The sequence below is a fragment of the Coregonus lavaretus genome, assembly GCF_964263955.1.
Source record: "Coregonus lavaretus genome assembly, chromosome: 9".
NCBI lineage: Eukaryota > Metazoa > Chordata > Actinopteri > Salmoniformes > Salmonidae > Coregonus > Coregonus lavaretus.
The window spans coordinates 23126809-23270987 of NC_139996.1; the positions used below are offsets into that span (position 1 = coordinate 23126809).

General features: G+C 44.2%; 1 protein-coding gene and 1 pseudogene across 2 annotated transcripts in view; both read left to right on the top strand.

Annotated features, from left to right (window-relative positions):
• The first annotated feature begins 13523 nt into the window (after nucleotides 1-13523).
• LOC311135294 (pyruvate dehydrogenase protein X component, mitochondrial-like) lies at nucleotides 13524-107852 on the top strand (annotated as a pseudogene). The gene is made up of 11 exons (XR_014615405.1): nucleotides 13524-13675; nucleotides 16114-16197; nucleotides 31995-32095; nucleotides 63255-63440; nucleotides 66544-66656; nucleotides 84805-85016; nucleotides 87952-88099; nucleotides 94971-95029; nucleotides 100877-101035; nucleotides 106194-106258; nucleotides 107491-107852. The product of XR_014615405.1 is annotated as a pyruvate dehydrogenase protein X component, mitochondrial-like (transcript).
• A 34017-nt stretch (nucleotides 107853-141869) lies between these two features.
• LOC311135488 (uncharacterized protein) overlaps nucleotides 141870-144179 on the top strand; it is a 38087-nt gene continuing 35777 nt past the window's right edge. The window contains exon 1 of the mRNA XM_084169483.1: nucleotides 141870-142151. Within this exon, the coding sequence (XP_084025609.1) occupies nucleotides 142085-142151 (67 nt within the window). The 5' untranslated portion in view covers nucleotides 141870-142084. The remainder of the gene's footprint in view (nucleotides 142152-144179) is intronic.

Consider the following 144179-nt stretch of genomic DNA (forward strand, 5'->3'; position numbering starts at 1 on the left):
AAGAAAAGCGACACTCAATGTCCCCTTTCTCATGCCATGTGTTCGTAGTCAAATCCCTGCCCATGCCTCCACACCTGCTCTGTGCAATTCATGTTTTTTTAATCCTCCTCCTTTACATTACAGTGATTGCTGTTTCATTCTTTTGGTATCTTTGTTGAAGGCCACAAAATGTACCCATCATTGAAAATGTTATCAATGTTCACTCTCTCTGCTTTCACACCCACTGTTGTACTACTTAATATAACTGGAGTTTGTGTTTGACATTGGAGCGAGGACGAGGTCATGGCAGTCTGTATTTTTTAAATGTTATGAAAAGGAAATTAAGTAAAGAGGGAAGCAAATGTCTTAATTTCAACATCAAGGGCCGGAATCAAGGCTAGGATATCAAACTGGCCAAAACTTCAACATTTCTTCTGATATGATCTGGTCCCAGTTGACAGCTGCCCATAATTATTTAAGTTCAAGATATTTTTCATAAAACTTGTTGATAAGTTGAGGACAGACACAAAGTCAGTCGACACAGAACATACATTGCATATTCTACTGAGATATTATGCAGACGGCTGTTAGTGTCAATGTTTGATTGCACTGCCATGAATCAGGACAATGTAAATTAAGTTTAACAATGCAAACCCTTTTATACTAAACCATAACTTGCATCATATAGGTGGAATGTAAACTGAGCTGTTATATGAACATCAAGTAGAGAAAGCACACCTTATTCACCTTGCTCATCCATGAATTCCAGTGTTGCACAATGCATCACTGCATGCATATACTATCATATCCTGATAAGCCATCCTGTATGCATACAGTATCACAACTCCAGTAGATAAAGAGGTGATATTGATGATTTTATCAGTTTAATCAGCAACATTACTGGTCTGTGTGAAAGGCTGAAATCCGGTCTGATTTTAGTGTTGTGTTTGTTGATGTTGCTGCGAGTCTGATACATAGGGAAATGTGTGAATATGGGTCTCAGAGAGATTACTGAGCAGTTAGGCAAATGGTCTAGACTGACATAACCTCTGTTGTGCAAAGAGACAGGAGGCTGATTTCCCTAACCGACTACTGGCCAGTGAATGCAAAGGAGGGGAATAGAGACAAAGTACCCTGTATAGTTACAGAGTATAGGGTTCTGGTAAAAAATAATCTCCTGGTATGCAGATATTTTACTGAGTACTACATGTGCATATGTGCAAGTAGTATATGTATGCATGCTTCTGTTCAAGCTACGGTCAATTGAAAACCGTGTATGAGGATCCTGAGTAAGACAGTCTAGGACATAATGATAGTTAATCAAATGGATAAAGTTGTGCAGTCAGAGACACATCTAGGTTTTGAGGTGGCAAAGTGAAAGAGGTTTGAGGAAAGTGTTGGTGAACCAGCCAAACAAGGTCTCCCACGCAAGGTTAAACTCTTGGCACATGGGCACCAACCAACGGCGCCTGGCAGACAAACCTGAAAAACCCGAACTGGTTGTAATGCATCCTCAAAAGATGCTTAGACTCACATCAAAAAAGGTGAGCGAGCACATACACACATGCTCATGCCTTTGCATTGTACTGCAGTCACTGGCACTATAGTTATATTTTGTCCTCATGTCTCACTCTGAAAGTGTCTGGTTTCAAACCACCAAAAAAGCACAAAATGACCTAGAAGAAGAACAGACTCAGTTGTCTTAGTCCATGTCACACAGACATGGTGCAGTTGATGGACTAAGCCTAGGTGGAAATAGCTTGTAACAGGTGGTTTTGGCCCAGACTTACTGTCTGAATCCATGTCTGTTTGAGAATCTTGCAATTGTATCCTAATGGGAAAACTGGATTTAACAGATTAAGGATAACGGAGAGAACAATGTACAATGGCTGTATGGCTGGTTTAGTCAGTCTGAGATGTTGTATTTGTGCACTTCAAGAGATCAGTTTCACTGTGGAATGGTATGTTGAAACACCTTTGTGTTCAGGATCTGGAACAACAGAGTTTAAAATGGGATGTCAACAAACACATTTTCATTGATGAAATTGTCACAGGAATACTTTGTTTTAAATCAATGTGAATACCTTATAGGAGCCTATGTCTGGTTAGATTGACTGGATACCTTATCCACATTGTTTCATTAGAAGCTGGGAATCTCCCACAATGGTACAGTATGTATAGGCTATAACCCTTGCAATCACTGTTCTCTGGCTCCTCATATCTCTTGTGGCAGTGGAAAGATTATATCCCAATTTGAATGAGCCGAGACATTTTATTATTTAAAAGAGAAGACATTAATGCTATCAGATAGATGGTGGATGAAGAACAAGGAAGTGATGAGTGATAACCACAGGCATAAAGACAAACCCAGCAGGCTCTGTCTCTGTCCCAAACTCTGCTCACTGGAGGTATTGTATTCTCACAGCAGATACCCAATCACAGCTTATCAGAGCCTCTTATCACTCTCAGCCCACACTCACAGGGCCCTTGAAGGCATACGGTCCAAGGCACAAGTCAGACATATTCAGCTGGAGTTATAATGTAGGCAGAACAGCAAGCAGAAACATTTGATCCTAAGTGGACTGTAGATATATCTCACTATCCAAAACACACACTTAGAACAGGTATCATATGACTCCATCTGGAAAGCAGCAATGTGTGTTTGGAAACACTGTTTGTCCTCTACCAGAAGATACACTGTCACTTTTTGTTTTTACCACAGAATCAAGTGAGAGGGTCCTTTGCGTAGCCAGAGGGATAAAATATGTAAACAACTTTTAAACATGCAAGACTATCCACAACACACCATCCAGACAGGAAAAACTAAACAAATAAGTATTTGTATTTTATTATGGATCCCCTGTCACGACTTCCTCCGAAGCTGCCACCTCTCCTTGTTCAGGCAGGCTTCGGCGTTCGTCGTCACCGGCCTTCTAGCCACTGCTGCTCCGCTCCGCATCTCATCATTCCATTTGTTTTGTCTTGTTTATTACACACACCTGGTTCATCTCCCCTCATCAGTACCTGTATAAGTGTTCCCTCTGCACCCTTGTCTTTGTGTGTGATTGTTTATTGTGGAGGATAGTGAAGCTCGGTGGAGCTCTGTGTATTTTGTATCGCCGGGATATTTCCCTGTGTGCCATGTATTTTCCAGTGCGCCTGTTTTGCGCACTAGAGTGTTTTGACACATTTCTGCGTAACTCTGTAATTGCGGAATAAAGCCTGTTATTCTGTGATTTACCCTCCTGCTCCTGACTCCTTCGACATCACCTCATCACATCCCCATTAGCTGCCACCAAGGTAGCAGCTACTCTTCCTGGGGTCCCAGCAATATAAAGGCAATTTACATACAGTTAAAACATTACACTTCACAACACATTATTACACGCTACTACAACATATCTACAATACAAAATCCATATGTACGTGTGTGTAGAGTGCGTGTGTTAGCATGTGTGTGTATGCGTGTGTCTGTGCCTGTGAGTGTGTGTATCTCTTCACAGTCCACGCTGTTCCATAAGGCATAGTTATATTATTATTATTTTTAAATCTGATTTTACTGCTTGCATGAGTTACTTGATGTGGAATAGAGTTCTATGTAGTCACGGCTCTATGTAGTACTGTGCGTTTCCCATAGTCTGTTCTGCCCTTGGGGACTGTGAAGAGACCTCTGTTGACATGTCTTGTGGGGTATGCATGGGTGTCTGAGCTGTGTGCCAGTAGTTCAAACAGACAGCTCGGTGCATACAACATGTCAATACTCCTCACAAATACAAGTAGTGATAAAGTCAATCTCCCCTCTACTTTGAGCCAGGAGAGATTGACATGCATATTATTAATGTTAGCCCTCCATGTATATTTAAGGGCCAGCTGGGCTGCTCTGTTCTTGGCCAATTTTAATTGGCCAATGTCCCTCTTTGTGGCACTTGACCATATGACTGGTGTTTGCTTTTCAAAAGTTTGACAGCAACCAACAAAATAATACAGACAACTTGTGCCTCCCTGTCCTCAATAGTATCCTGAACTGTCTGGCAGGGTCCTAAAGACTGACGGCACCCTTTTTCTACAGGTTTTAAAGATCCGCAAATAAGAATTATAATTGATGCTCATAACACCTAGTCTTACCAGCTCTTGCTATGGCAAGTAAAATGGTCAGATTTAGGTATTCTCTCATTTGTGTCTGGAAGTACAGTGGGGGAAAAAAGTATTTAGTCAGCCACCAATTTCGCAAGTTCTCCCACTTAAAAAGATGAGAGAGGCCTGTAATTTTCATCATAGGGACACGTCAACTATGACAGACAAATTGAGAAAAAAAAATCCAGAAAATCACGTTGTAGGATTTTTAATGAATTTATTTGCAAATTATGGTGGAAAATAAGTATTTGGTCACCTACAAACAAGCAAGATTTCTGGCTCTCACAGACCTGTAACTTCTTCTTTAAGAGGCTCCTCTGTCCTCCACTCGTTACCTGTATTAATGGCACCTGTTTGAACTTGTTATCAGTATAAAAGACACCTGTCCACAACCTCAAACAGTCACACTCCAAACTCCACTATGGCCAAGACCAAAGAGCTGTCAAAGGACACCAGAAACAAAATTGTAGACCTGCACCAGGCTGGGAAGAGTGAATCTGCAATAGGTAAGCAGCTTGGTTTGAAGAAATCAACTGTGGGAGCGATTATTAGGAAATGGAAGACATACAAGACCACTGATAATCTCCCTCGATCTGGGGCTCCACGAAAGATCTCACCCCGTGGGGCCGCCAGGGACTCAAATCCTGCAGTGCCAGACGTGTCCCCCTGCTTAAGCCAGTACATGTCCAGGCCCGTCTGAAGTTTGCTAGAGTGCATTTGGATGATCCAGAAGAGGATTGGGAGAATGTCAAATGGTCAGATGAAACCAAAATATAACTTTTTGGTAAAAACTCAACTTGTCGTGTTTGGAAGACAAAGAATGCTGAGTTGCATCCAAAGAACACCATACCTACTGTGAAGCATGGGGGTGGAAACATCATGCTTTGGGGCTATTTTTCTGCAAAGGGACCAGGACGACTGATCCGTGTAAAGGAAAGAATGAATGGGGCCATGTATCGTGAGATTTTTAGTGAAAACCTCCTTCCATCAGCAAGGGCATTGAAGATGAAACGTGGCTGGGTCTTTCAGCATGACAATGATCCCAAACACACCGCCCGGGCAACGAAGGACTGGCTTCGTAAGAAGCATTTCAAGGTCCTGGAGTGGCCTAGCCAGTCTCCAGATCTCAACCCCATAGAAAATCTTTGGAGGGAGTTGAAAGTCTGTGTTGCCCAGCGACAGCCCCAAAACATCACTGCTCTAGAGGAGATCTGCATGGAGGAATGGGCCAAAATACCAGCAACAGTGTGTGAAAACCTTGTGAAGACTTACAGAAAACGTTTGACCTGTGTCATTGCCAACAAAGGGTATATAACAAAGTATTGAGAAACTTTTGTTTTTGACCAAATACTTATTTTCCACCATAATTTGCAAATAAATTCATAAAAAATCCTACAATGTGATTTTCTGGATATTTTTTTCTAATTTTGTCTGTCATAGTTGACGTGTACCTATGATGAAAATTACAGGCCTCTCTCATCTTTTTAAGTGGGAGAACTTGCACAATTGGTGGCTGACTAAATACATTTTTTCTCCACTGTAGCTAGCAAGCTAGCTAGCGCTCGAAAACACTTCTTCTTCGTATGTAGGGTTTTCAGCGGTTACATTCGCCCACTGTTTGCTCCATGTAAACTACAATTCCGACGCTGTGTTTTAACATTTAGAAACGTCAATAATCATCGCTTTCAAACTGGTTTTTGAAACATACGCTGATATGCCCCTTATCTTTCAAATCAGCAAGAATTCATCTTTCAAATAAAAAAGATACACTTACTGTAGCAGTTTTGCACAGATCTGTGCGTCCAGTTGACAAACTATACTTCCTCCCCAGTTACGCTTACACACAGGTGTTCAGAGCACACTAGATAGCTAATTAGCACTATGTCTTCTGTAAACAAGAGATGTAACATGGAGATATGGCAATGTGGGAACACTAACCCTAACCCTATAAAGGTGTGTAATAATTTAACCTTTTCTTTAAAATTATTATTTCTCGCTGATATGAAAGATATGTTCCTTATGTTTCCAAGACGTACCGCAAGCGATGCGTGTTAATGTTTAGACTAGTGTCGGGGTTCTTAACAAAATTCCCCCGGTCAGAAGATACTATCGTCAATAGGCGCTAAAGCAGTAAGCGTCTATGAATGGCAAGCTAGCCAACTTTAGCCAGTTAGCTTCGGTGCTTGCCTGCCGTTGTGAGATCAGAACGTTTAGCCAGCGTGTCTAGTGTGCGCTATGAGCTCTCCGGGAGAGAATTTATGAGGTAGCCCTAATCTCAGACGTTTGCCATTTTAGACTTAATATAAAAATACTACCTTTATATTCAAAGTTAGCATTTTTTCACTTTTTGTGAACTTTGTGACTAGAATTTATGTATGACTACCACCGATGCCACCTAGACCATAAAAGTGGCATATTTGTTATTTACCCCAGATATTATACCTGTCTTTCTAGAGATGGTTGGTCAGAGTTTAAGTGAGTTCTGTGATCTGTTTCTGACAATATATTCAGAAACCAGATATCAAGATTTGCCATTCAGCGTCCACAGACATAGCAAGAAATAGGAATATCTAGCTACTGTATCTACCTCCTCATTCTACCAACAATGCTAGCTAGCTTTAGGTTAGCTTAGTCATCTAGCTAGCTACAGTTGAAGTCGGAAGTTTACATACACTTAGGTTGGAGTCATTAAAACATGTTTTTCAACCAGTCCACACATTTCTTGTTAACAAACTATAGTTTTGGCAAGTCAGTTAGGACATCTACTTTGTGCATGACACAAGTAATTTTTCCAACAATTGTTTAAAGACAGATTATTTCACTTATAATTCACTGTATCACAATTCCAGTGGGTCAGAAGTTGACATACAGTAAGTTGACAGTGCCTTTAAACAGCTTGGGAAATTCCAGAAAATGATGTAATGGCTTTAGAAGCTTCTGATAGGCTAATTGACATCATTTGAGCCAATTGGAGGTGTACCTGTGGATGTATTTCAAGGCCTACCCTCAAACTCAGTGCCTTTTTGCTTGACATCATGGGAAAATCTAAAGAAATCAGCCAAGACCTCAGAAAACAAATTGTAGACCTCCACAAGTCTGGTTCAACCTTGGGAGCAATTTCCAAACGCCTGAAGGTACCACGTTCATCTGTACAAACAATAGTACGCAAGTATAAACACCATGGGTCCACGCAGCAGTCATACCGCTCAGGAAGGAGACGCGTTCTGTCTCCTAGAGATGAACGTACTTTGGTGCGAAAAGTGCAAATCAATCCCAAAACAACAGCAAAGAACCTTGTGAAGATGCTGGAGGAAACAGGTACAAAAGTATCTATATCCACAGTAAAACTAGTCCTATATCGACATAACCTGAAAGGCCGCTCAGCAAGGAAGAAGCCACTGCTCCAAAACCGTAACCGTAAACCGAAGAACACCATCCCAACAGTGAACCACGGGGGTGGCAGCATCATGCTGTGGGGGTGCTTTGCTGCAGGAGGGACTGGTGCACTTCACAAAATAGATGGCATCATGAGGAAGGAAGATTATGTGGATATATTGAAGCAACATCTCAAGACATCAGTCAGGAAGTTAAAGCTTGGTCGCAAATGGGTCTTCCAAATGAACAATGACCCCAAGCATACTTCCAAAGTTGTGGCAAAATGGCTTAAGGACAACAAAGTCAAGGTATTGGAGTGGCCATCACAAAGCCCTGACCTCAATCCTATAGAAAATGTGTGGGCAGAACTGAAAAGGTGTATGTGAGCAAGGAGGCCTACAAACCTGACTCAGTTACACCAGCTCTGTCAGGAAGAACGGTCCAAAATTCACCCAACTTATTGTGGGAAGTTTGTGGAAGGCTACCCGAAATGTTTGACCCAAGTTAAACAATTTAAAGGCAATGCTACCAAATACTAATTGAGTGTATGTAAACTTCTGACCCACTGGGAATGTGATGAAAGAAATAAAAGCTGAAATAAATCATTCTCTCTACTATTATTCTGACATTTCACATAAAGTGGTGATCCTAACTGACCTAAGACAGGGAATTTGTACTAGGATTAAATGTCAGGAATTGTGAAAAACTGAGTTTAAATGTATTTGGCTAAGGTGTATGTAAACTTCTGACTTCAACTGTATGTAAAACAACGTTTGGCGTGATCACCAAGTAACCACCAAGACAGGTAAAAATGTCTCAGATAATGTATTTAGGCCTACTCACCTTCACCAGCAAAACAACACATTCTCAAACAGCGTTCTACTCCTTGGTTTCTAAGTTGACACAGTTCCTGATTCCTCCATTGCACAACCTCTGGAGCCAAAACCAAACTGACCGTTGGAACTTGGAAGCCCCACCAGTTCAGTTAGAAGTCATTGCTACTTTGCTAGCTAGTGATATATTAGTGATTTCGCTAAATTGCGGTAATTATATTATTTTGAGAAATGTTGTAGGGTGTGGTTAACAAAAAATAAGAATTCACAATTGTGAGTTTCAAAAACGTGTGTTAGTTCATCAAAACCACTCTGGCTAGGTGACATTTTGAATGGCCGTCTACACTTCCTGTAAAGCTGATGTACATGAAGTATGCCAATTAATTTTTAGAGTTTAACATTTTAAAATGTTAAGGTAAATCTGTTTTTATAATGATACGCTCTGATATTGTAAAAGCAAGTAAATATTACATAGAATATTCTGTAAAACTACACATTTTACAGTGTACACTGTAGATCCAAGGTGAATAGTAGTTTTTTGGCTATGGAAAGAAACTGAGGCCTTTATCTGTATTACACTGGTTCAGTAGCACCTATAGGCTTTGGCACACGGGACTGCATCATTTTATCACCAGTTGGGAAATCCTTAGTGCTCACTCAGTAGTATAACCCAGATTCCAATGACAACAACAATCAGAACGTCAGCAAGACTTTTTTTCAGTCACATCCTTGTTCACACTGACTTGAGGAAATGAAAATATTGTTAATTATCTAAATCAACAGAGGCTCTTGCCCTCACTTGTGAAACGTCACTACATAGGCCCTTGCCACCAACTGTATAAATTAGTCCACCATATGCATAGTTCCACACCTTTCATTAAATTATAGGTAGACATGCTCCAAATAGTCTTACACCTGAGTATGTGTTTTTCCTTGAAGATGATTAGGCTATGTAAGCCTGGGTTTAGACTACTGTCTTTTGGTGTTAGGCCAAATATGTAAACAGGGTTGCATTTTTTTCTACCAAGTCATGCTGTTTTTTCCATTGTACTGGTAGGCTGGTCCTCTTGTTTGGCACAGATGTTCACTTGTTGGGACAACCCGGTCTCATAGCATTTCATATTATTCTGTATGTAAATCTGAGACACTCCATTTAGCATGATATGTTACGTTTTGTACCGTTACATAAGACAGATGCTTACTTAAGGCAAAAACAAAATTAGGGTGGCTGGTCGGAGTGGATGGGTTGGCATATAACGTAAACGTCTAGCAACCCAAAGACAGCGAGTTCTAATTTCATCACGGCAAATTTTCGCATTTTAGCTAATTAGCAACTTTTCAACTACTTATTATTTTTGAGCTACTTTGCAACTACTTAGCATGTTAGCTAACCCTTCCCTTAACCCTAACCTTAAGCCTTTTAGCTAACCCTTCACCTAACCCTAACCTTAAGCCTTTTAGCTAACCCTTCTTCTTCTTCTGTGGGATTTATGGCGGACTACAACCCAAAAAGGTGTATTGCCGCCACCAACTGGACGAGTTGAAACCAAAACAAGGTAAAAAGAAAATCCATACGTGATAGGGAAACTAACTTAATCCACCCAAATAAAAATAGTACATTGACAAACAAAACAAAATATTCTTTCAATTCTCTATATCCCCCTTCTCAGGCTCTAGGGCCTGAAAGGGTGGTACGGCTTGTGACAATATTCCATGTAACCGTGAAATCTTTCAGCCCCAGGAACCGCTCTGCCGCTGATTTCTATCTTCCTGGACCTTCTCTCCACCTTGGCATCGCCATTTATCACCATAGCTATAAAGGCCACAAAGTCCACCTTCTTAACCTTTAAAATGTGAGGATTCTGCTGGTGAAAGACAACTCCTGCAGCCTGCAGTGAAGGCCTATACACCACATGGACTCTTCAAGTGCACCATTCAAACCCTCACTTTTTCTTAATTCACCACACGATTCATCCGACGTGTATCAATCACTCCAGGAATATTTTTTATCTCTTCAACATCTACTTCCCTCGAGACTCCAGATAAAAACCCCTTGAGGGGTACCCTGTTCCTAAGAGACACACAAGACAATTCAAACTTATCAAATCGGGTGAGACACAATACACGTTTCTTCTGATTTTATTTGATTCTGATCCTCAGAAACACAAAAAATCAAAACCAGCTCGGCTCTCGTGATCCTCACAGCCTTCACTCTACCCAGCACTCTCTCCACCAGTTTGGATATCTCAAATGGATTCCTCAAGATTGGTAATTCGATCAGCTGCTCCTCATTTACAAACCGTACTCCTACAAAATATGAAGTGACATTATCATCACTGTACTATACTTTGCTCTGTTTTCCATTCTTTTAGACAACATTCCAATTCTCGATTCTACCGCCATTAGATTCAGAGTCCACTTCATCATCCACTTCCACCATCTTTTTTCCGTCCGACTTTCTCAGACACCTCTCGAAAAACCCTGGCTTGTCTCTCTCCTAGCTACCTATGATCCGATCGGGCAGTCTAGCTAACCCTTCCCCTAACCTTAACCCTTTAACCTAACTCCTAAATTTAACCCACAGAAGGTTTGAGGCACCTTAATTGGGAGGACGGGCTTGTGGTAATGGCTGGAGTGGACTAACCCTAACCCCTAGCCTAGCTAATGTTAGCAAGCTAGCTAACATTAGCCACCTAGCTAGAATTCGTAACATAGTACATCATACTTTTTGAAATTAGTAACATCGTTAATTTGTAACATATTGTACGTTTTGCAAATTCGTACCATATAATTTGATTTGTAATTCATAACATATCATACGAAATGGGTTATGGACATCAACAAATTAATTAATACCATTCAAAATGTAACACATCATACCAAATGGTGTGTCTCAGATTTACTTACAGAATAATGCAAAATGCTCTGAGACCAGGTTGAATGCGAAGGGAACTGTCCAGTGGAGAAATAATTACATCATGATATAACCACCATATGAAAATATATTGATCCTAACAATAATATATTATAGGATATTTTTTATAAATGTAAAACACGCTTAGAAAAGTAAACCAAATAATCAAAAAATTCTGCTGTGGTGGACCTTTTTTCTGTGAAATATAATTAATTGACATACCATCCTCAGCAGGTTACAGCCAATGATGTACACTACCAGTGAAATGTTTGGACACACCTACTCATTAAAGGGTTTTTCTTTATTTAGATTTTTTTTTTACATTGTAGAATAATAGTGAAGACATCAACACTATGAAATAACACATATGGAATCACATAGTAACCCAAAAAGTGTTAAACAAATCAAAATATATATTTTATATTTGAGTTTCTTGAAATAGACACCTTTTGCCTTGATGACAGCTTCACACTTGGCATTCTCTCAACCAGCTTCATGAAGTAGTCACCTGGAATGCATTTCAATTAACAGGTGTGCCTTCTTAAAAGTTAATTTGTGGAATTTCTTTCCTTCTTAATGCGTTTGAGCCAATCAGTTGTGTTGTGACAAGGTAACGGGGGTATACAGAAGATAGCCCTATTTGGTAAAATACCAAGTCCATATTATGGCAAGAACAGCTCAAATAAGCAAAGAGAAATGACAGCCCATCATTACTTTAAGACATGAAGGTCAGTCAATACGGAACATTTCAATAACTTTGAACGTTTCTTTAAGTGCAGTCGCAAAAACCATCAAGCGCTATGATGAAACTAGCTCTCATGAGGACCACCACAGGAATGGAAGACCCAGAGTTACCTCTGCTGCAGAGGATAAGTTCATTAGAGTTACCAGCCTCAGAAAGTGCAGCCCAAATAAATGTTTCACAGAGTTCAAGTCACAGACACATCTCAACATCAACTGTTCAGAGGGGACTGTGTGAATCAGGCCTTTATGGTCAAATTGCTGCAAAGAAATCACCACTAAAGGACACCAATAATAAGAAGAGTCCTGCTTGGGCCAAGAAACACTAACAATGGACATTAGACCGGTGGAAATTTGTCCTTTGGTCTGGAGTCCAAATTTGAGATTTTTGGTTCAAACCGCCGTGTCTTTGTTAGACGTGGTGTGGGTGAACGGATAATCTACGCATGTGTAGTTCCACCATAAAGCATGGAGTAGGAGGTGTTATCGTGTGGGGGTGCTTTGCTGGTGACACTGTCTGTGATTTATTTAGAATTCAAGGCACACTTAACCAGCATGGCTACCACAGCATTCTGCAGCGATACGCCATCTCATCTGGTTTGGGCTCAGTGGGACTATCATTTATTTTTCAACAGGACAATGATCCAACACACCTCCAGGCTGTGTAAGGGCTATTTTACCAAGAAGGAGAGTGATGGAGTGCTGCATCAGATTACCTGGCCTCCACAATCCCCCAACCTCAACCCAATTGAGATGGCTTGGGATGAATCGGAAAGCAGAGTGAAGGAAAAGCAGCCAAGAAGTGGTCAGCATATGTGGGAACTCCTTCAAGATTTTTGGAAAATCATTCCAGGTGACGTTAGTTGAGAGAATGCCAAGAGTGTGCAAAGCTGTCATCAAAGAATCTCAAATATAAAATATATTTAGATTTGTTTAACACTTTTTTGGTTACTACATGATTCCATATTGTTATTTCATAGTTTTGATGTCTTCACTATTATTCTACAATGTAGAAAATAGCAAAAATAAAGAAAAACCCTTGAATGAGCAGGTGTGTCCAAACTTTTGACTGGTACTGTATATAAACCCAATTTGTATATATAAATTGGGTCGTGGTCCTCTGTAGCTCAGCTGGTAGAGCACGGCGCTTGTAACGCCAAGGTAGTGGGTTCGATCCCCGGGACCACCCATACACACAAAAAAAATGTATGCACGCATGACTGTAAGTCGCTTTGGATAAAAGCGTCTGCTAAATGGCATATTATTATTATTATAAATCATTGGTTACAGCTGAACTACAAATTCACCACAGAAGAAGACTACAAAGGAGGACCTCTCAAAGACCCAACAAGGACGACTTTGGCCTTTTTGTTTTTAAGAGGTGCGTAATAAATAAATATAGCATTTTTGATAAATGTATCTGGCTAGGTACCTGGATTAATTAATACTGTGTAAACAAGTCCATTTAATGGCTTTGTGCTATACATTGAAACAATTTCCAATCATATATATTTTCATTTAGCAATATCAGGCATGAACTTCTCACCGACGGAGGACGAAAACATGGCAGCCTCCTTGCGGCTGGGTCGTCAAGGAATTCTATTTGGCCTGATATTTGCAAAGCTTAACAAATGTTGCTGGACTTCACATTCTTTTCAGGACAATGTCAGGAACTTCTTTCAATCTCCATATTTCTTTGGTAAGCGTTGACACTTCATTTATTGTGCTAGTTGCGGATGACATCTCAGCACTGCTAGCCAACGTTAGCTGCAGTAACTTAACCTCTATTTCTTTTTTTTACTATTTCACCTCTCAGTTCTTAAAAATACGTTTGTCGGAGGTCACTGCATCTATGAGATAACTTATTGAAGTAGCTAATATGGGTTTTATGTTTCATTGGCTTTCCTGAACATGATCAGACACATGCTGTTTGCTCCCTATCATAGACATACATTACAGCTGGGATGTTATGGTTGCGTTTACGTTAGTCATAACAAACACGCCGTTTTTTTATTAGCTTTGCTAGCTACAAGTAGCCAGCTATATTTAGTTTTAGGAGGTAATACTAGATCGCAAAGCTTGAAGTTAGACTAAATGGTTTCTCTTACCTAGCTAGGTGTTGGGGGTGGACCTGATTTGACCAACCTGAAAATCATGCTTTTTTTTCTGTATGCCACTCAGGTCAATCCAGGCAACATAGCCCACTCTGTTTCTTGAAAATGGCATGTCAGTGATACATTGACATAAGGTTGATCATGGTGTCTCTATTCAAACCACTCATCCCACCTGGATCTTGTTAGATCAGAGGAGTCATGAGGCCAGTTTTTCAGAATGTTTAGCCCTGCCCCCCCTAATCCAGATTATTATTTTTTGATCCTGTGTTGTGTTAATTTGTGCTTCAGATTTGGTCCCTTCTTGCTTTTGGGTGAAAAAGAAACAGAGCTGAACAAAATATAATATAATAATATATAATATAATAATATATAATAATATATAATAATATATGCCATTTAGCAGACGCTTTTATCCAAAGCGATTTACAGTCATGTGTGCATACATTTTTATGTTTGGATGGTCCCAGGGATCGAACCCACTACCCTGGCGTTACAAGCGAGTGGTCCTCTGTAGCTCAGCTGGTAGAGCACGGCGCTTGTAACGCCAAGGTAGTGGGTTCGATCCCCGGGACCACCCATACACAAAAAAAATGTATGCACGCATGACTGTAAGTCGCTTTGGATAAAAGCGTCTGCTAAATGGCTTATTATTATTATTATTATTATTATAAGCGCCATGCTCTACCAATTGAGCTACAGAGGACCACCAATATCTCGGCCTATGACGTCATGTGGCACTACAACACATGTTTATATGATCCCATGACAATAGGGGGATATATTGTTTTTCACTTCATGTTAAGTGCACAGGAACAGCATTTAATGGGGGAACATCATTTTAAAACTGAAATCTGGACCTTGGTGATGCAGTACAGGAACGTCTGGATCACTGTCATCATTGCTCACACAGAATGCGCCCCTGCCCCAATGATTTGGCTATTCACAGAAGTATCCAGCAGAGGGCAGCATCATACCATACCGGAGACTGAGTCAAGGAAATCAAGTCTGTTTTGAATCACATTGGAAAGATCTCAATTGCATACTCCTTGCGTCCTCGTCTCCTTCTCAAAACCCATTGGAGGAGAAGTCAGAGGGGCGGGACCCACAACATTGAACATTGAACACACACATGCACAGCACACACTCAATTGCACATTGGGTTCCCCTGTCTGTTTGGATTAAGAGAGCCAGGCTTATGAATGGGGGGTTTCAGCGGGCATGCTTTCAGGGCATTGTTGTGCAGTGATGTGCTCATCCAGACCTGAGTTTCTTACACATGACATGCAGAGCAGAAGGAGACGCTCGTACATGGACAACCACATAAGTAACAGTACATATGACACAAGGTTCCCTCTTTTCTCCCACAGTTTAAGCCCATCTCCTTGTATCATTCGGTCCTTGCAGGACATTTCAAATAGACTAGTGCTGTCTTCAGGTCTGTATTCTACCATTGTCATCCTCAGTGATCATAACATTGCAATACTGATAACTCTGTAAGCTCCTAGGCTTACATGTGCATGGAGGTGACTTAGTTGGGCATTCTTTTTCTTTGTGCATTTCTCCTCTAACATTTTGTTCCTATTCTTTCTCCATAGCCCAACTGAATACACTGAGTGTACATTAGGAACACCTGCTCTTTCCATGACATAGACTGACCAGGTGAATCCACTTGAAAACTATGATCCTTTATTGATGTCACTTATAATAATAATAATAATATGCCATTTAGCAGACGCTTTTATCCAAAGCACTTGTTAAATACACTTCCATCAGTGTAGATGAAGGGGAGGAGACCGGTTAAATAATGATTTTTAAGCCTTGGGACATGGATTGTGTATGTGTGCCCTTCAGAGGGTGAATGGGCAAAACAAAATATTTAAGTGCTTTTGAACAAGGGTATGGTAGTTTTGTAGCTTGACTAGAGGGAATCATTTCCCTTTTGGCTATAGTGAAGATGTGTATGTGTATTATTGCTGCCTGTTGTCTGACCAGTGTTTGTTGTTGTTTTTTGTCTGTCCTCTAGGGGCCGTCCCAGTCAAAGTGGAGATGCCTGCTCTCTCTCCCACCATGGAGGAGGGAAACATCGTCAAATGGCTGAAGAATGAAGGTAAGAGAGAGAAAGACAGCTTGCCTCAATTTGACAACATTCACAACATACGCAGCTTCTGTATTGCATGTAGACTACAGCGCTACATAATATAATCTAGCCTACTACACAAACCCAAAATGGTTGATTTTAATATAATTTTACATGTCCATCCATATACCTTCATCAAGACAGTCATCACCCTGAACGCTTTCTACATTTGAGATGTGAATGTCTGAATATTCCATAGACCAGAGTCCTTCTATGTCATTTCAGCAAGCCATGACTCAGAATGTTCTGAAATAATATCTGTAGTTAAACAGATAATATTAGCATTGACATTTTATTTGATCTCTGAGAATCAGTCACCTAACTAGTTGATGAATGCTGGGTTCCACATAAAAAGGGCAACAAATATGTCATTATGGCTGCTGGATCATTTAGCTCTGATAATGAAGAGGATGGAGGAAAGGATGGAGTGTTTTCCAGGCATAGCAGTACCACACTGAGTTACCATCAACATCCTCTCTCTCGTTAGGATGTAAAGTGAGGCTTTTCCCATCGATCTGACAGCGGAGGAAAAACTGCTTTCATCCAACAGCGCTCTTAACCACTAGGCTACAACCTGTTTGTCACATTCGTTGAGTAAAGGATTGGACCAAGGTGCAGCGTGGTATGCGTACATGTTAGTTTATTGAATAAACACCGGAAAAAAAAAAAAAGCAACATAACGTGAAGTTCTAAAGGCTAACATTCAACAAGCCAAACACACAGAAACAAGATCCCACAACATAGGTAGGCAACATGGCTGCCTAAGTATGATCCCCAATCAGAGACAACGATCGACAGCTGCCTCTGATTGGGAACCACACCCGGCCAACATAGATCTACAATATCCCCCCCCCCCCCCCAAGGTGCGTACTCCGGCCGCACCAACTTGACTCATTAGGGGAGGGTCCGGGTGTGTATTCAGCCTTGGTCACGGCTCCGGCTCTAAGCGTGACGTCCTCTCCCTTTCTGCCTCCCCGTTGCACCCCTGGTCCGGTCTGGACCTTGGCGCGATGCTTCTCCTCTCAGTTCTCCCACGATGCACCAAGCCCTGTCTGGACCCTGGTGTGGGAGGCCCCGACCCTGGAGAGGAGCTGACGTCTGGGCCTGGACCGGCAATCCTCCCGTGATGCACCAAGCCCTGTCTGGACCCTGGTGTGGGAGGCCCCGACCCTGGAGAGGGGCTGACGTCTGGTTCTGGAGTGGAGCCGCTGACCGGAGCTGAACTTGACCCCGGTGGAGCGGACTGCTCTGGCTCTGGACTGGAGCAGATGACCAGAGCTGGGCACCGGTGGAGCGGACTGCTCTGGCACAGGAGTGGAGCCGCTGACCGGAGCTGAACTGGACCTCGGTGGAGCGGACTGCTGTGGCTCTGGACTGGAGCAGCTGACTGGAGCTGGACTAGGCACCGGTAGAGCGGACTGCTCTTGTACTGGAGTGGAGCAGCTGACCGGAGCTGGACAGGGCACCGTTGGAGCGGACTGCTCTGGCACTGGAGTGGAGCAGCTGACCAGAGCTGGACTGGGCACCGGTGGAGCGGACTACTCTGGCACTGGAGTGGAGCAGCTGACCGGAGCTGGACTGGGCACCGGTGGAGCGGACAGCTCTGGCACCAGCCGTACCGGGCTGGGGACACGCACCACTGGTCTGGTGCGAGGAGCAGGCACGGGCCGTGCCGGACTGGAGACACGCACCACTGGTTTGGTGCGAGGAGCAGGCACGGGCCGTGCCGGACTGGAGACACGCACCACTGGTTTGGTGCGAGGAGCAGGTACGGGGCGTACCGGGCTGGCGACACGCACCACTGATTTGGTGCGGGGAGCAGGTACGGGCCGTACCGGACTGGATACACGCACTACTGGTTTGGTACGGGGAGCAGGTACGGGGCGTACCGGGCTGGCGACACGCACCACTGGTTTGGTGCGGGGAGCAGGTACGGGGCGTACCGGGCTGGCGACACGCACCACTGGTTTGGTGTGGGGAGCAGGCACGGGGCGTACCGGACTGGCGACACGCACCACTGGTTTGGTGCTGGGAGCAGGTACGGGCTGTACTGGACTGGATACACGCACTACTGGTTTGGTGGGGGGAGCAGGTACGGGGCGCACCGGGCTGGAGACACGCACCACTGGTTTGGTGCGAGGAGCAGGTACGGGGCGTACCGGGCTGGCGACACGCACCACTAGTTTGGTGTGGAGAGCATGTACGGGCCGTACAGGACTGGATACATGCACCACTGGTTTGGTGCGAGGAGCAGGTACGGGCCTAACGGGCTGCGGAGGCGCACTGGTGACAGTGCGTAGAACCGGCGCAGGATATACTGCACCGTGGAAGCACACTGGAGGTCTGGAGCGTAAAGCTGGCACAACCCGTCCTGGCTGGATGCCCACTTTCGCATGGCACGTGCGGGGTGCTGGCACAGGACGCACTGGGCTGTGAAGGCGCACTGGCGACACAGTGCGTATCTCCGCATAACCTGGTTCCACAATGAACACACGCTCCTTACAGCGAGTGCGGCTAGCTGGCTCTGCTAACCTCTGCTCTAATGACTGAGCTCTCTGCTGCTGGAGGGTTAATTCCTCTCTCAGCTTCTCTTGTTGACTGGCCAGCTCCTCTCTCCGTGCAACCATTGACTCCTTCTCCCTAAGGACCTCCTGCAGCGCCTCCTCTTGAAGGGAGCTCTCCTGCTCTATCATCACGATCAGCCCCCGTAAGGTGGTTGCCTCTTCTATCAGAGTGCTAATCTGCAGGCCTCTCCGAGCCTCCTGCTGCTTAGCCAACCACCCCGTGTGCCCCCCAAAATGTTTTTCTTGGGGTTGCCTCTCGGGCTTCCTTAGCGGTCGGCACCGTTGGCGTCGCCGTTGATCCTCTCCTACCTGGGCTTCTACCTTCGCCCAGGGTCCTTTACCAGCAAGTATCTCCTCCCAAGACCACGTCTTCCCCACCTCTGTCCAGGGTGTTTGCTCCTCCTGGGCACGCTGCTTGGTCCGTTGGTGGTGGGATCTTCTGTTACGTTCGTTGAGTACAGGATTGGACCAAGGTGCAGCGTGGTATGCGTACATGTTCGTTTATTGAATAAACACAGAACAAAACAACAAAAGCAACGTAATGTGATGTTCTAAAGGCTAACATTCAACAAGCCAAACACACAGAAACAAGATCCCACAACACAGGTAGGCAACATGGCTGCCTAAGTATGATCCCCAATCAGACAACAATCGACAGCTGCCTCTGATTGGGAACCACACCCGGCCAACATAGATCTACAATATCTAGATCATACACATAGAAATTCACACCCTGACCAAACCAACTAAAGAAAACCGGGCTCTCAAGGACAGGGCGTGACACTGTTATACATTTTACTGGTCTTTTGTGTTTTACAATTGAAGACCATTAGGGACATAACATTTGAAACCATTAGAACTGCTGTAGCCTAATGGTTTGCTTGTTCACCAGGAATGGTCTAACTAATCCAGACCTTTTTTGAAGGGAATAAACCACATACAGAGGGTCAGTTTCCTAGACACAGATTAAGCCTAAGAGAATGACGAACCAAATTGCTTTCATGGAGGACTGGCTTGAATTGTGAGGATGACCACACAATTCATTTTCATCATGAGTAAAAGCTATTGGTTTCCTGTTGTGATCTATTTAAAAAGCTCAAGAGCCCAGAAAAATTGATAAAAGGTTGTGGCGGTTGCAGGAACAGCAGCATCTAGTGGGTGATGGCAAACTTCAATGGCAAATTTATCTGAAAAGGGCAAAACAAAACATTGCCAAATACATTATATAGGATGAAGAAGCAATACTCCAAGCTGCAGCTCCATGCTGAACTGATACTGTATAGGCCTACTGGTTGTTTGGGTGGGGTTGGTGTAGGGGGGTCAGTGGGTGGCTTTTGATCATTTTATTTGATTCCTCATGTCTTACCTATTGTTAAGAATAATTAAGGTCCAAATCAGATGTTAGGTACTATATTTATTGAATATATATTAATCCTAATCTCCCATGGACAGATTCTCGTGGACTGATGATAAGGCGAGTATCTGTTAAGGCAGCAGTAGTTCCTGATTTGGGGTTTTTGCCATTGATTATTTGAACGAGTCAGGATTAGGCGAAGGCGGTACTTAAACTGGTGCAGTGATTTTCAAGGCTATGTGTGGATGATAAACTGTTTTCATTAGATTCCACAGCCACAAAGTCAAAATATGAAAACAAGAAATAGCTTTTTGGCCAACATGGGGGAAATTAGCGTAAGGGAGGGGTTTGGCCGAGAGTTTCCGTTTGCGAGAGAAGGGGTTTCGCTTCCTTCCTTTGCACAAAGGTAATCACAATTGTTAACAGCATTCTCCTCAGAATTAAAACAGGAAATGACAAACTTTTGCGAGAGAATTTCATTTTTGGGTAACTGAGATTACAGTGCATTCGGAAAGTATTCAGACCCCTCGACGTTTTCCACATTTGTGACTCGCTTCAGGAAACTAGGTGTATGTCGCGCGTCGATACTTCACAGGAGAGCCATTTGAACGTAAAGTTTTTTGGCAGAAATGCCTTCTTGAACATGTGAACTTAAATGTGACTTAATAACAAACTTGTATGCCATCTGTAAATAAGAAAACAGAGCCTAGTAGGTTTAGCCACGGAAAAAGACAGCAACCTTCCCGCTAGCCATGATTGCCTGAGATAATGAGTGGGCTGGACATGCTGAGAGATGAGTTCAGATTGGTCTGCCATGTAGCACGCTTCATGGCTGGTCAGTATGTGTAGGTAATCCTTTCTAACGCTGCTTTTTAAAAAATATATAACGTAGTAGAACTGCATAAGTGTTGGTCTCCACTTTCTGGAGGACCGATTTTTGAAATCAGTGTAATTAAAATATGATAGCTAAGGAAATTGAGCAAATTCTGGCGTTTTATTGCAAATATGCAGACGGAGTCGATAAAAGAACACACAGAAGGCTGTTGTAAAACACATCTTCAAACTAAGGGCAACCATGGCATCCATGACAGAGCGGGAGAAGTGTCCATCCATGTAAAGCTAGCTACATTTTCAGATATTACACGTTTCTAATTTTATCAGAAAGTTGTTTTCATTTCAAGTTAAAGTGTACTGTTAGCTAGCTAGCTATCTAATGTTACGTGTATGATCTGTGTAGTAATATTATTCGTATCTCAGAGCCATTTGCATTGCTAGTTATAGCCTAATGTTAGTTAGCTAACATTGAACCTGGTTGGTTAGCTACCTGCAGATTCATGCAGGGTAGTAATGTTATGAGTTGGGATTATGGTTCATTGTTTAGCTAGCTAGCTACATGTCTAAACAAAAGACTTCGCTATGCAAGTAACTATTTCAATAGAATGTTTATGATGTCACTGTGACAACTGTCGATGGACGTAGCTGGTAAATTCGCTCTGGCTATCTACTCCGATTTCAGAGCACTCTCGTCTGAGTGTGCCAGAGTGCAGAATAACTGACGAATTTACGAACGCTCAACACCTGTTGAATATGGCCGGTGTCAGTAAACATTGGCAGAAAAGCGTAATTAAATTGTTTCCAGCAGCACAGTTGCAGTCACCAACGCTCTGGATAACATAAAAACAGCCTAACCAGCTCTGCTAGGGTGAGTAAAATAGTCAGTGAGCTGTTCTCTCATTTGTGTCTGGAAATAGCTAGCCAACGTTAGCCAGTTAGCTTGGGTGCTTGACTGCTGTTGTTAGGTCAGAACACTCAGATCAACCCTACTTTTCGGCCAGAGTGTCCAGTGTACGCTCTGAACGCTCCGAGAGCGAAACCCTCTGAATTTACGAACGGCCAATCTGACAACGCTCTGAGTTTACGAACACCCAGAGCACACTCTGACACTTCAGATTACATTTACGAACACACCCGTACTATAAGCCAGCCTTTAGTCTTGAAATCTGTGGTTGTTTAATACATAGCCTCACATGTGAATCCTTAAAGAGATGGGTGGGGCTAAAGCTTAAAAGGGTGTGAACGATGCTGAATGGGTGTAGACAAAGAGCTCTCCAGTAGGTACCAAAACATTCAAAGGCATTTTCTCAAAAGTGAGGTTACAAGTTTATCAAATTTTAAAAGCAGAATTACTTTCCCATTGTTCCTCAACTGTAGTGTATGATATACCATTTTCTAGCTCTGAGTCTGTACTTTTATCCAATGTAAAAAACACAAATTCAAATTTTGCTACATAAGACCGAATCGAGCCAGTCGGTCACATTTTTTTACATTACAGCCTTATTCTATAATTGATTAAATTGTTTTTTCCCCCCACATCAACCTACACACAATACCCCATAATAATAAAACAAACACAGGTTGTCATTTTTTTTTGCACATTTATAAAAAATTTATTTATTTTCAGGTCTCTCCAGAGATGTTCGATCGGGTTCAGTCCGTGCTCTGCCTTGGCCACTCATGGACATTCAAAGACTTGTCCCGAAGCCACTCCTACATTGTCTTGGCTGTGTGCTTAGGGTTGTTGTACTGTTGGAAGGTGAACCTTTGCACCAGTCTGAGGTCCTGAGCGCTCTGGAGCAGGTTTTTATCAAGGTTTTCTCTGTACTTTGCTCCGTTCATCTTTCCCTTGATCCTGACTAGTCTACCATTCCCTGCCGCTGAAAGACATTCTCACAGCATGATGCTGCCACCACCATGCTTCACCGTAGGGACGGTGCCAGGTTTCTTCCAGACGTGACGCTTGACATTCAGGCCAAAGACTTCAATCTTGGTTTCATTAGAGAGTCCTTTAGGTGCCTTTTGGCAAACTCCAAGCGGGCTGTTATGTGCCTTTTACTGAGGAGTGACTTCTGTCTGGCCACTCTACCATAAAGGCCCTTCTCCCCCGATTGCCCAGTTTGGCTGAGCGGCCAGCTCTAGGAAGAGTCTTGGTGGTTCCAAACTTCTTCCAGTTTAAGAATGATGGAGGCCACTGTGTTCTTGGGGACCTTCAGTGCTGCAGAAATTTTTTGGTACCCTTCCCCAGATCTGTGCCTCGACACAATTCTGTCTCGGATCTCTACGGACAATTCCTTTGACCTCATGGCTTGGTTTTTGCTCTGACATGCACTGTCAACTGTGGGACCTTTTATATAGACAGGTGTGTGCCTTTCCAAATCATGTCCAATCAATAGAATGTACCACAGGTGGACTACAATCAAGTTGTAGAAACATCTCAAGGATGATCACCGGTAGAGCGGACTGCTCTTGTACTGGAGTGGAGCAGCTGACCGGAGCTGGACAGGGCACCGTTGGAGCGGACTGCTCTGGCACTGGAGTGGAGCAGCTGACCAGAGCTGGACTGGGCACCGGTGGAGCGGACTACTCTGGCACTGGAGTGGAGCAGCTGACCGGAGCTGGACTGGGCACCGGTGGAGCGGACAGCTCTGGCACCAGCCGTACCGGGCTGGGGACACGCACCACTGGTCTGGTGCGAGGAGCAGGCACGGGCCGTGCCGGACTGGAGACACGCACCACTGGTTTGGTGCGAGGAGCAGGCACGGGCCGTGCCGGACTGGAGACACGCACCACTGGTTTGGTGCGAGGAGCAGGTACGGGGCGTACCGGGCTGGCGACACGCACCACTGATTTGGTGCGGGGAGCAGGTACGGGCCGTACCGGACTGGATACACGCACTACTGGTTTGGTACGGGGAGCAGGTACGGGGCGTACCGGGCTGGCGACACGCACCACTGGTTTGGTGCGGGGAGCAGGTACGGGGCGTACCGGGCTGGCGACACGCACCACTGGTTTGGTGTGGGGAGCAGGCACGGGGCGTACCGGACTGGCGACACGCACCACTGGTTTGGTGCTGGGAGCAGGTACGGGCTGTACTGGACTGGATACACGCACTACTGGTTTGGTGGGGGGAGCAGGTACGGGGCGCACCGGGCTGGAGACACGCACCACTGGTTTGGTGCGAGGAGCAGGTACGGGGCGTACCGGGCTGGCGACACGCACCACTAGTTTGGTGTGGAGAGCATGTACGGGCCGTACAGGACTGGATACATGCACCACTGGTTTGGTGCGAGGAGCAGGTACGGGCCTAACGGGCTGCGGAGGCGCACTGGTGACAGTGCGTAGAACCGGCGCAGGATATACTGCACCGTGGAAGCACACTGGAGGTCTGGAGCGTAAAGCTGGCACAACCCGTCCTGGCTGGATGCCCACTTTCGCATGGCACGTGCGGGGTGCTGGCACAGGACGCACTGGGCTGTGAAGGCGCACTGGCGACACAGTGCGTATCTCCGCATAACCTGGTTCCACAATGAACACACGCTCCTTACAGCGAGTGCGGCTAGCTGGCTCTGCTAACCTCTGCTCTAATGACTGAGCTCTCTGCTGCTGGAGGGTTAATTCCTCTCTCAGCTTCTCTTGTTGACTGGCCAGCTCCTCTCTCCGTGCAACCATTGACTCCTTCTCCCTAAGGACCTCCTGCAGCGCCTCCTCTTGAAGGGAGCTCTCCTGCTCTATCATCACGATCAGCCCCCGTAAGGTGGTTGCCTCTTCTATCAGAGTGCTAATCTGCAGGCCTCTCCGAGCCTCCTGCTGCTTAGCCAACCACCCCGTGTGCCCCCCAAAATGTTTTTCTTGGGGTTGCCTCTCGGGCTTCCTTAGCGGTCGGCACCGTTGGCGTCGCCGTTGATCCTCTCCTACCTGGGCTTCTACCTTCGCCCAGGGTCCTTTACCAGCAAGTATCTCCTCCCAAGACCACGTCTTCCCCACCTCTGTCCAGGGTGTTTGCTCCTCCTGGGCACGCTGCTTGGTCCGTTGGTGGTGGGATCTTCTGTTACGTTCGTTGAGTACAGGATTGGACCAAGGTGCAGCGTGGTATGCGTACATGTTCGTTTATTGAATAAACACAGAACAAAACAACAAAAGCAACGTAATGTGATGTTCTAAAGGCTAACATTCAACAAGCCAAACACACAGAAACAAGATCCCACAACACAGGTAGGCAACATGGCTGCCTAAGTATGATCCCCAATCAGACAACAATCGACAGCTGCCTCTGATTGGGAACCACACCCGGCCAACATAGATCTACAATATCTAGATCATACACATAGAAATTCACACCCTGACCAAACCAACTAAAGAAAACCGGGCTCTCAAGGACAGGGCGTGACACTGTTATACATTTTACTGGTCTTTTGTGTTTTACAATTGAAGACCATTAGGGACATAACATTTGAAACCATTAGAACTGCTGTAGCCTAATGGTTTGCTTGTTCACCAGGAATGGTCTAACTAATCCAGACCTTTTTTGAAGGGAATAAACCACATACAGAGGGTCAGTTTCCTAGACACAGATTAAGCCTAAGAGAATGACGAACCAAATTGCTTTCATGGAGGACTGGCTTGAATTGTGAGGATGACCACACAATTCATTTTCATCATGAGTAAAAGCTATTGGTTTCCTGTTGTGATCTATTTAAAAAGCTCAAGAGCCCAGAAAAATTGATAAAAGGTTGTGGCGGTTGCAGGAACAGCAGCATCTAGTGGGTGATGGCAAACTTCAATGGCAAATTTATCTGAAAAGGGCAAAACAAAACATTGCCAAATACATTATATAGGATGAAGAAGCAATACTCCAAGCTGCAGCTCCATGCTGAACTGATACTGTATAGGCCTACTGGTTGTTTGGGTGGGGTTGGTGTAGGGGGGTCAGTGGGTGGCTTTTGATCATTTTATTTGATTCCTCATGTCTTACCTATTGTTAAGAATAATTAAGGTCCAAATCAGATGTTAGGTACTATATTTATTGAATATATATTAATCCTAATCTCCCATGGACAGATTCTCGTGGACTGATGATAAGGCGAGTATCTGTTAAGGCAGCAGTAGTTCCTGATTTGGGGTTTTTGCCATTGATTATTTGAACGAGTCAGGATTAGGCGAAGGCGGTACTTAAACTGGTGCAGTGATTTTCAAGGCTATGTGTGGATGATAAACTGTTTTCATTAGATTCCACAGCCACAAAGTCAAAATATGAAAACAAGAAATAGCTTTTTGGCCAACATGGGGGAAATTAGCGTAAGGGAGGGGTTTGGCCGAGAGTTTCCGTTTGCGAGAGAAGGGGTTTCGCTTCCTTCCTTTGCACAAAGGTAATCACAATTGTTAACAGCATTCTCCTCAGAATTAAAACAGGAAATGACAAACTTTTGCGAGAGAATTTCATTTTTGGGTAACTGAGATTACAGTGCATTCGGAAAGTATTCAGACCCCTCGACGTTTTCCACATTTGTGACTCGCTTCAGGAAACTAGGTGTATGTCGCGCGTCGATACTTCACAGGAGAGCCATTTGAACGTAAAGTTTTTTGGCAGAAATGCCTTCTTGAACATGTGAACTTAAATGTGACTTAATAACAAACTTGTATGCCATCTGTAAATAAGAAAACAGAGCCTAGTAGGTTTAGCCACGGAAAAAGACAGCAACCTTCCCGCTAGCCATGATTGCCTGAGATAATGAGTGGGCTGGACATGCTGAGAGATGAGTTCAGATTGGTCTGCCATGTAGCACGCTTCATGGCTGGTCAGTATGTGTAGGTAATCCTTTCTAACGCTGCTTTTTAAAAAATATATAACGTAGTAGAACTGCATAAGTGTTGGTCTCCACTTTCTGGAGGACCGATTTTTGAAATCAGTGTAATTAAAATATGATAGCTAAGGAAATTGAGCAAATTCTGGCGTTTTATTGCAAATATGCAGACGGAGTCGATAAAAGAACACACAGAAGGCTGTTGTAAAACACATCTTCAAACTAAGGGCAACCATGGCATCCATGACAGAGCGGGAGAAGTGTCCATCCATGTAAAGCTAGCTACATTTTCAGATATTACACGTTTCTAATTTTATCAGAAAGTTGTTTTCATTTCAAGTTAAAGTGTACTGTTAGCTAGCTAGCTATCTAATGTTACGTGTATGATCTGTGTAGTAATATTATTCGTATCTCAGAGCCATTTGCATTGCTAGTTATAGCCTAATGTTAGTTAGCTAACATTGAACCTGGTTGGTTAGCTACCTGCAGATTCATGCAGGGTAGTAATGTTATGAGTTGGGATTATGGTTCATTGTTTAGCTAGCTAGCTACATGTCTAAACAAAAGACTTCGCTATGCAAGTAACTATTTCAATAGAATGTTTATGATGTCACTGTGACAACTGTCGATGGACGTAGCTGGTAAATTCGCTCTGGCTATCTACTCCGATTTCAGAGCACTCTCGTCTGAGTGTGCCAGAGTGCAGAATAACTGACGAATTTACGAACGCTCAACACCTGTTGAATATGGCCGGTGTCAGTAAACATTGGCAGAAAAGCGTAATTAAATTGTTTCCAGCAGCACAGTTGCAGTCACCAACGCTCTGGATAACATAAAAACAGCCTAACCAGCTCTGCTAGGGTGAGTAAAATAGTCAGTGAGCTGTTCTCTCATTTGTGTCTGGAAATAGCTAGCCAACGTTAGCCAGTTAGCTTGGGTGCTTGACTGCTGTTGTTAGGTCAGAACACTCAGATCAACCCTACTTTTCGGCCAGAGTGTCCAGTGTACGCTCTGAACGCTCCGAGAGCGAAACCCTCTGAATTTACGAACGGCCAATCTGACAACGCTCTGAGTTTACGAACACCCAGAGCACACTCTGACACTTCAGATTACATTTACGAACACACCCGTACTATAAGCCAGCCTTTAGTCTTGAAATCTGTGGTTGTTTAATACATAGCCTCACATGTGAATCCTTAAAGAGATGGGTGGGGCTAAAGCTTAAAAGGGTGTGAACGATGCTGAATGGGTGTAGACAAAGAGCTCTCCAGTAGGTACCAAAACATTCAAAGGCATTTTCTCAAAAGTGAGGTTACAAGTTTATCAAATTTTAAAAGCAGAATTACTTTCCCATTGTTCCTCAACTGTAGTGTATGATATACCATTTTCTAGCTCTGAGTCTGTACTTTTATCCAATGTAAAAAACACAAATTCAAATTTTGCTACATAAGACCGAATCGAGCCAGTCGGTCACATTTTTTTACATTACAGCCTTATTCTATAATTGATTAAATTGTTTTTTCCCCCCACATCAACCTACACACAATACCCCATAATAATAAAACAAACACAGGTTGTCATTTTTTTTTGCACATTTATAAAAAATTTATTTATTTTCAGGTCTCTCCAGAGATGTTCGATCGGGTTCAGTCCGTGCTCTGCCTTGGCCACTCATGGACATTCAAAGACTTGTCCCGAAGCCACTCCTACATTGTCTTGGCTGTGTGCTTAGGGTTGTTGTACTGTTGGAAGGTGAACCTTTGCACCAGTCTGAGGTCCTGAGCGCTCTGGAGCAGGTTTTTATCAAGGTTTTCTCTGTACTTTGCTCCGTTCATCTTTCCCTTGATCCTGACTAGTCTACCATTCCCTGCCGCTGAAAGACATTCTCACAGCATGATGCTGCCACCACCATGCTTCACCGTAGGGACGGTGCCAGGTTTCTTCCAGACGTGACGCTTGACATTCAGGCCAAAGACTTCAATCTTGGTTTCATTAGAGAGTCCTTTAGGTGCCTTTTGGCAAACTCCAAGCGGGCTGTTATGTGCCTTTTACTGAGGAGTGACTTCTGTCTGGCCACTCTACCATAAAGGCCCTTCTCCCCCGATTGCCCAGTTTGGCTGAGCGGCCAGCTCTAGGAAGAGTCTTGGTGGTTCCAAACTTCTTCCAGTTTAAGAATGATGGAGGCCACTGTGTTCTTGGGGACCTTCAGTGCTGCAGAAATTTTTTGGTACCCTTCCCCAGATCTGTGCCTCGACACAATTCTGTCTCGGATCTCTACGGACAATTCCTTTGACCTCATGGCTTGGTTTTTGCTCTGACATGCACTGTCAACTGTGGGACCTTTTATATAGACAGGTGTGTGCCTTTCCAAATCATGTCCAATCAATAGAATGTACCACAGGTGGACTACAATCAAGTTGTAGAAACATCTCAAGGATGATCAATGGAAACAGGATGCACCTTAGCTCAATTTCAAGGCTCATAGCAATACTTATGTAAATAAGGTATTTCTGTTTTTTATTTTGAATGAATTTGCAAAGATTGGTAATCCTGTTTTTGCTTTGTCATTATGGGGTATTGTCTGTACATTGATGAGGAAAAACAATCATTTAATCCATTTTAGAATAAGGCTGTAACGTAACAAAATGTGGAAAAAGTCAAGGGGTCTGAATACTTTCCGAATGGCCGATTTGGGCGCAATCAATTATCTAATTTCTCAGATAAAATGATATTTCAACAAGATAATGTTTCAGGAATGCTAATCATAACTACAGAAACGGTTTCAGCACAATCTGGGTGTCAATTCTCTTTCTTGTCGTTTTTGAGGTGGTACGAGCCACCATTTAATTAAGCCTTGGCGGTGGTGCTCCCCTGTTGGATCTTGTTCCCTGTGCACTTTCAGTCAGATCAGCCAGCTCTCCTCTCCTGTCACTCTTCCTCCTCCCTCGCTTCATTGAGAAAAGCAGCGCCACGTTCCTCCCTTTTCTCCACCATGGAGTGATGTCGAGAGTGATGGTCCCAGAGTGTTAATCATTGACCCTGTGACATCATATCCTTCTACACAGCAGTCAGACTCCAGGCAGGCAGAGGAAGGAAGGCACCTGCTGCCAGCTAATTGGCACAGGGATTAATGGCCGTTGTCTATTCATCACCAGGTAGCACCGCTGTTAACCCTCGCCACCATAGCCACACAGACATTCATCAGAGACAGGCAGACAGGCAGCCCATACCCCACTGCTATTGGTCACTTTACATCTGTGTAGCCTCCGTGTTGCCATGTGGCTGCTCTAACACTGGAAGGGAATGTATGTCATGGTATAGAGAGAATATTTAATCGCTTTTTATAAAGACTTATGGCCATATGTTTCTAGAGAATGTAGGTTACACCATTGCTCTCTATATATAATGGGGTAATATTAATGCCATCATTTGGGTTTTGCCGTTTGTCAGAGGTGGTATAAAAAGAATCAGATGTAGGCTTGTGGAAATAAAACGTGCCCAGATGGAATGACCTTGTAGAGCACAGCAATTTGTTTTTCATTGCTGTGTGACGTGAGTATGGGAGCATGTGTTATTTCAAGTGGAGTAGGAACCCATCTATTCTGCAGCCCTGTGATTTTATGGCTGCAACTCTAACCAAGGCCACCTGTCAGTAGCAGTGAGGAAATTATAGAAACCTCAACAGAACCTGTATCCCATCCCCTTTGTATTGTAAGTGTCCAGTTTGTGTCACCATGAAGCCTAAGCCTATTGCCATTCCAGTCGGGGAGAGGTTCAAGGTGTAGGGTGTTGACTGTTTAAACTTTAATATTGCACATCACCGGCTAACCGCTTGGGTCATCTGGTGTTCAAACCACACACACAAATCCAATCTCGTCCTCCAATCGTTCTCTCGGCTCTCTTGGGCTTCTGATGTCAACACTCACTGCCACCCACTGCTACTCTCCTTTCCTCTTCCTTTCACTCCCATCCTCCCTCTCTCCTTGCCTCACACCCTCTCTCCCATCCTCCCACTAACCTCTCACCCTCACTCCCACCATTTTCCCTTTCTCTCTTCCTAACTTTTACTAGGCAGGCTGTTTGAGCTGAAGATGGTGTTTCCCAGTATGAATGTGTACCTTCTCTCTCCCTGTGTTACTGCCCTGCACTGAGGTGACCGTTATACCCTAGGATCACCTGCTGAAAATAAAGATTGACTCATCTGCCACATAGGCCCCAACCTCATCTGCCTTCTCTGACCTTTCTTCATCAATAACAAAATGCAATATTTTTTATAAAAGGGCAATTCCACGGTAACAGAATGAAGCTGAGACTCAGATTTTTCACTTTAGAATGTATGCCAAACAAAAGCCAATGATTGCTAAGTTAAACAAACCATACAACTCTATGCACAAGAGTGACTTTTTAACAATTATTACAGATAATTCTACAAAAACACATTGCAAAGTTTGGTAACAGAATTACTGTTTGTGCTGTTATTCTGTTACCTCTGCAAATTTTCTGTGGAAATTGTTATATCGATGTTTGACATACATTTTAAAGTGGAAAATCTGAGTCTCTGCGTCATTCTGTTAGCGTGGAATTGCCCAAAACATATTGAATCATCCCTCCCCTCTCAGGTCGTGGATTTGATTGTGGAGACGAGGCGATATTAGGGAAAACATACAAATCCACCAGAACCCCTTTACCTTTACCACCAGTGCTGCTGCTATCCCCCTCTCTTTCTCCTGTTTCTCCTGTGTGTCTGTAGGTGTAATGTACAGATATGGATGTGGTGGAGGGAAGCAGAGCTTCCTAATTGCAGTCTTCTTTCATTGCTATGCAGATGTTAATGTATTCCTATCTCCTAGCCTCCCATACGACGACATTCCAGAGATGTAGCCTGCTATCAAACATTCCAGGGATCGGCGCTCCTGTTCTTTCCCATTAAATATTGACCGGGCTGTTCTTTTTATATTTTCTCGAAACATCTGGGTTTTTTAACACCACAGAGTCCGACTAGTTGATGAAGCAGAGGCAGTCCATCCTTTCTATCAATAGATGATGTGTTATGTATGTATGTAGCCAGATATAGCCTAATGATCAGGCTGTTACAGAAATGGACTTTCTATACTACGGTCTCTCGCTTATCTTACGTGTATCTTTTATTTAGTTAAGCAGTTATTAGCTTAAGTCTTTGATTACATCCTAAATGGTCTGACTGTTGCTTGTGTCCTGCGGTGGAGGCTGGCGATGCTCGCTGTGAGATCGAGACGGATAAGGCCGTGGTTACCCTGGAGTCCATCGATGATGGTGTCCTGGCCAAAATACTGGTGAGTGAACAGTGTGTGTGCATGTGGCAGCTCTTTGGGCTTCCCGCCTCTATAATTCGCAGAACATCACTGATGAGGTGTGCTTCGTGACAACTCTCTCTCTTTCTCTATCTCTCCCTCTCTGTTTGATGTGGGAAAATTAATGGTTTTGCCAAAGACGGACAGATCACTTGTCTCTCATCAGCACTGCGCCACGTGTGTCCCTCAGAACAGTGGCATGAAAGCTGTCAGATCGATCTGGCGGAGATGGAAAACGCCTCCTATTACATCCTAACGAGAGAGAGGATGTTGATGGTAACTCAGTGTGGTACTGCTACACCTGGAAAACACTCCATCCTTTCCTCCATCCTCTTCATTATCAGAGCTAAATGATCCAGCAGCCATAATGACTTATTTGTTGGCCTTTTTATGTGGAACCCAGCATTCAACAACTAGTTAGGTGACCCTGATTATGCACACGCACACCCTTGCCTGTCTCAAAGCTGATGTCATTGTCCCCTCCAGTCAGTCATCCGACCAGTGAGTGTCACATCATTTAGAACAGTGTCCTACTGGCAATTAGCAGTGCAAACCAGGCTGTGTAGCACAGCACAGCTCAGCATGCCCATATTGTTTTAGTGCTGTGGTTCAGGTGGTGTCTGTGAGTGTACCCTAAATAAAGAGCGGATATGGAGCTGGTCTACTCTACCACATGCATATTGGAAGTACTTAGATAATTACTTCGATATTCCAATAGGATGGACTGGACCAAGTTATCACTAACAGCAGGGGAAGTGATCTATGTACTTTCAATTATTATAATTTATCTCTCCCTCGGTCATGGCTAGAAGGGTTCCAGCTTTTGTCAAATTAACGTCAGATTTGACTTTTCGTAGCAGGTTAGGAGAACTTACGCAGAAGGTTAGAAGAATTAACGTAGCAGGTTCAAATAATTAGGTTAAGGTTAGGAAAAGGGTTAGCTAAAATTATCTCGCTCTCGCTGTATGTCTCTGTCTTTTTTAGCCCTTGCTCTATTCCTGTGGTGCTCATTCTCTCTCACTCTCATTTTGTCTTTTTTATTGCCTTCTCTCTCTTTCTCTTCATCATCCCCCTCTCTCCCTCCTTCTGATCCATGTCTCAGCTGCCATGGGGATGAGGTAGTTTCCATGGCAACGGTCCACGAGTTGGGGGTAGCGGCTTAGGAGGGCTGGGAGCTGGCAGAAAGAGAGAGAGAGAGGGATGCAGTGAATTAGATAAGCCCCCCCCCAGGCTCAGACAGCATCCAGATCAACACCCCACTCCACCCCTGAACACTCCACCCTTCAACAACTCACCCCAGGCCCAGCCTCTAGTGGGGGTGTTGGAGAGGAAGCATACCAGTCTCTTGGTGTGTGTGAGGGATGTGTTTCTTGGCTGTGTGTGGCAGGGGCAGTATGGTCTCTGCTCTCTGTAGGTCACAGCACAGATTAGCCCACAGTGAGTGTATTATGGTTCTCTCTAAATACTTACACTAGGATTCTAATTTAGCAGCCACTTTAATGTGCAGCCTGTGGGGATAGGGCAGGGTATGGGCTAGTCAGGCTGCCTGCAGAGCTCCACTGGGGTTATTTATGAGGGTCAGGCCTTGCTGCAGCCTCCTAACAGCATTCAACCTAGCTCCTGGGGCTCCACAGGCTAAAGATCTGGTGCCTCATTTATCAATATTTCATGGAAATGATTCTAAAATACTACTTACGAATGGAATTTAGAATGTTCGTACGTATAGAAAAAGTGTGATTTATCAAACAATCCTACGAGCGTCATACGCACACTGGTAGGAGATAACCATTGATAAATATACACTACCGTTCAAAAGATTTTGGTCACTTAGAAATGTCCTTATTTTCGAAAGAAAAGCTATTTTTTTGTCCATTAAAATAACATCAAAGTGATCAGAAATACAGTGTAGACATTGTTAATGTTGTAAATGGCTATTGTAGCTGGAAACTGCAGATTTTTTATGGAATATCTACATAGGTGTACAGAGGCCCATTATCAGCAACCGTCAGTCCTGTGTTCCAATGGTACGTTGTGTTTGCTAATCCAAGTTTATCATTTTAATAGGCTAATTGATCATTAGAAAACCCTTTTGCAATTATGTTAGCACAGCTGAAAACTGTTGTGCTGATTAAAGAAGCAATAAAACTGGCCTTCTTGAGACTAGTTGAGTATCTTGAGCAACTACCCATCTTAATCTTTTATTTTTATTGGCCAGTCTGAGATATGGCTTTTTCTTTGCAACTCTGCCTAGAAGGTCAGCATCCCGGAGTCGCCTCTTCACTGTTGACGTTGAGACTGGTGTTTTGCGGGTACTATTTAATGAAGCTGCCAGTTGAGGACCTGTGAGGCATCTGTTTCTCAAACTAGAAACTCTAATGTATTTGTCCTCTTGCTCAGTTGTGCACCGGGGCCTCCCATTCCTCTTTCTATTCTGGTTAGAGCCAGTTTGCGCTGTTCTGTGAAGGGAGTAGTACACAGCGTTGTACGAGATCTTCCGTTTCTTGGCAATTTCTCGCATGGAATAGACTAGATTCTCGGAACAAGAATAGACTGACAAGTTACAGAAGAAAGTTATTTGTTTCTGGCCATTTTGAGCCTGTAATCGAACCCACAATTGCTGACGCTCCAGATACTCAACTAGTCTCAAGAAGGCAAGTTTTATTGCTTCTTTAATCAGCACAACAGTTTTCAGCTGTGCTAACATAATTGCAAAAGGGTTTTCTAATGATCAATTAGCCTTTTAAAATGATAAACTTGGATTAGCAAACACAACATGCCATTGGAACACAGGACTTATGGTTGCTGATAATGGGCCTCTGTACGCCTATGTAGATATTCCATAAAAAATCAGCCATTTCCAGCTACAATAGCCATTTCCAACATTAACAATGTCTACACTGTATTTCTGATCAATTTGATGTTATTTTAATGGACAAAAAAATTGCTTTTCTTTTCGAAAACAAGGACATTTCTAAGTGACCCCAAACTTTTGAAGGGTGGTGTAAATTGTTCTCAGCCTCAGTGCTTGTGCACGTCCTTGGCTATTTGCATTTTGTAAACACTCCTAATTAAACATACATGGTCAACCCTTTAAAGCCCATGGGGAATATACATCACCGTACCATGAAATGCAATTGCACAACCGAGAAAATATATAGTTTTCCGATACTGAAATAGAGGTGCTAGTGTCAGAGATTGAGTACAACCAAAATGTTTTATTTGGCTCGCTCGGTTGTGGCTTGACCTGTAAAAATAAAAACATATCTACGAGGAGAGTACCATTAGGACAATTAAAGTTTATTTAGCGATGGCAAATATTATATACTTCAAATGAGTAGGCAACACTCACCAATAAGCAATCCATCCTCAACAGCTCCCTCCCATAGGCGTATAGGCCAACATTGCAGTTCGGCAGAATGAACGAGTCGTGCGTGCCACTTTGCCACCAAATTAAGCAGTGTCTTTTGTGCATTACATAACCTATCACCTGCACATTAATTAAGAGTGGAAGCCTTTTCTGTTCACATATTTGAACTCGCTTTGGGATGGTACTTTTATGGTGATGTGGGTGCTGTCTATTGCTCTGTTCGTATTTGTGAACCCATTGATGGCAAAGAAACCCCTGTTGACTTCAACCTGTTGTGCAATGGTTGTATGTTACAGTTTGTTTCGCTGATAATTGCATCCAAAACATTGGCTCATCGAGGGCTGTGAGATGCCGATCGGCTGAGGGTGGATAGCACTTGCATGTGCACCAGAATGACATGTTTGCCTTTTAAAAGTAGGTCCTAAATCCTCACAAAAATCCTGTAAGGGAAAACAATCTGTACTTTCTGCAAAAAAAGTCCCACCTGCCTCTAAAAATGCACACTCTGCGAATTGCAGCTTTTGGCAAATCGTCCAACAGAGCAAGATCAGCGATCTCTCATTCGATTTCCCATTATCTCAGTATTTTACAGTATTTCAACAATGGTTTCCCTTTCACATGTATCTCTAATTTAACAAATTACTGTACTTTAAATGGATAATTATTATTGTAACAAATGCACTGATGTGATCAAATTATATGATATAGCCTGTCAAGATATGTTGCATGAATTCACAATGGAAATAAAATACAATTGAACAATTATTTAATTATTACTCTCTCAATTTCACACATTTTCAACATATATTTTCCCCATTCTACGCTTGATAAACAGTTCCCGTATTCCACCACTTGGCGTACACATGGTCATGGCTGTGCATAAATGTACGCACACTCTTAAGCAAACATTTACGTTAATAAATCTAGCACTTTGCTTAGAAATTATCCCATGCATGGTTTACACACAGATTTGTGCCTACGTATGATTGATAAATGAGGCTGCAGGAGAGGGGGATGTTACTCATAGAGGGGGTGGGGTACGCATCAACACCGATTACAGAACCGCTACCCCAACCTCTACCCTGACCTTATGGCTTCAATATGAAAATCTGATCATGATGCAATCAATCACACCAATACACACACACTGGCCAAAACACAGCTATTATTACTGTGAACCTACAATATGCGTGAACACACACAAAAGGCTGATATGGCACATGTAGTTATGAAGGGCGGGGGGGGGGACGGGGGGTGGATTGATACTGTGGACAGAATGTATGTCAATGTTTAGCGGTTGAGACTTTGAGACTCAAAAAGCAGGTCTTAACGGTACCGCAGTTGATAATGCCATGGATTTTGAGAGCAGAAGTTCAACCTATCCAGCCATGATGCACAGTACCCAGGGAAGGAGAGGTGTGCCTTTTGTGCCGGTGAATCTCGTATTTCATAAAAATAATAATTATAAATTCATTAAAAATCAAAAGCTGACAAAAATACATTGAGGGGGCGCTGTGGATGGGCCATTTGTTACTGGATGCAGAGCTGTTGGAGTCTACGAGAACGGGATGCTGTAGATTTTACGAGTATTAAACAACTGAAATATAATCACGTGTATTCCTGTTTTGGTGAGAGGGTAGGGGAGGGAAATGGGGAGGTTTATGAGTTGAGATCTGGGAGGGCTCTTGGGAAATGTAATTTTATTTTTACATATGCTATGCTGATATATTGATTACTCATCTATTTACTTTTTTATTTACATTAAAATGAGAATGTACTCAATATTGCATTTGCAACAAAATATTTAACAAAATGTTTATGGTTAAGCTATCTGTACTTTCTTGGAATTTACAGGGCATAAATGAAATTAGAAAAAAAAAAAACATACTAGTTGTCTTGTTATTATGAATAGGAAAGGAGTAGATACAGTGGGGAAAAAAAGTATTTAGTCAGCCACCAATTGTGCAAGTTCTCCCACTTAAAAAGATGAGAGAGGCCTGTAATTTTCATCATAGGTACACGTCAACTATGACAGACAAAATGAGGGAAAAAAATCCAGAAAATCACATTGTAGGATTTGTAATGAATTTATTTGCAAATTATGGTGGAAAATAAGTATTTGGTCAATAACAAAAGTTTCTCAATACTTTGTTATATAACATTTGTTGGCAATGACACAGGTCAAACGTTTTCTGTAAGTCTTCACAAGGTTTTCACACACTGTTGCTGGTATTTTGGCCCATTCTTCCATGCAGATCTCATCTAGAGCAGTGATGTTTTGGGGCTGTTGCTGGGCAACACAGACTTTCAACTCCCTCCAAAGATTTTCTATGGGGTTGAGATCTGGAGACTGGCTAGGCCAGTTGCTGATGGAAGGAGGTTTTCACTCAAAATCTCACGATACATGGCCCCATTCATTCTTTCCTTTACATGGATCAGTCGTTCTGGTCCCTTTGCAGAAAAACAGCCCCAAAGCATGATGTTTCCACCCCCATGCTTCACAGTAGGTATGGTGTTCTTTGGATGCAACTCAGCATTCTTTGTCCTCCAAACACGACGAGTTGAGTTTTTACCAAAAAGTTCTATTTTGGTTTCATCTGACCATATGACATTCTCCCAATCCTCTTCTGGATCATCCAAATGCACTCTAGCAAACTTCAGACGGGCCTGGACATGTACTGGCTTAAGCAGGGGGACACGTCTGGCACTGCAGGATTTGAGTCCCTGGCGGCGTAGTGTGTTACTGATGGTATGCTTTGTTACTTTGGTCCCAGCTCTCTGCAGGTCATTCACTAGGTCCCCCCGTGTGGTTCTGGGATTTTTGCTCACCGTTCTTGTGATAATTTTGACCCCACGGGGTGAGATCTTGCGTGGAGCCCCAGATCGAGGGAGATTATCAGTGGTCTTGTATGTCTTCCATTTCCTAATAATTGCTCCCACAGTTGATTTCTTCAAACCAAGCTGCTTACCTATTGCAGATTCAGTCTTCCCAGCCTGGTGCAGGTCTACAATTTTGTTTCTGGTGTCATTTGACAGCTCTTTGGTTTTGGCCATAGTGGAGTTTGGAGTGTGACTGTTTGAGGTTGTGGACAGGTGTCTTTTATACTGATAACAAGTTCAAACAGGTGCCATTAATACAGGTAACGAGTGGAGGACAGAGGAGCCTCTTAAAGAAGAAGTTACAGGTCTGTGAGAGCCAGAAATCTTGCTTGTTTGTAGGTGACCAAATACTTATTTTCCACCATAATTTGCAAATAAATTCATAAAAAATCCTACAATGTGATTTTCTGGATTTTTTTTCTTCTCAATTTGTCTGTCATAGTTGACGTGTACCTATGATGAAAATTACAGGCCTCTCTCATCTTTTTAAGTGGGAGAACTTGCACAATTGGTGGCTGACTAAATATTTTTTCCCCCACTGTATTGCCATGCTCCAGGAAACTCATATAATGAAGGATGATATACGCAAAATAGAAAACAACAACTTCAAGGTGGCAGCCTTTTCTTCTGCTAATAATAAAACAAAAAGGGGTAATTATTATGTATGTTATTATTATGTTTTGCCGTAATCTCAAGTTTCATATATTAGACCAAGGGAATGATCAAGAAGGAATGATTGCCTATGTGAAAGGCATTTTCTCTGGCAAAATAGTTGTTTTAATTTCTGCATATGCCCCCAATACTTATGATTATTTGTTTCTTTATCCAAAATACTTGCTGCAATATCTGATTTCCATGTGGTCTTTGGTGGTGACATGAATACAACACTCAACCCGACAACGGATAAATCTAACAAATTGGGTAGTGCACCATCAGCCAACATAGCGTTGCGAAATATGGTCTCTGATTTTGCACTAGCAGATATATGGAGAGTGCATAATCCACAGCTGAAAGAATATACCTTTTACTGTGCTAGGCACTGATCATTTTCAAGGATAGATTATATATTACAATGCAAATAGTCCAGGTAGCCATGATTAGCTGTTCAGGAGCCTTATTGCTTGTGAGTAGAAGCTGTTAAGAAGCCTTTTGGACGTAGCGCTCCGGTACCACTTGCTGTGTGGTAGCAGAGAGAACAGTCTATGACTATGGTTGCTGGAGTCTTTGACAATTTTTAGGGCCTTCCTCTGACACCGCCTGTTATAGAGGTCCTGGATGGCAGGAAGCTTGGCCCCAGTGATGTACTGGGCCATACGCACTACCCTCTGTAGTGCCTTGCGGTCGGAGGCAGAGCAGTTGCCATACCAGGCAGTGATGCAACCAGTAAGGATGCTCTCGATGGTGCAGCTGTATAACTTTTTGAGAATCTGGGGACCCATGCCAAATCCTTTCAGTCTCCTGAGGGGGAATAGGCATTGTCGTGCCCTCTTCACGACTGTCTTGGTGTGTTTGGACCATAATAGTTTGTTGGTGATGTGGACACCAAGGAATTTGAAGCTCTCAACCTGTTTCACTACAGCCCCGTCGATGAGAATGGGGGCGTGCTCAGTCCTCTTTTTTTTTCTTCCTGTAGTCCACAATCATCTCCTTTGTCTTGATCACTTTGAGGGAGAGGTTGTTATCCTGGCACCACACGGCCAGGTCTCTGACCTCCTCCCTATAGGCTGTCTCATCGTTGTCGGTGATCAGGCCTACCACTGTTGTGTCGTCTGCAAACTTAATGATGGTGTTGGAGTCGTGCCTGGCCATGCAGTCATGGGTGCACAGGGAGTACAGGAGGGGACTGAGCACGCACCCCTGAGGGGCCCCTGTGTTGAGGATCAGCATGGCAGATGTGTTGTTACCTACCCTTACCACCTGGGGGCGGTCCAGGATCCAGTTGCAGAGGGAGGTGTTTAGTCCCAGGGTCCTTAGCTTAGTGATGAGCTTTGAGGGCACTATGGTGTTGAACGCTGAGCTGTAGGCAATGAATGGCTTTCTCACGTAGGTGTTCCTCTTGTCCAGGTGGGAAAGGACAGTGTGGAGTGCAATAGAGATTGCATCATCTGTGGATCTGTTTGGCGATATGCAAATTGGAGTGGGTCTAGGGTTTCTGGGATAATGGTGTTGATGTGGGCCATGACCAGCCTTTCAAAGCACTTCATGGCTACAGACGTGAGTGTTACGGGTCGGTAGTCATTTAGGCATGTTATCTTAGTGTTCTTGGGCACAGGGACTATGGTGGTCTGCTTGAAACATGTTGGTATTACAGACTCCGTCAGGGACATGTTGATAATGTCAGTGAAGACACTTGCCAGTTGGTCAGCGCATGCTCGGAGTACGCGTCCTGGTAATCCGTCTGGCCCTGTGGCCTTGTGAATGTTGACCTGCTTAAAAGTCTTACTCACATCGTCTACGGAGAGCTTGATCACATAGTCATCCAGAACAGCTGATGCTCTCATGCCTGCTTCAGTGTTGCTTGCCTCATAGCGAGCATAGAAGTGATTTAGCTTGTCTGGTAGGCTCGTGTTACTGGGCAGACGTCTCCTACATATAATACACATTACACCTAATATACCACCCCCCTGTGCAGTCCTGTCAATTGATGCGGAGAAGGCCTTTGACTGTCACTAATTGTCCTACCTCTCGTATACTATGGAACGTATGGGATTTGGCTAAATGTTTATGACTATGTAGAAAACACTGTATAGTACCCCTCTGCAATGGTCTTGACGGGTAACCGATGCACCTCACAGTTTGCCATTAAACGGGGAACTCGTCAAGGCTGTCCAGCGTCCAGCCTCCTATTTACCCACCTTATGGAACAGCGGGGACGTGAAGCAACACAAACATAGACACATGCATAGAAACACACAATGACATACGCACTATAGGAGATCACAAATATTATGATCACAAATATTATGGACACATTAGAAATGGTGGATATTTGAAAACTAAAAAACCCTGACCTAGTGAGATATACAGTGAGGGGAAAAAAGTATTTGATCCCCTGCTGATTTTGTACATTTGCCCACTGACAAAGACATGATCAGTCTATAATTTTAATGGTAGGTTTATTTGAACAGTGAGAGACAGAATAACAACAAAAAAATCCAGAAAAACACATGCCAAAAATGTTATAAATTGATTTGCATTTTAATGAGGGAAATAAGTATTTGACTGCTCTGCAAAACATGACTTAGTACTTGGTGGTAAAACCCTTGTTGGCAATCACAGAGGTCAGACGTTTCTTGTAGTTGGCCACCAGGTTTGCACACATCTCAGGAGGGATTTTGTCCCACTCCTCTTTGCAGATCTTCTCCAAGTCATTAAGGTTTCGAGGCTGACGTTTGGGAACTCGAACCTTCAGCTCCCTCCACAGATTTTCTATGGGATTAAGGTCTGGAGACTGGCTAGGCCACTCCAGGACCTTAATGTGCTTCTTCTTGAGCCACTCCTTTGTTGCCTTGGCCGTGTGTTTTGGGTCATTGTCATGCTGGACTACCCATCCAGGGAAGGAGGTTCTCACCCACGATTTGACGGTACATGGCCCCGTCCATTGTCCATTTGATGCGGTGAAGATGTCCTGTCCCCTTAGCAGGAAAAACACCCCCAAAGCATAATGTTTCCACCTCCATGTTTGATGGTGGGGATGGTGTTCTTGGGGTCATAGGCAGCATTCTTCCTCCTCCAAACACGGCGAGTTGAGTTGATGCCAAAGAGCTCCATTTTGGTCTCATCTGACCACAACACTTTCACCCAGTTCTCCTCTGAATCATTCAGATGTTCATTGGCAAACTTCAGACGGGCATGTATATGTGCTTTCTTGAGCAGGGGGACCTTGCGGACGCTGCAGGATTTCAGTCCTTCACGACGTAGTGTGTTACCAATTGTTTTCTTGGTGACTATGGTCCCAGCTGCCTTGAGATCATTGACAAGATCCTCCCGTGTAGTTCTGGGCTGATTCCTCACCGTTCTCATGATCATTGCAACTCCACGAGGTGAGATCTTGCATGGAGCCCCAGGCTGAGGGAGATTGACAGTTATTTTTGTGTTTGTTCCATTTGCGAATAATCACACCAACTGTTGTCACCTTCTCACCAAGCTGCTTGCCGATGGTCTTGTAGCCCATTCCAGCCTTGTGTAGGTCTACAATCTTGTCCCTGACATCCTTGGAGAGCAATTTGGTCTTGGCCATGGTGGAGAGTTTGGAATCTGATTGATTGATTGCTTCTGTGGACAGGTGTCTTTTATACAGGTAACAAGCTGAGATTAGGAGCACTCCCTTTAAGAGTGTGCTCCTAATCTCAGCTCGTTACCTGTATAAAAGATACATGGGAGCCAGAAATCTTTCTGATTGAGAGGGGGTCAAATACTTATTTCCCTCATTAAAATGCAAATCAATTTATAAAATGTTTGACATGTGTCTTTCTGGATTTTGTTGTTGTTATTCTTTCTCTCACTGTTCAAATAAACCTACCATTAAAATGATAGACTGATAATTTCTTTGTCAGTGGGCAAACGTACAAAATCAGCAGGGGATCAAATACTTTGTTCCCTCACTGTAAATGAGATATTTCTGTATGTCATTTTCAATACATTTGCAGAAAAATCACTTTGTCATTATGGGGTATTATGTGTAGATGGGTGAATCTATTTAATCCAAAATTGAGTAATTCAAAGTGTATGAATACTTTCTGAAGGCACTGTAGCCAATTTTAAACACGTTGTTTTGATTAGAAGTATAAACTGTCTTTTAGGCCATTTTCATCTTAATCAATTTAATCTTGTTTATTGACTACGTTTGGCATGTCCATGTCCAGATTGCAATTTACATTGGGCCTAGCACCTATATCAGTGTGAATGCTACAGCCTATGTTTAACAGTGTATCTCCATTTTGAAGCAATGCAATTAGAACAATGTGGACTGCAAACATGTTCAACATATTTAGCAAATATGGGGCAGGCTATTTATCGAACTAGGCTATAACGGACAAACATTTGAATTGGAGTTGATGACATCACAATACATAATAGACCATAAATACACAAGTTGAAGCAACCGCACATTTAGCTATGGAGCACATTCTGATTGGCCAGGAAGGGGGCAAGCTTCGACACACCCACAACTTGTTTATTCATCAACACCCAGCCCTTTCTCACCACTGCCAGCTACTGCTCCCATAATTCCGGATGTGAAAATATCAAAAATATTTCTGACACACCCATGAACCCATAACGCTACGCCAGTGCTAAGATTTACTATTGCGTTAGCTTTGTTCAAATAGAGCCCTGGATGTTTACTCAAAACGGTTACACTGTACATATTACATTTCCATCAGTGTATCACACATGCACGTACTCTCACTCACTCACTCACTCACTCACTCATTTGTGTGTTTGTATATCCATCCTCAATACGGCCAATATGCCTGGCTGTACCATCTGGTGCTCCATGTCAGTGGGACTGTGATCAGGTCTATTTATCGTGCCAGTGCTGTGGCCAGGCATTTTCAGTAGAGGTAAAGCCAGTGGTGTAATGGGCTGTGAGCTGATGCCCTCCTGGCACCTGGGATAGTTAGCCTACACTGTAGCTGGCTGGCTGGCTGATGGGGCTGGAATTCCCCATCAAGACAGCAGCAGGGACCAGCAGCACACCTAGACCTATTCTTGGGTCTAAGACACACAGCAATTAGGCTACCTTTTCACTTCTAGGGTTGTGAGTAAGGCTAGTCTGAGCCATGTAGAGACAGAGGGGATTTCATGGTGTGTGGTTGTGTGTGCGTGTCTGTAGGTTACAGTATAATACAAAATGCATTGGTTAACCCTAATAAATTGGGTGTTTTGTCATATAATTTACAGACTACTTGATATATTAGAGAGAGAGACCTCCCTCCCTCCTCTGGACTCTTGTCCCGTGTGGCTCAGTTGGTAGAGCATGGCGCTTGCAACGCCAGGGTTGTGGGTTCGATTCCCACGGGGGACCAGTACAAATTTTTTTAATGAAAATCGCTCTGGATAAGAGCGTCTGCTAAATGACAAAAATGTAGTCTGCCGGGTAACAAGTCACATGATGTAGTATTCAAACATATCGCCTCAAATCCCTCTCTCGCACTCCTGGCAGATCAGTTCACACGCACACACCCCACATAAATACAGTATTTTTTTTATCTCTAAATAAGACTGCCTCCTTCCCACCTCTCATTCTCTTCGATCTGGAGGCGAGGGAGTAATTGTGAACTATTTAGTCCCGAGTGTGAAGCCTATCCTTGTCTAGGAGGGTGAGAGCTGGGGTTTGAAGAGTCTTGAAATGTATCAGAGATCACAAGAGCATAGTGTGTGTATTAAGTTTCAAGTTGTAATGTCACGTGCGCAAGTACAGTGAAATTCCTTTTTGCAAGCTCTAAACCAGCAATGCATTAAATCGATAACAATGTAATACTAAAAATAACATAAGGTAGAACAAAAACACAGAAGAAATAAGAAATAAGATGAACATGAGAAAGTAAGTAAGCAGACAATATACAGGGTCAGTCATTTCCACTACAATATTTACAATGTACAGGGATACTGGAGTGATAAGAGGTAGATATGTATAAGGGTAAGGTGACTAGGGATCAGGATATATGATAAACAGAGTAGCAGCAGCGTATACAGTGGGGAGAACAAGTATTTGATACACTGCCGATTTTGCAGGTTTTCCTACTTACAAAGCATGTAGAGGTCTGTAATTTTTATCATAGGTACACTTCACATTTGTATGATTTTTAAGTAATTAATTTGCATTTTATTGCATGACATAAGTATTTGATCACCTACCAACCAGTAAGAATTCCGGCTCTCACAGACCTGTTAGTTTTTCTTTAAGAAGCCCTCCTGTTCTCCACTCATTACCTGTATTAACTGCACCTGTTTGAACTCGTTACCTGTATAAAAGACACCTGTCCACACACTCAATCAAACAGACTCCAACCTCTCCACAATGGCCAAGACCAGAGAGCTGTGTAAGGACATCAGGGATACAATTGTAGACCGGCACAAGGCTGGGATGGGCTACAGGACAATAGGCAAGCAGCTTGGTGAGAAGGCAACAACTGTTGGTGCAATTATTAGAAAATTGAAGAAGTTCAAGATGACGGTCAATCACCCTCGGTCTGGGGCTCCATGCAAGATCTCACCTCGTGGGGCATCAATGATCATGAGGAAGGTGAGGGATCAGCCCAAAACTACACGGCAGGACCTGGTCAATGACCTGAAGAGAGCTGGGACCACAGTCTCAAAGAAAACCATTAGTAACACACTACGCCATCATGGATTAAAATCCTGCAGCGCACGCAAGCTCCCCCTGCTCAAGCCGGCGCATGTCCAGGCCCGTCTGAAGTTTGCCAATGACCATCTGGATGACCCAGAGGAGGAATGGGAGAAGGTCATGTGGTCTGATGAGACAAAAATTGAGCTTTTTGGTCTAACTCCACTCGCCGTGTTTGGAGGAAGAAGAAGGATGAGTATAACCCCAAGAACACCATCCCAACCATGAAGCATGGAGGTGGAAACATCATTCTTTGGGGATGCTTTTCTGCAAAGGGGACAGGGCGACTGCACCGTATTGAGGGGAGGATGGATGGGGCCATGTATCGCAAGATCTTGGCCAACAACCTCCTTCCCTCAGTAAGAGCATTGAAGATGGGTCGTGGCTGGGTCTTCCAGCATGACAACGACCCAAAACACACATCCAGGGAAACTAAGGAGTGGCTCCGTAAGAAGCATCTCAAGATCCTGGAGTGGCCTAGCCAGTCTCCAGACCTGAACCCAATAGAAAATCTTTGGAGGGAGCTGAAAGTCCGTATTGCCCAGCGACAGCCCCGAAACCTGAAGGATCTGGAGACGGTCTGTATGGAGGAGTGGGCCAAAATCCCTGCTGCAGTGTGTGCAAACCTGGTCAAGAACTACAGGAAACTTATGATCTCTGTAATTGCAAACAAAGGTTTCTGTACCAAATATTAAGTTCTGCTTTTCTAATGTATCAAATACTTACAGTGGGGGAAAAAATGTATTTAGTCAGCCACCAATTGTGTAAGTTCTCCCACTTAAAAAGATGAGAGAGGCCTGTAATTTTCATCATAGGTACATGTCAACTATGACAGACAAGTTGAGAAAATCCAGAAAATCACATTGTAGGATTTTTAATGATTTTATTTGCAAATTATGGTGGAAAATAAGTATTTGGTCACCTACAAACAAGCAAGATTTCTGGCTCTCACAGACCTGTAACTTCTTCTTTAAGAGGCTCCTCTGTCCTCCACTCGTTACCTGTATTAATGGCACCTGTTTGAACTTGTTATCAGTATAAAAGACACCTGTCCACAACCTCAAACAGTCACACTCCAAACTCCACCATGGCCAAGACCAAAGAGCTGTCAAAGGACACCAGAAACAAAATTGTAGACCTGCACCAGGCTGGGAAGACTGATTCTGCAATAGGTAAGCAGCTTGGTTTGAAGAAATCAACTGTGGGAGCAATTATTAGGAAATGGAAGACATACAAGACCACTGATAATCTCCCTCGATCTAGGGCTCCACGCAAGATCTCACCCCGTGGGGTCAAAATGATCACAAGAACGGTGAGTAAAAATCCCAGAACCACGTGGGGGGACCTAGTGAATGACCTGCAGAGAGCTGGGACCAAAGTAACAAAGCCTACCATCAGTAACACACTACGCCGCCAGGGACTGAAATCCTGCAGTGCCAGACGTGTCCCCCTGCTTAAGCCAGTACATGTCCAGGCCCGTCTGAAGTTTGCTAGAGTGCATTTGGATGATCCAGAAGAGGATTGGGAGAATGTCATATGGTCAGATGAAACCAAAATTGAACTTTTTGGTAAAAACTCAACTCGTCGTGTTTGGAGGACAAAGAATGCTGAGTTGCATCCAAAGAACACCATACCTACTGTGAAGCATGGGGGTGGAAACATCATGCTTTGGGGCTGTTTTTCTGCAAAGGGACCAGGATGACTGATCCGTGTAAAGGAAAGAATGAATGGGGCCATGTATCGTGAGATTTTGAGTGAAAACCTCCTTCCATCAGCAAGGGCATTGAAGATGAAACGTGGCTGGGTCTTTCAGCATGACAATGATCCCAAACACACCGCCCGGGCAACGAAGGAGTGGCTTCGTAAGAAGCATTTCAAGGTCCTGGAGTGGCCTAGCCAGTCTCCAGATCTCAACCCCATAGAACATCTTTGGAGGGAGTTGAAAGTCCGTGTTGCCCAGCGACAGCCCCAAAACATCACTGCTCTAGAGGAGATCTGCATGGAGGAATGGGCCAAAATACCAGCAACAGTGTGTGAAAACCTTGTGAAGACTTACATACACTTACAATGTGATTTTCTGGAGAAAAAAAATCTCATTTTGTCTGTGATAGTTGACGTGTACCTATGATGAAAATTACAGGCCTCTCTCATCTTTTTAAGTGGGAGAACTTGCACAATTGGTGGCTGACTAAATATTTTTTTCCCCCACTGTATGTCATGCAATAAAATGCAAATGAATTACTTAAAAATCATACAATGTGTTTTTCTGCATTTTTGTTTTAGATTCCGTCTCTCACAGTTGAAGTGTACCTATGATAAAAATTACAGACCTCTACATGCTTTGTAAGTAGGAAAACCTGCAAAATCGGCAGTGTATAAAATACTTGTTCTCCCCACTGTATGATGAATGTATGTGCATATTGTGTGTGAGCAAATTATGAAGTGAGTGTGTCTGTTGGAGTTTCAGTGTGCGTGAGTGTGTAGGACCCTGTGAGTGTGTGTATAGAGACAGTACAAAAATACATACAGTGAGGGAAAAAAGTATTTGATCCCCTGATGATTTTGTACGTTTGCCCACTGACAAAGAAATGATAATAATAATAATAATAATATGCCATTTAGCAGACGCTTTTATCCAAAGCGACTTACTGTCTTGTGCGCATACATTTTTACGTATGGGTGGTCCCGGGGATCGAACCCACTACCCTGGCGTTACAAGCACCATGCTCTACCAATTGAGCTACAGAGGACCACAGTTATGATCAGTCTATAATTTTAATGGTAGGTTTATTTGAACAGTGAGAGACAGAATAACAACAACAAAATCCAGAAAAACACATGTCAAAAATGTTATAAATTGATTTGCATTTTAATGAGGGAAATAAGTATTTGACCCCTCTGCAAAACATGACTTAGTACTTCACAGAGGTCAGACGTTTCTTGTAGCTGGCCACCAGGTTTGCACACATCTCAAGGGGGATTTTGTTCCACTCCTCTTTGCAGATCTTCTCCAAGTCATTAAGGTTTCGAGGCTGACGTTTGGCAATTCGAACCTTCAGCTCCCTCCACAGATTTTCTATGGGATTAAGGTCTGGAGACTGGCTAGGCCACTCCAGGACCTTAATGTGCTTCTTCTTGAGCCACTCCTTTGTTGCCTTGGCCGTGTGTTATGAGGCATTGTCATGCTGGAACACCCATCCACGACCCATTTTCAATGCCCTGGCTGAGGGAAGGAGGAACTCACCCAAGATTTGACGGTACATGGCCCCGTCCATCGTCCCTTTGATGCGGTGAAGATGTCCTTTCCCCTTAGCAGAAAAACACCCCCAAAGCATAATGTTTCCACCTCCATGTTTGACGGTGGGGATGGTGTTCTTGCGGTCATAGGCAGCATTCCTCTTCCTCCAAACACGGCGAGTTTAGTTGATGCCAAAGAGCTCGATTTTGGTATCATCTGACCACAACACTTTCACCCAGTTCTCCTCTGAATCATGCATTTTAATGAGGGAAATAAGTATTTGACCCCCTCTCAATCAGAAAGATGTCTGGCTCCCATGTATCTTTTATACAGGTAACGAGCTGAGATTAGGAGCACACTCTTAAAGGGAGTGCTCATAATCTCAGCTTGTTACCTGTATAAAAGACACCTGTCCACAGAAGCAATCAATCAATCAGATTCCAAACTCTCCAAAATGGCCAAGACCAAAGAGTTCTCCAAGGATGTCAGGGACAAGATTGTAGACCTACACAAGGCTGGAATGGGCTACAAGACCATCGCCAAGCAGCTTGGTGAGAAGGTGACAACAGTTGGTGCGATTATTTGCAAATGGAAGAAACACAAAATAACTGTCAATCTCCCTCGGCCTGGGGCTCCATGCAAGATCTCACCTTGTGGAGTTGCAATGATCATGAGAACGGTGAGAAATCAGCCCAGAACTACACGGGACGATCTTGTCAATGATCTCAAGGCAGCTGGGACCATAGTCACCAAGAAAACAATTGGTAACACAGTACGCCGTGAAGGACTGAAATCCTGCAGCGCCCGCAAGGTCCCCCTGCTCAAGAAAGCACATATACAGGCCCGTCTGAAGATTGCCAATGAACATCTGAATGATTCAGAGGAGAACTGGGTGAAAGTGTTGTGGTCAGATGATACCAAAATCGAGCTCTTTGGCATCAACTAAACTCGCCGTGTTTGGAGGAAGAGGAATGCTGCCTATGACCGCAAGAACACCATCCCCACCGTCAAACATGGAGGTGGAAACATTATGCTTTGGGGGTGTTTTTCTGCTAAGGGGAAAGGACATCTTCACCGCATCAAAGGGACGATGGACGGGGCCATGTACCGTCAAATCTTGGGTGAGTTCCTCCTTCCCTCAGCCAGGGCATTGAAAATGGGTCGTGGATGGGTATTCCAGCATGACAATGCCTCATAACACACGGCCAAGGCAACAAAGGAGTGGCTCAAGAAGAAGCACATTAAGGTCCTGGAGTGGCCTAGCCAGTCTCCAGACCTTAATCCCATAGAAAATCTGTGGAGGGAGCTGAAGGTTCGAATTGCCAAACATCAGCCTCGAAACCTTAATGACTTGGAGAAGATCTGCAAAGAGGAGTGGAACAAAATCCCCCTTGAGATGTGTGCAAACCTGGTGGCCAGCTACAAGAAACGTCTGACCTCTGTGAAGTACTAAGTCATGTTTTGCAGAGGGGTCAAATACTTATTTCCCTCATTAAAATGCAAATCAATTTATAACATTTTTGACATGTGTTTTTCTGGATTTTGTTGTTGTTATTCTGTCTCTCACTGTTCAAATAAACCTACCATTAAAATTATAGACTGATCATGTCTTTGTCAGTGGGCAAACGTACAAAATCAGCAGGGGATCAAATACTTTTTTCCCTCACTGTATAATCATTTATAATCTATGGTTCATTTCTGAAATCCATGCATAGCTGGCTAAAAATGGTGTCCTCATCCACCTTTTGACCTATCATTCTTCACTGAAATCAGGCAGGTCTTATAATGTGAGTCAGTCGTGTTAAACCAGTGTTGTTTCACTGTCTGGTCCAGCTGATGTGCTGCTCAGGTATTTGACTAAGTGACTGTGTTAGTGACGTAATGTCTCAGTAGCTGTCCTTTAACAGCCAGATGATGGCAGTGTTGAGCCCCACTAGTGGTGTGTTTGTGTTTCTCTCTTCTTTCACTCCCTCTGTCTCTCTCTCTCTGTAGTCTTTATGTGTGTTTATGTGCCTTGGCGTCTTTGATGGAGACATCCACACATAAGATGGCATGCCATATGTGATGAAAACAATTAAAATGACATTGGCAAGGTGTGTGTGTGTGTGTGTGTAAAGGTTGTGAATGACAGCCCCCAGCAGCAGCTTCTTAGGCAGCTGTATTAAATAAGTCTATACATACCTGGTTGTGTAATTGGTGTTTATGGAGAGCCTAATAGTGGGGAGGGAACATCACTGGGCTTTCTCACTCCCTCACACCCCAGTCACATGCTTTGTGTGTCACATCAGTATTGTGGAAGACTCTGTGGTTGTACATTTCCTTGTTGTTCACTGCTCAGAATGTGTCCCACCTAACATCAAGCTCTGATCTGGAGTAGGAAAAGGCACCATAGTCACAGTGGGAATTGAATGGGTTTATTGTGTAGTACAATAGATTGAGTAAAGGGTCTGAATACTTATGCAAATAAGGTATTTCTGTTTTTAATGTTTAATACATTTGCAAAAATGTCTAAAAACCTGTTATCGCTTTGTCATAATGGGCTGTTGTATGTAGATTATTATTTTTTTAAAATCCATTTTAGAATAAGGCTGTAACGTAACAAAATGTGGAAAAAGTCAAGGGGTCTGAATAGTTTCCGAACGCACTGTATGTCTATTGGGACAGTGATTGTCAGAGGCAGTTTATGATGTGTTGCACTGATCCAATAAAATAAAGATATGGATACCCCAGCCTCCACATTTCCCCATCCTCCACTCTGAGTTATAAGCAGGATCAACACAATCTCTGCCCCACTGCTCTGTATGTCTGTCTCGCTCTCTCGGTCTCTCACTCACTCATACACTCACTGTCAAAATCCTGGCTGCAGTCCTAACCACACACTCATTACAGCCTGTCAATATGTAATCATTAGTGGCATGTCATTCTCCACTGCTGTCTTTAGTGGTTATCATGTTTATAAATCTGTTGCGTGGAGAATCATAGTAACCCTTTGGGGTATACACGGATAAGATGGCGGCGCTGAGGACGGGGCCCGTCTTGCCGGTTCCTGCTCGATTTGCTTCTTTACGGCTATTTTTGTGTTATTATTACTTTGTTTGCTCAGAATGTTCGTGCAATTTCCTATGACCGACAAACACTTCTGGATCACGAATCGGAAGTTACACACTTATCTCTCAGGCTGGAATACTATATTCGCTCCTTTGTTCCCTGCACAGCGGGCTTATCTGTTGCTCCTGGCCAAGATGACCTAAGGCAACACCGGCGACAAAGAAGAGTAAGGAAAGGGGGAATCCAAGCTAGGCTGAAAAGATGGGCTACACAGCCTCTTCCTAGTATCCTGATGGCTAATGTCTAATCATTGGAAAATAAACTTTGAACTCAGAGCAAGGCTTCAATCGGTGAAACATGGCTTAGGGACAATACACTCGACTCTCTTTTCAACCAGACTGCTTCTCCATATTACAAATGGATTGAATGGCGGCTTGTGGTATGAGTTGGGGGGGGGTGGAGAGGTATGTTTCCTCAAACAATTCTTGGTCTAAATTTTGTATCCTGCCCCACAAGAGGATCCAGCGTGTTTGACCATGTGTACACAAACATCCATGACGCGTACGAGGCCATCCCCCACCCCACTTCGGCCAATCAGATCAAGTCTCTCTACCTACTCCCCACCTACAAGCAGCAACTCGATGGAGCCACCAGCTAAGATTCATCCATCTGCGTCACGAGTGGCGCAGCGGTCTAAGGCACTGCATCACAGTTCTGAGGCGCCACTAAAGCATCTGGTTCGATCCCAGGCTGTGTCACAGCCGGCCGTGACCGGGAGCCCCATAGGACGGCACATAATTGGTCCAGTGTCGTCCGGGTTAGGAGAGGGTTTGGCCGGGGGGAATTCCTTGGCTCATCATGCTCTAGTGACTCCTTGTGGCGGGCCGGGCTCCTGCAAGCTGACTTCGGTCGTCAGTTGAACAGTGTTTCCTCTGACACATTGGTGCGGCTGGCTTCCGGGTTAAGCGAGCAGTGTGTTAAGAAGCAGCGCGGCTTAGCGGGTCATGTTTCGGAGGACGCATGACTCGACCTTCACCTATCCCAAGCCCGTTGGGGAGTTGCAGCGATGAGACAAGATCGTAACTACTAATTGGATATCACAATATTGGGGGGAAGAAAAAAATATACTAACAATAATAAAACTAATATTTATCCATCAACATTGAGGAATATACAGTGAGGGAAAAAAGTATTTGATCCCCTGCTGATTTTGTATGTTTGCCCACTGACAAAGAAATTATCAGTCTATAAATTGAATGGTAGGTTTATTTGAACAGTGAGAGACAGAATAACAACAAAAAAATCCAGAAAAACGCATGTCAAAAATGTTATAAATTGATTTGCATTTTTATGACGGAAATAAGTATTTGACCCCTCTCAATCAGAAAGATTCCTGGCTCCCAGGTGTCTTTTATACAGGTAACGAGCTGAGATTAGGAGCACACTCTTAAAGAGAGTGCTCCTAATCTCAGCTTGTTACCTGTATAAAAGACACCTGTCCACAGAAGCAATCAATCAATCAGATTCCAAACTCTCCACCATGGCCAATACCAAAGAGCTCTCCAAGGATGTCAGGGACAAGATTGTAGACCTACACAAGGCTGGAATGGGCTACAAGACCATCGCCAAGCAGCTTGGTGAGAAGATGACAACAGTTGGTGCGATTATTCGCAAATGGAAGAAACACAAAATAACTGTCAATCTCCCTCGGCCTGGGGCTCCATGCAAGATCTCACCTCGTGGAGTTGCAATGATCATGAGAACGGTGAGGAATCAGCCCAGAACTACACGGAAGGATCTTGTCAATGATCTCAAGGCAGCTGGGACCATAGTCACCAAGAAAACAATTGGTAACACAGTACGCCGCGAAGGACTGAAATCCTGCAGCGCCTGCAAGGTCCCCCTGCTCAAAAAAGCACATATACAGGGCCGTCTGAAGTTTGCCAATGAACATCTGAATGATTCAGAGGAGAACTGGGTGAAAGTGTTGTGGTCAGATGAGACCAAAATCGAGCTCTTTGGCATCAACTCAACATGCTGTGTTTGGAGGAGGAGGAATGCTGCCTTTGACCGCAAGAAGCACATTAAGGTCCTGGAGTGGCCTAGCCAGTCTCCAGACCTTAATTCCATAGAAAATCTGTGGAGGGAGCTGAAGGTTTGAGTTGCCAAACGTCAGCCTTGAAACCTTAATGACTTGGAGAAGATCTGCAAAGAGGAGTGGAACAAAATCCCTCCTGAGATGTGTGCAAATCTGGTGGCCACTACAAGAAACGTCTGACCTCTGTGATTGCCAACAAGGGTTTTGCCACCAAGTACTAAGTCATGTTTTACAGAGGGGTCAAATAATTATTTCCCTCATTAAAATGCAAATCAATTTATAACATTTTTGACATGCGTTTTTCTGGATTTTGTTGTTGTTATTCTGTCTCTCACTGTTCAAATAAACCTACCATTAAAATTATAGACTGATCATGTCTTTGTCAGTGGGCAAACGTACAAAATCAGCAGGGGATCAAATACTTTTTTCCCTCACTGTACATCGTCAGTCACAAGCATTTAGGAAATGTGTTGATGATGTTGTACCCACAATAACAATACGGACATACCCCAACCAAAAACCCTGGATGAACAGAGGTATCCGTACCATGCTGAGAGCCCGTACTGCATTATTCAATATCAGCAGAACGAACCCCAATGTCTCGGTGGCGCGACGCATACAAGGCAAGCAGGTACGATCTCCGCCAATCCATTAGGGATGCAAAACTATAATAGAGACTCAAACTTGAAATTGATGTTCGACAACATAGACTTGTGTCGTATGTGGCAAGGACTACAGACTATCGATGCGGTGCCCATCGAAGGCTCCCTCCCAGACGAGCTTAACACATTCTATGGTTGCTTCGAGGCAGACAATACCGAGCCATCCAGGAAGAATCTCACTGCTCCGGACGACCAGGTGCTTTCACTCTTCGAGGCTGACGTGAGGAAAACTTTCGAGTGAATACTCACAAAGCCGCCGGCCCTTATGGCATCCCTTGCCGCGTCCTCAGTGTGTGCTGACCAGCTGGCGGGCGTCTTCTCGGACATCTTCAACCTGTCCCTGACCCAGGCTGTGGTCCCCACCTGCTTTAAGGAGACCACCATTGTCCCAGTGCCCAAGAAAAACAAGGTGACATGCCAAAATGACTGTCGCCCTGTCACGCTCACCTCAGTCATCATGAAGTACTCCGAGAGGCTTGTCATGGCCCACATCAAGGCCAGAATACCAGGCATACTGGACCCACTCCAAATTGCCTACCGCTCCAAGAGATCCACGAAAGATGACATTTCCATTGCTATTCACATGGCCGTAACACATAATAATATAATATAATATGCCATTTAGCAGACGCTTTTATCCAAAGCGACTTACAGTCATGCGTGCATACATTTTTTGTGTATGGGTGGTCCCGGGGATCGAACCCACTACCTTGGCATTACAAGTGCCGTGCTCTACCAGCTGAGCTACAGAGGACCACATCTGTACACATGTGAGAATGCTGTTCATTGACTACAGTTCAGCATTCAACACTATTGTTCCATCCAAGCTCGACACCAAGCTCAGAGCCCTGAGTCTGGACACCACCCTCTGCAACTGGATCCTGAACTTCCTGACGGGAAGACAACAGGCTGTGAACATTGGCAACAACACCTCCTCCACATTGACTCTTAACACAGGTGCCCCCCAGGGGTGTGTCGTCATTCCTCTCCCTGTTCACCCATGACTGCTTGGCTTTGCATGACACCAACTCCATTATCAAGTTTGATGACAACATCACAGTTGCAGGCCTGATAACCAACAACGATGAGTGAGCCTATAGGGAAGAGATAAGTGAACTGGCATTGTGGTGTCATGTCCCTTAACGTCAGCAAAAAAAAAAGGAGTTGATTGTTGACTCCAGGAAGCAGAAGAGGGAACATGACCCGATCCACATCAACGGGACTGTAGTAGAGAGAGTCATGAGTTTTAAGTTCTTGTCATGAACCAACAACACGACCAGCAACAGCGACTCTTCTTCCTAAGGCGGATGATGAAATCCCTGATCATACAGTTCACTTTCATAGCAGCCACATAAAAACAGCATGATCACTTTGCTCGTTGTGTGTGTGTATATATATATTTTGTTTACTATTTTCTGCATTGTAGAATAATAGTGAAGACATCAAAACTATGAAATAACACATGGAATCATGTCGTAACCAAAAAAGTGTTAAACAAATCTTCAAAAAAGCCACCCGTTGCCTTGATGACATCTTTGCACACTCTTGGCATTCTCTCAACCAGCTTCACCTGGAATGCTTTTCCAACAGTCTTGAAGGAGTTCCCACATATTCTGTGCACTTGTTGGCTGCTTTTCCTTCACTCTGCGGTCCAACTCATCCCAAACCATCTCAATTGGGTTGAGGTTGTGTGATTGTAGAGGCCAGGTCATCTGATGCAGCACTCTATCACTCTCCTTCTTGGTCAAATAACCCTTACACAGCCTGGAGGTGTGTTGGGTCATTGTCCTGTTGAAAAACAAATGATAGTCCCACTAAGCGCAAACCAGTTCGGATGGCATATCACTGCAGAATGCTGTGGTAGCCATGCTGTTTAAGTGTGCCTTGAATTCTAAATAAATCACTGACAGTGTCACCAGCAAAGCACCCCCACACCATCACACCTCCTCCTACATGCTTCACGGTGGGAACCACACATGCGGAGATCATCCATTCACCTACTCTGCGTCTCGCAAAGACACTGAGGTTGGAACCAAAAATCTCAAATTTGGACTCATCAGACCAAAGGCCAGATTTCCACCGGTCTAATGTCCATTGCTCGTGTTTCTTGGCCCAAGCAAGTCTCTTCTTCTTATTGGGGTTATTTATTAGTGCTTTCTTTGCAGCAATTCGACCATGAAGGCCTGATTCACGCAGTCTCCTCTGAACAGTTGATGTTGAGATGTGTCTGTTACTTGAACTCTGTGAAGCATGTATTTGGGCTGCAATTTCTGAGGTGCAGTTAACTCTAATGAATTTATCCTCTGCAGCAGAGGTAACTCTGGGTCTTCCTTTCCTGTGGCGGTCCTCATGATAGCCAGTTTCACCATAGTAGCTAATGGGTTTTGCGACTGCACTTGAAGAAAATTTCAAAGTTCTTGAAATGTTCCGTATTGACTGACCTTCATGTCTTAAAGCAATGATGGACTGTAATTTCTCTTTGCTTATTTGAGCTGTTCTTGTTATAATATGGACTTGGTCTTTTACTAAATAGGGCTATCTTCTGTATACCACCCCTACCTTGTCACAACACAACTGATTGGCTCAAATGCATTAAGAAGGAAAGTTATTCACAAATTAACTTTTAACAAGGCACACCTGTTAATTGAAATGCATTCCACACAAAATAGATGGCATCATGAGGAAGGAAAATTATGTGGATATATTGAAGCAACATCTCAAGACATCAGTCAGGAAGTTAAAGCTTGGTCGCAAATGGGTCTTCCAAATGGACAATGACCCCAAGCATACTTCCAAAGTTGTGGCAAAAAGGCTTAAGGACAACAAAGTCAAGGTATTGGAGTGGCTATCACAAAGCCCTGACCTCAATCCTATAGAAAATGTGTGGGCAGAACTGAAAAAGCGTGTGCGAGCAAGGAGGCCTACAAACCTGACTCAGTTACACCAGCTCTGGCAGGAGGAAAACCTTGTGAAGACTTACAGAAAACGTTTGACCTGTGTCTTTGCCAACAAAGGGTATATAACAAAGTATTGAGAAACTTTTGTTATTGACCAAATACTTATTTTCCACCATAATTTGCAAATAAATTCATTACAAATCCTACAATGTGATTTTCTGGATTTTTTTTTCTAATTTTGTCTGTCATAGTTGACGTGTACCTATGATGAAAATTACAGGCCTCTCTCATCTTTTTAAGTGGGAGAACTTGCACAATTGGTGGCTGACTAATACTTTTTTTCCCCACTGTATTTGGCTAAAGTGTATGTAAACTTCCGACTTCAACTGTGTATATATATATATACACAACGAGCAAAGTGATCATGCTGTTTTTATATGGCTGCTATGAAAGTGAACTGTGTTTACGTGTGATCAGGGGTGTATTCATTCCGCCTCTTCTGTTGACATTTTTTTTCTTAAACGGAAGCAAACAGTGCGAAACGGGGATAAAAATTCCTGAATTTGTCCAATAGAAACTCTCATTTGCAACTGTTGGACTAATGATTACACCCTAGGTCAGCTAGATGCAGGCAAGAGTGTGCAAGGCGTTATTGAATGTGTCACTGTTTGTCACCTTGATTACTCAAAATTCTCTGAAAGTGTGCACCTACGTTGTAAACTTTAATTCATAGGTTATGTTGTAACAACCTCATGATGGGGACTGGGAAAATTTGAGTATCATGTATTAGCCTAAACCTATCGCTGTTACATTGAACTGGGTGAATGGAATATGAATGACTGTCATCCAATATACTGTAATAAAAATAAATTCATGCTCGTAAAAAAATAATCATCCTCCCTCATCTTAAACGGCACCGGCCGCCACTTTATTGTACGTTGTTTGTTTGAAAATATATATGGCTTTGTGCTTTAACCCCTCGGTCGGTGCACTCTGCAGGTGTGTTTGTGTGTGTGTGTGTGTGTGTGTGTGTGTGTGTAGCCTACCTCTCTATTCCCAGTAGAAACAGCACCCAATCCCCATCACCTCTCTGTGTTCATCCTCTACCTGAGTCTCTATGTGGAACAAACTCTATGGAGTGGAGGGTGGATAAGGGAGGAGTGGAGGGAGTGAGAGAATGAGCTGTCTATGGACATTTCTTGAATACCTGATTTCCCTGAGCGGTCATTATCTCTGCCATTAACCATCACGTCACACTGGGCCAGATGTGCCATGGAGGTACTGAGCTCACACACTTGATTCGACTCTTTTCATTGTTATTATTGATTTAAGCTGACTAGGTGAAAAATATACCGATGTGCCCTTGAGCACGACACTTAACCCTAATTGCTCCTGTAAGTCAGATGAGAAATCAGGCCTGGGCCAAAGCAAGGAAAACTGTCTCTGTAGTGGACTGGCAATCTTTCAGACAATTGAAAAACATATACTATCTTGATTTTAAGAAAGCTAAATCAACCTACTTTTTAAGCACCATCTCTGACTATGCTGGTGATCCTTCAAAATGTTGAAATGCATTGAAGTGTACAAATTCCCCTTTTTTCCCCTGCCTAAGCAAGTTCTGGATGACTCTGGCATCATAACTGAGAATAATGGAATAAGTGATGCTTTTAATCATCATTTTATCTCAGCAGGCTTTTTATTTGAGAAAAACTGTGGTTTAATTGACCCTGGTCAGTCAATCGACTGCTCTTCCCTCTGCCTGCCTCTAGCTGACTCGACAGTTAACCCGTCAACGTCTAGTGAATCTTTGTTTTCATTTCAACAATTTAGTTCCTGTGATGTGCTTGATGCCTTGCTTAAGATTGATGTAAAAAAATAAAAATCTACTGGGGCTGATACGCTTCATCCATTTTTGCTTCAACTCTCTGACCCCCTGATTTGCTGAATCATTAACTCATATATTTTTACCTGATGATTATTTACATTTACGTCATTTAGCAGACGCTCTTATCCAGAGCGACTTACAGTTAGTGCATACATTATTCTATTTTATTTTTTATATATTTTTTATTTTATTTTGGCGTTGCAAACGCCATGCTCTACCAACTGAGCTACCTCCCTGTCGGCCATTCCCTCCCCAACCCTGGACGACGCTGGGCCAATTGTGCGCCGCCCCATTGGTCTCCCGTTTGCGGCCGGCTACAGCAGAGCCTGGATTCGAACCAGGATCTCTAGTGGCACAGCTAGCACTGCGATGCAGTGCCTTAGACCACTGCGCCACTCGGGAGGTTATATCTGCTACTATCCCCAAGGTTTGGAAGGCGACCCATGTAACCTAAGTAATTATCGCCCTATTTCTAGCTAAAATATTTGAATCCTTGATTCATTCTCAGCTTTGAAATGTGTTCTAAATGTACACCAGTCGGGTTTTAGACCAGGTCATTGACCTGTCAAAGGCCTTTGATACTGTTGATCACTCATTGCTAAATCAGAAGTTTTCCTCAATTGGCCTAGACCAGGCTGCATGTAACTGGTTTAAAAATTACTTGACATAGAACTCAATGTGTATCTGTTGCGAAAGGTGTCCTGCAGGGGTCGATTCTGGGTCCTTTACTTTTTACTGTTTACATTAACAATATTGAATTGTCACCTGCCAATGATACTCTTGTGTATGCCATTTCTCCCACAGTTGACCAGGCTCTATCTGAACTACAGTCTGCCTTTATTGTATTACAGAACTTTATTGACCTGAAATTAGTATCGAATGCAGGTAAAACAAAGTATATGTTCTTTAGAGCGCATAAAAATAACTGATGATTTAAGCATACAGTGGGGAGAACAAGTATTTGATACACTGCCAATTTTGCAGGTTTTCCTACTTTCAAAGCATGTAGAGGTCTGTAATTTTTATCATAGGTACACTTCCACTGTGAGAGACGGAATCTAAAACAAAAATCCAGAAAATCACATTGTATGATTTTTAAGTAAATAATTTGCATTTTATTGCATGACATAAGTATTTGATACATCAGAAAAGCAGAACTTAATATTTGGTACAGAAACCTTTGTTTGCAATTACAGAGATCATACGTTTCCTGTAGGTCTTGACCAGGATTGCACACACTGCAGCAGGGATTTTGGCCCACTCCTCCATACAGACCTTCTCCAGATCCTTCAGGTTTCGGGGCTGTCGCTGGGCAATACGGACTTTCAGCTCCCTCCAAAGATTTTCTATTGGGTTCAGGTCTGGAGACTGGCTAGGCCACTCCAGGACCTTGAGATGCTTCTTACGGAGCCACTCCTTAGTTGCCCTGGCTGTGTGTTTCGGGTCGTTGTCATGCTGGAAGACCCAGCCACAACCCATCTTCAATGCTCTTACTGAGGGAAGGAGGTTGTTGGCCAAGATCTTGCGATTCATGGCCCAATCCATCCTCCCCTCAATACGGTGCAGTCGTCCTGTCCCCTTTGCAGAAAAGCATCCCCAAAGAATGATGTTTCACGGTTGGGATGGTGTTCTTGGGGTTGTACTCATCCTTCTTCCTCCAAACACGGCGAGTGGAGTTTAGACCAAAAAGCTCAATTTTTGTCTCATCAGACCACATGACCTTCTCCCATTCCTCCTCTGGATCATCCAGATGGTAATTGGCTAACTTCAGACAGGCCTGGACATGCGCTGGCTTGAGCAGGGGGACCTTGCGTGCGCTGCAGAATTTTAATCCATGACGGCGTAGTGTGTTACTAATGGTTTTCTTTGAGACTGTGGTCCCAGCTCTCTTCAGGTCATTGACCAGGTCCTGCCGTGTAGTTCTGGGCTGATCCCTCACCTTCCTCATGATCATTGATGCCCCACGAGGTGAGATCTTGCATGGAGCCCCAGACCGAGTGTGATTGACCGTCATCTTGAACTTCTTCCATTTTCTAATAATTGCGCCATTTTCAGCTGCTTGCCTATTGTCCTGTAGCCCATCCCAGCCTTGTGCAGGTCTACAATTGTATAGCTGATGTCCTTACACAGCTCTCTGGTCTTGGCCATTGTGGAGAGGTTGGAGTATGTTTGATTGAGTGTGTGGACAGGTGTCTTTTATACAGGTAACGAGTTCGAACAGGTGCAGTTAATACAGGTAATGAGTGGAGAACAGGAGGGCTTCTTAAAGAAAAACTAACAGGTCTGTGAGAGTCGGAATTCTTACTGGTTGGTACTGGTTGCAAATTAATTACTTAAAAATCTACAATGTGATTTTCTGGATTTTTGTTTTAGATTGTCTCTCACAGTTGAAGTGTACCTATGATAAAAATTACAGACCTCTACATGCTTTGTAAGTAGGAAAACCTGCAAAATCAGCAGTGTATCAAATACTTGTTCTCCCCACTGTATGTACTTTGGATGCTGTCCATATTGATAATGTCCCTTCTTCCAAATATCTGGGTATCTGGATAGATGAAAAGCTGTCTTTTAAAATCATATTGATGAGTTATTTAAGAAGCTGAGAATAAAAATGGGCTTCTTCTATAGAAATAGGTCCTGCCTCTCGCTAAATAGTTGAGAGCAGATTATTCAGTCGACGTACCTATCGGTCCTAGACTATGGCAACATCATCTATATGAACGCAGCTGCCACTTCATTAAAGTTGTTAGATGCAGTTTGTCATAGCGCACTGCACTTTATTATGGGCGACAGTTTTAGCGCTCATCACTGCATTCTGTTTGATGTGTGCCTGGTTGGCTGGCTGACTGGCTGCTCAGTCTTCCTGGGAGCGCAGGTGGTCTCATCCTTCTGTTATTTTTGGTTAGTTGGAGTCAATGGGCTTATAGGAGCACTTCTTTTGTTTAGTGGGCACATTGGAGGAGGTGGGGCTGAACAAGTCACAGCTGTGGGTTTTCCTCCATGTCTTATGGTTCAAAACTATGTCTGATACTGTGATCTGAACCAACTGACATTCAGCCAGTTACAAGGGTGATCTTGTTCAGAAACCAACTACCTGTTCAAGATCTGTGTCGCCATGATCAAAAGAGATGGCTCTCCCTGTCGGCAACAGCTGTTGTTGTGGTTTCTGTCTCTTATTTTTCCCTTCCTATCTGGCGAACAGAGCTACGCCCTTTAGCAGGAATGACAGCTCAATAAGAGTGTCGCGGGGTTAAGAAGTTGTAAGCAATCCATTCCGTCCTCCATTAGTCTTTGCCCTTGTTTGTGTGTTTTGTCAGAACAGAACAGCAGCCAGGGGAAATGAAGTAAATTGAGTAGGCAGTGGGGATGGACGCACAGCGATTTGAAAGGTCTGCCCATGTCCCTCTGGAAACAGTCATGAATGATGTGTCGAGGTGCGCATCTTTTCAAAACCCTCCCTCTCCTGGGTTGTTCTCTTTCCATTCTTCCTATGATTTGGCCTACTCCCTCTTTAGTTCCTCACTTATTCTCCCTTCTTTCTTCTCTTTTCTTTCTTCTTCCTAATGCTCTTCTTCCTTTCTCATTCTTTTACTTTTATTTTGTGCGTTCTCTCTTTCTCCTCCTCACCTCAGTCTTCTTGAGCAGTCTAAGTCAAATCAAATGCAACCTGATGAAGTTATTATTATTGTAAAAGTGTGTCTCTGTCGTCCCACAGATGGAGGAGGGCAGTCCTGCAGTGCGTCTGGGGACTCTCATCGCCCTCATGGTGGAGGAAGGGGAGGACTGGAAGATGGTGGAGATCCTGCCCCCTGGGTGCAGCCACGCCCACCCAGGCTCCTCCCCCTCCGGTGGTCCGAACTGCACCCCCACCACCTCCCCCAAGAGTAGCCTCCACAGGACCGTGAGTCTCACCTCACACTCCTTCTCTTCTTCCTCTCCTCCACTCGTCCATTCCTCCATCACACTGTACTCTTTTCTTCATCAATTAATCAATTAATCCGAAAATGTAAATTAATTTGTATAGTGCTTTTCACAAATACACAACAACCTTGGCATGAACCCCTAAAGAGCAAGCAACTGCCTCAGTGGTAAGGAATAAACTCCCTAGGTAGGAAGAAACCTTGAGAGGAACTAGACTAGAGCTGAAGCCTATCCTCTTTTGCCTGGCCAGATAAATGTTCAGAATACATAGCTATAATCTTTAGAAACAAAGATTTAAAAACTCAGACGCGTTTCGGCTGCATTGCCTTCGTCAGGTACTCCCTGAGTATTTAAATCTTTGTTTCCATAGAACATGCCATAAAAATGAAGGCATTTTAATTACTTATATGAAGAGTGCCTTGGTCCTCCTTTCTTTGTGATGACCAATTTCCACGTTTTACCTTTTGTCTACAAAGACCTACTATTGTGTACCTTAGCAGCGCTTCCTATCCTTCTTTTTTCTACTTTAGAGCCATTTAAATATAATAAATTGGAAGGTTGTGCATGACGATGGTAGATAAAGGAACCAATCTATCTTTTCAGACTGTCAGATTATTTATCTGGTCAATATGTCAGTGTATTATGTCTGTTTGTAACAGTGTGTTATACACTACATCACAAAGTATGTAGACACCTGCTCGTCGAGCATCTCATTCCAAAATCGTGGGCATTAATATGGAGTTGGACCTCCTTTGCTACTATAACAGTCTCCACTCTTCTGGGAAGGCTTTCCACTAGATGTTGGAACATTGCTTCGGGGACTTGCTTCCATTCAGCCACAAGAGCATTAGTGAGGTCGGGCACTGATGTTGGGCGATTAGGCCTGGCTCGCAGTCAGCGTTCCAAACCCAAAGGTTTTCTATGGGGTTGAGGTCAGGGCTCTGTGCAGGCCAGTCAAGATCTTCCACACCGATCTCGACAAACCATTTCAGTATGAAACTCGCTTTGTGCATGGGGGCATTGTCATGCTGAAACAGGAAAGGGCCTTCCCAAACTGTTGCTAGAAAGTTGGAAGCACAGAATCATCTAGAATGTAATTGTATGCTATAGCGTTAAGATTTCACTTCAATGGAACTAAGGGACGTAGCCCGAACCATGAAAAACAGGCCCAGACCATTATTCCTCCTCCACCAAACTTTACAGTTGGCACTATGCATTGGGGCAGGTGGTGTTCTCCTGGCATCCGCCAAAGTCCAATTTGTCCATTCGATTGCCAGATGGTGAAGTGTGTTTCATCACTCCAGAGAATGCATTTACACTGCTCCAGAGTCCATGGCGGTGAGCTTTACACCACTTCAGCCGACGCTTGGCTTGTGTGCGGCAGCTCGGCCATGGAAACCCATATCATGAAACTCCCGACTAACAGTTATTGTGCTGACGTTGCTTCCAGAGGCAGTCTGAAACTCGGTAGTGAGTGTTGCAACCGAGGACAGACGATGTTTATGCGCTACGTGCTTCAGCACTCGTAGGTCCCGTTCTGTGAGATTGTGTGGCCTACCACTTTGCGGCTGAGCCGTTGTTGCTCCTAGATGTTTCCACTTCACAATAACAGCACTTACAGTTGACCGGAGCAGCTCTAGCAGGGCAGAAAGTTGACTAACTGACTTGTTGAAAAGTTGGCATCCTATGACGGTGCCACGTTGAAAGTCACAGCTTCGGAAAGTATTCAGACCCCTTGACTTTTTCCACATTTTGTTTGGTTACAGCCTTATTCTACAGTTGATTAAATTGTTTTTTTTCCCTCATCAATCTACACACAATACCCCATAATGACGTAGCAAAAACAGTTTTTTAGAAATGTTCCATAATTTATAAAAAATAAAATTTGAAATATCACATTTACATATGTTTTCAGACCCTTTACTCAGTACTTTTTTGAAGCACCTTTGGCAGCGATTACAGCCTTGAGTCTTCTTGGGTATGACACTACAAGCTTGGCACACCTGTATTTGGGGAGTTTCTCCCATTCTTCTCTGCAGATCCTCTCAAGCTCTGTCAGGTTGGATGGGGAGCGTTGCTGCACAGCTATTTTCAGGTCTCTCCAGAGATGTTTGATCAGGTTCAAGTCCGGGCTCTGGACATTCAAAGACTTGTCCCGAAGCCACACCTGCGTTGTCTTGGCTGTGTGCTTAGGGTCGTTGTCCTGTTGGAAGGTGAACCTTTGCCCCAGTCTGAGGTCCTGAGCGCTCTGGAGCATCTCTCTGTGCTTTGCTCCATTCATCTTTCCCTCGATCCTGACTAGTCTCCCACTCCCTGCTGCCGAAAGACATCCCCACAGCATGATGCTGCCACCACCATGCTTCACCGTAGGGATGGTGCCAGGTTTCCTCCAGACGTGACGCTTGGCATTCAGGTCAAATAGTTCAATCTTGGTTTCATCAGACCAGATAATCTTGTTTCTCATGGTCTGAGAGTCTTTAGGTGCCTTTTGGCAAACTCCAAGCGGGCTGTCATGTGACCTTATATAGACAGGTGTGTGCCTTTCCAAATCATCTCCAATCAATTGAATATAACACAGGTGGACACCAATCAAGTTGTATAAACATTTCAAGGATGTTCAATGGAAACAGGATTCACCTGAGCTCAATTTCAAGTCACAAAGCAAAAGGTCTGAATACTTATGTAAATAAGGTATTCCTGTTTTTTTTTTTTTTTATACATTTGCAAACATTTCTAAAAAAAAACTGTTTTTGCGTTGTCATTGTGGGGTATTGTTTGTAGATTGCAAAGGAAATTGTTTTATTTAATCCATTTTAGAATAAGGCTGTAACTAAATAACAAAATGTGGAAAAAGTCAATGGGTCTGAATACTTTCCGCAGGCACTGTATAGTGTAAGTGAAAATGTAATTGGATTATACATTTAATTTGAATGTTTAGGGACTCTTGGAAGATTTTTCCAAATGAGGACTAAAAGATATCCTAATAAAATAAAATATTCTCGGACCAATCAGGACATTACGGTGAGACTAACTTTGTGTGACTAACCCTGTCTTTCTGTGTGTATTTTGTCTTCTCCCCCCAGGTTGCGGCTGAGCCCGGCAGCCAGACACATCCTGGACACACACGGTCTGGACCCCCAGCTGGCCACACCCACCGGACACAGGGGCATGTTCAGGGTGGTGATATGTTCCAAATGTTGCAGATAGTAATGTAATGAATATGGTGTACATGAATCCCCTATTCTAATGTAGCTCTAATCAAGCTACATGACAGACGATCATATCATTATCGTGTAACTACAGAGTGTGGGTACTGGGTTGTGTACACTCTTTCCATGACAGACTGACCAGGTGAAAGCTATGATCCCTTATTGATGTCACTTGTTAAATCCACTTCAATCAGTGTAGATGAAGGGGAGGAGACAGGTTAAAGAATGATTTTTAAGCCTTGAGACAATTGAGACATGGATTGTGTATGTGTGCCATTCAGAGGGTGAATGGGCAAGACACAGAATTGAAGTGCCGTCGAAGGGGGTTTGGTAGTTGGTGCCAGGCACACTGGTTTGTGTCAAGAACTGCAACTCTGCTGGGTTTTTCACTCTCAACAGTTTCCTGTGTGTATTAAGAATGGTCCACCACCCAATGGACATCCATCCAACTTGACACAACTGTGGGAAGCATTGGAGTCATGGCCCAGCATCCCTGTGGAACGCTTTTGACACCTTGTAGGTTCCATGCCCCGACGAATTGTGGCTGTTCTGAGGGCAAAGGGAGGGGGGGGGACTCAGTATTAGGAAGGTTTTCCTAATGTTTGTAATACTCACTGTGTGTCTTATACAACACTGAACAAGGTCAAGGAAAGAGTACAGATCTCTCTGAGGAGGAAATAACTAACTAACTGTTTGTTTGGGACGAACAAATCATGTCCCAGGATGATAATGATTTTGACTAGGGGAGGTGTGTGATAGAAAGCTGTGCAGTTCAAATAACTTCCAGGTACAATCATTAAGAGGCCAGATTAAAGCGGATGCTCACCTCAGACATGAGCACACACATTCTTGTAAAATGCAGAGCTGACCATTTGTTAATTCAAAAAAGCAAGTGTGAGAGAGGAGACAGCGTGAATGAAAGGGAGAGAGAAAGAGAGAGTAAGGTATGAGGTTAGTGAGTGAAGTGACAGAATTTGACTGAGTAAAAAAGTGAGCGAGTTGCAAGGTGCTTTAACCATGTTATGTTGGTGGGCTCACACAAGAGGAAGCTGTGAAACTGCACACACAGACACACACATCCATGCAAACGATTCTAATGGCCACCTGCTGTCACGCGGGTCTGATGGAACGTTCTTGTTACCCACCTCACACCCTGCTGGGGAATCTCATTAAGACACAGCTGTCTCCATGGCAATCCGGTCTCGGGAGCTCACTGGTGGCCATAGAAACGCAGCCCATATGTTTTGGGAGACGTGTGTGCGTGTCTGAGTGTTTCCGTGTGTCATTTCGTTAGTCGCACGTGTTTGTACACGTGTGTGTGTGTGTGTGTGTGTGTGTCTGTGAAAGAGAGTGTGTAAGGAGGTACTGCATGAGGAAGCACACCCAATGCAGAAAGATCACCTAAGGTAGACATTGCAGTAAAGTATTTAGCCTACTTTAGTGAGTGGAGATGACCAGGTAAAGGAAACCTCAGCCCTTTCCATGCCTACCTTGATATTTTACAGGCTATGTGACATGGTTTCATGTATCCTTTGTCAAACACATGCTTGGTTACAGTATATTGGTTATTTTGTCACCCCGATTATGTCGATGCTCTTGACCTCCTAGCCCTGTTTTCTTAGACTTAAAGGTGCTAGACATGGGATGTATTTTTTATTTTTGCATCGTAATTTCAGAAAATGTCCACAATATACTGCCGCTAATAGTGGAATGATGGTGTTTCACAGTATTACTTACCCGCCAGTGTTGTGATTGACTGTGATATTTGCCTATTGATTTTTCCCGCCGGAGTGGCATCAGCTGTTCTGACTTTGTAGCTGTGTTAATTAGTGGAAATCACTGTCATTTCCTGGTTGCAAAATTCTACACTATTCGCTAAATTTCAGTTTATGTGAGAAAACAAGCACTGAATAGTGTATGGAATCATTGTACCATCTAAATCACTGTGAAATCTATTTTCAGTAACAGAAAATATCATTGTTACAGCTATTTGAAGCTGATGGAGCAAAACTGAAAGGAAGTTTTGCTCCACCGCTCTGGGACCTATAGTGCCACCTCTGAAATCACCACACAATGTTACAAAAGAAAACACATATCCTATTTGTACGATCTACATTTTACATGTGATGGGCTTCCATAGTTTTACGTGGCTCAGTGCAGCACTGCCCTGCTTCAAGGGGGGCCACTGTCGGCCGAGTGTCGTGCACTACCTCCAGCGGTAGCAATCAAGACGTAGCGAGTACGCAAGTTTACATTTGAGTAATATGTGTAGCCGGCAGTACTTCTGCTAAGTGTGAAGAGGCTCAAAGTGGCCAGACTGGGCTTCTCTCCCTTCCTACCTGCCTTTGTCCTGTTATCAGATAAGATTGAGACCAGGGGAAGTGGTCCCCTACCTCCCATTGGCCTCCTGTTCTTGTGTGGGCCCACTATAGAAGGCCTGAACAACAGAACACAGAACAACACAGAGGGCCCATGGATGAGATCATAGTGGTTAGGCAAAACCACAACTGTCTGAGTATGTTTGGAATATTTATTTATAGCACAGAAGGAAGGACACGTTGACCAATAGAATAGGTGAACTTTTGTACTATGGGGAATAGTAGATTGACATAGGCTAGTGCTTTTGCTGTTCGTTAAGCCTAGTCATCTTGTTGGCTGAATGTACCCTACTTCTTAGCTGAAATGCCTGTGAGAAGGACCCGATCATGTGACGGGCATTGGTTAATAAGAATTGCGATATCTGAGAGAGCCGTGTGAGTGAGAGGTACTTCGGAGCATGGCAGCTGGGTGAAGGGAATTATTACTATTATATTCCGCCCAAGGGCACAACGGTCACTTTGGCCACAAAAGGCATGGATTTTTTAGGGGGCATTATGGCCACATAAGGGGGATGCCACCAGAAAATTAGAGGCCTGGTGAGAATATTATCAAGTGCTTGTGAAATTGTGAATGAGAGACTGATGAAGTGTGTGCAGCCTGCACACAAAAAAAACAAATCAGAGCTCATGCCTTTCTTGCTACTTTTTTCAAATCATCATTAGTCACATCATGCAGCCTTAGAAAGTGTAAAATCAAAACATATAGCCCAACGTTTGTATAACGACTAAAGTTGCATAAATAACTCTAAATTAAGCATATAGGAGGACCTGTTTCTTTGTTAACTTCTCAACACAGAATAGCCACATGTGCGCACTTCCTTGGAAATCATTTGGAGAAAATATCCTTTCTATTTTATTCAGCTACTGTATGTTCAGTTGTATACTTCATACTATAAAATAAATAAAAAATAATGCCATGGAATTCTAAGCAAAAATCAGCTAAATGAACTGCTGTAGCCCACAGCCATATTGCATAGCCATATCAGGGCCTAACATAAGGACAACTCAAGAGTATGCTATTCTGTTCTGAAATAGACTACATTTTCTTCATGTTTCTTTAGACCTGTCTAAAATAAATAATGTATTTATTGTGATGGTGTAGGCTATATTAAATTGATTAATTATACTTTTTGAAATGTAGATGTTCCAAATGTCTGCATCAGTGGCTTGTAGGCTATGCATGGAAGTCAGGAGATGCTATACGTGTTTATGTTAATTAACGGTCAATTACCGTGAGACCGGCAGTTATTTGCTTGACAATGACAGGCTGACAAAATTTCATGACCGCAACAGCCCTAGCTGTGTACCACGTGAGTCGTGTCAGCCAGGTTAATTCAGTGCTTGATTAACTATACCAATATCCCTCATACACACCCAATGCAGCAGGGAAGTAATTAAAAACAAACATGCGGATATTCCCACTCTGTTAAGTAACTCTTCAGTGTAGCCAACTGCTCATCTATTTTCTGGTGCCTCAGTGAGTTTTCTAACTAAAGTAAACATATGTTATGTGGAGCAGCTCTGCCACAAACTCAACTGTCAAATCATTAGTCTTTCTGTCTCTGTCTCTCTCTCTCTCTCTCTCTCTCTCTCTCTCTCTCTCTCTCTCTCGCTCTCTCTATTTAATTCAATCAATTCAAATGGGCTTTATTGGCATGGGAAACATTGCTAAAGCAAGTGAAATGGACAATAAACAAAAATTAAATAAACAATCAGAAATGAACAGTAAACAGTACTTTATCTCTTTCTCTGTCTGTCTCTCTGTCTGTCTCTCTTTCTCTCTGTGTCTTTTCCTCCACTCATCTTAATTTGATGGAGAAGGGGAATGCCCTGTGTTTCTGGAAAACATTGTTTACTATGAAACTCAAAAGAGGAGGGAAGTGAGTGGTGTGTAGGTGGGAGAGAAAGGTCTTGATAGGCTTTCATGCTTTCATTCCCCCTGCAATGTTTAACCTTGGAAAACACAAAGTATCCAATAACAATGACAGGTATGTGGCTGCACTCTTTCTCCCCCCTCTCGAAGACCGACAGGTATGGCATGTACAGAGAACACACATGACTGGGTAGTTACAGATTGATAAAGCACTACTACCTATCTCTACCATGCTTCACCTCACCTCAATGGCTTGGAAATGACTATTTATCACTTGCTGGATGTGTTCCAACATAATACATGGTTAATGGGATTGATTTATACAATTATGATACATGAATATCGTAGCATGTGCATTATTTTTGTAATATCTGTGGTAATGCCTTTTTCCCCTTAGGCTATAAATTAGACTATCGGGTGTTATTTCAAGGCATGCTGTACGTTTATTTTAGGTAGACTTTAGATTTAAGCCCAACCTGTCCGCAGCATTCATTTTCTAGATGTCTTATAGCCCTCTGATAAGTGATGTGAAAACTCTAAGCTTTAGTTTGATCAACATCAGCATTATGTGTTATGCCTTTACGGTATACCTCAACACAGAATGCCCTTCATAGAATGATAGACCATGGTAGATCTAGTGTTTGATGTTGAGAGACTCAGATATTTCCCTCTCTGTGGGGACATGAGGCTTTTTTTCACTGGAGTGTAGAGGTTTTCATGACCATCACTCTGTCCCAGATGGCAGTGTAGTCTGGGTTTCACTCAGGAACAGTCTGTGGTGTGTGTGCGCGTGTGTCTTTAATATTCCAGTCACCTCCTCGCAGACTTTGAGGCTCTTTTGCCTTGTCTGTCTGTCTGTCAGTGGGAGTGTAAATAGCCTGTGTGAAAAGCAGATACCTTGTGTGAGGAAGGATGGATCAGCCAACCAGTGAGCTAGCTAGCAGCACACAGTAGCCTATCAGTGGATGATGTCATCGCCACACACTGGGGACTCTGGGGTCAGGATTTATGAGCTGATCAATTGATGTTCTCCTCATCACACGGAAAATGCACTTCATATTGCATTGGGATTTATGGAGAACTGTACCTCACTCCATCATACAAAGGAATAGGAGGAATTTGGTGATGGTACATACATTTATATTGTGGGGTTATTCTTCAAGTTATAATGGGAAAATCTCCCCATGCAGCCCCCATCCCTTTTTAAAGAAACTCCACAGGGAGGTAATGACATAGTCAGTGGTGGTAAATCTCATATCTCCTCTTGTTCACTGGCTGGGTTCGCAGTGTTCTCTTAGCTTGAATAGGAGCTGTCATGCGAATTCAGATGCACATGTATCAGCAGAATGGGTAGGGAGAGAGGAGTGGCAGGTAGTGATTGGGCCACCCAAGCAAAGTGGCACAGGTCTTTCAGAGGGCATGTAGCTTCCTGTAGCTCACCTAACCTGAAGGAACTGGCCTCTTTTGCCTGCGTGCCTGCCTGCCTGCTTACTCTGCTCTGTAATTATTAGTGAATGCGTTCGCGCCTGCACATTTGTTTGTGTGTGTCTCTCTCTTAAGTGTGGTTAGGCGATTTCCAACATTCCAACAAGGTCCCCACAAACAATAACCAAACAATGAGAAACAGAGAGAGGGAGGGAAGGAGAGAGGGAGGGAAGGAGAGCGAGACTGCATGGAAAGGGAATATGAGAGCAGGGTGGGGGGCCCAGCCTTCTCCCTGCTGTATGAACGAGGGCAGCAGGGGCAGCTGGCTCAGACATAGATGTGGGGTAGGAGGGCCTCATTGCACTGGTGTGGAACTAGAGAGCTCTGCGCAACCACACCTGATACCTGCCTCACCCTCCCCGCCCCACCACCCGGCCTCAACACACTCTCCCTGAAAGAGAGATTAGGAATACTGGGGCAGAACTTTCCTGCTCTTTGTTTCTCTTCCTCCACCCTTTACTTTCTCACATGTCTCTATTGCTCTCTTTGTAGGAGTGATAATGTAATTGTCTAGAGTCTAATTGGCAGTGTCTGGTCATAAAGGTGACAATGTTGATTGTATTTTATTGTATTAAATCCAAATTTTACACCAGGCAACAGATGGGTCATTTCATGTAATCAGTCACTTTTGAGTGCTATTTGAAGTAGAAATTGTGCACCAATATTGAATTTAAAAGCATTTTCTATTAAATGAAGTGCCCTTTAATATAGACCACATGGAGAATTCAAGATCAGATTTTCTATATGACTAAAGACTTGCTAAAGTGCCAAACATGTCAACCTTCTTACATGAACTGAACTCTCATTTTAATATGGTAAAACTATTCCTTTTTTAAATTTTAATTAAATAAATGTTGATAATCTAATAGTCAAATCATAGTGTTAAAGCAGGTGAGCTGGTTCTACTCTTTGCCCATTTTCTGGTGTTTTGTGGTGGAAAACTGAGTGGGTCAAGCATAACATGTCAACACTGTTATCCATACAGTGCCTTCAGAAAGTATTCACAACCCTTGACTTTTTCCACATTTTGTTGTGTTACAGCCTGAATTTAAAATTGATTAAATTGAGATGTATTTATTTTGTTACTGGCCTACACAGAACACCCCATAATGCCAAACTGGAATTATGCTTTTTGAAATTTTTACAAAAATTAAAAGCTGAAATGGCTTGAGTTAATACAGTGAGGGAAAAAAGTATTTGATCCCCTGTTGATTTTGTATGTTTGCCCACTGACGAAGAAAGTATCAGTCTATAATTTTAATGTTAGGTTTATTTGAACAGTGAGAGACAGAATAACAGCAACAAAATCCAGAAAAACGCATGTAAAAAATGTTATAAATTGATTTGCATTTTAATGAGGGAAATAAGTATTTGACCCCCTCTCAATCAAAAAGATTTCTGGCTCCCATGTGTCTTTTACTCTTAAAGGGAGTGCTCCTAATCTCAGTTTGTTACCTGTATAAAAGACACCTGTCCACAGAAGCAATCAATCAATCAGATTCCAAACTCTCCACCATGGCCAAGACCAAAGAGCTCTCCAAGGATGTCAGGGACAAGATTGTAGACCTACACAAGGCTGGAATGGGCTACAAGACCATCGCCAAGCAGCTTGGTGAGAAGGTGACAACAGTTGGTGTGATTATTAGCAAACGGAAGAAACACAAAAGACCTGTCAATCTCCCTCTGCCTGGGGCTCCATGCAAGATCTCACCTCGTGGAGTTGCAATGATCATGAGAACGGTGAGGAATCAGCCCAGAACTACACGGGAGGATCTTGTCAATGATCTCAAGACAGCTGGGACCATAGTCACCAAGAAAACAATTGGTAACATACTACGCCGTGAATGACTAAAATCCTGCTGCTTCCACAAGGTCCCCCTGCTCAAGAAAGCACATATACAGGCCCGTCTGAAGTTTGCCAATGAACATCTGAATGATTCAGAGGAGAACTGGGTGAAAGTGTTGTGGTCAGATGAGACCAAAATGGAGCTCTTTGGCATCAACTCAACTCGCCGTGTTTGGAGGAGGAGGAATGCTGCCTATTACCCCAAGAACACCATCCCCAACGTCAAACATGGCGGTGGAAACATTATGCTTTGGGGGTGTTTTTCTGCTAAGGGGACAGGACATCTTCACCGCATCAAAGGGACGATGGACGGGGGCCATGTACCGTCAAGTCTTGGGTGAGAACCTCCTTCCCTCAGCCAGGGCATTGAAAATGGGTCGTGGATGGGTATTCCAGCATGACAATGACTCAAAACACACGGCCAAGGCAACAAAGGAGTGGCTCAAGAAGAAGCACATTAAGGTCCTGGAGTGGCCTAGCCAGTCTCCAGACCTTAATCCCATAGAAAATCTGTGGAGGGAGCTGAAGGTTCGAGTTGCCAAACGTCAGCCTCGAAACCTTAATGACTTGGAGAAGATCTGCAAAGAGGAGTGGGACAAAATCCCTCCTGAGATGTGTGCAAACCTGGTGGCAAACTACAAGAAACAGAAACGTCTGACCTCTGTGATTGCCAACAAGGGTTTTGCCACCAAGGACTAAGTCATGTTTTGCAGAGGGGTCAAATACTTATTTCCCTCATTAAAATGCAAATCAATTAATAATATTTTTGACATGCGTTTTCCTGGATTTTTTTGTTGTTATTCTGTCTCTCACTGTTCAAATAAACCTACCATTAAAATTATAGACTGATCATGTCTTTGTCAGTGGGCAAACGTACAAAATCAATAGGGGATCAAATACTTTTTTCCCTCACTGTATGTCAGGTTGGATGGGGAGCGTCGCTGCACAGCTATTTTCAGGTCTCTCCAGAGATGTTTTGATCGAGTTCAAGTCCGGGCTCTGGCTGCAGGGGATCAAATACTTTTTTCCCTCACTGTAAGTATTCAACCCCTTTGTTATGGCAACCCTAAATAAGTTCAGGAGTAAAAATTTGCTTAACAAGTCACATAATAAGCTGCATGGACTCACTCTGTGTGCAATAATAGTGTTTAACATGCTTTTTGAATGACTACCTCATCTCTGTGACCCACACATACAATTATCTGAAAGGTCCCTCATTTGAGCAGTGAATTTCAAACACAGATTCAACCACAAAGACCAGGGAGGTTTTTCAATGCCTCGCAAAGAAGGGCACCTATTGGTAGATGGGTCAACAACAAAAAATGCAGACAGGGATTTTTCCATGAGGCCAATGGTGACTTTAAAACAGTTGCAGAGTTGAATGGCTGTGATAGGAGAAAACTGAGGATGGATCAACAACATTGTAGGTACTCCACAATACTAACCTAATTGACAGAGTGAAAAGAAGGAAGCCTGTACAGAATACACATACAGTGGGGAGAACAAGTATTTCATACACTGCCGATTTTGCAGGTTTTCCTACTTACAAAGCATGTAGATGTCTGTAATTTGTATCATAGGTACACTTCAACTGTGAGAGACGGAATCTAAACAAAAATCCAGAAAATCACATTGTATGATTTTTAAGTAATTCATTTGCATTTTATTGCATGACATAAGTATTTGATCACCTACCAACCAGTAAGAATTCCGGCTCTCACAGACCTGTTAGTTTTTCTTTAAGAAGCCCTCCTGTTCTCCACTCATTACCTATATTAACTGCACCTGTTTGAACTCGTTACCTGTATAAAAGACACCTGTCCACACACTCAATCAAACAGACTCCAACCTCTCCACAATGGCCAGAGAGCTGTGTAAGGACATCAGGGATACAATTGTAGACCTGCACAAGGCTGGGATGGGCTACAGGACAATAGGCAAGCAGCTTGGTGAGAAGGCAACAACTGTTGGCGCAATTATTAGAAAATGGAAGAAGTTCAAGATGACGGTCAATCACCCTCGGTCTGGGGCTCCATGCAAGATCTCACCTCGTGGGGCATCAATGATCATGAGGAAGGTGAGGGATCAGCCCAGAACTACACGGCAGGACCTGGTCAATGACCTGAAGAGAGCTGGGACCACAGTCTCAAAGTAAACCATTAGTAACACACTACGCCGTCATGGATTAAAATCCTGCAGCGCACGCAAGCTCCCCCTGCTCAAGCCAGCGCATGTCCAGGCCCGTCTGAAGTTTGCCAATGACCATCTGGATGATCCAGAGGAGGAATGGGAGAATGTCATGTGGTCTGATGAGACAAACATAGAGCTTTTTGGTCTAAACGCCACTCGCCGTGTTTGGAGGAAGAAGAAGGATGAGTACAACCCCAAGAACACCATCCCAACCGTGAAGCATGGAGGTGGAAACATCATTCTTTAGGGATGCTTTTCTGCAAAGGGGACAGGACGACTGCACCGTATTGGGGGGAAGATGGATGGGGCCATGTATCGCGAGATCTTGGCCAACAACCTCCTTCTCTCAGTAAAAGCATTGAAGATGGGTCGTGGCTGGGTCTTCCAGCATGACAACGACCTGAAACACACAGCCAGGGCAACTAAGGAGTGGCTCCGTAAGAAGCATCTCAAGGTCCTCGAGTGGCCTAGCCAGTCTCCAGACCTGAACCCAATAGAAAATATTTGGAGAGAGCTGAAAGTCTGTATTGCCCAGCGACAGCCCCGAAACCTGAAGGATCTGGAGAAGGTCTGTATGGAGGAGTGGGCCAAAATCCCTGCTGCAGTGTGTGCAAACCTGGTCAAGACCTACAGGAAATGTATGATCTCTGTAATTGCAAAAAAGGTTTCTGTACCAAATATTAAGTTCTGCTTTTCTGATGGGGAAAAAAAGTATTTAGTCAGCCACCAATTGTGCAAGTTCTCCCACTTAAAAAGATGAGAGAGGCCTGTAATTTTCATCATAGGTACACGTCAACTATGACAGACAAAATGAGAAAAAAATTCCAGAAAATCACATTGTAGGATTTTTTGTGATTTTATTTGCAAATTATGGTGGAAAATAAGTATTTGGTCAATAACAAAAGTTTCTCAATACTTTGTTATATACCCTTTGTTGGCAATGACACAGGTCAAACGTTTTCTGTAAGTCTTCACAAGGTTTTCACACACTGTTGCTGGTATTTTGGCCCATTCCTCCATGCAGATCTCCTCTAGAGCAGTGATGTTTTGGGGCTGTCGCTGGGCAACACAGACTTTCAACTCCCTCCAAAGATTTTCTATGGGGTTGAGATCTGGAGACTGGCTAGGCCACTCCAGGACCTTGAAATGCTTCTTACGAAGCCACTCCTTCGTTGCCCGGGCGGTGTGTTTGGGATCATTGTCATGCTGAAAGACCCAGCCACGTTTCATCTTCAATGCCCTTGCTGATGGAAGGAGGTTTTCACTCAAAATCTCACGATACATGGCCCCATTCATTCTTTCCTTTACACGGATCTTTCGTCCTGGTCCCTTTGCAGAAAAACAGCCCCAAAGCATGATGTTTCCACCCCTATGCTTCACAGTAGGTATGGTGTTCTTTGGATGCAACTCAGCATTCTTTGTCCTCCATACACGACAAGTTGAGTTTTTACCAAAAAGTTATATTTTGGTTTCATCTGACCATATGACATTCTCCCAATCCTCTTCTGGATCATCCAAATGCACTCTAGCAAACTTGAGACGGGCCTGGACATGTACTGGCTTAAGCAGGGGGACACGTCTTGCACTGCAGGATTTGAGTCCCTGGCGGCGTAGTGTGTTACTGATGGTAGGCTTTGTTACTTTGGTCCCAGCTCTCTGCAGGTCATTCACTAGGTCCCCCCCGTGTGGTTCTGGGATTTTTGCTCACCATTCTTGTGATCATTTTGACCCCACGGGGTGAGATCTTGCGTGGAGCTCCAGATCGAGGGAGATTATCAGTGTTCTTGTATGTCTTCCATTTCCTAATAATTGCTCCCACAGTTGATTTCTTCAAACCAAGCTGCTTACCTATTGCAGATTCAGTCTTCCCAGCCTGGTGCAGGTCTACAATTTCAATTTTGTTTCTGGTGTCCTTTGACAGCTCTTTGGTCTTGGCCATAGTGGAGTTTGGAGTGTGACTGTTTGAGGTTGTGGACAGGTGTCTTTTATACTGATAACAAGTTCAAACAGGTGCCATTAATACAGGTAACGAGTGGAGGACAGAGGAGCCTGTTAAAGAAGAAGTTACAGGTCTGTGAGAGCCAGAAATCTTGCTTGTTTGTAGGTGACCAAATACTTATTTTCCACCATCATTTGCAAATAAATTCATTAAAAATCCTACAATGTGATTTTCTGGATTTTTTTTTCTCAATTTGTCTGTCATAGTTGACATGTACCTATGATGAAAATTACAGGCCTCTCTCATCTTTTTAAGTGGGAGAACTTGCACAATTGGTGGCTGACTAAATAATTTTTCCCCCCACTGTATTAAATACTTATGTTATGCAATAAAATGCAAATGAATTACTTAAAAATCATACAATGTGATTTTCTGGATTTTTGTTTTAGATTCTGTCTCTCACAGTTGAAGTGTACCTATGATAAAAATTACAGACCTCTACATGCTTTGTAAGTAGGAAAACCTGCAAAATCGGCAGTATATCAAATACTTGTTCTCCCCACTGTATTCCGAAATATGCATCCTGCAACAAGGCACTAAAGTAATACAGCAAAAAAATTCAAAGAAATTGACTTGATGTCCTGAATACAAAGTGTTATGTTTGGGGCCAATCCAACATATCTCGCTGAGTACGGCTCTTCATATTTTCAAGCATGGTTGTGGCTGCATCATGTTATGGGTTTGCTTGATTAGGATGTTTTTTTGTTTGTTGATAAAAATAAATGAATACAGCTAAGCACAGGCAATCCTAGAGGAAAACCTGATTCAGTCTGCTTTCCACCAGACACTGGGAAATGAATTCAAGTTTCAGCAGGACAATAACCTAAAACACAAGGCCAAATCTACACTGGAGTTACCAAGCAGACAGTGAATGTTCCTGAGTGGTCGTGTTACAGTTTTGACTTAAATCTGCTTGAAAATCTATGCCAAGACCTGAAAATGGTTGTCTAGCAATGATCAACAACCAAATTGACTGAGCTTGAAGAATTTTGAAAAGAATAATGGGCAAATGTTGCACAATCCCGCTGTGGAAGGCTCTTTGAGACTTGTATTGGTGATGTTGAATACTTATCTAATGAAGATATATTAGTGTTTTATTTGTTTATTATTTTTACAAATGTTCGAATTTTTGTTCCACTTTGACATTAAAGTATTTTGTGTACATAATTGACAATCAAGTTTAATCCCACTTTGTAAGACAACACAATGTGGAAAAAGTCAAGGGGTGTGAATACTTTCTGAAGCCACATTAGATAGACAGGCTAGATTCTTATTTTTGGGAAGCTTGCATTCAATTGCCACACCCTGTTGCACACAACAAGCTTCCATTCCCAGTCAACTGTAAGTGCTGTTATTGTGAAGTGGAAACGTCTAGGAGCAACATCAGCTCAGCTGTGAAGTACTGTTTAGAGCTATAGCTGCCTTTCCCTTCACTGGAACTAAGGGGCCTAGCCCGATCCATGAAAAACAGTGCCAGACCATTATTCTTCCTCCACCAAACTTTACAGTTGGCACTATGCATTTGGGCAGGTAGCGTTCTCCTGGCATCCACAAAACCCAGATTCGTCCATCGGACTGCCAGATGGTGTAGAGTGATTCATCACTCCAGAGAACGCGTTTCCACTGCTCCAGAGTCCAATGGTGGCGAGCTTTACACCACTCCAGCCGAAGCTTGCCATTGTGCATGGTGATCTTAGGCTTTTGTGCGACTGCTTGCCATTGAAACGCATTTCATGAAGCTCCCGACGAACAGTTATTGTGCTAACGTTGCTTCCAGATGTAGTTTGGAACTCGGTAGTGAGTGTTGCAACCGAGGACTGAGGATTTTTACGCACCACGCGCTTCAGCACTCGGTGGTCCCATTCTGTGAGCTTGTGTGGCCTACCACTTCGCGGCTGAGCCGTTGTTGCTCCTAGACGTTTCCACTTCACAATAACAGCACTTACAGTTGACCGGGGCAGCTCTAACAGGGCAGAAATTTGACGAACTGACTTGTTGGAAAGGTGTCATCCTATGACAGTGCCACGTTGAAAGTCACTGAGCTCTTCAGTAAGGCCATTCTACTGCCAATGTTTGTCTATGGAGATTGCGTGGCTGTGTGCTCGATTTTATACACCTGTCAGCAATGGTTGTGGCTGAAATAGCCAAATCCACTCATTTGAAGGGGTGTCCACATACTTTTATTTATATATACAGTACCAGTTAACAGTTTGGACACACCTACTCATTCAAGGGTTTTTCTTTATTTTTACAATTTTCTACATTGTAGAATAATAGTGAAGACATCAAAACTATTAAATAACACATATGGAATCATGTAGTAACCAAAAAAGGGTTAAACAAATCAAAATATGTTTTAGATTTTAGATTCTTCAAAGTAGCCACCCTTTCCCTTGATGACAGCTTTGCACACTATTGGCATTCTCTCAACCAGCTTCATGAGGAATGCTTTTCCAACAGTCTTGTAGGAGTTCCCACATATGCTGAGCACTTGTTGGCTGCTTTTTCTTCACTGTGCGGTCCAAATCATCCCAAACCATCTCAATTGGGTTGAGGTCGGGTGATTGTGGAGGCCAGGTCATCTGATGCAGCACTCCATCACTCTCCTTGGTCAAATAGCCCTTACACAGCCTGGAGGTGTGTTTTGGGTCATTGTCCTGTTGAAAAACAAATGATAGTCCCACTAAACGCAAACCAGATGGGATGGTGTATCGCTGCAGAATGCTGTGGTATCCATGCTGGTTAAGTGTGCCTTGAATTCAAAATCAATCACAGACCGTGTCACCAGCAAAGCACCATCACACCCCCTCCTCCATGCTTCACGGTGGGAACCACATATGCGGAGATCATCTGTTCACCTACTCTGCGTCTCACAAAGACACGGCGGTTGGAACCAAAAATCTCAAATTTGGACTCATCAGACCAAAGGACAGATTTCCACCGTGTCTAATGCAGCCGGCCGCGACCGGGAGACTCATGGGCGGCGCACAATTGGCCCAGCGTCGTCCAGGGTAGGGGAGGGAATGGCCGGCAGGGATGTAGCTCAGTTGATAGAGCATAGCGTTTGCAACGCCAGGGTTGTGGGTTTGATTCCCACGGGGGGCCAGTATAAAAAAAATATAAAATATTTTAAAAAAATGTATTCACTAACTGTAAGTCGCTCTGGATAAGAGCGTCTGCTAAATGACTAAAATGTAAATGTAAATGTAATGTCCATTGCTCATGTTTCTTGGCCCAAGCAGGTATCTTCTTCTTATTGGTGTCCTTTAGTATTGTTTTCTTTGCAGCAATTCAACCATGAAAGCCTGAGTCACGCAGTCTCCTCTGAACAGTTGATGTTGAGATGTGTTTGTTACTTGAACTCTGTGATGCGTTTATTTGGCATGGAATCTGAGGTGCAGTTAACTCTAATGAACTTATTCTCTGCAGCAGAGGTAACTCTGGGTCTTCCTTTCCTGTGGCGGTCCTCATGAGAGCCAGTTTCATCATAGCACTTGATGGTTTTTGCGACTGCACTTGAAGAAACTTTCAAAGTTCTTGAGATTTTCCGTATTGACTGACCTTCATTTCTTAAAGTAATGATGGACTGTCATTTCTCTTTGCTTATTTGTTGTTCTTGCCATAATATGAAGAAAAAGCCATATCTCAGACTGCACATCTTAATCTTTTCTTTTTATTGGTTTTTTCTTTGCAACTCTGCCTAGAAGGTCAGCATCCCGGAGTCGCCTCTTCACTGTTGACGTTGAGACTGGTGTTTTGCGGGTACTATTTAATGAAGCTGCCAGTTGAGGACCTGTGAGGCGCCTGTTTCTAGACACTCTAATGTATTTGTCCTCTTGCTCAGTTGTGCACGGGGTCTCCCACTCCTCTTTCTATTCTGATTAGAGCCAGTTTGCGCTGTTCTGTGAAGGGAGTAGTACAGAGCGTTATATGAGATCTTCAGTTTCTTGGCAATTTCTCGCATGGAATAGTCTTCATTTCTCAGAACAAGAATAGACTGACAAGTTTCAGAAGAAAGTTATTTGTTTCTGGCCATTTTGAGCCTGTAATCGAACCCACAATTGCTGATGCTCCAGATACTCAACTAGCCTCAAGAAGGCCCGTTTTGTTGCTTCTTTCAGCTGTGCTAAGATAATTGCAAAAGGGTTTTCTAATGATCATTGCTTCTTTCAGCTGTGCTAACATAATTGCAAAAGGGTTTTCTAGTGATCAATTAGCCTTTTTAAAATGATAAACTTGGATTAGCAAACACAACGTGCCATTGGAACACAGGACTGATGGTTGCTGATAATGGGCCTATGTAGATATTCCATAAAAAATCTTCAGGTTCCAGCTACAATATCCATTTACAACATTAACAATGTCTACACTGTATTGCTGATCAATTTGATGTTATTTTATTGGACAAAACAATTGCTTTTCTTTCGAAAACATGGACATTTCTAAGTGATCCCAAACTTTTGAACGGTAGAGTGTGTGTATGTATATATACAGTGGGGAGAACAAGTATTTGATACACTGCCGATTTTGCAGGTTTTCCTACTTACAAAGCATGTAGAGGTCTGTAATTTTTATCATAGGTACACTTCAACAAAAATCCAGAAAATCACATTGTATGATCTTTAAGTAATTAATTTGCATTTTATTGCATGACATAAGTATTTGATATGTCAGAAAAGCAGAACTTAATATTTGGTACAAAAACCTTTGTTTGCAATTACAGAGATCATAAGTTTCCTGTAGGTCTTGACCAGGTTTGCACACACTGCAGCAGGGATTTTGGCCCACTCCTCCATACAGACCTTCTCCAGATCCTTCTTACTGGTTGGTAGGTGATCAAATACTTGTGTCATGCAATAAAATGCAAATTAATTACTTAAAAATCATACAATGTGATATTCTGGATTTTAAAAAACATATTCTGACCAGTACAACTCTTAAAACGACATGGCACAAAGTCCGTGGCACTGCCTCTCATGGCAAACAAATGAGAATCCCTAACTAAAGTAAAATAGCCATTCAGATACTGGGGAGACCATGCCATGTAAGATTTTGTGTGTCAATCACATTTTCAGCCGAATGACCCTTTTATCAACCGTTAGCCACTTACTAGTTCCCTTAATTGATTTTAACACATACAGCAATGTATTAACACTTACTGTAGATTGCAGCTGCCAATCAAGTAAGCTGTGGGAAAAGTGTATTCAGTGTGAAGCGGAAGCAATGTACAGCAATGTGTCCTAGCTATCATCACTAACGATAAAGCAGTTATTAATATTTCTGTCTTGGGGAAAGTTCTGATCCTCATATCAGCCTATGCTCTGGGCTAGAGAGAGGGCGAGGCGTTTACCTTGAGGCAATTTACTGCTCCCATCTGTTTGATAAGCAGATAATTCAGCCCACATCAAAGATGGCTGCCGACTTTGAACCTCCATGCCAGGTGCCTTTCTGACAAATCACATTAATTATGCTTCAGGAACTCTTGATGAAACTAATGATAATCAGAGTCAGGTTTTGTTTTGTTTTCCCTCAGCGGTTGTGATTGGTCATTGGATTGATGAAGATAATAATTTGGAGAGCGATATGTGGGTGTAGTTGACGTCATTCGTTGCTCATTTGTTTTGTTGGCCTTTTATTTACCTGCATCTCCTGACTTGTTCAGCCTGCCCAGTGTACACATGTGATATGCATGCTCTGTTTGTCCGATGAGAGAGTGAATGCATCTGACACCACCGATCCTGGCCTCCCATTGTGGGGAGGTTTTTGTTTATGATTGGTGAGCGCTTCTCTTCTCACGTCCGTCCCTGTGCTGGTCCTAGGAGTATTTAATAACCGAGAGTTACCGCTCTTGCTCTTGACTCCGGTTGAGATACATTTAGAGATTAGTGTTTTTCTCCCCCAAAGCCAAGCACGGTCCATATCAATAGGCCCAGTCACTCAGGGAAGGCCAGGATGTTTACGCTGGGATTGAAAGTACATCATGTATGCTTTCCTTAGACATTCAATAACACAACACAGTTAAATGGCTGCTTAGTGCCTAGCTACCTAGCTACACACTGGTGTTTCTGTATCTACTGTCATACTGCATACAGGTGTGTGAGAGCATAGTGAGGGCAGTTTTTATTTCCATTATGAGTTTGTTTGCGCATATGGATGTTGGGACTGTCAGGGTTTCAGAGGAGTGGCCCAGCGTTCCGTCTTTTCAAAGCCCTGTTCTCAGATCCACCCTCCCTGAGTCACACTGTACTCATAGCCTACATTACTTTGGTCTTGTTCAAATTATACTTGCTTTGTATTGATCTGTGTAATAGGTACATGTGGTGGTGAATGTGTGTCTTTTTTCCCTTTTGCCTCGTTTGTTAAGTCTATTCTCAACAACCTTGTGCCATTCTTTTCCTTTACAGAGATGCTCTGAATCTCCTGAAAAGGTTCCCTGATTCCAAGGCAGCTCCAGTTACGGTAGCCCCAGCAACGGTTGTCCCCAGTCCAGTGGCCACCGTAGCAGCTGCCCCGCTCCCCCCAGGCAGCAGGCCCATGTACCCACCTCAATCCATACCTGGCAAGCCTGGAGCACCGGTAAGTACAAACACAGCAAACTGCCCTAGCACTAAACACTCACATTTCCAAATTGAGATCTACACAAAGTGCTCATGGGCCTAGGGCTTGATTTTGGATGGGCAAAAGTCCTCTAAGAAAGTGCATGACTGCCGTGCACCTCAACACAGTGGAAAACATCATGATGTTGGAAGAGCATGTCAGGGCCAGGGTTAGAGACGAGTGGGTTTGACTCTTCAAGGCTCACTGGTTTGCGAGGAGATAAAGGGAGACAGGGACCACCTCAAGGTTAGTATGACTCACTATGGGCTCCTACCCTCCCTACCCTATACACACACACACACTCTACCTTGCCTTCTCTCAGTGCTGCAATTCACTGAAGATGATGGGCATTACCCACAATTTATCAAGATCTATGGGGCGGCAGGTAGCTTAGTGGGTAAGAGCGTTGTGCCAGTAACCGAAAGGTCGCTGGTTCTAAACCCCGAGCCGACTAGGTGAAAAATCTGTCGATGTGCCCTTAAGCAAGGCATTTAACCCTAATTGCTGATGTAAGTCGCTCTGGATAAGAGCGTCTGCTAAATGACTAAAATGTAAATGTAAATCTATGATTGGTTGAATTGAGGCCACGTTGTCACAGATTCACATAGAAGGTTCACGTTGATTGATTGACTCCTGACTTCACATTACTAATTTGTCTGTAAGTGTTGGAGCCTCGTTCTAGCCTTATGTAACATTTGTATAATGTCCTGTGGGGGAGGAACAGCAGATTGATAAGTCCCTCATTCAGAAAGTTCAAATATTTTCCACTGTGCCTATCGGTATTTAAATGCCGTGATTTGTGGCTTTCATGTCCTTAATTTCCTCCTGTTTATTCCTGTTTTGGCACCTCTTCCCATGTACTGGTAGTAATAAGCATTTTAGTGCCGGTCAGTGAGATTGGTGAGTGGACACAGTTATTTTGTATTCCAGCTGGGTTTGGAAGAAATACTAGGTAATTAACCAAACACAAACAACTAGACTTCAGATACAAACAAACACTGTAGTGCCATTCTGCTCCAGAGTTTATAAATAATTGGTCTTAGAAGATATTAGCAGTGTCTTAATAGTCCCCCTGAGTCCCCCTAAGCCATATGTGTTGTGATAGGTTTGCTATGAAACAGATCCTTATCGTTGTTTGCACAATGGAGAGTTTACTCACAGCCCCCATGCTCCAATGCAAAGTGAGCATGAAGGCCTATCGCCTTACTCCTCACGCACAGAGAGACCTAGCCATCAGATAGACCGACAGACAGAGACCTAGGGCTTGGGGCTGTGCAGGGGGTATCCAGACCTAATCATCTGGTCAGTGGAGACAGTGTAGAGAGCTGAAGACATGGACCTCTGACAGTGTCCTGACCAACTCCTCTAACCTCACTGTATTTTGGAATGCGTGCTGTTGACAGCATTTTCTATGTTCTGGCACCAAGGTCACAGTGTTAACAGGACACCATGTAAAAATGTATTTATTGATTGACTGGTTGATTGATGAAGCCCTTTGGTTTGATATGTGTATGACGTCTGTAAGCCGTGCATAACATTGGTGTTGATAGCCATCCCTCCCTCCCGGCTTAGCGAGGGAGTAACCGTATGTAGACGAGAGCACCAGTAACCTCCAACACAGGCACTGTCTCAACATGCCTGTTAAAAACATAGAGGAGACGGATAGAGAGACGATCGGCTTTGGTTTCCTCAGGTTTATCTCGCTCTCTCTATGAAAATGCCCTTGCAGCTCAGTGACTGCTGGGACTCCAAATGAGACATCAGTATCACCTCGGTTTCCTTTGACAGACGGCGGGTGAGGAGGCGGGAGGGAGGCTCCTGGGTCTCTTGATAAGTCAGAATAAGCCCACCTCCAGTGATAAGATAACACTTTAACATATTTCTAAGTTGTAAGGTGATGGGGGAATTTGTTTTCAATAATCTGATGATGTGAGGGAATAGGATACTGTGGTATGATGACTCACATACACATAGGTTTCTCTGGCCTGTCAGTCTATAACTGCCGAATAACGGCACCTCGACTTTTGCTTTAGTTTTGTTATTGAACATATTTGTACTTTTATTTGATAGCTTTGTTTTGTTAAGCCTGATTGAATGCCTTTGTTTAGAGTAGGCTAGTGTTTATTGGACAATTCTGTATTGTGAGGTGGATAGAAGGCTCCTCCTGTACTCAGAGCCCAGACCCTGGCCAAGCTAAGAGCCAGGCCTGTCCAAACACTCCAAGCAGCAGCCTCATAAAGACGACCCAGACTGGTTGGGGTTGGCCATGGTCAGGCGCCCAGCCTGCTTTCCATCCCTGCCTCTTTCTCACTGTAATGGGGATGGAAAGATCCTGTTTATTTTTATGACTTTGCTGAGTACTAAATGTAGCATTACTGCAGAAGGGGTTACAGCAGGAAAGATTTACACAGGAAATTAGGAAATTACATGCTGGATTTAGTCACAATGGTTATTTCAGTAATGTTTACAAAAATGGCACAGGATTCCTCCTTGTCTTGTTTGCCATATTGGAGTTTATTGGGTTTTTAGTATCTAGTAAAGAACCTTGCATGTCAATATGTTTCATGCTAATTGTATTTCCAAGACATTACATCGACTGGTCGCAATAAATGACCACCTCTGAGTTGGTCCTATTTTTTGTTCAACAACATCGATCACAATCAATCAATCCATCTTTTGTAACAAGCTTTTCAATAGCATCGAGAGTCCTATAGCTTCAGAGGGAAATCTCTAACTTCAGATGAGTGTCTGTAACCTGTAATAGGTTACAGGGGGGGATACATTTCAGGTGAAAGTTAATTTGTCCAGAATGGAGTCATTGATGGAAGCTGAGTCATAAAGTCATCCAGAAACATAAATCTTCACAGTGACCGAGTGACAGTCTTCTCTTTTCTCCTCTCCTCTCTTTTCCTAGGGCACATTCACAGAGATCATGGCCTCCAATGTGTGGCGTGTCATTGCCCAGAGGCTAACACAGTCCAAGACCACCATCCCCCATGCCTACGCCACCGTTGACTGTGACCTGGGCGCCGTCATGCAGCTCCGCAAGTAGATGGCCAAAGGTGAGGCCACAGCACAACACAACATAACAGAACACAACACATCAGAACACTACATAACAGAACACAACACAACACATCAGAACACTACATAACAGAACACATCAGAACACTACATAACACAACACAACACATCAGAACACTACATAACACAACACAACACATCAGAACACAACACAACATAACAGGGCACAGCACAACACAAAGCTGGCTAAAGATGAAGGCTGGCTGTGTTCAAGTACGTAGTAGCACTACACGATACAACCCAGCTGAACACTCATAGGTACAGTGGGGAGAACAAGTATTTGATACACTGCCGATTTTGCAGGTTTTCCTACTTACAAAGCATGTAGAGGTCTGTAATTTTTATCATAGGTACACTTCAACTGTGAGAGACGGAATCTAAAACAAAAATCCAGAAAATCACATTGTATGATTTTTAAGTAATTTATTTGCATTTTATTGCATGACATAAGTATTTGATACATCAGAAAAGCAGAACTTAATATTTGGTACAGAAACCTTTGTTTGCAATTACAGAGATCATACGTTTCCTGTAGGTCTTGACCAGGTTTGCACACACTGCAGCAGGGATTTTGGCCCACTCCTCCATACAGACCTTCTCCAGATCCTTCAGGTTTCGGGGCTGTTGCTGGGCAATACGGACTTTCAGCTCCCTCCAAAGATTTTCTATTGGGTTCAGGTCTGGAGACTGGCTAGGCCACTCCAGGACCTTGAGATGCTTCTTACGGAGCCACTCCTTAGTTGCCCTGGCTGTGTGTTTCGGGTCGTTGTCATGCTGGAAGACCCAGCCACGACCCATCTTCAATGCTCTTACTGAGGGAAGGAGGTTGTTGGCCAAGATCTCGCGATACATGGCCACATTCATCCTCCCCTCAATACGGTGCAGTCATCCTGTCCCCTTTGCAGAAAAGCATCCCCAAAGAATGATGTTTCCACCTCCATGCTTCACGGTTGGGATGGTGTTCTTGGGGTTGTACTCATCCTTCTTCTTCCTCCAAACACGGCGAGTGGAGTTTAGACCAAAAAGCTCTATTTTTGTCTCATCAGACCACATGACTTTCTCCCATTCCTCCTCTGGATCATCCAGATGGTCATTGGCAAACTTCAGACGGGCCTGGACATGCGCTGGCTTGAGGAGGGGGACCTTGCGTGCGCTGCAGTATTTAAATCCATGATGGCGTAGTGTGTTACTAATGGTTTTCTTTGAGACTGTGGTCCCAGCTCTCTTCAGGTCATTGACCAGGTCCTGCCATGTAGTTCTGGGCTGATCCCTCACCTTCCTCATGATCATTGATGCCCCACGAGGTGAGATCTTGCATGGAGCCCCAGACCGAGGGTGATTGACCGTCATCTTGAACTTCTTCCATTTTCTAATAATTGCGCCAACAGTTGTTGCCTTCTCACCAAGCTGCTTGCCTATTGTCCTGTAGCCCATCCCAGCCTTGTGCAGGTCTACAATTGTATCTCTGATGTCCTTACACAGCTCTCTGGTCTTGGCCATTGTGGAGAGGTTGGAGTCTGTTTGATTGAGTGTGTGGACAGGTTTCTTTTATACAGGTAACGAGTTCAAACAGGTGCAGTTAATACAGGTAATGAGTGGAGAACAGGAGGGCTTCTTAAAGAAAAACTAACAGGTCTGTGAGAGCCGGAATTCTTACTGGTTGGTAGGTGATCAAATACTTATGTCATGCAATAAAATGCAAATTAATTACTTAAAAATCATACAATGTGATTTTCTGGATTTTTGTTTTAGATTCCGTCTCTCACAGTTGAAGTGTACCTATGATAAAAATTACAGACCTCTACATGCTTTGTAAGTAGGAAAACCTGCAAAATCGGCAGTGTATCAAATACTTGTTCTCCCCACTGTATATGAGCACTGTATAAGACCTGGGTGGGATTTAGCTCATAGTAGTACAGCATATCGCAATGTACAATTCATGTGGAAAGTATTCAGACCCCTTCCCTTTTTCCACATTTTGTTACATTACAACCTTATTCTAAAATTGATTTTTGGAAAGGCACACACCTATCTATATATCGTCCCACAGTTGACAGTGCATGTCAGAGCCATGAGGTCAAAACTGAGCAATCAGGGTAGAAGGGTCTTGGTCAGGGAGGTGACCAAGAACCCGATGGGCACTCTGACAGAGCTCCAGAGTTCCTCTGTGGAGATGGAAGAACCTTCCAGAAGGACAACCATCTCTGCAGCACTCCAGCAATCAGGCCTTTACGGTAGAGTGGCCAGACGGAAGCACATGACAACCCGCTTGGAGTTTGCCAAAAAGGCACCTAAAGGACTCTCAGACCATGAAAAACAAGATTATCTGATCTGATGAAACCAAGATTGAACTCTTTGGCCTGAATGCCAAGCATCACGTCTGGAGGAAACCTGTCACCATCCCTACGGTGAAGCATGGTGGTGGCAGCATCATGCTGTGGGGATGTTTTTCAGCGGCAGGGACTGGGAGACTAGTCAGGATGGAGGGAAAGATGAACAGAGCAAAGTACAGAGACATCCTTGATAAAACCTGCTCCAGAGCACTCAGTGCCTCAGATTGGGGTGAATGTTCACCTTCCAACAGGACAACGACCCTAAGCACACAGCCAAGACAACGCAGGAGTGGCTTCGGGACAAGTATCTGAATGTCCTTGAGTGGCCCAGCCAGAGCCCGGACTTGAACTCGATCTAACATCTCTGGAGAGACCTGAAAATAGCTGTGCAGCGACGCTCCCCATCCAACCTGACATACAGTGAGGGAAAAAAAGTATTTGATCCCCTATTGATTTTGTATGTTTGCCCACTGACAAAGACATGATCAGTCTATAATTGTAATGGTAGGTTTATTTGAACAGTGAGAGACAGAATAACAACAAAAAAATCCAGGAAAACGCATGTCAAAAATGTTATGAATTGATTTGCATTTTAATGAGGGAAATAAGTATTTGACACCTCTGCAAAACATGACTTAGTACTTGGTGGCAAAACCCTTGTTGGCAATCACAGAGGTCAGACATTTCTTGTAGTTGGCCACCAGGTTTGCACACATCTCAGGAGGGATTTTGTCCCACTCCTCTTTGCAGATCTTCTCCAAGTCATTAAGGTTTTGAGGCTGACGTTTGGCAACTCGAACCTTCAGCTCCTTCCACAGATTTTCTATGGGATTAAGGTCTGGAGACTGGCTAGGCCACTCCAGGACCTTAATGTGCTTCTTCTTGAGCCACTCCTTTGTTGCTTTGGCCGTGTGTTTTGGGTCATTGTCATGCTGGAATACCCATCCACGACCCAAGATTTGACAGTACATGGTCCCGTCCATCATCCCTTTGATGCGGTGAAGTTGTCCTGTCCCCTTAGCAGAAAAACACACCCAAAGCATAATGTTTCCACCTCCATGTTTGACGGTGGGGATGGTGTTCTTGGGGTCATAGGCAGCATTCCTCCTCCTCCAAACACGGCGAGTTGATGCCAAAGAGCTCGATTTTGGTCTCATCTGACCACAACACTTTCACCCAGTTCTCCTCTGAATCATTCAGATGTTCATTGGCAAACTTCAGACGGGCCTGTATATGTGCTTCCTTGAGCAGGGGTGACCTTACAGGCGCTGCAGGATTTCAGTCCTTCACAGCATAGTGTGTTACCAATTGTTTTCTTGGTGACTATGGTCCCAGCTGCCTTGAGATCATTGACAAGATCCTCCTGTGTAGTTCTGGGCTGATTCCTCACCGTTCTCATGATCATTGCAAATCCACGAGGTGAGATCTTGCATGGAGCCCCAGGCCGAGGGAGATTGACAGTTCTTTTGTTTCTTCCATTTGCGAATAATCGCACCAACTGTTGTCACCTTCTCACCAAGCTGCTTGGCGATGGTCTTGTAGCCCATTCCAGCCTTGTGTAGGTCTACAATCTTGTCCCTGACATCCTTGCGGAGCTCTTTGGTCTTGGCCATGGTGGAGAGTTTGGAATCTGATTGATTGATTGCTTCTGTGGACAGGTGCCTTTTATACAGGTAACAAACTGAGATTAGGAGCACTCCCTTTAAGAGTGTGCTCCTAATCTCAGCTCGTTACCTGTATAAAAGACACCTGGGAGCCAGAAACCTTTCTGATTGAGAGGGGATCAAATACTTATTTCCCTCATTAAAATGCAAATCAATTAATAAAAATTTTGACATGCATTCTTCTGGACATTTTTGTTGTTATTCTGTCTCTCACTGTTCAAATAAACCTACCATTAAGATTATAGACTGATCATTTCTTTGTCATTGGGCAAACGTACAAAATCAGCAGGGGATCAAATACTTTTTTCCCTCACTGTAGCTTGAGAGGTTCTGCATAGAAGAGTGGGAGAAACTCCCCAAATGCAGGTGTGCCAAGCTAGTTGCGTCATACCCAAGAAGACTCGAGGCTGTAATCGCTGCCAAAGGTGCTTCAACAAATTACTGAGTAAAGGTTTGGGATACGTATGTAAATGTGATATTTCTGTTTTCTTTTATACATTTGCCAAATTTTCTAAAAAAATGTTTTTGCTTTGTCATTATGTGGTATTGTGTGTAGATTAGATTGATGAGGGGGGGAAATCAATTTCATCAATTTTTGAAATAAGGCTGTAATGTAACAAAATGAGGAAAAAGTCAAGGGGTATGAATTCGTTCCGAATGCACTGTATATAACACAGTACAGAACGGGAGAACGGGAGAAGAACATGGGGAGGGAGATGGAGAAACTGAATAAGATATGGAGAGAGGAGGGGTGGTTTTTGTTGTGTTGTGATCTGATGTGAAGTGATTAGGCAGGCCTGGCAGTGTCTAACCCATTCTGTCCTGCCTGTGCTCCTCTCACAGTCTCACCTCTCATCCCATCTCTCCACCAATGAAATTAGCCAAAGCATTTTGCACAACATGTGTTCCATGTTACTTCTGCTGAATGGCTATTCTCAGTGAAGGGTGGTACATGTACTCTCCAAGACAAGAGAGAGTGGGAACATCATAAGAATGTCATAACAACCACCCAAGGGTGTTTTTTAAACTTGGACCAGAGCCAGTCCAGAAACCAGAAACCCCTGGAGATGTGAAGGGGTGACGTGAGGTCCCAAGTTGTTACTTCTCAGTTTACATGGTCAGGTGAAACTCCTGGTTCTGCTCATTATTCCCTATGAGAGATGAACACAATGCAAAGTCTCCTCATTAAATATAAACCTGACAGTTAAACCCCACTGTATTTATATTCTCTTCAAGATGACATTGAATTTAATACATTTCCGTTTCCTGGGATGAAAGAATTAACATATGATTTAGCCTGATTTGATCAACATACATACTGCTCTTCAGCCCTGTTTCAGCCCTGTGTGTCTGTGCTGCAGAATAAACAGACAGAGAGACTGGCCATTCCAGTCCTATTAGCAGCAGGGTTGTGTGTGTGTGTTGAGGGATTCTCTTTCCGTCCGGTTGTTTTCCCTGGCTCTCTTTGTTCAGAAGCACAGTGATTTCACGGTTAGCTCGTTAGTCATCCCACTAAGAGCATTCATAACCGTTTTGTGCTAATAGGCACTCCTATACAGCCCAGTGTTAACGCCATGCCAGGCACTGCCACCACACCATGGGCACTGTATGGAGAGAGCAGAGAGAGGGAGAGGTATAGAGGAGATAAAGAAAGAGAAGGAGGATAGATGGAGGACCGAGAGAATTAGAGAGACGGGAGAGGCAGGACAGAAGGTCAGGGAAGTTGAAGGAGAAAGCTTATTTTTATTAGAACAGTAATAGAAAGTTGTGGGTGTTCTCTAAAGGAGTGGTTTTAGTTTTTTTAGGTTTTATTTATTCGCACCAAAGAAAATAAGTGATAGACAAAACAGTACAGATAAAAAACTGGTAAACATGGTGTGCAAGTGAGGTTGGAAGCCCAAAAGGGCTTATATGAAAACCACACTACAAATATAGGGACCAAAAAAAAAGTAAAGTAAGTGTTGGTTTGTTAAACTGGACATTGTTGTGAGAGAAAGTGTATGGGTGGGTTGGTGGTTGAGTTTATATTGTACTGGGTGGGGGAGTGGAGGGTATTTGGTCATATAGAACCTGACCTTTTCTCTACCACCCAGTTGCCCCTCACCCAGTCCCCCCTGCCCTGTTTGATAACACTGCCCTTCAACTGGAGGAGAGAAGAATGGAAAATAAACTCCACTAGTAACAACAGTAACAGTATAAGGCCTCTCTTGGTTCTAAACACACATAATTAGCATGTCTGATTCTCTCACAATGTACGTCATCCTATAGCTTGCATACCAGATGTCATCTGCCATGCTCTTTGGAGCAGTTGGTATGGAGATACTTTGCTCTGGTGCTTTGGCGAATAAGAAAGTATTTTTTTTAAACCTCCTGCTTTGGGCTGGATGTATCAATGTGTAGTTCATACATGCATAATATATGAGCAGAATTACTGTCTTACCTCAATTAGCCATGAAATCCCAAGTTTGAAAGCAACTGTATTCTTGAAGCGGTGCTGTGTCATTTTTCCTACATTTCTCCCCTCGTGGGCCAGCTCCCTAGCAATTTGAGTTCTAGCCAATGAGCTTCAGCCCCTCACATTTGAGTGACGGCTAGCAAGAGGCCTGTCCAGTGTTATCCAATGAGGTCGCAGTGGACACAGCAGAGAGAGAGCAATGACGTGGTGCACATATCTACACATATGTGACATAGTACGCAATTTTCAGGGACCACTTTTGGCTTGAGTGCTACTTTCAGAACTACAGGCTAAAAAGTATGCAAAAGTACCAGAGAATCTCTCAAAATTGCCTGACTAACAGCACTTGAATGATAGATCTGTAGTGTTTGTCAAGTGTTGTCTCCTTTCTTTCCAGCGGAGATCAAAGTGTCTGTCAATGATTTCATCATCAAGGCAGCTGCTGCTACATTCAGAGGAAATATTGCCTACCCTGCCAGTTTCTAGCAATGTTCATTTTCAAAAAACGATATGTTTGATATACAGCTCTGGAAAAAATTAAGAGACCACAGCAAATTGTTCTTAAATCAGCATCTCTACATGTATGACAGCCATTCCATTCCAGTGTCTGTTGAATTCCAACACAGACACACCTCATTCTACTGAATTAGGTACTGATTAGGTGATCACATGAACCAAATCTTATTTAATGAGGAAAAGTATAAAAACCACTACTGTGGTCATCACTATCCTCTTGCAATAGGACCAGCTGGATGGCAAAAACAGTGCTAATATTACCTCAAAAGTAATATTAATCAAAAAGAACTATTGACCATGCCAAAAGAGTTGAAAAGGAATGTTTTGAGTGAGGAAAAGAAGGGTTCAATTCTGGCTTTACTGGCAGAGGGATACAGTGAGCGTCAGGTTGCTTCCATCCTTAAAATTTCAAAGACGGCGGTTCATAAGAACAAGGTCAAGCAGCAGACATTGGGGACAACAAAGCTACAGATCGGCAGAGGGCGAAAACGACACTCTACTGACCGGGATGACCGCCAACTCATTCGAATGTCACTCAACAACTGTAGGATGACATCAAGTGACCTACAAAAAAGAATGGCAAACGGCAGCTGGGGTGAAGTGCACGGCGAGGATGGTTTGAAACAGGCTCCTAGGGGCAGGGCTGAAGTCGTGCAAAGCTAGAAAAAGAGCCCTTCATCAATGATAAGCAAAGAAGAGCCAGGCTGAGGTTTGCAAAAGACCATAAGGATTGGACCGTAGAGGACTGGAGTAAGGTCATCTTCTCTGATGAGTCCAATTTTGAGCTTTGCCCAATACCTGGTCGTCTAATGGTTAGACGGAGACCTGGAGAGGCCTACAAGCCACAGTGTCTCGCACCCACTGTGAAATTTGGTGGAGGATCGGTGATGATCTGGGGGTGCTTCAGCAAGGCTGGAATCGGGCAGATTTGTCTTTGTGAAGGACGTATGAATCAAGCCACGTACAAGGTTGTCCTGGAAGAAAACTTGCTTCCTTTTGCTCTGACATTGTTCCCCAACTCTGAGGATTGGTTTTTCCAGCAGGACAATGCGCCATGCCACACAGCCAGGTCAATCAAGGTGTGGATGGAGGACCACCAGATCAAGACCCTGTCATGGCCAGCCCAATCTCCAGACCTGAACACCATTGAACACTTCTGGAATGTGATCAAGAGGAAGATGGATGGTCACAAGCCATCAAACAAAGCCGAGCTGCTTGACTGTGTGGCTGAGTGGCATAAGTCACCCAACATCAATGTGAAAGACTGGTGGAGAGCATGCCAAGACGCATGAAAGCTGTGATTGAAAATCAGGGTTATTCCACCACATATTGATTTCTGAACTGTTCCTAAGTTAAAACATTAGTATTGTGTTGTTTAAAAATGCATTTGCATTATTCGAGGTCTGACAACACAGCAACTTTTTTGTTATTTTGACCAGTTGTCATTTTCTGCAAATAAATGCTCTAAATGACAATATTTTTATTTGGAATTTGGGAGAAATGTTGTCAGTAGATTATAGAATAAAACAAAAATGTTATTTTTACCCAAACACATACCTATAAATAGTAAAACCAGAGAAACTGATAATTTTGCAGTGGTCTTGTCACGACTTCGGCCGAGGCTGCCTCCCCTCCTTGTTTGGGCAGGCTTCGGCGTTCGTCGTCACCGGAGTACTAACCACTGCCGCCCCAATCATCATCACAGTTGTCTTGTCAATCACACACACCTGGTTCTATTCCCGTAATTAGTCAGTGTATAAGTGTTCCCTCTGCCCCCTTGTCCTTGTGAACGAGGTGTTTCGGGACATGCTTGATCGCTGTCTAGTGGTCTACATTGATGACATCCTGGTGTATTCCGCTACGCGCGCCGAGCATGTGTCCCTGGTTCGCAAGGTGCTGGCCCGACTGTTGGAAAATGACCTTTATGCTAAGGCAGAGAAGTGTATGTTTTTCCAGCAGTCCGTCTCCTTCCTTGGATACCGCATTTCCTCCTCAGGTGTGGAGATGGAGGGAGATCGCATTTCAGCCGTGCGTAATTGGCCGACTCCAACCACGGTTAAGGAGGTGCAGCGCTTCCTTGGCTTTGCCAACTACTATCGGAGGTTTATCCAGGGCTTTGGCAAGGTGGCAGCTCCCATTACATCCCTGTTGAAGGGTGGGCCATCCCGGCTCCGCTGGTCTGCTGAGGGTGACCTGGCCTTCAGGAGACTGCGGGGTCTGTTCACCTCAGCGCCGGTACTGGCCCACCCCGATCCATCACTACCGTTCGTAGTGGAGGTGGATGCGTCCGAGGTAGGGATAGGCGCTGTCCTGTCCCAACGCTCGGGCACGCCACCCAAGCTCCGCCCCTGTGCTGCCTTCTCTAAGAAGCTCAGCCCGACGGAGCAGAACTACGACGTTGGTGATCAGGAGCTGTTGGCTGTTGTCCGAGCCTTGACCGTGTGGAGGCATTGGTTCGAAGTGGCGAAACACCCTTTCCTCATCTGGACGGACCACCGTAACCTGGAGTACATCCGGGCAGCGAGGAGGCTGAATCCTCGCCAGGCCAGGTGGGCCCTATTCTTCACCAGGTTTGATTTTACATTGTCATACATTCCGGGTACGAAGAACGTGAAGGCAGACGCACTGTCCCGGCTGTATGACACAGAGGAGAGGCCCAGAGACAACACCCCCATACTCACGGCCTCCTGCATTGTGGTGCCGATAGTATGGGTGATGGACGCGGATTTAGAGCAGGCATTACGCACAGATCCATCTCCACTGCAGTGTCCAGCTGGGCTGCGGTACGTGCCTGCTCTTATCCGTGATAGTCTGATCTTCTGGGCACACACGTCACCCTCCTCTGGTCACCCAGGTATCGGCCGTACAGTGCGCTGCGTGACCGGAAAGTACTGGTGGCCTACCTTGGCTAAGGACGTGAGGGTGTACGTCTCCTCCTGCTCAGTGTGCGCCCAAAGTAAGGCACCTAGGCACCTCCCACCGGATAAGCTACAACCCTTACCAGTTCCACTACGACCATGGTCTCATCTTAGTATTGATTTTCTGACTGATCTTCCCCTCTCCCAAGGTAACACCACCATCCTGGTCGTTGTGGACCGCTTCTCCAAGTCCTGCCGCCTCCTTTCTCTGCCCGGTCTCCCCACGGCCCTGCAGACTGCGGAGGCCCTGTTTACTCACGTCTTCCGGCACTACGGAGTGCCAGAGGATATAGTGTCTGACCGAGGTCCCCAGTTCACATCCAAGGTTTGGAAGGCGTTCATGGAACGTCTGGGGGTCTCGGTCAGCCTGACCTCTGGGCTCCACCCCGAGAGTAATGGGCAGGTGGAACGAGTAGATCAGGATGTGGGTAGGTTCCTGCGGTCCTACTGCCAGGACCGGCCGGGGGAGTGGTCGGTGTTCTTGCCATGGGCAGAATATGCCCAGAACTCTCTCCGCCACTCCTCTACTAACGTAACACCATTCCAATGTGTTTTAGGTTACCAACCGGTTCTGGCACTGTGGCACCAGAGCCAGACCGAGGCTCCTGCGGTGGATGACTGGTTTCGGCGCGCGGAGGAGACGTGGGACGCTGCCCACGTTCACCTCCAGCACGCTGTGTGTTGTCAGAAGGCCAACGCTGACCGTCACCGCAGGGAGGCCCCGGTTTTCATACCAGGGGATCGGGTCTGGCTCTCAACCTAGAATCTGCCCCTCCGCCTGCCCTGCCGGAAGCTGAGCCCGCGGTTTGTGGGGCCATTCAAAGTCCTGAGGAGAATCAACGAGGTTACTAATAGGTTGTTACTCCCCCCTGATTACCGAATGAACCCCTCGTTTCATGTGTCTCTCCTCAGGCCGGTGGTGGTTGGTCCGCTCCAGGAGTCTGAGGTGCGGGAGGTTCCTCCACCTCCTCTTGACATCGAAGGGGCCCCGGCATACTCTGTCCGTTTCATCCTGGAATCGAAGCGTCGGGTGGGGGGCCTTCAGTACCTTGTGGAGTGGGAGGGGTACGGTCTGGAGGAACGGTGCTCGGTCCCGTTAAGGGATATCCTCGATCCCTCCCTGTTGCGGGATTTCCACCGTCGCCATCCGGCTCGCCCTGCTCCGCGTCCTTCTGGGCGTCCCTGAGGCCGGGGTCGGTGCGCTGCTGGAGCTGCGTGTCGCGGGGGGTGGGGTACTGTCACGACTTTGGCCGAGGCTGCCTCCCCTCCTTGTTCGGGCAGGCTTCGGTGTTCGTCGTCACCGGAGGACTAACCACTGCCGCCCCAATCATCCTCACAATTGTCTTGTCAATCACACACACCTGGTTCTATTCCCCTAATTAGTCAGTGTATAAGTGTTCCCTCTGCCCCCTTGTCCTTGTGGGTGATTGTTTGTTGTGGAGGTTAGTGAAGCTCAGTGGAGCTTGTGTATTTTGTATCGACGGGAGTATTTTCCCGTGTGCCTTGTATTTTACAGTGCACCTGTTTTGTGCCCTGGAGTGTGTGTGACGCATTTCTGCGTAAACCTGTATTTTTCGGATTAAAGCCTGTTTCTGTGATTTGCCCTCCTGCGCCTGACTCCTTCAACACCACCTTATCACAGGTCTCTTAATTTTTTCCAGAGCTGTATGTGCCCATAGAAAGTATACAACCCTTTGCACAAATGTCACAGTTTTGCCTCACAGCCTGGAAGGTAAATGCATTAAATTATGCACACACACAAAACATCTGGGAGTGTATACTCTCTAGGCACTGTATGTATTCATTTATCTACTGGGATCAGGGATACGTACAGGCTTCCAGTGTTATTCGGCTTCAGTTTCCTGAGCAACAAAGCCACATCACATCACAGTTACAGATCCCCTGAAGCCATTCCTCTACAACCGTCCGTGGTTCAAACACCCCCATGTATATTTATCAACTGACTGTCTGGTGGCAGGCTGAGGCACAGAGCCTGCTATCGTCTGGCTGATGGAGGAACCTATAAATAGACACCAATTCCCAGTTAATTCTATCCTGTCTTTCCCCCATTTGATGGGAATTCTGAGGAAATTGGCTGAGTATTAATCTCTAACCAAACAGGTTTTCAAAATTAATTTTCAAAATTATTCATGGCGAGGAAAGAGAGAGAAGGTTAAAAGGCATCCTTGTCTCATCTTAGTAGGGAAATGTCTGTCGATTTTCCATTCTCTGTGTTTTACCTGGGGCTTTCCTTGATAAATTACAATGCCTTATTCCGTGCTTTCTCCTGTAGTTCCTTATGTAGGGTCTCCCCCCCCCCCTCTCCTCTTACCCTCTGTGTGAAGACTGGGAATGTAATCACCAAGCAAACTCCCTGGGATTCAGCTGGGTGCCTTGGCTAGTACAATTTGGGGAGAGGATAAGCCTTGATTTTCATAATGTGCATTTTGAATATGAATGTGGCTCCTTTGTGTGACTGACTGTATCCATGGAAACAGAGACAGAGGTGAATAGAAGATGAGACCATGTCTCACCACTTTGTTAGGCCCTGTGGTCCTGCCTTTTGTCAGAGCACTGAATCTACTGTAACACTGGCCCATTCACCTTTCACCCTGACCCACCCTTACTTCTGTGGAAACATTATCATATCTTATCTCTTATCTTATCAATCGTGGGGATAGGACAGGGTATACCAAATTACTCTGTCCTGTCTTATGAAGGCCATGGATGGATTGTTATTGAGTCTCTATCTTCCTTGAGTCCCTTTTCCTCTTCCATCCCTCCACTCTCTCTTCCCCTCAGTCCTCTTCTCCTCCTCCTTGAATCTCATCTGACAGAATCTGTCCTGACCTCTGACCTTTTCCTTTAGGAGCTGCCGGAGGTCAACGTGACCTGGTCGGGGGTGGGGCCCCAGGCGCTGGACTCCATCAGCATCTCCATCGCTGTGGTGACCGAGAAGGGCCTCATTACCCCCATTATCACAAACGCTGCTGACAAGGGAGTGCAGGAGATCTCCGCTAATACCAAGATATGGTGGAAGACTACTGATACCTGGGTACTGTGGAGCTCGTAATTCAGAATGGGGGCCTGTGCTGTTGGAGAAATACATGCCAGTGAGCTTCTAACTATCCCGGGCGGAGTGGAATAAAATAATTAAATGTTACAGTATCTGAAATGGAATTAGCTGTCTCCATTATTTAGTGGCAGTTACAAAGCACTCAAATTAAAGTTCTATAAAATGAGTGTAGAACGGTAATATCACCAGCAGCCCCTTAGCCTTGAGGCTGTGGCTGAATCCCAAATCACCCTTGACCCTCCATTTGCACATTCACGCGTGCCTCTACAATATGAGCGTGTCCCAAAGCTGAGGGTGTGAAAATAATGGAGGGTGTAAGGGCTAATTAGACCCTCCAATAGCCACTTCGACATAGTCCGCTATGCTGCCGGCTTCAGAGCAAAGGGGTATGCCATAATGCACTGCATAATTGTTTTAAGTTGCACAAGTTCACTTTTTTTTTTTGACACCTGTATTTGTTTGTCAGATTTCGAGACTTGACACATGTAACATTGGAAATACCTCCCAAATTAAATGTGTAACTGTTACTGAGGTTTATATCTTGTAAAACGACAGGGTGAATTTTCTCATTTGAATTTCATGCTCATTTTATTATTTAAATGTGGAACATGAATTGCATCATTCAAGTCACGAGTGTGTCCCGAAGTTGATTGGTTTATTTGATCCCCTCGCCAGTCTTGAAGTCACCCTCAGAGTTTCGTCAGCAACACTTGACAACGGAGGGCCCTCCAATCGAGTTGGTAAGGGCCAGGGGCTGGTTTCGGATTCACTGTGTAACTGCATTCCTCAGGTGATTTCTTTAGAAAGGTCAGGCTGTGTAATGAGTTGTAGTGTGGGGGCTCATTCTGAATCACTCTCTAAGTAAACACATTAGCAGGGTTGGTGGTGTTTACCTTCCTGGACAGGGACCAGAGAGTGTTGTGCTTCAGGCTTAAACCACACCATTATTTGCATAATTTTTTGCAGCTCTTAAATCTGCCACAATTGGGCTTCTCATAATGATTTTGGTGATGATGGTGGATTGCTAAAATAACTTAATCAAATGATTGACACAGTAGATAACCATACTAGTGATGGGGGAGGGGAAATCAATACAGTTACATATCGGGATATTATTTGTGACAATATCGCAATATTATTTTTGCGGCCGCTAGTCAGCTGTACCTACACCAAAACTCACCATCTTCTTTTTTAATAGTGAGCCAAATTTGTTTTCAGCTATTTAATTTCCATGACTGATCAAAACTTGTTTTCTCATGACTCGCTTATCCCCCTGCAGCAGTCGTATGGTGAGCAATATGTTTGGAACATCAAATCGCAATAAAATCGCAGTATCGAATCGCAATATATATATCATCTTGAGAATTGCAATACATATCGTATCGGCATCTAAGTATCATGATAATATTGTATCGTAAGGTCCCTGGCAATTCCCAGCCCTAAACCATACTGAATCTAGAGGGTGTATACATGTCTGTGTGATATGACACTGTAGTTATAATAATATGCCATTTAGCAGACGCTTTTATCCAAAGCGACTTACAGTCATGCGTGCATACATTTTTGTGTATGGGTGGTCCCGGGGATCGAACCCACTACCTTGGCGTTATAAGCGCCGTGCTCTACCAGTTGAGCTACAGAGGACCACCCATACATAGTTCTCTCCATCTCAGCAGCCAGCTATGAACTGAACGTGCCATGATTATGAGTAAATAAATGTACACACAGAAACACCGATATGATGAGATGAGATCACCATGCTAGATCATTTGAAGCGATTAATGGAGGGTTAAATAAGGGGCGGGTACAGAGGCCTCAGCAGCTGGGTGCACACACACACACACCAGTGCGCCAGCTTAGGAAATAGAGAATGTGACAATGTAATTCCAATGTATCCCCTGCAAATGATGCAGTGGACAACATGTTCTCCCGATCTGTGGCCAGCCACAACACATGTATTAAACACATGCACACTTGCAGTGTCACACGCACGCACGCACGCACAGTAGACTCCTGTCTGTGTGTTCCCACCCAGAGTCAGAAGCCTGGTTTGAGTTAGGGCAGAATATAAACCCCTTATTAGCAGCTAATTTAATACAACATGTGGTCTGGAAGGGGCACAGCGCGCTCAATGGCTACCATGCCTGATCCCACAAAACACATGATTGCTTTTCCTTTTCCTGCTGTTATCGCAAATGTCTCCCCATGTATTCTAATGTGTCTCTGGGTCTTTTGACTTAGTTTTTTAGTTAAAAGCAGTGTCACTGCAATATCTCTAAAGCATTTCCATTTGAATGAGCATGACATACATGAGTGTTAGATGTATTATTGCAAATCTGCTGCAGGTTGCGCAGGTTAACTCATAACCTGCAGTCCCGGCAGTTATATCCGCAGGGTGGGTCATTAAATATTGTGTGGATGAAGGCCGGATGGGTGGCGGGCGGGTTGAATAAACAGAAAACAGTAACTTAAAAATATCCATAAATGTATCATTGTTGATCAATTTATATCTATAGGCTACATTGAGGTTTTTCTTTCCTTATTTTAGGCTATCTGGCATTAGTGCATAAGCCTAATTAAGCTTTAGGGCCTAACTGTACGCGCGCCAAATAGCCTACACGACAATCGCCAAATGCTTTTGGGAACGAGCAGAAAAAGTTAACTTCGATCCATGTAGGCAAAAACGATTCAGTAAGAGAAAAGCTGCGAAATGGAGAGTTCAAAATAAAGAGAAGGGAGGGCCAGAAATGTAATGTTTGGAAAAGATTTGGTGAAGTGGTAAAATAGGATGATAGCAGTGTTATGTGTGATGATTGTGAAGCACAATACAAATTTGACAGTCACAAGATCGGGACTTCAAATAGGCCTATGGCACGTAAAGGAACTGTAGAGTCACGTACAGTATACTGTTCAGATGGGTAAATGGAAACTTAAATCTGGACACTGACTGTAGGTCCATAACCTCTCACATAGCCTTAATATTAACTCCTGCAGAATTAAGCATTTCTTGCAGTAAAATGACAAATGTAGGCTACATTTTGACGAGTGGCGAAATATGATTTTTGACATCTTGAGAGAATGCGAATGCGCAGTTAGATACCATCTGTAGAGGTGCTAACTTTATCAGTATCATAAACGCTGATAGAGCCTATTTCAACCACATAAATTATGCATCCAAGCCAAACTAAAATCTTATCAGAAACATGTTGGGTCGTTTTCACAGCTCTCTATTTCCTTATATCCAGTCAAACTGATGTCATTTGGAAATTTTACACACAAAATCTTTCCTGTTTTTTTTCTCCCTGGTCCGTAAAAGTCTTTGCTCCGCGAAAGAAGCAGAGATGGCAGAGAACTTTACCGATGTCAACTAGATTGTAGCATTCATTCTATCGATTTATGACATTCTGGAGAGCCAGGGTTTATTTAGTGTTCTAGGGCAACATATAATGACAGAAGAGAAGCTACATATACATTATCTAATTATAGACAAGTTGACTAACAAATAGCCTACCAAAATGTCAGAAATTATAAGCAGAAACATTATCTAAATCGGGAAACTAAATTCCTGCACCCCCTGTCAAAAAAATATTTCCACCGTGTCTGACTGTAGCCTACAGCAAATTTTTCTATATTAGCGAGTTAGGGCAGGGTGCAGGCCTCAGATTTTCACTTTATCAGCTATTGTCGGGCGGTTGCGAATGGGTTATTAGCAATTGCGGGCGGGTGTGTGTGAACCAACAGCTGACCCACGCACTACTAGTGTATGCATGTGAGGAAGCTATGGAGGATTTTCCACCTCACATGCACTGGGATGAGAGTCAATAACCCAGAAAACACCCACACACCAATAGAAAGTGCAACAGTGCGGCCTCCAAGCTCCTTATGTAGCATACTGATTCGTGCTCTAGTAGCATATTGATTCATGTTGACTTTTGAGTGATGGAAGGAAGCGGGTGGGGTGTTTAATTGTTTCTAAAGCACAATTACATTAGAGAACTCCTCTTCTCGTCTCTGCTCATTGAGTCATGTCAACTCCCTTACTCCAGCTTGCCAATCCACAGGCGGAGAAAGCCCACTCAAAGACAGAGAGTACACACATAATCAAGTTGGCAAAGCAGCAACATGGACTTACACACATCTGTGTGCAGGAGAGGAAAATGTATAGCCTACAATAGTAATAGGGTCTGAAGTTGAAGACCTTGGAATTGGAATCAGCGGGGTTAAACATTGATGATACAGTAGGTCTACATGCATTCAGACAAAGTGGTCAATTTTGTGTAAATAATGTTCATTTGTCATTATTCTAGTGCAGTCCCATTCCACCCCAGATGGCCTGCTTGGAACCCTCCTAAATCAAATCAGATGTTATTTGCCACATGCACCGAATACAACAGGTGTAGACCTTACAGTGAAATGCTTACTTACAAGCCCTAAACCAACAATGCAGTTTAAGGTAAAAAATTAATAAGTAAAAAAAAAAGCTAATCATTAAAGAGCAGCAGTGAAATAAAATAACAGTAGCGTGGCTATATACAGGGGGTACCGGTACAGAGTCAATGTGTGGGGGCACCGGTTAGTCGAGACTAACTCTCAATTGATTTTTCATTAAAAGCAATTGCTCACACTGTTTCCTCCCGCTCAGCCAATTTAGTTCTCATTGTGTTAATGTAAAAGTGTTGCCTTCGATGGGGTTCAACACAGTGGGATTGAACTTCACTCTGCTCTAGCTCTGTGTGTGTTGATGCCTGGGTTTATTTAAGTGATGCTAACAGAAGCTCTGGCATGAAGCCCTTTTTTAGTGAAGCATTTGGAGTATACAGTCTGAACTCTGAGTGAGGGCTGCCTTTGGAGTGTTGACTATGGCAGGCTGAAGGGAGGTTGTCAGCATTACATTATTTCAACATTATCATTGAACAATGAGGTCCATACTGTATCACTGAGACTGCTAGAAGCCTGATTGATGGATCTTATTGAACCATCACCACCTCTAGACAGTAGATCGTTGATTAGCCTATGGCTCAGAGTGGATCCCTGCAGATCTCATTCCAAAGGATCTCTGATCATCTGACTACAGTAGACGACTGACTGACTGCAGATCTGTTTTCTCCAGGCGCTGGCCCAAAATGCTCGTGATGGGAAGCTGCTTCCTCATGAGTACCAGGGAGGCTCCTTCAGGTAAACACAACACACCTTATTATCTGGGAGAGAGATAATACTAACCCTCTGTCCTTTACACCTGGAATATTATTTAGATAGATATGCTTTGTACAAATGCAGTGTAGACTATGCTGTGGGATTTGTCTCTTGGCTTGTTAGAAGGTGAACTGGTGTTTGACTCAGGTTCTTACTTAGCACTTCAACATAGTCAAAAGTTTGAGTATGCAGACATACAGGTCTACGGTGTGGGAGACCATGTGTGGCAGAAAGGTGTTCAATAGCTGTATCTGGTTCACCGGTGACTTCACTATTATAACAATCTGGAGCTTTTGTACCAGGCGCTAAGCTAGTCATTTCTTGTATAGTTCAGTAGGCTGCTGATAGGGAGCAGTCATTCATGTCCTGCTATTAGAGTTATAACCATCACAGCTAGATCATATAATATGCAAATTCTACATTATCACATGCATGCATGAAGAGAATATGTGGCCAGACGACAAGAGCTATCAATTATGTGGCCATCCATTCTAGGGGAGGGGGGGCTGTTTTAACTCATTAGAATGAATGGGGTCATTTAGACATAAATGGAGTTTCTGTGTCAGAGAGGAGGATAATTAATTCCTATAAAGGATGCAAGCTCTTTCTAACTCTTCTTGAAGATGTATGCATGCTTCCTCTCTCATTTTATCCATCCCCCAGGCCTGGCTATGTCATTAACCCACACAGCAAATTGCATGTGGATGTTATTGCTCACTCAACACAGAGATGGGATGGTCTCTCTCTCTATGAGTTCACCTCATGCTGTTGGAAGTGGCACAATGTCTTTATGTGTCTATTGAGGAAATGTCTCCTGGTATCCTCTTTTGTATTCTCCTTAATTCACCTCACACACAGTCTCTTTGTGGTGTGAGTTCATGCTGTCTTGACTGAATTAGTAACAGGGAATAGGTAGTAATAAGGCCCCATTATGTCTGGCAGTAATCTCCCCTTGGTTAATTGTCTGCATGTTTTCCCTGGCTGAGCCAGACTAATGATGCAATGCCCATTGTCTCCTCTCTCTCATTCTCCTCCCTTCCTCTCTCACCACCCTCCCACTTTTTTTCTCGCTTTCCCCCACCCCTCCTTCATTCTCTCTCGCTCTCCTCCCCCTATTTATTCCTCCCAATTCCTTTCACAAATCAAATTAGCTTTATTGGTACAAATGGTGAAATAACTTTCTCTATCCCTCCCTTCCTGTCTCTCTCTGACAGTATTTCTAACCTGGGCATGTTTGGCATCAGTGGGTTCAGTGCGGTGATCAACCCTCCGCAGGCGTGTATCCTGGCCGTGGGCACCTCCAGGGCTGTGCTTCGTCTGACCGAGGAGACAGGTGCCCTGAGCACCGTCACCCTGTCTAGAGACGGGCGCCTAGTGGACGACGAGCTGGCATCACACTTCCTGGACAAGTTTAGTGCCAACCTGGAGCGGCCGCAGCGCATGGCACTAGCCTGAGAGAGGGATGGAAAAAGGGAAGGAAGGAGAGAGAGTGAAACACTTACATCGTGAAGCCTACAGTGTATTCTGCAAAGGAGCAGCTGTCTTATTTTAACTAAATTAACATTGTCATGGCGCAGGTCAGGGTTAGCTAAAGGTTAAGGTTAGCTGTGTAGGTGTGCCGTTGGCTTGTACATACAGTGGGGGAAAAAAGTATATAGTCAGCCACCAATTGTGCAAGTTCTCCCACTTAAAAAGATGAGAGAGGCCTGTAATTTTCATCATAGGTACACGTCAACTATGACAGACAAAATGAGAAAATAAAATCCAGAAAATCACATTGTAGGATTTTTAATGAATTTATTTGCAAATTATGGTGGAAAATAAGTATTTGGTCAATAACAAAAGTTTCTCAATACTTTGTTATATACCCTTTGTTGGCAATGACACAGGTCAAACGTTTTATGTAAGTCTTCACAAGGTTTTCACACACTGTTGCTGGTATTTTGGCCCATTCCTCCATGCAGATCTCCTCTAGAGCAGTGATGTTTTGGGGCTGTCGCTGGGCAACACAGACTTTCAACTCCCTCCAAAGATTTTCTATAGGGTTGAGATCTGGAGACTGGCTAGGCCACTCCAGGACCTTGAAATGCTTCTTACGAAGCCACTCCTTCATTGCCCGGGCGGTGTGTTTGGGATCATTGTCATGCTGAAAGACCCAGCCACGTTTCATCTTCAATGCCCTTGCTGATGGAATACATGGCCCCATTCATTCTTTACACGGACCGGTCGTCCTGGTCCCTTTGCAGAAAAACAGCCCCAAAGCGTGATGTTTCCACCCCCATGCTTCACAGTAGGTATGGTGTTCTTTGGATGCAACTCAGCATTCTTTGTCCTCCAAACACGACGAGTTGAGTTTTTACCAAAAAGTTATATTTTGGTTTCATCTGACCATATGACATTCTCCCAATCCTCTTCTGGATCATCCAAATGCACTCTAGCAAACTTCAGACGGGCCTGGACATGTACTGGCTTAAGCAGGGGGACACGTCTGGCACTGCAGGATTTGAGTCCCTGGCGGCGTAGTGTGTTACTGATGGTAGGCTTTGTTACTTTGGTCCCAGCTCTCTGCAGGTCATTCACTAGGTCCCCCCGTGTGGTTCTGGGATTTTTGCTCACCGTTCTTGTGATCATTTTGACCCCACGGGGTGAGATCTTGCGTGGAGCCCCAGATCGAGGGAGATTATCAGTGGTCTTGTATGTCTTCCATTTCCTAATAATTGCTCCCACAGTTGATTTCTTCAAACCAAGCTGCTTACCTATTGCAGATTCAGTCTTCCCAGCCTGGTGCAGGTCTACAATTTTGTTTCTGGTGTCCTTTGACAGCTCTTTGGTCTTGGCCATAGTGGAGTTTGGAGTGTGACTGTTTGAGGTTGTGGACAGGTATCTTTTATACTGATAACAAGTTCAAACAGGTGCCATTAATACAGGTAACGAGTCGAGGACAGAGGAGCCTCTTAAAGAAGAAGTTACAGGTCTGTGAGAGCCAGAAATCTTGCTTGTTTGTAGGTGACCAAATACTTATTTTCCACCATAATTTGCAAATAAATTCATTAAAAATCCTACAATGTGATTTTCTGGATTTTTTTTCCTCAATTTGTCTGTCATAGTTGACGTGTACCTATGATGAAAATTACAGGCCTCTCTCATCTTTTTAAGTGGGAGAACTTGCACAATTGGTGGCTGACTAAATACTTTTTTTCCCCACTGTATATACAGTAGATATGACTGTTTATGACCTCTGCTATGAACTTTGTGATGGAGGTGTGTAATTTTACTGTTGCTGGAGAGGTCTATGCACTGGCCAAATGTTACCATAGCAGGGAACGTCCCATTTAACCTGTGGGAGCTATTCTAGCACACCATGTTTGTATATAAAGTGGCTATTCCAGTTCCCATATATCAAGTCCCAATTCAACGACCCATGTCTCAATGAGTTCTCATCCATTCACCTGGACAATGCAAACCGATGCTGATGTAAAGACTTTTATGTTTTTGTACATTTCTCTCATGTATTTATTATCGGCCATCGACAGCACTGCATTTCTCCTGTGTGAATCAATCTGGCCCCAACAGAGTGGCGCTTTTAAATATCCCTCAACATTCTGACTAAAGACTTTGTTGGGATTGTAGGTTATGTTACGTCTCCTTAAGGGTTACGAGGAAAACTAAAAAATCCACTGAAATCTCTCAAATCTGTCTATATGATATGTTCTAACTTACTGTATTTAAAATACAAAATACTGTATTAAAACCACCCCCCGAAACAGATGTCAAAAATGCATATGGACAAAGCAAACCAATGAATTGCAAATGTTCTGTTCAACCCACAAAAGGCGTTCTTCCTTCTGTGTGTATTATGTACCAGTGTTTCCTCTATCCTGTCCTTTATAAGCCTCTCCAGTGTAAATACAGATGTCTGTGTGTGCTTAATGGGAATCTGAAGGCCGAGATTGCATCATCCTTATTGCATAGTAACCAATTAAGATAATAGCTGGGCAGAGAGTGCGTTGAGCTCCCGGCGGCAGATGTGTGTATGCTCTAAGTACACTATATATACAAAAGTATGTGGACACCCCTTCACATTTGTGGATTTGGCTATTTTAGCCACACCCGTTGCTGATAAGTTTATAAAATCGAGCATGGCCTTACTAAAGAGCTCATTGACTTTCAATGTGGCACCGTCATAGGATGCCACCTTTCCAACAAGTCAGTTCGTCAAATTTCTGCCCTGCTAGAGCTGTCCCGGTCAACTGTAAGTGCTGTTATTGTGAAGTAGAAACATCTAGGAGCAACAACGGCTCAGCCGCGAAGTGGTAGGCCACACAGGCTCACAGAACGGGACCACCGAGTGCTGAAGCGCGTAGCACGTCAAAACTGCCTCTGGAAGCAACGTCAGCACAAGAACTGTTAGTCAGGAGCTTCATGAAATGGGTTTCAATGGCCAACCAGCCACACACAAGCCTAAGATCACCATGCGGAATGCTCGCCACCACTGTAAAGTTTGGTGCAGGGGGAATAATGGTCTGGGGCTGTTTTTCATGGTTTGGGCTAGGCCCCTACAACATACAATGACATTCTAGACGATTCTGTGCTTCCAACTTTGTGGCAACAGTTTGGGGAAGGCCCTTTCCTTTTTCAGCATGACAATGCCCCCGTCCATGCAGAAGTGGTTTGTCGAGATCGGTGTGGAAGAACTTGACTGGCCTGCACAGAGCCCTGACCTCAACCCCATCGAACACCTTTGGGATGAATTGGAACGCCGACTGCAAGCCAGGCCTAATTTCCCAACATCAGTGGCCGACCTCACTAATGCTCTTGTGGCTGAATGGAAACAAGTCCCTGCAGCAATGTTCCAACATTTAGTGGAAAGCCTTCCCAGAAGACTGGAGGCTGTTATAACAGCAAAGGGGGGACCAACTCCATATTAATGCCCATGATTTTGGAATGAGACTTTTGGTCATGTAGTGTATGTTTAGAACAGCTGTTTACATGTGTGTCAGCACTGGTGGGGCACTGTGTCCTACAAAAACACTGTATCCTTCTATAAGTAAGTAGTGTGTTGTGGGATAGGAAGCGTGTAAAGAAATATTGGAGAGTGGAGCCTCTGGAACGAATCAAGTGTTCTCATTGGACAAGTCCATGTATGACCTCCTGTTTCAATGCGTTTCTCACGTTCTGTATACTGAACAGGTCCCTTGGCCATCCCCCAGGCCATGTGATGTCTCACAAGGGAGGCTGAGACGAATCAGGGAATGCCTCTGATCTCCAATCAGAATTACATAGAGTACCTCTGATGTAACAAAGGTGAGCTCTGTTAGGGCCACAAAGGGCTCTGTTAGGGTTAAGGTAAGGAATGGGATATTGATAATGTCATTGGACACACTAGAAGTTTTCTAATGTATATATGTCCTTACTTGGCTATCTACTGTAGGTAAAGGAAATTCAGACTAGCTATATATTTTACATCTCAGAAAGGGCTGTGGTATGCCATGCGAATGAGAAAATAACACACAAATGAAACCTGAGCTCCACTCAAACTATACTGGTTACAATTAGCAGGATCCAATTAAGAGTCCCCTCCTAGAAGGCAACATCAAGGCAAAACCCAGGGTCCCTCCCTCAATTTCACCGGTGACAGTGCTGATTTCCATCCCTCACACTGCATACAACCTGCGGTGAGAGAACATTTTGTTCTTTGAGGTTGGCTTGAGCCGTTGCTTTGGTAGCAGGGAAAGATGTGTGCATTCTATGTTGAGAGGGAGGGTGAGTGGGGGGAGATAGACAGGCGAAGGAGGCGGGGGTGCAGAGGGCATACAGGCAATCGGCACCACACAGCTGCTTTCTACAGTGTGCCCACTGTTCTTCCACCCATTTCCACGCACACCCAGCCACTGTTTCCTAGTTACCATGGCGATGGAAGGTGTGCAAGAGAGTGAAAAGAGAGAAAGGGACAAACACCCCTGAAGATTTCAGTCAGAGTTATAACCGCCTAGCTACAATAGGAGGAAAAGACTCATGTTGTTTGTTGTTACAGAATGCCAGCTATTCTCTTCCTACTGTCCCCAACTCACATACAACCCTGAAAATCCATCAGAATATTCGGTGGGGTTCAACTATTATTTCTCATATTGCCATACCATAGGATATTTTATGTACAGTGGGGAAAAAAAGTATTTAGTCAGCCACCAATTGTGCAAGTTCTCCCACTTAAAAAGATGAGAGAGGCCTGTAATTTTCATCATAGGTACACGTCAACTATGACAGACAAAATGAGAAAAAACTATCCAGAAAATCACATTGTAGGATTTTTAATGAATTTATTTGCAAATTATGGTGGAAAATAAGTATTTGGTCAATAACAAAAGTTTCTCAATACTTTGTTATATACCCTTTGTTGGCAATGACACAGGTCAAACGTTTTCTGTAAGGCTTCACAAGGTTTTCACACACTGTTGCTGGTATTTTGGCCCATTCCTCCATGCAGATCTCCTCTAGAGCAGTGATGTTTTGGGGCTGTCGCTGGGCAACACGGACTTTCAACTCCCTCCAAAGATTTTCTATGGGGTTGAGATCTGGAGACTGGCTAGGCCACTCCAGGACCATGAAATGCTTCTTACGAAGCCACTCCTTCATTGCCCGGGCGGTGTGTTTGGGATCATTGTCATGCTGAAAGACCCAGCCACGTTTCATCTTCAATGCCCTTGCTGATGGAAGGAGGTTTTCACTCAAAATCTTACGATACATGGCCCCATTCATTCTTTCCTTTACACGGATCAGTCGTCCTGGTCCCTTTTTAGAAAAACAGCCCCAAAGCATGATGTTTCCACCCCCATGCTTCACAGTAGGTATGGTGTTCTTTGGATGCAACTCAGCATTCTTTGTCCTCCAAACACGACGAGTTGAGTTTTTACCAAAATGTTCTATTTTGGTTTCATCTGACCATATGACATTCTCCCAATCCTCTTCTGGATCATCCAAATGCACTCTAGCAAACTTCAGATGGGCCTTGACATGTACTGGCTTAAGCAGGGGGACACGTCTTGCACTGCAGGATTTGAGTCCCTGGCGGCGTAGTGTGTTACTGATGGTAGGCTTTGTTACTTTGGTCCCAGCTCTCTGCAGGTCAATCACTAGGTCCCCCCGTGTGGTTCTGGGATTTTTGCTCACCGTTCTTGTGATCATTTTGACCCCACGGGGTGAGATCTTGCGTGTAGCCCCAGATCGAGGGAGATTATCAGTGGTCTTGTATGTCTTCCATTTCCTAATAATTGCTCCCACAGTTGATTTCTTCAAACCAAGCTGCTTACCTATTGCAGATTCAGTCTTCCCAGCCTGGTGCAGGTCTACAATTTTGTTTCTGGTGTCCTTTGACAGCTCTTTGGTCTTGGCCATAGTGGAGTTTGGAGTGTGACTGTTTGAGGTTGTGTACAGGTGTCTTTTATACTGATAACAAGTTCAAACAGGTGCCATTAATACAGGTAACGAGTGGAGGACAGAGGAGCCTCTTAAAGAAGAAGTTACAGGTCTGTGAGAGCCAGAAATCTTGCTTGTTTGTAGATGAACAAATACTTATTTTCCACCATAATTTGTAATAAATTCATAAAAAATCCTACAATGTGATCTTCTGGATATTTTTTTTCTCAATTTGTCTGTCATAGTTGACGTGTACCTATGATGAAAATTACAGGCCTCTCTCATCTTTTTAAGTGGGAGAACTTGCACAATTGATTGCTGACTAAATACTTTTTCCCCCACTGTATACAGGATAGGTGTAAGACATTCTATGTGGTATAGCTTTGTTTTTTACACAGGAAGCAATATGCTATTGTCCTACATACTCCTATATCCTATATCTGCACCAGCCAAAATAATCTCCTTCCTCAACTCTGCCAATCTCGTTTTATTGAAAATTTAATCCAGTCCATTGTAATGGTCTCAATTCCCCTTCATTGTGCTGCCTAGTATATAGTGTGTATATATATATATACAGTTGAAGTCGGAAGTTTACATACCTTAGGTTGGAGTCATTAAAACTCATTTTTCAACCACTCCACAAATTTCTAGTTAACAAACTATAGTTTTTGAAGTCGGTTAGGACATCTACTTTGTGCATGACACAAGTAATTTTTCCAACAATTGTTTACAGACAGATTGTTTCACTTATAATTCACTGTATCACAATTCCAGTGGGTCAGAAATGTACATACACTAAGTTGACTGTGCCTTTAAACAGCTTGGATAATTCCAGAAAATGATGTCATGGCTTTAGATGTATTTCAAGGCCTACCTTCAAACTCAGTGCCTCTTTGATTGACATCATGGGAAAATGAAAGAAATCAGCCAAGACCTCAGAAAAGAAATTGTAGACGTCCACAAGTCTGGTTCATCCTTGGGAGCAATTTCCAAACGCCTGAAGGTACCACATTCATCTGTACAAACACTAGTACGCAAGTATAAACACCATGGGACCATGCAGCCGTCATACCGCTCAGGAAGGAGACGCGTTCTGTCTCCTAGAGATGAACGTATTTGGTGCGAAAAGTGCAAATAAATCCCAGAACAACAGCAAAGGACCTTGTGAAGATGCTGGAGGAAACAGGTACAAACGTATCTATATCCACAGTCCTATTTCGACATAACTTGAAAGGCTGCTCAGCAAGGAAGAAGCCACTGCACTGGTTTGCAACTGCACATGGGGACAAAGATCGTACTTTTTTGAGAAATGTCCTCTGATGAAACAAAAATAGAACTGTTTGGCCATAATGACCATTGTTATGTTTGGAGGAAAAAGGGGGTTGCTTGCAAACCGAAGAACACCATCCCAACCGTGAAGCACGGGGGTGGCAGCATCATGCTGTGGGGGTGCTTTGCTGCAGGAGGGACTGGTGCACTTCACAAAATAGATGGCATCATGAGGAAGAAAAAATATGTGGATATATTGATGCAACATCTCAAGACAAGTTAAAACTTGGTCGCAAATGGGTCTTCCAAATGGACAATGACCCCAAGCATACTTCCAAAGTTGTGGCAAAATGGCTTAAGGACAACAAAGTCAAGGTATTGGAGTGGCCATCACAAAGCCCTGACCTCAATCCTATAGAACATTTGTGGGTGTAACGGGGTTGGTTATGTTTCCACTTGCCTCTAAAGAAATGTGTATTTAATGTTCAAGCAGTCTTATTGGTTGGTTCAACTCTGATGACAATAAGGCGTGTTGTGATTGGCCCCGCTTGCAGCTAGGGGGAGATTGTGAACGTCAGGTCTTCCCAGTATGAAAATGTGATGCAAGGGGTAGGTCATGTTCTGAATACTGTTTTATATTTTACAATGTGTACAAGGTTGCTGTACGTTACTGATTCATACATGTGTGGGTATATGGTACCTGTTAGGGATTGAGGGGCTTTCTGGGATGTGCTTTGGCATATGATTACTGTAGATAAGTGTGTTAGCTAGCATACACCGACGTAATGGTCACATGAGCCCACTGCTAACACAGTTGCCTTCATGTTACAGTTTTTGCCATCGACAGCCATCAATATCGTTAAGCTCTGCACAACTAACGTGCTGTTTCCCATTTAACAACAGAAATAAATTATGCTCAACTGGGACCACTGGCTGATGTGATTTATTAAGAGAAAACACAACGCAAGGAGAGTACGATATACATCTGTTACACTGGTGTCCTGACTCGTCTTCTTGTCTTCGCCGGACGTCACGTGGAGGGATCCGAGACCCGGCTTCAAGAAGTACTGTGGTTGCTGATGCACGCCAGAGGCCTAGGTTTCGCTTTCTGCACAAGTGGAATTCTCAGGGAGCTCCTGGTAGCATGAGTAGGTGGGGGAAATATTAATGTACTGTTTTTTACTTGTATGTGGTGATGCTATGATTATTTAGTGATGTAATTGTACTGTTATGCTAGTAACCTTCCGAAGCCAATTAACGTGAGGGCGACGCCATTTTCTACCACACGGTGGCGACAACTATTTATTAAGGCGTTTCTTGTTACTTTTCTGTGTTGATTCTTGGTCTTGTTAGACAACTACTACTGAACTTTTATTTTGAGTGCATTATGTTCAAGCTGATTTTATAGAAGTGTTCATATTGATTGTGTTAAAAAAAAAGACCTAATATTTTTTTATTTAAAAAAATGAACGTTTTGGGAGATGTAGGGGAGTTTTCATGTTTAACCCTTCACCGCCAGTGGGTAGGGGGGCAACTATTTCTCCAGTTACTTCCACACCTCTGGCCAGGCCAACTGCACAGGCAAGAGTGCGTTTTCCACATGATTTAGAGCTACCTCAACTCGGTGCATTCGAGCCAGTTTCACCTAGTCCTAGGATGGAGGATGTGTCTATGGATTTCCTGGCGGGCATTGTTAAGCAGATAGGTTACTCCATAGGCGAAAATATTGCCTCTTGTTTGGAATCAAAGGCTATGGGAGATGGGGTGGGACCGAAGGTTGATAATGTTGGTGGTACCAAGGCTGGGGCCAGCTGTAGTCTAAATGTAGTGGTGAAAAATGATGTCAGGGAACCAGTCTGTTTCAGGGGGGATGGTTCAGAGGAATGCACAGTGCATGAGTAGGAGGAGACCATGTTAGTGTACATGCAGAAGAAGGGCTATGGTGGGCAGGAGAGGTCAGATGAAGTTTTGGGTAAGCTGTCAGGGCGGGCACGTGACGTGGTAAGAGTAAGCCTACGCAGTAACCCAGTTGACTTAAGCCAGGGCTCCATTTGATTACTGGATCAGACTGAACAGGGCCATAGAGGTGGCAGAGGACTGTTTGAAGAGGCAGAACAAGGAGCTAGAGAATCCATCACGTGTTCTGACTGTCATGTTCATCAAGCACTGTCCGAACCCAGAGCTGTCATTGATATTCATGTGCAAACCATTGCATGAGTGGACGGCTGCGGAGGTCCATGGCAGGCTGGAGGAGTACGAGAGGAAGTGCAAGGCTCCACGTCCCTTGCGGCTGGCCCCACTGGTCACCACACTGACGCAGGAAGTAAGTAGGCCAGTGTCGGCTGTTGCAAACTGCCCGGACCCCTTGCAGCAGCCCACAAATGGCTCATCCGAGGCATTGGATCATGTGATTGGCATGCTTGAACGGGTCTTGGAGCAGAGGCCACAGCAACCTGTAGGCGGCTATGATAACTGTTTCCAGAGGAGGCCCAGGAGAAGGGAGAACCTGTCTTTGCAATGCAAAGTGTGTGGGGATGCGAATCACAGCACAATGGATCATTGTTATTCTAACCACCTATGCTTCCTCTGTTATGCAGCGGGGCACACACGTCAAGAATGCCCTCGCACTTCATCGGTAACTCCCGTCGCTCCATCAGACAGCAACACGACACAGCGGCAGGAAAACTAGCTGGCCCGCACGGGATGGGGGGAAGTGCTGGGCCTTGTGAGGTGCCCCAATCAGATAGTGGTGTAGATTTAGAGTCAATATATTCAAGGGTTTGTGATGAAGTCAAGTCGACCTAAAAAGTCATTATGTAAAATACACAGAGAGTGCTCCACAACGATGAACTCTTCTATACTAGGGTGTTACTGGGGGATGTTATAGAGGTGAGCGCTATGATTGACAGCGGTTCTATGGCATGCACATTGAGCTCAACAGTGGTGCCACGCCTTGAGAAAGCAGGTGTGCTCAAGAGTGGCTCCCTCAGTCCGACTGAAGTGGTGTTGGTTGGCTGCGGGGGGTTGAAGACCAAGCCTGTAGGTGTGTGTGAATTGAATCTGTCTGTGTATGGCAGCAGTGTCTCTGTCCCTGTTCTAGTAGTGGATGGCCAACGCGATGAGCTTATCCTAGGCAGCAATGTGATAAAACACCTAATCAGGGAGCTGAAGACGACTGGTGACTTCTGGGAGAAGATGTCATCATCTGAACACAATGGAGATGACAAACTGTTCCGTCTGCTGGCTAATGTAGAGAGATGGAAAGGGACCGAAGTGCCAGAAAGAGTGGGCACAGTAAGGCTGAAGCGGGCGGTCATATTGGAGCCTATGCAGGAACATTTAGTCTGGGGCCGGCTGTGTACGCCTCAAAATGTATCCGCGGGCAGTGCTGTCGTTATTGAGCCTACGAGGGCACGCTCAAGACCAAAAAACATCCTAGTGGGGAGAACAGTAGCAACATTGTGGAGCGATGGCTGGGTCCCTGTCAAAGTTATCAATCCCTCACCAAAGCCAGTAACAGTGAGACGCAATGCCAAGATAGCTGACGTTTTTCATTGCATGGCATTAGAGGACTTTGACACTGACTATATGGATAGGCCCACTGTCGAACCGGTCCCCCTGGTGCAGCAGGTACACAAAATGGAGGACAATCCAGACTTTGACAATGGTAGTGGAGATAGCTTGACCGTTGACAGTACCGTCAAAACGCACAGAGTGACAAGTGAGGTGTTGCACGAGTTAGGGCTAGGTGACTTTGACATTGAGTCCACTCAGTTGTCGCAACAGTGTAAGGTCGTCGGGTGAGGTTGTGTCTCTCTCTGGCGGGAGGTAAGCTTGGCTTTATACATAATTTGGGCTTTGTCGAGTAAAGTTTAAACTATGTATTTAGATTGTAGTTAGGTATTGTAGGTAGTTATCGTGGGTTGTTGTATGTAATTATTGTAGGTTAGTATTGTATTCGGCTGAGCCCGGTGAAGCACGAAGCTAGCTAGCTAACCCACTATCTGGACTAGCTAGCGGGTAGCTACTGGCAACTATTAGCAACGGTGGATAGTTGTTTCACGCCTGAGAGTGCCTGTAATTACGCCAGCTGGCTGCCTACAATAATTACATACAATAATGCCTACCATTCAGCTGTTTTCTAACCTCATTGTCTGAAGCGTTTACGTTAGGTAGTAAGTGGCTACTGTGCTTGAAATGTAGCTAGCTTGTTACTACCTGGATAGCTACTAGTAAACAATAGCTGGAACGACCTAGCGAACAGACGCAAACTGGCTGAGTCAATTCAGTGGCTAGCTTTGCACTTGGCTAGCTAACAGTAGCTGCTAGGGGTAAGTTATAACCTACATTTGTGTTTTGTTTTTACATATTGGTAGCCAGAGTCGTTCAAGGGAATTCGGGACATGGGTGACTAGTTAACGTTAGCTTGGCTCTCTCTCTGTGTTCGTGCCGTGAAAGGAGGGGTTTCTTCTTTGTCTGAAAGCAATGGCTAGCTAGTATGCTAACTATTCTAGCTAACTAACTGGCTGAATAAGTTGACAACGGACTCGCTCAAGCTGTCGGGACTAACCCACAACGTTAGACACGGACACGAATGATCTGCTTGGCGTGTTGACACACTGGTGGTTTGTTGTGGTGGCTTGACGACTCATTGCGAGCTCACAGAACAGGGCTACGGGCAGCCGAGCGGAAATGGAGGAAAACTAGACTCCCTGCGGACCTGGCATCTATTTACTCCCTCCTCTCTACATTTTCTTCCTCTGTTTCTGCTGCTAAAGCCACTTTCTACCACTCTAAATTCCAAGCATCTGCCTCTAACCCTAGGAAGCTCTTTGCCACCTTCTCCTCCCTGCTGAATCCCCCCCCCCCCCTCCTCCCTCTCTGTGGATGACTTCGTCAACCATTTTGAAAAGAAGGTTGACGACATCCGATCCTCGTTTGTTAAGTCAAATAACACTGCTGGTCCTGCTCACACTGCCCTACCCTATGCTTTGACTTCTTTCTCCCCTCTCTCTCCAGATAAAATCGTGCGACTTGTGACGGCCGGCCGCCCAACAACCTGCCCGCTTGACCCTATCCCCTCCTCTCTTCTCCAGACCATCTCCGGTGACCTTCTCCCTTACCCCACCTCGCTCATCAACTCATCCTTGACCGCTGGCTATGTCCCTTCCGTGTTCAAGAGAGCGAGAGTTGCACCCCTTCTCAAAAAATCCAACACTCGATCCCTCCGATGTCAACAACTAGAGACCAGTATCCCTTCTTTCTTTTCTCTCCAAAAGTCTTGAGCGTGCCGTCTTTAGCCAACTCTCTTGCTATCTCTCTCAGAATGACCTTCTTGATCCAAACCAGTCAGATTTCAAGACTGGTCATTCAACTGAGACTGCTCTTCTCTGTGTCACGGAGGCTCTCCGCACTGCTAAAGCTAACTCTCTCTCCTCTGCTCTTGTCCTTCTAGACCTGTCTGCTGCCTTTGATACTGTGAACCATCAGATCCTCCTCTCCACCCTCTCCGAGCTGGGCATCTCCGGCGCGGCTCACTCTTGGATTGCATCCTACCTGACCGGTTGCTCCTACCAAGTGGCGTGGCGAGAAGCTGTCTCCGCACCACGTGCTCTCACCACTGGTGTCCCGCAGGGCTCAGTTCTAGGCCCTCTCCTATTCTCGCTATACACCAAGTCACTTGGCTCTGTCATATCCTCACATGGCCTCTCCTATCATTGCTACGCAGACGACACACAACTAATCTTCTCCTTTCCCCCTTCTGATAGCCAGGTGGTGAATGGCATCTCTGCATGTCTGGCAGACATATCAGTGTGGATGACGGATCACCACCTCAAGCTGAACCTTGGCAAGACGGAGCTGCTCTTCCTTCCGGGGAAGGACTGCCCGTTCCATGATCTCACCATCACGGTTGACAACTCCGTTGTGTCCTCCTCCCAGAGTGCGAAGAGCCTTGGCGTGACCCTGGACAATACCCTGTCGTTCTCCGCTAACATCAAGGCGGTGACCCGATTCTGTAGGTTCATGCTCTACAACATTCGGAGAGTACGACCCTGCCTTACACAGGAAGCGGCACAGGTCCTGATCTAGGCACTTGTCATCCCCCGTCTGGATTACTGCAACTCGCTGTTGGCTGGGCTCCCTGCCTGTGCCATTAAACCCCTACAACTCATCCAGAATGCCGCAGCCCGTCTGGTGTTCAACCTTCCCAAGTTCTCTCACGTCACCCCGCTCCTCCGCACACTCCACTAGCTCGCATCTGCTACAAGACCATGGTGCTTGCCTACGGAGCAGTGAGGGGAACGGCACCTCCGTACCTTCAGGCTCTGATCAGTCCCTACACCCAAACGAGGGCATTGCGTTCATCCACCTCTGGCCTGCTGGCCCCCCTACCTCTGCGGAAGCACAGTTCCCGCTCAGCCCAGTCAAAACTGTTCGCTGCTCTGGCACCCAAATGGTGGAACAAGCTCCCTCACGACGCCAGGACAGCGGAGTCACTCACCACCTTCCGGAGACACTTGAAACCCCACCTCTTTAAGGAATACCTGGGATAGGATTAAGTAATCCTTCTACCCCCCCCCCCCCCCTTACCCCACCTCACCTCCCCAAAAAATAAATAAAAATAAATAAATAAAAACATTGTAAAGTGGTTATCCCACTGGCTATAAGGTGAATTCACCAATTTGTAAGTCGCTCTGGATAAGAGCGTCTGCTAAATGACGTAAATGTAGTTCAGCTTATAGCCCGCTACGAGTCTATCTTCTCCTGGCACAAACTAGATTGCGGGAAGGCTACTGGATATGTCCATCGCATCAGACTCAGTGACACTAAGCCTTTTAGGCTACCTTACCGTAGGCTCTCCCCTAACCATTATGACAAGCTCAGGCAGGCCTTGGATGAGATGGAAGAGCGAGAGATAATCAGGAAATCCAGCAGTGAGTATGCCTCTCCGCTCGTGCTGGTCTGGAAGAAGTCTGGTGATCTGAGACTGTGTACAGACTTCCGATGGCTCAATGCTCGCACTGTAAAGGATGCTCACCCTCTACCTCACCAAGCTGATGTTCTGGCGGCCTTGGGTGGCAATGCCTTCTTCTCTACAATGGATTTGACCTCAGGCTACTACAATGTGGAGGTGCATGAAGACGACAAGAAGTTTACAGCCTTCACTTCTCCTTTTGGGTTATATGAATATAACCGTCTTCCACAAGGACTATGCAACTGCCCAGCTACATTCATGAGGATGATGTTGAGCATTTTTGGAGATCAACATTTTTCTAGCCTTCAATGCTACCTGGACGATGTGCTGGTTTTTGCCCCGACTGAAGAACTTGGATTGCAACGCTTGGAGTCAGTTTTTGAGCGTCTCAAAGCCCATAATCTGAAATTGTCTCCAAAGAAATGCCATTTCATGAAGAGGTCAGTGCGGTTCTTGGGGCATGTCATCAGTGAAGGAGGTGTGGCCACAGACCCAGAAAACGTGAAGGCTATTGCAGGGATGACAGAGAAGGATCTCATGGAGGATAACACGGACATGCCCTCTCAAGGGAAGATTCGCTCCTTTCTCGGAATGATAGTCTATTACCAGCAGTTCATTGAGGGGTGCTCCACCATCGCTAAGCCGCTGCATGGGCTGACAACGGGGACGAAGGCACCACGCCATGGGAAAGGCAAGAGGAAAAGAGGAATACATAGGAAACTCACAGCAGCAGACTGGACTGGTGAGTGCAAACAGGCCTTTAGTCAGTTGAAACAAGCTCTCCTCGATCAGGTCATACTAGCCCACCCTGATTTTAGTAGACCTTTCTTGCTGTCTGTAGACGCATCTAGTAATGGATTAGGTGCTGTCCTCTCCCAGGTGCCAGAGGATGGGTCTGCAGCCAGACCCGTTGCATTCGCTAGCAAATCACTTACTTATGCAAAGTCAAAGTATCCTGCCCATAGGTTAGAGTTTTTTGCTTTACGCTGGGCCGTCTGTGAGAAGTTTAGTCATTGGCTAAGGGGCAAGCCTTTTACTGTATGGACAGACAACAACCCATTAACGTACATCCTGTCCAAGCCCAAATTGGACGCCTGTGAACAGAGATGGGTTGCTAAACTCGCTCCAATCGAGTTTGACATCAAGTACATCCCCGGTCCCAAAAATGTCATTGCTGATGCACTCAGTAGACAGCCATTTGTGCAGCCGAGCGCTCTCCACCGCGTCACAAGGGTTCCATACAAGGCCTTGCTGGAAGAAGCTGCGGGAGTACGTGCTGAGAAGGTGCAAGATGTGTTCCGCTGGTCGAACCACCCATTCGACCTCGAAAGCTGCTCACCGTCAATTGAGGCAGATGCCTGTGAAATTGTCATGGACTGCCAAACTACCTCCTATCCTTCTCCTGATTCTCTGTCAAAGGAAGTGGTGTCAGCAGTCCTGAGGTCGCAAGGGGAAGCTGGTCTACAGAAGTGTGCACTGCTACTGCCTCAGCTCACTCAGTCACTGGTGCCATCTGAGATGTCAGATGTGAGAGTGCTATCCCGTGACGACCTGATATCAAAGCAGCGCCAGGATGACGCACTCGCCAGAGTTGTCTTCTACGTGGACAGGGGCCGGAGACCTTCTAGGAGGGAACGTGGCCATGAACCACTCGAGGCTCTGCGGATTCTGAAGACCTGGGAGAAGCTCACTCTGAAAATGGGTGTAATATATCGCATTACCAAAAGTTTGCTGTCAAAGAAGAAGACGTACCAGTATGTAGTACCCACCTCAATGAGGGCGACAGTTTTGAAGGGTGTCCACGATGAAGCCGGTCATCAGGGGCAACAGCGGACGTTGTACTTGACGAGACAGAGGTTCTTCTGGCATGGTCTGGAGTCGGATGTGAGAGAGTATGTCAAGACCTGTAAGAGGTGTGTGTTCAGTAAGGCCCCCGAGCCAGAGGCCAGAGCTCCACTGGAGAACATCATCACGACTGAGCCCCTCGAGTTGGTGTGTGTGGACTTCTGGTCTGCTGAAGACTCCAACAACAAGTCCTTGGATGTTCTGGTTGTCACTGATCATTTTACTAAGATGGCCCATGCCTTCTTGTGTCCGAACCAATCAGCTAAAGCAGTGGCACTTCAGCTGTGGAACAACATCTTCTGTGTGTATGGTTTTCCTCGTCGTATCCACTCTGACCAAGGGGCCAACTTTGAAAGTAAATTGATTGCTGAGTTGTTGAGTGCTGCAGGAGTCCAGAAATCTCACACAACTCCCTACCATCCGATGGGGAATGGGGGAGTCGAAAGGTTCAATAGAACGCTGGGAAACATGATCAGGGCATTACCTGCGAGTGCGAAGCACAGGTGGCCCCAGAAGCTGAAGTCTTTGACCTTCGCCTACAACTGCACAGTCCATGAAATCACGGGCTACGCCCCTTTCCAGTTGATGTTTGGGAGAACCCCACGTCTGCCTGTCGACATGAGGTTTGGTACTGTGCTGCAAGACTCAGAGGTTGTAGACTATGACGAGTACATCAAGTCCCTGACGAGAGACCTGAGGGAGGCCATGGAGACGGTACAGGTGTCGGCAACCAAACAGCTGAAGAGGCATGCGGGCCTCTATGACAGGAAGATCAGAGGAGCTCCAGTGGAGGTCGGTGATCGGGTGCTGCTGGCGAATAAGGGTGAACGTGGAAAGAGAAAGCTGGCAGATCGTTGGGAGAACAACCTCTATATTGTTACGGAGAAGAATAGTGACATCCACATCTTCAAGATACAGAACATGTCAACTGGCCAGGAGAAAACGGTCCACCATAATCTGATAATGCCTGTAAACTTCTTGCCTCTCCCCGACACTGCCTTGGAGACACCTAATACGGGAGACCGTGAGGATCCGAGTGAGGAGATGGAGGACTCATCCATGAACGATATACCAGAAATGGACATTGGTGAGAGGACTAGGGTGTGGGTATCAGAACAGACCTCAGGGGAAGCACAGCCGGAGCACTCTGAAAAAGAAACCCCAGATGTGCTGGAAGATGGGCCACTGGGGAGGGATCCTCAGAACTCACCACATTCTGAGGGTGCCACTGGTGGCACAAGCATATCAGAGCTAACCTTGGAGAATAAATATCCGAACCCTCTGAAGAAGAAAGGCATTCTGAAGATGCCACTGGTAGCACAAACTCCAGCAACAGTCACAGAACCCTTGACCTTGACTATCCACCGACTGTGGACAGTGACCCACCAGTGGTGGTTGTAGGTGAACAGGTTAAACGTAATAACTCTGTTAGGCCTGTCAGGTCAGGGGCTGGTCGGGTTAGGAAACGCCCAGTGAGACTCATAGAGACTATGCAGACACAGAGGGTTTTTCATACAGAATTCATTAGAATACCTGTGTGGGTGTAGGATTAGAATCCAAGTCTGTAGGCCTTTTTTTTTTTTTTTTTTACTTTCCCCATAGAGGTCATGGGTCAGAGGTCAAGTTGGCCAAGTTTTTTCTGTCTGAGGTTCTTATTGTCACTGAGTGTACTGAACATGTAACAGGCATGTTTTCCTACGGGGTCTTTGAATTCCCCTAATTCTCTTTTGAGAATAGTCTTTGCACTGGAATATTTGGTGACATATGTATTGCAAGGTATTGCATACCTCATTTTGTTTCTTTATAGTATGCAAGTGTAATTCAGCAGGGGAGAATGTAACAGGATTGGTTATGTTTCCACTTGCCTCTAAAGAAATGTGTATTTAATGTTCAAGCATTCGTATTGGTTGGTTCAACTCTGATGACAATAAGGCGTGTTGTGATTGGCCCCGCTTGCAGCTAGGGGGAGATCGTGAACGTCAGGTCTTCCCAGTATGAAAATGTGATGCAAGGGGTAGGTCATGTTCTGAATACTGTTTTATATTTTACAATGTGTACAAGGTTGCTGTACGTTACTGATTCATACATGTGTGGGTATATGGTACCTGTTAGGGATTGAGGGGCTTTCTGGGATGTGCTTTGGCATATGAATTCTGTAGATAAGTGTGTTAGCTAGCATACACCGACGTAATGGTCATATGAGCCCACTGCTAACACAGTTGCCTTCATGTTACATGGGCAGAACTGAAAAAGCGTGTGCGAGCAAGGAGGCCTACAAACCTGACTCAGTTACACCACTGTCAGGAGGAAAATTGTGGGAAGCTTGTGGAAGGCTACCCGAAACGTTTGACACAAGTTAAACAATTTAAAGGCAATGCTACCAAATACTAATTGAGTGTATGTAAACTTCTGACCCACTGGGAATGTGATGAAAGAAATACAATCTTAAATAAATCATTATCTCTACTATTATTCTGACATTTCACATTCTTAAAATAAAGTGGTGATCCTAACTGACCTAAGACTGGGAATTTTTTACTAGGATGAAATGAATTTAAATGTGTTTGGCTAAGGTGTATGTAAACTTCCGACTTCAACTGTATATGGATACAGGGGAGGCAGCAGCTGCTGCAGGCAGATACGGTAGGTTTGATTCCCCCTCTGAGAACCATTGGCCCATAGATTATATCTGGCCAAAGGCCTGACTCAACAGAACCGCAGGAGAAAGGGAGCGGATGTGGAGAGGTCCATCAAAGACTGGCTCACATGCCAGGGGGGTTCATGGGGATGGAGGAGAGGGATGGAAGGAGGGAGAAAGGGGGTGGTCTCTGCTCCGGGAGAGTGGTGTATACATTACATTTTAGTCATTTAGCAGACGCTCTTATCCAGAGCGACTTACAGTTAGTGAGTGCATACATCATTTTTTTATTTTTCATACTGGCCCCCCGTGGGAATCGAACCCACAACCCTGGCATTGCAAACGCCATGCTCTACCAACTGAGCTACATCCCTGCCGGCCATTCCCTCCCCTACCCTGGACGACGCTGGGCCAATTGTGCGCCGCCCCATGGGTCTCCCGGTCGCGGCCGGCTACGACAGAGCCTGGATACATCCTTTCACGACCCTAGTTAGAATGCCAGACAAAGAAGGCTAAGACCACAAAACCTTGGCACTAGACAGGTGGAAGCATTTGCTATCGTGGATACATTCACACAGCCAATAATAACTAATGTAGCAACAGTATACAAATCACAACCTTGCTGGTCTATTGACAAACAGCGGGACTGTCTTTTATCTGGGAGTCAGAAAGTGTTCCAGAATTCCAATGGGAATTTCATCCCCGTAAACCCCCATGGCTGAACGGATTCTGACATTTTGCGGCATCCTTCCATGGAGTGACATTTGTCTTCCTTGAGCGGAGGCTGCAAGTCTCCGTCATTCAGCCCAATTTCATTACCCAGAACGGCTGGAGCCGGGGACCGCTTGCTGCAGAGGAACACATCCAATTGGCTGTTTTAGAAGGACATGGTTTTGATGAAATGAGGGCGGACAGCATGGTATAGTTGCTGGGGTGTATGGCTGGAGGGCAGACTCACGGACACACAGCATGGTGAGTCACGTGACATCAGTAGTACCACGGGCAGTTGCCATGGAGACAGAAGAGGGCAAATCCTCTCATGGGGTGATGGCTCGTCTATTATAGTAGTGTCCAGATGTCCTTCTGATCCGACTTGAGGGTGTGTGTTTGTGTGACCAGGAGTGTCTTGGAGCCTAACAGAATGGACTAACAGAATGGAGAGGTTTGAGTACTCACTGTGGTGTGGGCAGTGGAGGAGGAGGGGTGGGGGGTATTGATTCAAAATTCTGACTATAGAGAGAGGGAGGGAGAGAGAGAGGGGGACGAACTCCTTCACTCTACTCAACACCGCCCCACCCCATCCCTCTCTCTCCCTCCGCCTTACACCTCCTTGTCCCCCACCCATTAAACTTCATCAAGGCGGTGAACCATACATTCATATCTTAAAGGCCCATTGCAGTCAAAAATGTGATATTCCTGTGTTTTATATACACTCAGTGGCCAGTATACTGTGCCGTTATTTTCTTGTTTGGCCCACCTGTTGGCTTGCACGATTCTTGCCTTTCTCCTTTGACCTCTCATCAATGAGCTGTTTTCACCCACAGGACTGCCGCTGCCTGGATATTTTTTGTTTGTTTACCATTCTCTGTAAACCCTAGACACTGTCGAGCGTGAAAAGCCCAGGAGCAGGCCGTTTCTGAGATACTGCAACTAGCGCGCCTGGCACCGACGATCATACCACGCTCAAAGTCGCTTAGGTCACTCGTTTTTCCCATTCTAAAATTCAATCAAACAATAACTGAATGCTTTAATGCCTGTTTTCCTGCTTTACAGTTGAAGTCGGAAGTTTACATACACCTTAGCCAAATACATTTAAACTCAGTTTTTCACAATTCCTGACATTTAAACCTAGTCAAAATTCCCTGTCTTAGGTCAGTTAGGATCACCACTTTATTTTAAGAATGTGAAATGTCAGAATAATAGTAGAGAGAATGATTTATTTAAGATTTTATTTCTTTCATCACATTCCCAGTGGGTTAGAAGTTTACATACACCCAATTAGTATTTGGCAGCATTGCCATTAAATTGTTTAACTTGGGTCAAACGTTTCGGGTAGCCTTCCACAAGCTTCCCACAATAAGTTGGGTGAATTTTGGCCCATTCCTCCTGACAGAGCTGGTGTAACTGAGTCAGGTTTGTAGGCCTCCTTGCTCGCACACGCTTTTTCAGTTCTGCCCACATCTTTTCTATAGGATTGAGGTCAGGGCTTTGTGATGGCCACTCCAATACCTTGACTTTGTTGTCCTTAAGCCATTTTGCCACAACTTTGGAAGTATGCTTGGGGTCCATTTGGAAGACCCATTTGTGGCCAAGCTTTAACTTCCTGACTGATGTCTTGAGATGTTGCTTCAATAAATCCGCATAATTTTCCTTCCTCATGATGCCATCTATTTTGTGAAGTGCACTAGTCCCTCCTGCAGCAAAGCACCCCCACAGCATGATGCTGCCACCCCCATGCTTCACGGTTGGGATGGTGTTCTTTTGCTTGCAAGCATGCTAGGTTTATATAAACCTATAATATCAGGAGGCCAACGCTAGGTTTATATAAACCTATAATATCAGAAACCACGCTAGGTTTATATAAACCTATAATATCAGGAGGCCCACACTAGGTTTATATAAACCTATAATATCAGAAGCCAACGCTAGGTTTATATAAACCTATAACATCAGGAGGCCCACGCTAGGTTAATATAAACCTATAATATCAGGAGGCCCACACTACGTTTATATAAACCTATAATATCAGGAGGCCCACGCTAGGTTTATATAAACCTATAATATCAGGAGGCCCACGCTAGGTTAATATAAACCTATAATATCAGGAGGCCCACGCTAGGTTAATATAAACCTATAATATCAGGAGGCCCACGCTAGGTTAATATAAACCTATAATATCAGGAGGCCCACGCTAGGTTAATATAAACCTATAATATCAGGAGGCCCACGCTAGGTTAATGTAAACCTATAATATCAGGAGGCCCACACTATGTTTATATAAACCTATAATATCAGAGGCCATTAAAACCAGATAACGGGACAGTTGGTTGTCATATTGGCAAGTTTGCTAGCAACAAACTATTTAGCTAGCTTCTAGCCTAGTGTTTGATATGTAATGCGATCTCCTCATCAGTGTTGACGAGTGTCCTGACGAGAAGGCAAACTTTTCAATCTTACATACCACAGTTGCCACAGAAAACAATATCAAAGCACACATTTATCGGTTTAAGCAAATTCATACTTTCTAATGTTTTGTTTGCTAGAGATGCGTCCATAAATATTAAACTAATCCAACGAACGACTGTATTGTCTCTTGTGGCCAGCTTGCTCTGTCACACACACCCTCCTCTGGGTGAGCAGGCTTTGTGAATGATCATCAGACTTGGTAAAAGGCCCTTCTCATTCACACTGTCTCACGCTCAAGTTTATTTAACCATTGTGGACAGGATTTCCTCTGCCCTCCCTCATCCCTCAGTACTTCTGCTCCCTTTTATTCAATCACTCGTTCCAATGGGTAGGTACTGAAACTGTATGCTCGAAATCTGTCATCTGGCAAAAAAACACTTCCCTTTCGTTTATCTGTATCTTTCTATATTGGTGTGTCCCTTCTTAGGCATTTCTTTGAACAGTCCCCTCAAGCATACAATTTCTTTATTCAGTGGTAGTGGACGGGAGGGTTTCTGGTTTGGTGGCACCATATGCACAGTGGCATTTATGCGCTATACCACTGCACCTGTGGGCTTACAGCTCATGACTCACTAAGTGTGACGAAAGCACATTGTGCCCAAATATGGTTGAGATTGGTTCACTAATGCATCAAATAGGAATGTAACAGTGTGTGACTTTCTTGGTTTTCCCAGAGGTGAATGACACTGGGACATTCCAGCTGGTCATACAGTAGACTCTGACACAGTCACTATCCAAACACCTGGCTGCCCGTACCGTCCCGTCACCCAAACACCAGCCAAGCCCCTCGCGCTCTCTGTTATTGTAGAGCAAAGCCAGGCCTTCTGAAGCAGCCCAGTCATGCTCCCATGATGCCCGTCCCGGTCGGTTAATTCTACCTCTGACCCTGCTGCTTCAACTGAGCAGGGGTGAGGTAGGGCTGACCTATCCGATCCTCTAAACACACACAGAGGTACACACACACAGAGACAGAGGACCTCATGTACACACAGACACACAGAGGTACTCACGTACACACACAGAGACACATACACACACACTCATTTACAACACAGAGTTCCACATAGGATAAACATCATGTTTTAGTGGTTGTAGAGAGAGGTTAACCAATTCCTACAGGAAACTGCACCACTGCAACCAACATGGTTCCATTTCCTCACTATCGTCCTTAGAGCTCACATCTTTACCAGAAAGAGAAAAAACAGATCCAGTGATAAGTTTGGTTTGACAGTTTTTAGATATCACAGAATCCGAGCTCTTGATGGTATTTTCAAAAGAGTTGAGCTCACTGAGGCTTGTCTAGGGCATGTACTCGTTCCTTATTCCCTCCAATTGATTAACTGATACCTGTTTAATGAGTAGCCTGTTTTAATCACCACAAGGGGTAATATCATCTGCCTATGCACTACTGACAGTGTGACAAAGGTATAGTCCAACTCTAACTTACAGTTTGTCCTCACCAGAGTCTTTGCCCTCATAGTTTAAAGATTGGTGGAACCAGCTTTCTCATCGCTCTGCACATATATGGACAACTTGCGATCGCGTCAAGCCACATTCCTCTCAATGCGCTGCTCCAAGGGAAAAAGGCACGTTGCTGGAGAGGAATGCTGAGGAAGTGCCATTAGTCGGCCAGGCCGTTACCACAATAAGTATTGACCACGAGGCCGTCTGACTGTGTGTGTGTGCGTGTGTGTGTGTGTGTGTGTGCACGTGCGTGCGTGCATGTGTGTGTGCGCGTGTGTGAGCAAACCCATGAGAGCGGTGGAAACTCTTACTGGATGTGTACTGGCTGACTCAGCAGTCTAATGTGTATTTTGGGAGTTTAGGCTCGCCTGCCACACACCAGTTAACCTCCTGTGCTCCTGTTCTACTCATACTTACATCATGTGGAGAGCCAGAACAGAACCAAGTTGGATTTGTTGGGCTTTTGGTTCAATTATAAAGAATGCTCACAGACAGCTCAATACTTTCTTCTTTGTCTCTGTTTGTCTGCTTCTCCCTGTTCTCTCTCTCTAGTTATATTGACTGGCTGTCTGTCAACCTGTCTCTCATTATTCCTTAAGGGTTTATATCCCAGACATCAATTAAATGAAATTGACCCCTTTCAGAGAAATATGATCCTCTCAGTCAAAGGCCATGTTCACTCATGAGCAAGTTCCTGGGTACTTTTGACTAAGATAAAGAGGTAAGCACAGGTGAAATGGTTTGCTGTTTGAGCAACTGGAGTATTCCATTGTGCTACACTGTTGACAAAGTCAGACATTTTGGATTTGGTCTGTGCTGCATTTGGTCATGCCAGTCGCTGTGTGCCTAAGTGCTTTAAAAGACATTAGTCGACAACAGAAAATATGACACAAAAGGCCCAGCGAGCCCATGAAGAACTGGACCGTCTTTGCCGTGTGGGTCTCTGTTGTCTCCCCACAGAGAGAAACTAGGACAACCATTGTTCTCTGGAGGGTAACTCAACTGGGCTTGGTGGTCTAGAGCTGAGCCTAGCTTGCTCTCCCTCTCTGTCTCTGTCTCTCTTTCTCTCTCTCTCCGATACATATTCAACACTACATGATAGTTTATACAGATTGTATATTTAATCTTCATAAGTGTTTGTCTTAACTCCAGTCCTGGGAGTCTTTTCATCCGTGGAAGTGCACTTTCATTACCTCCAGCAGTTTTGATGAGAAGACAAATGAGTGTTTTGTGTGGGCATGTGGGCGTCTTGTTATCTGCCTTTGCTTTGCATCCTGTCATTACCGCAGAGGAGAAAACAAACAAAAATGTGTTGCCATGCCAACGGCTGAACCGGAAGTGACACGTTGAGGAGGTGTGAGGTAAAGTATGATACAGCAGAAGAGGGAGGGGTGGAGACGGATGGAGACTGCTTTAGTCACTGTGGTTCAGGCTTGGTCCTCTTTAACCTACAGCACACTATGCCTCACTATCCCATCATTAATCACACTTTATTCACTCTCCCGTGTCATCTTCTTGTTTATTACAACCAGGGGTTGGAACCGATATTTTTATTTTTTATTCCATTCCACTGTTCCACCAGCTAAATAAAGTTCTGTACTGGTTCGAACGCCCAAAAAAGTAACGATTTAAATAATTCCTTTCTGTTCCTTTTCAAACATGCAAAGCTGTCATCAAGGCAAAGGGTGGCTATTTGAAGAACACTATTTTGGTTACTAGATGATTCCATATGTGTTTTTTCATAGATTTGATGTCTTCACTAATTTTCTACAATGTAGAAAATAGTAAAAATAAAGAAAAACTCTGGAATGAGTAGGTGTGTCCTCACTTTTGACTGGTACTGTAAGTGGTACCTTTAGTTGTTACTTCTGTGAACTTTCATAATCCTCCCTCCTCATGAGGGAGATAAATTAGAAAATATCTTAAAGATATGTGGGTTTTTGGTAACAGAGTGAAATAATAATAATAATAATAATATGCCAATAAGCAATATTTCTTCAATTTACGGAAGGAAAATAATTTCTGCAAAACTAAATATAAATGTTGATATTAGTTTGCAGAGGTCTTTACTTGAACATTATCGTGTTTTGAAATAAATGCATCGACGACGTCGTCCCCACAGAGCCGGTACGTACATATCCCAACCAGAAGCAACATCTGCACTAAGCTAAAGGCTAGAGCTGCCACTTTCAAGGAGTGGGACACTAATCCAGACACTTATAAGAAATCCCCTTACGCCCTCCGACGAACCATCCAACAGGCAAAGCGTTAATACAGGACCAAGATCTAATCCTGCAACACCGACTGACGCTTGTCAGATGTGGCAAGGCTTGCAAACTATCCTGGATTACAATGGGAAACCCAGTCGTGAGCTGCCCAGTGAAGCGAGCCTACCAGACAAGCTAAATGCCTTCTATGCTTGCTTCGAGACACGCAACACTGAACCATGCATGAGAGCACCAGTTGTTCAGGACAACTGTGTGATCACACTCTCCATAGCCGATGTGAGTATGACCTTTAAACAGGTTAACATTCACAAGGCCGCAGGGCCAGACGGATTACCAGGACGCTTACTCAGAGCATGTGCTGACCAGCTGGAAAGTGTCTTCACTGACATTTTCAACCTCCCTGACCCAGTCTGTAACATCTACATGTTTCAAGCAGACCACCATAGTCCCTGGTTCCAAGAACGACAAGGTAACCTGTCTAAATGACTCGCCCCGTAGCACTCACATCTGTAGCCATGAAATGATTTGAAAGGCTGGTCATGGCTCACATCTACACCATCATCCCAGACACCCTGGATCCACTACAATTTTCCACAATACCGCCCCAACAGATCCACAGATGATGCAATCTCTATTGCACTTCACACTGCCCTTTCCCACCTGGACAAAAGGAACACCTACGTGAGCATGCTGTTATTTGACTACAGCTCAGCGTTCAACACTATAGTGCTCTCCAAGCTCCTCAATAACCTAAGGACCTAGGGATTAAACACCTCCCTCTGCAACTGGAGGCTGGAGGCTGAAAAGACTTTGCATGGGCCCTCAGATCCTCAAAAAGTTATACAGCTGCACCATTGAGAGCATCTTTACTGGCTGCATCACCACTTGGTATGGCAACTGCTTGGCATCCAACTGCAAGGCACTACAGAGAGTAGTGCGTACGGCCCAGTACATCACTGGGGCCGAGCTCCCTGCCATCCAGGACCACTATACCAGGAGATGTCAGAGGAAGGCCCTACAAATTGTCAAAGACTCCAGCCACCCAAGACATAGACTGCTCTCTCTGCTACCACACGGCAAGCAGAGTGCCAAGTCTGGGACCAAAAGGCTCCTGAACAGCTTCTACCCCCAAGCCATAAGACTGCTGAACAGTTAATCAAATGGCTACCTGGACTATTTGCATTGACCCGCTTTCTTTTTTTCTGCACTGACTCTCTTGCACTGGCTCTATGCACACTCACTGGACTCTACCCCCCCCCCCACACACACACACTACATACACTCACACAACACACACAAACATGCATATTGAGTCCACACACATACACTCACACATAGAAAAAACGTTCACACTCTTTCACACTTCACATATGCTGCTGCTACTCTGCTTATTATCTATCCTGATTGCCTAGTCACTTTTACCCCTACCTACATGTACATATTACCTAAATTACCTCAACTACCTCTTACCCCTGCACATTGACTCAATACCGGTACTCCTTGTACACTGAACAAAGATATAAACCCAACATGCAACAATTACAAAGATTTTACTGAGTCACAGTTCATTTAAGGAAATCAGTCAATTGAAATAAATTCATTAGGCCCTAATCTATGGATTTCACATGACTGGGAATACAGATATGTATCTGTTGGTCACAGATACTTTTTTTTTTTTAAGGTAGGGGCGTGGATCAGAAAACCAGTCAGTATCTGGTGTGACCACCTTTTGCCTCATACAGCACGACACATCTCCTTTGCATAGAGTTGGTCAGGCTGTTGATTGTGGACTGTGGAATGTTGTCCCTCTCCTCTTCTGTGTGAAGGTGCTGGATATTGGCGGGTACTGGAACACTCTGTTGTACACGTCAATCCAGAGCATTCCAAACATGCTCAATGGGTGACAGTTTCAAGGAATTGTGTACAGATCCTTCCGACATGGGGCCGTGCATTATCATGTTGAAACATTTGGTGATGGCGGCGGATGAATGGCACGACAATGGGCCTCAGGATCTCGTCACGGTATCTCTGTGCATTCAGATTGCCATCGATAAAATGCAATTACAGTATGTTCGTTGTCCGTATCTTATGCCTGCTCATACCATAAGCCCACCGCCACCATGGGGCACTCTGTTCACAATGTTGACATCAGCAAACCGCTCGCCCACACAACGCCAAGCACGCTGTCTGCTATCTGCCCGGTACAGCTGAAACCGGGATTAATCCGTGAAGAGCACAATTCTCCAGCGTGCCAGTGGCCATCGAAGGTGAGCATTTCCCACTGAAGTCGGTTACGACGCCGAACTGCAGTCAGGTCAAGACCCTGGTGAGGACGACGAGCACGCAGATGAACTTCCCTGAGATGGTTTCTGACAGTTTGTGCAGAAATTATTTGGTTGTGCAAACCCACAGTTTCATCAGCTGTCCTGGTGGCTGGTCTCAGACGATCCCGCAGGTGATGAAGCCGAATGTGGAGGTCCTGGGCTGCCATGGTTACACGTGATCTGCGGTTGTGAGGCCAGTTGGACGTTCTGCTAAATTCTCTAAAACAACATTGGAGGTGGCTTATGGTAGATAAATGAACATTAAATTATCTGGTAACAGCTCTGGTGGACATTCCTGCAGTCAGCATGCCAATTCTATGCTCCCTCAAAACTTTAGACATATGTGGCATTGTGTTGTGTGGCAAAACTGGACATTTTAGAGTGTCCTTTCATTGTTCCCAGCACAAGGTGTACCTGTGTAATGATCATGCTGTTTAATTAGCTTCTTGATATGCCACACCTGCCAGGTGGATGGATTATCTTGGCAAAGGAGAAATGCTCACTAACAGGGTTGTAAACAAACCCGTGCCAAAAAATGTAGAGAAATAAGCTTTTGGTTTTAATCTTTTATTTCAGGTCATGGAACACTTTACATGTTGCTTTTACATTTTTGTTCAGTATACATAGCCTCGTTGTTGTTATTTTATTGTGTAACTATTTCCTTTTTTTGGTGCTCATTTTTCTTACTTTTTAACTCTGCATTGTTGGGAAAGTCTACACCTGTTGTATTCGGCTCAAATAACATTTGACTTGATTTGATTTGTAACACCCTTTAAGACTTCTTTTAGTATATGTATATATATACATATATATATATAAAACTTGTTTTTTGGGGGGGGGAAATCAGCTTTAATGCTGCAAATAGATTTTAGCTTCCATCAATGTAATTGTCTGCATCATTTCCAATATCCCACATATTTTTTTGTAAATATATATACTTAAGCAATAAGGCCCGAGGTGGTGTGGTATATGGCCAATATACCACGGCTAAGGGCTGTTCTTGCGCACAATTATTTTTCTTTTTCCAATGCCTCAGAAAGAAGGGCACCTATTGGTAGATGGGTAAAAAAAAAAGAAACAAAAGCTGACATTAAATATCCTTTTGAGCATGGTGAAGTTATTAATTACACTTCGGACGTTGTATCACAATACAACGAGTCACTACAAAGATACATGCGCCCTTCCTAACTCAGTTGCCGGAGGGGAAGGAAACCGCTCAGGGATTTCACCATGAGGCCAATGGTTACAGTTACAGAGTTTAATAGCCGTGATAGGACAAAACTGAGGATGGATAAACAACATTGTAGTTACTCCACAATTCTAACCTAATTGACAGAGTGAAAAGAAGGAAGCCTGTTTGCAACAAGGCACTAAAGTTATACTGCAAAAAAATTGGCAAAGTGATTAACTTTTTGTCCTGAATAGAAAGTGTTATGTTTAAGGCAAATCCAATACAACACACAGTGGTGGCTGCATCATGTTATGGGTAAGCTTGTAATCGTTAAGGACTGGGGAGTTTTTCAAGATAAAAAAGAAACTGAATGAAGCTAAGCACAGGTAAAATCCTACTGGGAAACCTGGTTCAGTCTGCTTTCCACCAGACACTGGGAGATGAATTCACCTTTCAGCAGGACAATAACCTAAAACACAAGGCCAAGCTACACTGGAGTTCCTTACCAAGAAGACAGTGAATGTTCCTGAATGACCGAGTTACAGTTTTTACTTAAATCTACTTGAAAATCTATGGCAAGACCTGAAAATGGTTGTCTAGCAATGATCAACAAATAAATTGACAGAGCTTTAAGAATTTTTGAAAACAATAATGGGCAAATGTTACACAATCCAGTTGTGGAAAGCTCTTAGAGACTTACCCAGAAAGACTCACAGCTGTAATCGCTACCAAAGGTGCTTCTATTGACTCAGGGGTGTGAATACCTATGTAAATTAGATATTAATGTATTTCACTTTCAATAAATTAGCAACAATTTCTATAAACATGTTTTCAGTTTGTCATTATGCGGTATGGTGTGTAGACAGGTGAGAAATAAAATCAGTGTAATCCATTTTGAATTCAGGCTGTAACACAAGAAAATGTGGAATAAGTCAACGAGTATTAATACTTTCTGAAGGCAATGTATTCAATGTGTAATACAACACCTTGCACACTTTGATTTATTGCCATATTATTGCTTTACACAAACCTGACCGTTTTACTGTTAGCATGTCAAAATTTTTGCTTTTTACACAGCAAATACCTAGAGGGCGATTTGCCATTCACAACACTCCCACACTGTTTCCTCTCGCTGTAACAAGGCCAATCCTCTAGAGCTGTCATCGAGATGGTGGGAGTTACAGACATATTTATCTGTACCATCATATTTTATTTGGCGTGATAAAGATAAGCCATAACAATGCTCTCTTTGTCTTTCCCCTGGTTAATGAACTGGACACTGGTTTATTTCTCACTCGTTCGCTCTATTGCCTCACATACAGTTGAAGTCGGAAGTTTACATACAACTTAGCCAAATACATTTAAACTCAGTTTTTCACAATTCCTGACATTTAATCCTAGTAAAAAGTCCCTGTCTAAGGTCAGTTAGGATCACCACTTTATTTTAAGAATGTGAAATGTCAGAATAATAGTAGAGAAAATGATTTATTTCAGCTTTTATTTCTTTCATCACATTCCCAGTGGGTTAGAAGTTTACATACACTCAATTATTATTTGGTAGCATTGCCTTTAAATTGTTTAACTTTGGTCAAACGTTTCGGGTAGCCTTCCACAAGCTTCCCACAATTAGTTGGGTGAATTTTGGCCCATTCCTCCTGACGGAGCTTGTGTAACTGAGTCAGGTTTGTAGGCCTCCTTGCTCGCACACGCTTTTTCAGTTCTGCCCACACATTTTCTATAGGATTGAGGTCAGGGCTTTGTGATGGCCACTCCAATACCTTGACTTTGTTGTCCTTAAGCAATTTTGCCACAACTTTGGAAGTATGCTTGGGGTCATTGTCCATTTGGAAGACCCATTTGCGACCAAGCTTTAACTTCCTGACTGATGTCTTGAGATGTTGCTTCAATATATCCACATAATTTTCCTTCCTCATGATGCCATCTATTTTGTGAAGTGCACCTGTCCCTCCTGCACCAAAGCACCCCCACAGCATGATGCTGCCACCCCCATGCTTCATGGTTGGGATGGTGTTCTTCGGCTTGCAAGCCCCCCCTTTTTCCTCCAAACATAACAATGGTCATTATGGCCAAACAGTTCTATTTTTGTTTCATCAGACCAGAGGACATTTCTCCAAAAAGTACGATCTTTGTCCCCATGTGCAGTTGCAAACCGTAGTCTGCCATTTTTATGGTGGTTTTGGAGCAGTGGCTTCTTCCTTGCTGAGCAGCCTTTCAGATTATGTCGATATAGGACTTGTTTTCCTGTGGATATAGATACTTTTGTACCTGTTTCCTCCAGCATCTTCACAAGGTCCTTTGCTGTTGTTCTGGGATTGATTTGCACTTTTCGCACCAAAGTACGTTAATCTCTAGGAGACAGAATGCGTCTCCTTCCTGAGCGGTATGACGGCTGTGTGGTCCCATGGTGTTTATACTTGCGTACTATTGTTTGTACAGATGAACGTGGTACCTTCAGGCGTTTGGACATTTCTCCCAAGGATGAACCAGACTTGTGGAGGTCTACAATTTTTTTTTTTTAAGAGGCACTGAGTTTGAAGGTAGGCCTTGAAATACATCCACAGGTACTCCTCCAATTGACTCAAATGATGTCAATTAGCCTATCAGAAGCTTCTAAAGCCATGACATCATTCTCTGGAATTTTCCAAGCTGTTTAAAGGCACAGTCAATTTAGTGTATGTAAACTTCTGACCCACTGTAATTGTGATACGGTGTATAATAAGTGAAATAATCTGTCTGTAAACAATTGTTGGAAAAATTACTTATGTCATGCACAAAGTAGATGTCCTAACCGACTTGCCAAAACTATAGTTTGTTAACAAGAAATTTGTGAAGAGGTTGAAAAACTAGTTTTAATGACTCTAACCTAAGTGTATGTAAACTTCCGACTTCAACTGTAGATAGATCATATATTGTATATAGGATAAAGGTATAGAGATATAACAAATCATACCTCCCCAAAAATGCTAACCTCCCCTGTTTATTGGTAATGGTGAGAGATTAGCATGTTTTGGGGGTATGATCTTTGTGAATCTTTAACTTTCTCACTCATTATATTCACGATTCATTAATGATTTTCTGTAATCATGGTAGCATCCACATTAATGTAGAAATTTTCAGAAACATATTCTATTCTTATTTACAATAAAAGTGACTCCGAAATGACACAATACATTATTTACCATTCATTTCTATTGGGCACAACATAAATCGAAACACAACCAAAACAAACTGCAAATGCAGTCACAACCTTGACGTAGTCATTGTGTGCTAGGAGTATGGGACCAAATACTAAACTTTTTACTCAATTTAATACACTATAAGTGAATTTGTACAAACACTTATGACACATTCAAATGGGTCGACTAGATACATAATGTGCATTCATTTCTAAACAGATATGTATGAAAATACCCTCAAATAAAAGGTGACATTCTGTACTGTTGCCTCATATAAAACATTTGATCTCAAATCCAAAATGCTTGAGTATAGAGCCAAATTAAACATTTTATTCTCACTGTCCAAATAAATACATGAAAGGTTCAATGGATTACTGGAAATTATCGTCTGGAAAAATTGTATTGTCCAAAATTGCTGCCCTGAAGTCTTATTAGTCATTGATTCTAATTACTGTGTCCAGTGAAAGGGCACGATAGCATCACTAGGGTGCCTTTGTGTTGGCCTTCTCCCATGATTATGGAGCTGCTTGCCTGCATACTGTTTTCACCACAGGAGGTTGGTGGAACCTTAATTGAGGAGGACGGGGTTGTAGTAATGGCTGGAGTGGAATGGTAGGTGTAATGATATAAAATACATCAAACATATGGATGCCATTCCATTTACTCCATTGCAGCCATTATTGTGAGCCATCCTACCCTCAGCAGCCTCCACTGGTTTTCATGCTGGGCCATTACAGCACGCTCTATGCGTGTTTGGTTGAGGAGCAGAAAACAAGACAACTTCAATAGGCCTACACCATTCATGTTGTTGACCTGTTGTGGGTACTTACTTGGAAATGTACAAAGATTTTGTCAGAGTACTTTCCTTTAGACCTGAAAGGACCAAGGACTTGAACATGAACAAAGATTTTGTCTGATTTCTTTCCTTTAGACCTGAAAAGACTAGGGTCTTTTCAGATAGAAGCTCAATATGAACGTCATAGTGATAATATTGCCCTCATTGACAGCTTCATTAATCTTCGCATAGATGCCATCTAGATTCCATCTAACATGAAGTCAAAGCTAGTTTTGGCCCTTCACAGCTGAGACTAGAGCTGGAACAAATCTTCTTGAACATCAATGTAGTTTCCTGTCATGCTTATGTACAGTCAGTCAGTTCATGGTTCTGTTTCATTAGGCTCTCCTTGAATTATCATTGACCCCTGATCTATAGGACATAGCTAGGTGAAAGCAATATGAATATGGCGGAAATCCATCCAGTTCACCTACCATTGATAATGGAAAAGAGTCTAGGATAGGGAAGGTCTTGAGACAAAGCCCATGGTAAGAGTAGCAGTGATCTATATTTCATCCAATGACATAGTGTCACTCAATGTATCATGGCGGTTGTTGAGATTGGAGAGAGAGGAAGAGAGGGGGGGGGGGGAGAGGAAGAGAGAGGGGGGGAGAGAGAGAGAGATAGAGGGTGGGGGGGGGGGGGGGGGGTGAGAGAGTTAGCCTACTGGGGAAAATGATATTAATTGAAAGCAGAGCAGGGAGTGAACAAAAGACCAGATGCGCTCTCAGCAACTGTTGCTGTCATAGACAGTATGAGAGAAAGGTAGAAGAGGGAGAGGAAAGAGGATAGTTAGCAAAATACAAGAGAGGGGCACCTTCCAAGCTAATAAAAACTGAAGAAGCAGACAGTGACAGGAAAGAGAAAAGAGAGAGAGAGGCTGCGCAAGGTAGGGAGGGAGGGTGGGAGGGAGCAAAAGAGGAAGAGGCAGAAGGGTGTGTACACACATGCACCACCCTCTCCCCTCTTCTGCCTGTGTCACTAGACTCTGAAACCCTCTCTCTCACACAGAATATAAAAAAGTTGGGCAAAGTCTGTCTCAGCTCCAATAGCTCCCAGACACCCAGAGCAACTCCCTTTAGAGGACTGGACTCTCCCTCCCCCTTTCTCTCATTCTCTCTCTCTCTTATCTCTCTCACACACTCACACACACCCACCAACCTTCACTCCTGGCACAGAGAAGACAGGACAACTGGAGAGACCATACACACCTCCTACTCATCCAGTAACTCACCCAGCCATCGCCAGACGCTAAACCCAGGATGTGGACTCTGCTCTTGGGGGTTACCTTTGGATTACTGGCCTCCTCGAGGTTGGAACCGGCTCAAGGTTAGGGTGTGCACCTCTCTCTGCCCAGCAGACACCTCTTTGTCTGGGGCTTTGTTTCTCTGCTTTCAGCCTGGAAACACTCTCCTTTGTTGGTAGATTTTATGGCGAGACAGTATAGTTTTTTTCCTTCTCAGCGCTTGATGAACATGTATCGTGCGTGAGTGTGTGTGTGTGTGTAAGGAGAGAGTACGATAGGCTGAGGCAGTGCCTGTGGAATGGATGAGTAGACGCCAGTAAAGCAACGTGCGCTAGGTTACACTAGCACAGACAGGCTTACGTCTGGCAGTCTGAGACTCATGACAGCACAGACACAAAGAAGAAAGTATCTCTCTCTCTCACTCTCTCTCTCACACACACTCACATACACACTCACCGGTGAGTGTGTTAGGGAAGAGAACAATGAGCCCATGCCGGGCAGCTGCTAATTTCTCATGCTTTCAGCCGGTTATCTTGGTATTGTATGGCCACTGTAGCCTTCAGAAGCATCTATCTGCTCTTCAATCAATGTGAGGATACGAAAGAGCTCTATTCATTGTCTGACCACAGCTGAGAGCTATGCTGCCGTGCTTTTACGCTCCATTTTCTAAGAATATTCATCAATTCCTCTACCTTTTTCTCTCTCTCTTTCTTTCTCTCTCGCTGTCTTTCATCTTCTTTGTCTTGCTCCCTCATGCTTCAGTAAGGGCTCTTGATTGGATTTGTGTCTCAGAGCGGCATCTTTCTGACGATGGGAAGTTGGTGCTGAATCAAACAGGTCTGGGTTAGTTTCGCTCTCTTTGACTTGGCTGGGGGGGGGGGGGGGGGGGGGGGGGGTCTCGCTGTGCCTCCTCTCTGGCTCTGTGCCAAAGTACAGCCAGCGTGCAGCTGTAAATCTGACCGGTTAAAGGCAAACAACAGAGGAGCTATAGGGTAGAATGTGTGTTCCTACAAGTGTTTGCCCCATGGTTTAACCTCTGGGCATGAAGGGTTGTGTACATCAAATAAAATCACATTTTATTTGTCACATGCGCCGAATACAACAGGTGTAGACCTTACAGTGAAATGCTTACTTACAAGCCCTTAACCAACAACGCAGTTTTAAGAAAAATAAGTGTTAAGTAAAAAATTGAAAACAAAAAGATAACAGTAGCGAGGCTATATACAGGGGGTACTGGTACAGAGTCAATGTGCGGGGGCACAGGTTAGTCGAGGTAATTGAGGTAATATGTACATGTAGGTAGAGTTAAAGTGACTATGCATAGATAATAAACAGAGAGTAGCAGCAGCATAAAAGAGGGGGTGGGGGGACAATGCAAATAGTCCGGATAGCTGTGTGTGCATGCATCTATGTGCGTGTGTGTGCGTCTGTGTGTGTGTTCACAATAATTGGGTGTCTGGTGAGTTGAGTCATGGAGTGGTTACAGCTCATCCTGCCCAGTCTTTGAACCCTAAATGTGCTGCAGTCCAGACATCCATGTAAACCAATAACCCATTAACAAGGCCTCTCCCATGACCGTGGATCCAATCCACACATTGTTCTGTAAATGACCAAAGCAATAGGACCCTGAAATTTGACCTTCAGAGAAGATTTGCTCTCCTAGCCCCTCTGGCTAATGAGGCCTTCCAATGGATATACTTTTTCAAAAGCATGTTCTGCTTTAGACACACTCGCTCGCAAATACACACGCACAAAACGACATTCATGCATAATGTAAATGTTACAGAAATATGAGCTAGGCATTAAGATAGTTGTTCCCATTGCTGGGTTGTTTGCTCAGGGCGTCTTGGCTGTTGGCCAGCTTTACTCCGCTCCTCAGAGCACATTAGACAAGGCCTGATTGATCAGATGTCTACTTACAGGTATGCACAGGGCCAGAGCAGGCTGTGTCCGTCCAAGCTGGACACATGCATGCACGCACACACACACACACACCCCATCGAGGCCAGTCGGCCCCTATGCCTGTGGCTGTATTTGCTCCCCTGGCGTAACGACCCCTCCCGTACCACTGGGTGTCACTTTTCAAGGTGAGGGGCGGTGAGGGGCTCCTG